The sequence below is a fragment of the Macaca fascicularis genome, chromosome 6 (assembly GCF_037993035.2).
Source record: "Macaca fascicularis isolate 582-1 chromosome 6, T2T-MFA8v1.1".
Lineage (NCBI taxonomy): Eukaryota > Metazoa > Chordata > Mammalia > Primates > Cercopithecidae > Macaca > Macaca fascicularis.
The window spans coordinates 156,871,578-156,995,081 of record NC_088380.1 but is presented as its reverse complement, the minus strand read 5'-3'; the positions used below and the strand labels follow the sequence as shown (position 1 = coordinate 156,995,081).

General features: G+C 45.7%; 4 protein-coding genes, 1 non-coding gene and 1 pseudogene across 21 annotated transcripts; 4 read left to right on the top strand and 2 right to left on the bottom strand.

The window, feature by feature from the left end:
* Window positions 1-16,428: 16,428 nt before the first annotated feature.
* On the bottom strand, window positions 16,429-16,924 carry LOC102124626 (cytochrome c oxidase subunit 5B, mitochondrial). Its single transcript, XM_045394393.2, has one exon. The coding sequence runs from the start codon at window positions 16,907-16,909 to the stop codon at window positions 16,499-16,501; it is 411 nt and encodes a 136-aa protein (XP_045250328.2). The 5' UTR covers window positions 16,910-16,924; the 3' UTR covers window positions 16,429-16,498.
* A 6,973-nt stretch (window positions 16,925-23,897) lies between these two features.
* On the top strand, window positions 23,898-58,383 carry CSF1R (colony stimulating factor 1 receptor). Its single transcript, XM_005558240.5, has 21 exons — window positions 23,898-24,141; window positions 29,336-29,593; window positions 30,024-30,308; window positions 32,114-32,250; window positions 32,921-33,080; window positions 37,160-37,352; window positions 40,107-40,222; window positions 40,380-40,500; window positions 40,619-40,809; window positions 42,403-42,518; window positions 48,829-48,955; window positions 49,083-49,187; window positions 49,702-49,812; window positions 50,799-50,961; window positions 53,625-53,713; window positions 53,830-53,927; window positions 55,198-55,320; window positions 55,402-55,513; window positions 56,188-56,287; window positions 57,225-57,333; window positions 57,431-58,383. Exons 1-21 carry the CDS (start codon window positions 24,093-24,095, stop codon window positions 57,596-57,598), a joined length of 2,931 nt encoding a protein of 976 aa, XP_005558297.3. The 5' UTR covers window positions 23,898-24,092; the 3' UTR covers window positions 57,599-58,383.
* Window positions 58,384-58,531: 148 nt separating this feature from the next.
* On the bottom strand, window positions 58,532-111,212 carry HMGXB3 (HMG-box containing 3). 14 transcript variants are annotated; one of them, XM_015452125.4, is made up of 20 exons: window positions 110,362-111,212; window positions 106,617-106,755; window positions 105,023-105,197; window positions 101,057-101,554; window positions 99,350-99,448; window positions 93,083-93,214; window positions 86,787-87,205; window positions 84,579-84,754; window positions 84,343-84,440; window positions 80,692-80,790; window positions 78,925-79,074; window positions 75,034-75,335; window positions 74,430-74,557; window positions 70,797-70,928; window positions 69,701-69,885; window positions 65,988-66,207; window positions 64,207-64,340; window positions 63,310-63,426; window positions 61,207-61,416; window positions 58,532-59,943 (listed from the first exon to the last, which is right to left on the bottom strand). In XM_015452125.4, exons 2-20 carry the CDS (start codon window positions 106,751-106,753, stop codon window positions 59,476-59,478), a joined length of 3,879 nt encoding a protein of 1,292 aa, XP_015307611.3. In that variant the 5' UTR covers window positions 106,754-106,755; window positions 110,362-111,212; the 3' UTR covers window positions 58,532-59,475. The 14 variants fall into 14 exon arrangements, with proteins under 14 accessions (XP_015307611.3, XP_073850679.1, XP_045250325.2 ...); XM_073994578.1 differs by having other exon boundaries at window positions 86,787-86,962; XM_045394390.3 differs by having other exon boundaries at window positions 58,532-59,959; window positions 110,741-111,212.
* On the top strand, window positions 82,065-82,168 carry LOC123574303 (small nucleolar RNA U13). The gene has a single exon (XR_006699185.2). It is a non-coding gene; the product is annotated as a small nucleolar RNA U13 (small nucleolar RNA).
* LOC135971203 (small ribosomal subunit protein uS10-like) lies at window positions 89,723-90,582 on the top strand (annotated as a pseudogene).
* Window positions 111,213-111,331: 119 nt separating the features above from the next.
* On the top strand, window positions 111,332-117,111 carry TIGD6 (tigger transposable element derived 6). Of its 4 annotated transcripts, XM_045394392.3 has the most exons (3): window positions 111,332-111,439; window positions 114,510-114,583; window positions 115,319-117,111. In XM_045394392.3, the coding sequence occupies exon 3, from the start codon at window positions 115,400-115,402 to the stop codon at window positions 116,963-116,965; it is 1,566 nt and encodes a 521-aa protein (XP_045250327.1). In that variant the 5' UTR covers window positions 111,332-111,439; window positions 114,510-114,583; window positions 115,319-115,399; the 3' UTR covers window positions 116,966-117,111. The 4 variants fall into 4 exon arrangements, with proteins under 4 accessions (XP_045250327.1, XP_005558296.1, XP_015307618.1 ...); XM_005558239.5 differs by lacking the exon at window positions 114,510-114,583; XM_015452132.4 differs by lacking the exon at window positions 114,510-114,583 and having other exon boundaries at window positions 115,297-117,111.
* The last annotated feature ends 6,393 nt before the right edge of the window (window positions 117,112-123,504 follow it).

The following is a 123,504-nucleotide window of genomic DNA, read 5'->3' as shown; positions in this document are numbered from 1 at the left end:
TTGTATCTGTACCTATCTACATAGAATATAACTATAATCTTCAACAAAACTCCCACTACCATTGTGCAACTTTTTGTTTTTCACTTAACAGTACATCATGGGCATACTCACAGGTCCATGGGAAATACAGATATTAATTCATTCATTTTGAGAGATGCACATAGTTTAAAAGCTAGCCTGTGCCAGACATTATTTAACTAATGTTAGAAATGCAAAATGCTTGTTCCCCAGTGCCACAAAGAAATAGCACTCGAACATAAATTTAATTTCCTCAGCAAGGCAATTTTTACTTTCTGCAGAAAGGGTGCTCCTGGCAGATGGAACAATGGTGAGAGCACACCTGGACAGGGGAAGGGAAGAGCTTCTTATTCCTGACACAGGTAGCCTCTACTGCTGCGTTGTTCCCCTATTGGCTAGGGTTGGACCACATAGTCTAAGCTAATTCTGATTGGCTATTTGAAAAAAGGAGCAGGAGTACAAGCTGGAGTGCCGGGGTGAGTAGTTTAGTGGGAAGGGTGGATACAGAACAGGTGGCTCAGGATGAGTCAGGACGGAGCAGGTGACTCAGGTCAAAGCAGGTGACCAGGGGAACAGATGTGAACTACTGATTAGGACAGTGGGGAAGTTGTTTACCGAAACTAGAAGCAAGGGGGCGACGAGATGCAGGCAGTTAAACTTTAAAATGGAGAATCAAAGAATAAGAGCTGAACATACTGACATACTGATTCTTTGAAGAGAAACTTGGGGTTCACTGTATTTTTAACACCAATCTCCTACTGAGGGGCATTTGGACTATTTCCCATTTTTTAGAGTTATAAGTTATGCTACAATGGCTATTATATATAAAATATGTTTGTTTTTGCATATTTAAGTATTTGTTTCCATAGCATAAATTCCTAGACACTGAGTTGTTGAGTAAAGAGAATAAACATTTAAAATGTTACTGAAGTCTAAAAATTCCCTTTAAAATACATGTCATAGTGCTCTGGGTGGCTAAGAAAATCAAACACAAACAACAGAAACAACGTTATTTAATTCTAGCTAAGTGCTCTGGACTGGTGGAGGAAATATGGAGCCTCTTTGGTTTATTGAGAAAAGTCATAAGTGGGTGACAGAAAAGAGTTGAAGACAGAAATGTGCCAAGTTGAAACATTCTCCTTGGCATAACCAGAAGCACCAAGAGGGCTTGGCAAGGCAGGAAGCTTCCCACAGTGCAATTCAGTGCTGCTGCAGCTCTACTAAGCCATCACCCCACGTCTAGACAGGGCATCCCACCCATCGGGAAACCCAGCCTTCCCTCGCCACCCTGCTCTGCCCCAGTCCCTCATGGTGAGTGGTGTGCTACTATCAGTGGTCCCATCTGATCCTCACAATTAGCCTGTGAGAGGAGCCTCCAGATGATGAAGTTGAGGCTCAGAGCCATCAAGTGACTTGGCTACAGTCACCACAGGGAGGCTCTTGCCTGCCAGCCTCCCTGCTCCTACCTTCCCCGGGGGTGTCTAGGTCCAGTTCCAGATCTCAGAGTGGCCAGCAGGCTGAGCCCTGGGGTCAGGGGCCAACTGCCTACACAGAATGTGGCTTCTGGGATTTCCTGGGGGGGCTCCTCCTTGGGATGGGGTTCTGGGGCCGCTCTGGGCCATGAGAGTTTCCCACAGCTCAGAAGAAAATCTGCCATGGCTGTGTAGGGGTCTGGCCTGGGGCAGGGAACTGGGGACATCACAGAAGCCAAACTGTCTCCCTGTACCACCCCCTCCCAGCTGGCTCTCCCCTCACCCACAGGTTCTTGGCATACAGGTCTGCCCTCTCCAGCAGCTCCCACCCCCTACCCGCTCAGGGCTCCTCTCCTTCTCCTGCTGGGCTTCACAGCCGGCTGCCCTTGCCCAACTCCCCTTTGCAGATCCACAGTCTCTGGTTTTAGATTTTGTGGGTCTTCACTGCAGGAACTAGAAAAGTCACAAACATGGGGAAGTAACACAGTTTCTGGAAAATCACAGAATTCTAAGTCCTTGTTTCCCCCTCTGAAGAGACAAGAGGGAAGCTGCCACATCCGAAAATTTTTCTTCTTCATTCTTGATCTTCCTGAAGCATAGTGATGGTCTTGGTGCTCCCTCGCTCAAACATCTTCAGTGGCTCCCCACGGCCCAACAAAGTCGAGACTCCTTCATGGAATCTTTAAGGCCCTCCCTGATCTAATTCCAACCTCTCCTACTGCCTCTCCCACATCTGCCCTCCAAGGCCCATCCACCCTGTGTGGGCCACTAGCTTCCTGACCTTTGCACCCTTTTTTGGTGCGGCCATCACCACCTAGAATGCCTAGTCTTTTACAGCTGAAGGTCAAAGTCTTGCTTAAGTTTCTAGCCTAGCAAAAGCTACTTTCTCCAAGAAGCTTTCTTGATTCCTGAGCTGAAAGTGGTTTCTCTTTGCATTCCTTCCTCTGTGCCTCTTACGGGCCCTCACATCTGTTCCGCATTCTTCGCCTCCCATACCCTTGCACTCTTATGCCTCCAGGCCTTTACTGTACTGTTTCTCCTTCTTGGAACATTCCTTCCTCCTCCCTCTATCTCTCCCCCAACTCCTCACCCTTCTCACTCCCTCTCAGCTCAGTTAGGGCCTTCCTCGACTCTTCTCTCCCGTGGTCCCAGGACATCTTGCAACTCCCCCTGTGGCCTGGTTCCTCTCCTGACTCTGACAATAGGCTGTGAGCTGCAGAGGGGAGGGACCACACCCAACCTGTTCACCACCATGTCCCCAGGGCCAGGGACAGTGATTGAGAAATATCTGTTGCATGCCCTTCACCTGCATTATTGTCTCACTGGATCTGAGTCAATAGCCCCTTCCCCACTTCACATATGAAGAAACAAGGCCTTGAGAGGCCAGGGACCTGGCTGTGGTTAGGAGTGGGGAATGAATTCCTGGTCTATCTGGCTCCAAAGCCTAGGCTGTTCCCCTTTACCCTCGATCTTCCTGAGAGCCCCCCGCTATTGATGAAGGTCGGCGGTTGAACATGTGGGCTCTGGCTCTGGGTTCCTGGGTTCAAAACCCAGCTCTGCCACTTAGTGTAACTCCGGGCAGGTCACTTACCATCTTTGAGCCTGTCTTTCTTCATCTGTAACATGGAGTAATTACAGCTTTCCCCTAAGGTGGCTGGAAGGATCAATGAGGTGATCTGTGCAAACAGCTCAGTCCACAGACTGGCATGAAGAGTGAGCTCAATGGACAGGATGACCCAGAACAGTCCTTCTTCATGCCCCTGTGTTAATGCAATTATTAATAGCACCCCTTCCAGTCTCAAAGCTTCCAAATTGGATGATAAATCATGTTAATGTCCATAGATGTCAGGTATTATCAGCTGCACTGTATAACACCACTTAGCTACTTGCCTTACCTCCCACCCAGGCGGTGAGGTCCCTGCATGCAGGAAAGTGCTCTGAGCCTTGGCCTTCCTGGGCCCAGAACAAGGCCTGACACATGAAGCATTTGCTGAATGAATTGCTTTTGGGGTTGGAGAGCTTCTGCTTGCTCTTCATTTATTCATTCATTCACTGGATTGTTTACACGTTTCTTCATGCATCTAGCATTGACTGAGCACTCATCTGCCAGTCAGGGCCAGGTGTGGAGGGCATAAAGAAGACCAGAAGGGCGACTGGCCCTACCAGGAAACTCCTGCTGCAGAACGAGGGGGTCAGAATGACATCACACCAATAACCACTCTCATAACTGTGCTTGTGTTGACAGTGAGAAGTACCAGGAAGCTCAGGGAGCCACAAGAGACGAAAAGACAGGCACTCAGTCCGGCAAAGGGAGGCGCCAGGTGGAAGCAGAAGTATGTGGAACAGGAAGAAAGAGTGTGGGGGTGTATGCAGGAGCTGCAAGTGTTCCGTACAGCAGGGAGGGTGGATGGAGAGAGAAGAGGCTGAGATCAGATGGCAAAGGCCCCTATAAGCCCTGCTAGAGGGGATGGCCTCGATCTGCTCTGTGGAGCTGGAATAGTAATGGGAGCAAATACCACATAGTACTCCAATTTAGACACTAGAGCTCAATGCTCAGGTCTAGAAATAGGTGTGGTCAAACCTTTTCGGTCTGGGATCAAAGAGGAACCAGTTGCCAAACTGCCATTATTCTGTCTGAGTCCCCGGCTCCTAGCCTGGGCCCACTCCACTCTCTGGTGGGGAACCTCCTAGGTACCAGGTCATGGGCTGCAGCTGGGGTTGACTAGGCAGGAGCGTAGGGGCTAAGCTGTCCTTGACCTGGGGTCTGGAGGTTCCAGGGTCCATGAGTCAGGCAGGGAGATGAAGACTAGGCCTTCAGTATGTGAAGGGTGACATGGCCCACACATTTACTTCAGAATTTCCTAATCCTTGGGCAGTCATGCAAACTCTTCTCAAGGTTCCTCTGCCACGGGAAGGGGTAATGTCAATTTGGGATTCTTGTTTGTCACCTTGCCAGCAGCATCACCAAGGCTTCCTCAGTCAGGGTTTACCCCCAGTGAGTCCCACGGCACTTCCCCACTCCATGCCCACTAGCGGTCAGCACACCCACTGCTGGGGGAGGTCAGGATTGCCCTGTGCAGTGTGCTGGTCATTAGCATAGGCTCTGCAGCCAGGCTGCCTGCTTCCAGTCTCAGATCTGTCATTCCCTGGCTCTGGGACCTTGGGCAAGGGAACTAACCTCTCTGAGCCTTGGTTTCCTCATCGGCAAAATGGCGATAATTAATAGAATCAACCTCTTGTGTTAAAAACATTAAATTAGATAAATATGGAAGGAGCCTGCTGTGGTGCCTGGCATATAAATAGCACTCAGAAAATATTAGGGAGTCCAGTGTGGTGGCTCACACATGTAATCCCAGCCCTTTGGGAAGCCAAGGCAGGAGGATCGATTGACGCCAGGAGGAGTTTGAGACCAGCTGGGGCAATACAGAGAGACCCTGTCTCAACAAAAAGAAATAGAAAATTAGCCAGGTGGGTGGTGTGTGCCTGTAGTCCTAACTACTCAGGAGGCTGAGGCAAGAGGATAGCTTGAGCCCAGGAGTTTGAGGCTTCAGTGAGCTATAATTCTGACACTGTACTCTAGCTTGGCAACAGAATGAGACTTGCCTATAAAAAAAGGGAAAAAGAAAAAAAAAAGAGGCCAGGTGTGGTGGCTCCCATCTGTAACCCCAGCACTTCGGGAGGCCAAAACAGGCAGATAACTTGAGGTCAGGAGTTTGAGACCAGCCTGGCCAACATGGTAACACTGTCTCTATTAAAAATATATATATATATATATTTTTAAGATGGAGTCTCGCTCTGTCACCCAGGCTGGAGTGCAGTGGCACGGTTGGCTCACTGCAACCTCTGCCTCCTGGGTTCAAGTGATTCTCCTGTCTCAGCCTCCTAAGCAGCTGAGATTACAGCTGCCTGCCACCATACCTGGCTAATGTTTTGTATTTTTAGGAGAGATGGGGCTTCACTGTGTTAGCCAGGCCGGTCTCCATCTCCTGACTTCCTGATCCAACCACCTCAGCCTCCCAAAGTGCTGGGATTATAGGTGTGAGCCACTTCACCCAGCCTCTGTTAAAAATATTAAAAAATTGCCAGGTGTGGTGGCTCACGCCTGTAATTCCAGCACTTTGGGAAGCCAAGGTGGGTAGATGACAAGGTCAGGAGATCGAGACCATCCTGGCTTACATGGTGAAACCCTGTCTCTACTAAAAATACAAAAAACTAGCCGGGCATGGTGGCGGGTGCCTGTAGTCCCAGCTACTCGGGAGGCTGAGGCAGGTGAATGGCGTGAACCCGGGAGGCGGAGCTTGCAGTGAGCCAAGATCACGCCACTGCACTCCAGTCTGGGAGACACAGCGAGACTCTGTCTCAAAAAAAAAAAAAAAAAGAAAGAAAAAAAATTTAAAAATTAGCTGGGCGTGGTGGTGGGTGCCTATAGTCCCAGCTACTCAGGAGGCTGAGGCAGGAGAATCATTTGAACCCAGGAGGTAGAGGTTGCAGTGAGCCGTGAGCCGAGATCACTCCACCACACTCCAGCCTGGGTGACAGAATGAAAGTCCTTAAAAAAAAAAAAAAAAAAAAAAGAATGAATGGAAAAAAGAGAAAGGATTAGGCCACTAGGTGCCATTTTTCCAGGAGGACAGAGTACCTTCCTGCTCACAGGACTTTGGGATAAAGCATTCATTCATTAACTCATTCACTCTTCATACATCTGAAATCAGTGGATCAGAATGGTCAGGTATACCTGTACCACAGGAGGCAGAAATGCCCTTACCAGCTGGTGATCTTGGGAAAGTGACTTAACTTCTCTGAGCCTTAGTTTGCTCTTCAGTAAAACAGGGATAATAACCACACCGACCTCTAGAGTTGAGGATTCAATGAGAAAATTCCAAAGAGCATTGGCCATGCTGCCTTCCACGTAGTGGGCACCTGATAAACCTTTGAAGCCTGCCATGCAAGGAAAATGCTGGGATGCGGCTAAACCCAAAAGGCCTGGGATGCATAATAAGGATACTTGCCCATCTGGCAGGAACAGGGAGGCTCCCAGGAGGCGGCGAGTCTGAAGGAGCTATAGGAGTTAGCTGGATGGATAGAAATGACACGACAAGCAGCATCCTTTGATCCTGGGGACAGAGACAGGTCCGGCCAAGGTGGCCTAGCCCATCCCTCAGGACCACTGTAGCCTCCACCTCTCTTGCTGGTTATACTCCTCCTCTACCTAAACATGTTCCACCAGAGAGGGGTCTCTGCCAGCCTGGGTCAGGGACTTGGTGAGAATTGCATGAAAGCTAGGCAAGATCACACACAAACTTTGCATCCACTAGTGAGCTTGTTACCTGTGCAGGTACCCGCCTCCTACCCCTAAGTCAGCAGGCCTGGGATGGTCCTGGAATCTTCATTTTAATAGTTACCCCTGTGATTCTGAGGCTGGGGTCCCTGAAGTGCACTTGGAGGTGCACCCCTCCAGAGGCCTCCAGGCCATTAAGGACCCGTGGTCTATAGGATCAAACCCGGGCACCCTGCCGGGTGGTCAGGGACTCTCAGCACTTGAACCTCACCCCCTTTCTACTCCCATTTCCACTCCATTCCTTCACACTCTGGTTGGCCCCGGAGAGTCCTGATTTTTCACCCTCTCTGCCCCTATGCTATTCCTTCTCCTGGGATCTCCTTTCTGCCTGAAGCGTTGCTGCTCCTCCTTCAAGGCCCAGCTCCAATGCCACTGATCTGGAAGACCTCACAGACTCTCCATCTTCTGTTCCCCAGCGCCATCTGATTGTGCTTACGTTACAACACTTAGGGGCTTGCCTCCGAATGTGTTGGACTTTAAGAAGTTAATGTCACATTGATGACCTTGCATGTTGTTGATCTGATGAGAGTGAGGGAGGCCAGATGTGCCTGGAGACCGTGTCCCAGGAAAGACTACTAAGAAACCAGAGTGCTCCACCTGGAGAACTAGCACCTTCGGGACCACGAGGGCTGTCTACATCACTGGAGGCCTGTCGAGGAACAGGGAACAGAGCTGCCTGAGGGTCCAGAGCGACAGGTAGCTGTCACAGGGAGGCAGATCTGGCCCAGATAGGGAAGCATGGGCTAACTGCTTCCCACAACAGGTGGATGCAGGTGACCTGTCAGAAATGCCCCAAGGGGCACAGGGAATGGTATTGGCCAGACAATCCAGGTAGTGGGGAGTGGCACCCAGCTACCTAGGCCTTCGACTCAGAAAATTCAGATTCTGGCTCTGAGCCTTCCCCAAAGTAGCTGTGTGAACTAAGTCACTAACCCTCCTTGACCTTCCTTTTTCTTATCTATACAACAGAGATATGCACTTCACTGATCGCCTGTGACCCAGGCCTGTATGAGAAAATGGAAATGAAAGTGGCTTGTAAATAGTAAATGCCTCAGCCTTCTGACATGAAACCCGGAAGTCAGAAATGAAAACACAACAGATTTGACTACACACAGCAAAAACTTCTGTGCGAATACAAAAAGCAAAAGAAAGTTAGAAGAGAAGTGGCAAACTGATGGAAAATATTTTCAGCATTTCTGATAACAGGGTTAGCAGACATAATACAGATAATAAATAGTTCAATAAACTGGATGTGGTGGCTCACGCCTATAATCCCAGCAGTTTGGGAGGCCGAGGCACGCAGATCACTTGAGGTCTGGAGTTCGAGACCAGCCTGGCCAACATGGTAAAACCCCACTTCTACTAAAAACACAAAAATTAATTGGCCGTGGTAGCGGGCGCCTATAATCCCAGCTCCATGGGAAGCTGAGGCAGGAGAATCGCTTGAACCTGGGAGGCACAGGTTGCAGTGAGCCAAGATTGTGCCACCGCACTCCAGCCTGGGTGATAGAGCGAGATTTGGTCTCAAAAATAAAAAATAAATAGTCCAATAAATCCATAAAGACAAAAAAAGGACAAAGGATATCTGTAGAAGAAATACCAATAGCCAATACACACATGGAAAAAAAGGTTTATTTCATCACTCATATAGAAAATGCACATGAAACCTCAATGAATTAACATTTTTTCCTATCAGACTGCGAACAATTTTAAAGATCAGTGATATTCCATGTCAGCAAGTTTACAGTGATGCTGCATTTCTCACACACTGTTGGTGAGAATGCACATCCACATGGCCTTCTTGGGGGAACAATTTAAGAATATCTCCATGTTTTAACGTACCTACCCTTTGACCTGACAATCCCACTTCTATGAATGGATCCTGCTCCAATGATAGCATATTTGCACAATGATTCATGTGCAAGGATGTCCACTGAGCATTGTTTGCAATGGAGAAAAATTAGAAGGAACTAGAGTGTCCACTTGTTAGGGGAATGGCGAGATAAATTATGGTACATCCTTACCACGGGATACAGTGAGGCAATTTTAAAAATATGGTAAATCTCTTATGAACTAATATGGAAAGATTTCTAAGATGTGTTGAATGGTTAAAAAAAACCCCAATGCAATAAATAGCATATGATACTATTTTTAAAACTATAAAGTAGGGATGGGATGGATGAGTGGACGAATGGATGAGCACATCTGAGTGCAGGCAAATGCCGGGAAGAGTATACACATACTCTTACAAGCAGTTGAGGCAGGGAGAGAGGCTGTGATTAGGAGAATAAGGGTTTGGGGGACCTTCCATTTAGGGGGACTGCATATCTCTTTATGGATGAATATCCTACAGTGATCACTAGCGTATGTGTGTGTATGTATATATACACACACACACATACATATATACGTGTGTGTATATATATATAAAGGCAAGGAAAGCAAGCAAGGAGTGGGAGGGGATTGCCAGCACCACCACTCTCTGCCTGGGTCCCATGACAGCTGGTGGCAGACTAGTAGACCTGCTGATTGCCTTTGCTGTTCATTTCTCTTCAGATGCCTTTCTTTCTCTTCACTGCCTCTGCCTGGCAAAATCCAACGCTCCCAGGCATCCCACCTCCCCTAGTTCACTCTATCAGTTAGCTGTTGTTGCATAGCAAACAACCCTACAAAGCTGCAGTGACATATACCAATAAACACATATTTCTCACTCATCTACAGTATTCAGCTGATCTGGCTGGATTGCTAGGGTTTTCTCATACATCTGGGGCAGCTGGGGACTCTGCTTTAATCTAGCTTTGGCTAGGGTACCTTAGCCATGCCAGCTCAGGCGTGTCTTTCTCATAGTGATGTTAGCAGCATCCGCAGGCAAGGAGAAGCATGCAATGCCTCTTGTGGCCTAGGCTTGAAACTGGAACACCCTCACTTCCATCTCATTCTGTCGGCCAAAGCAGCTCCCGCACGACCAAGCCCAGATTCAAGGGGTGGAGAAATAGGTATCACCTTTTTTTTTTTTTTTTTCTGAGAGCAACTGCCAAGTCACATGGCAAACAGATCGGGTACTGAAAGGAATGAAGAATTAGGACCATTCACGCAATCTCCTTTGGATACAAAGAGGGGAAAGACAAACCACAGAACGGGAGAAGGCATTTGCCACCATGTAACCAATCATGCATATAATTGTGTGTAGCTGTATTGTACTTGTTTATTTGGTTTATATTATACTATTATATATATACTACTTTTTACTAATCTATTCTATTATTGATGGTTATTTCTTTTTTTTTCTCCAGTTTGAGGCTATAATGACAAATGCTGCTATGTATCTTAATACACTTGTGTACACATTTCTATTGCACGTATGCCTGCTGGGGAGTAGAATTTGTTGGATCGTAAGATAATGCATTTTCGTCAACCTAAGTAAATAATGCTAAACTGTTTTCCCAAGTGGTTTTATCAATTTATACCCTTACCAGCAGTGTATGAGTTTTCCTGTTGCTCCACATCTTAGCCAACACTTGGTAAGGGATTTAATTTCTGTATATGTTGTATAGCTGGAAATGAACAGTACTTTAAAAAATATGGTTAGCCAGTGATCTTAGGTCCATTTAAAACTGTCTTTTCCTCCCCCATCCCCACCAGTTCTATTATCTGTCAAGTGTCCGTATGATCCATAGCTAGAAATTTTTTTTTTAAGAGATGGGCTCTCACTATGTTGTCCAGGCTGGACTCAAACTCCTGGGCTCAAGGGATCCTCCTGCCTCAGCCTCCTGGATAACTGGCATTGGTGCGTGCCACTGTGCCCAGATACTGGGATCTTTATTTTGTACCACCAGTCTATTTGTCTATCTGTGAGCCAACATCAAGCTGTCTTAACTATCTTTATAATATTTCTTGATATCTACTGAAGAAAGACTTCCCTTTTCTTTTCATTTTCTTCAAGACTGTCTTGGTTATTCTTGGCCCTTTACCTTTTTTTCCCATTTGTTTTATGAAAATTTAATTTACACACAATAAAATTCACCCTTTTTAGTCTACAATTCTGCTACTTATGACAAATGTATATAGTCGTGTTTATCATTGTCACAATGAAGCTTTATTTCCATCACCAAAAAAATTCCCCGCCCCTCCCCGGTCCTTTGAAGTCCTCCCTCCACCTCCAGCCCGGGTCAGCCAATGATCTATTTTCTGTCTGTTTGCAAGAGTGTCATGTGAGTAAGATCATAGAGTATGAAGTTTTGCATCTGGCTTCTTTCACTTAGCATAAAGAATTTGAGAATCATCCACATCGTCATGTACATCAGAAGTTTGTTCCATTTAATTGCTGACTAGCGTTCTATTGTATGGGTATACCATAGTTTATCCATGTAACAGCTAAGGGACATTTGAGTTGATTTCAGTTTGAGCTGATTACAAATAAATCCACTAGAAACATTTGCTTAGAGGGTTTTTTGGGAACATCAATTTCCATTTTACTGAATTATGGTAAGGATTTCCTTTTTAACTCTATAAGATACTGCCAGACTGATTTCCAAAGTGGCTGCTCTTTTGCATCCCAACTAGCAATATGTATATGAGAGTTCTATTAATAGTTGTTAGTGGCCAGGCACGGTGGCTCATGCCTGTAATCCTAGCACTTTGGGAGGCCGAGGCGGGTGGATCATCTGAGGTCAGGAGTTTGAGACCAGCTTGGCCAACATGGCAAAACCCCATCTCTCCTAAAATACAAACAAAATTTAGCAGGGTGTGGTGGCGGGCGCCTCAATCCCAGCTACTTGGGAGGCTGAGGCAGGAGAATTGCTTGAACCTGGCAGGTGGAGGTTGCAGTGAGCCGAGATCATCCCACTGCACTACAGCCTGGGCGACAAGAGAGAGACTGTCACACACACACAAAAAAAGTTGTTTGTATTCTCATCCTTACCAGGACTTGAAACTGTCAGGTTTTCTGATTTTTGGTTTTAGCCATTTAATTAAGTATGTAGTGGTATTTCATTGTGGTTTTTAGTTTGTATTTTCCTAACAAATATTGATGTTGAGCATCTCTTATATGGCAAATTATCTTATCACTTATATATATTATTGTTCAATGTTTTCCTCGTTTTTACTGAATCATTTATTTTCATGTTGAGTATTGAAAATTCTTTATGTACTCTTGATAAAAGTCCTTTATAAGATATGCGATATCAAATATTCTCTCTTGATCTGTAGTTTGTCTTTTAACTATCTCTTTAAAAGAGTAGAAGTTTTAAATGTTGATGAAGTCCAATTTATAGATTTACTTTTTAAGGTAAGCCAAGTGAAACAGTGGGTGTGGAGAAGGAACAAAGAAACCTGTAACTGGTTGTGATCAATTTGTTGTAAACACCCCTGCACTCAGACAGCCTAATTTTTTTTTTCTTTTATGGATTATATGGATCTTTTTAAGCGTTGTGTTTAAGAAATCTTTCCATAACCCTCAAGGTCATGAAGATTTTCTCTATTTCTTGTAATAATTGTATGGTTTTGCATTTAGGTCTTTGATCCATTTTGAGATAATTTTGTATAAGGCTTAAGTTATAGATCAAGGTTTTCTATGTTTGTTTGATTTTTTGTTTTTTTCTCGTTGCATGTGGATAGCCAGTTGTTCCAGTACCACATTTTGGAATGTCTATTCTTTATTCTTTTAATTACTTTTGCAAATTTGTCAAAAATCAATTGGCCACATATGTGCGGTTCTATTTCTAGACTCTATTCTGTTTCATTGATGTACATGTCTATCCTTTCACCAGTACTATATTATAGCTTTATAGTCTGTCAACTAGGTAGTACGAGGGCTTCAACTTTGTTTTTTTCCTAAACTATTTTGGCTAATCTAATTCCTTTATGCTTCCATATAAATCTTAGAATCAGCTTGTCAATTTATACAAAAATTCCTGCAGAGATTTTGATTGGCACTTTGTTGAATCTGTAGATTAACCTGGAGAAGAATCAGCATGCTTAAAAATATTGAATCTTCAAACCCATAAACATGGTATATCTCACCATTTATTTAGGTCTCATTCATTTTCTTTCCTCAGTGTTTTGTACACAGTATGCAGATCTTGCACGTATTTAGTAAGATTTATACCTAAGTATTTTGTGTTTTTTTCAGTGCTATTGTAAATAGTATTTGTAAAAACTAAATTTCACTTTTAATTTGATTTTTGATATTGACCTTGTATTCTGTGATCTTGCTAAGTTTACCTACAGTTCTAGTAACTTTTGTGCATTTTCTATGAAGACAATCATTTTATCTCCAAATAGAGACCATTATGTTGTTTCTTGTTTTGAACTCTTTCTTTTCTTTCTTTCTCTTTCTTTCTTTCTTTCTTTCTTTCTTTCTCTCTCCTTCCTTCCTTCCTTCCTTCCTTCCTTCCTTTCTTTCTTTCTTTCTTTCTTTCTTTCTTTCTTTCTTTCTTTCTTTCTTTCTTCCTTTCTTTCTTTCTCTTTTTTTCCTTCTTTCCTTCTCTTTTCCTTCCTTCCTTCCTTCTTTCCGTTCTTCCCTCCCTTTCTTTTTTTGAGACAGAGTGTCACTTTGTTGCCCAAGCTAGAGTGCAGTTGCACAGTCCCTGCTCACTGCAGGCTGGACCTCCTGAGCTCAAGTGATCAGCCTTCCAAGTAGCTAGGACTATAGGTGTGCACCACCACACTAGGTTATTTTAAGATTTTTTTGTAGAGACAGGGTCTGCCTATGTTGCCTAGGCTGGTCTCAAACTCCTGGGCTCAGGCGATCCTCCTACCTTGGCCTCCAAAAGTGCCGAGCTTACATTGTGAGTCACTACACCTGGTCTATTTCTTTTTCTTGCCTTACTACAGTGTCTAGGATATCCAGTACACTGTTGAATCGTTCAGTATAATGCTGAACAGACATCCTTGCCTTGTTTCTCATCTTAGAGGGAAAATATGCAATCTTTCACTGCTAAGTTTAATATTTGTGGTAGGGTTTTTACAGATGCCGTTTACCATGTTGAGGAAATTCCCTTTAGAAATGAACATTGAATTTTGTCAAAGCATTTTTCTGCAGCTATTAAGAAGCCTAGTGATTTTTAAAATCTTGATATGGTAAATTATATTGCTTGATTTTTGAATGTTGAACATTTCAACCTTTAATTCCTGTAATAAATACCACTTGGACCTGATGCATTATCCTTTTTATATATACTTGGATTTGATTTGCTAAGATTTTCTTCAAAATTTTTGCATCTATTTTCATAAGGGATATTGGTCTATAATTTTATTTTCTTGCAATATCTTTGTGTGGTCATGATGTTGGGATACTGCTGGTATCATACAAGGAATTAAAAAGTGATCTCTCCTATGCTATATTCTTAAAGCGTTTTTGTAGAATTGGCTTTCTTTCTCTCTCTCTCTCTCTTTCTTTTTTTTTTATGGAGTCTTGCTCTTGTTGCCCAGGCTGGAGTGCAATGGCACGATCTCAGCTCACTGCAACCTCTGCCTCCTGGGTTCAAGCAATTCTCCAATTTCAGCCTCCCAAAGTAGCTGGGATTACAGGCACCTGCCACCAGGCCTGGCTAATTTTTGTATTTTTAGTAGAGACAGGGTTTCACCATGTTGGCCAGGCTGGTCTCAAACTTCTGACCTCATGTGATCTGCCCGCCTCGGCCTCCCAGAGTGCTGGGATTACAGGCGTGAGCCACTGGGCCAGGTCAGTATTATTTATTTCTTAATTGTTTGGAAGAATTTGCCAGTAAAACCGCTTGAACCTGAAGAGTTTTTTTGTTTGTTTTTGGTTAGAAGGTTTTTAACTGCAAGTTTAGTTTTTAAAAATAGATACAGAACTGTTTATGTTATCTATTATTCTTAAGAGAGTTTTAGCAGTTTGTACGTTTAAAGAATTTGTCCATTTTATGCAACTTAGTGAATTTGTTGGCATAGAGTAGTTCATAGTATTCCCTTATTATTCTTTTAGTGTTGGTAGGGTTGCTATTGATGTCCACTTTCCATTCTTGATATTTGCAATTTGTGTTTTTCTTGCTTTTTTTTTTTCTCTTGGTAAATGTTGTTAATTTTTTTCCAGTGAAAAAGCTTTTGGTTTTGTTAATTTTCCCTAACTCTTTTGTTGTGGATTTTGATTTCTGCTCGTGTCTTTATTTCCTTCCTATGGTCAATTTGGATTTAATTTGTTCTTCTTTTTCTAGTTTCTTAAGGTGGCAGCTTTAGACCATTGTTTTCTTATTCAATTCAAAATATTTTCTAATTTCTCATATGATTTCTTCTTTGACTCATGGGTTGTTTATAAGTGTGTTGTTCAATTTCCAAATATTTTCAATTTCCTAGATACCTTTTTGTTAATAATTTCAAGTTTGATTCTGTTGTGATGCAAGAAATACTTTGCATAACTTAATTATTTAAACTTTTAAAGATGTGTTTTAAGTGACAGAATTGGTCTGTCTTGGTGAATGTTCTATATGCCCTTGAGATGAATGTGTATGATGCTGTTGTTAGGTGGATAAAAATCAATTAGGTCAATGGTTTATGATTTTATTCAGGTTTTCTATATCTTTACTGATTTTCTCCCTACTTGTACCACCTACAACTGGGAGAGGAGTGTTACAAGAGACTTTTATATCTGTCCTTTCAGGTCTATCAGTTTTGTTTCACGTAGTTTGAAGCTCTGTTCTAAGGTGTATATACACCCAGGATTGTTATGTCTTCTTGTAAAATTGATTCTGTCTTCACTATGTAATGTCCCTCATTATGTCCAGAAATATTTCTTGTTCTGAAGTCTATTTTGTCTGACATTAATACAGCTATACAGGTACTCCAGGTTTCTTCAAGTTTTATTTTTGATTGATACATAATAATTGTACTTTTTTTTTTTTTTTTTTTTTTTTTGAGACGGAGTTTCACTCTTGTTGCCCGGGCTGGAGTGCAATGGCTTGATCTTGGCTCACTGCAACCTCTGCCTCCCAGGTTTAAGCAATTCTCCTGCCTCAGCCTCCCAAATAGCTGGGATTACAGGCACCTGCCACCACACCCAGCTAATTTTGTATTTTTAGTGGAGACAGGGTTTTGCCATTTTGGTCAGACTAGTCTCGAACTCCTGACCTCAGGTGATCTGCCCACCTCGGCCTCCCAAAGTGCTGGGATTGCAGGCATGAGCCACTGCGCCCAGCCTCAATAATTGTACATGTTTATGGAGTACAGTATGATGTTTTCATACATATATATATTGTGTAATGATCACATCAGGGTAATTAGCATGTCTATTGCCTTAAACACTTATCATTTCTTTTTTTTTTTTTTTTTGAGACGGAGTCTCGCTCTGTCGCCGGGGCTGGAGCGCAGTGGCCGGATCTCAGCTCACTGCAAGCTCCGCCTCCCGGGTTTACGCCATTCTCCTGCCTCAGCCTCCTGAGTAGCTGGGACTACAGGCGCCCGCCACCTCGCCCGGCTAGTTTTTTGTATTTTTTTAGTAGAGACGGGGTTTCACCGTGTCAGCCAGGATGGTCTCGATCTCCTGACCTCGTGATCCGCCCGTCTCGGCCTCCCAAAGTGCTGGGATTACAGGCTTGAGCCACCGCGCCCGGCCTTTTTTTTTTTTTTTTTTTTTTTTTTGCCAATGCAACAGCTAGTCTTTACTGGAAAGAAGAAACTTTACAGCACATTTTGAGTAACTTAGTACAGGCGCTCAGTGTGCCAGCCGGTGGGGCACCAGCTTGTAATGGGCTCCACAGCGGGGGCATCGCTGGGCCTCGCCTTCATGCAGCCAAAACCAGACGACGCTGGTATTGTCCTCTTCACAGATGCAGCCCACTATTCTCTTGTTGGTGATGGAGGGAACTAAATTAGGGTCTTCCTTGGTGCCTGAAGCTCCCTTTGGGGGCAGTATATTGTATGGGTCCAGTCCCTTCCTTGCAGCCAGCATGACCTCCCTCTCCAACCCAGTCGCCTGCTCGTCATCGGTGGGAACACCACCTCCAGATGCCATGGAGCGCACCGCGGCCACGCCACTGGGGCCGTGAGCCCTCAGGGCCTGCGCGGCCAGCGCTCCAGCTCCGCGAAGTAACCTTGAAGCCCTCGCGTCTTCAACACTTATCATTTCTTATGGTGAGAACATTCAAAATCCTTCTACCATCTTGTTAGATGTTTTCTATTCATTCTTTCTGGTCTTCTTTCTTTCCATCTTTGTCTTCCTTTGGATTGAGTATGTATTATGTCTCCATTTCATTTCCACTATTGGCTTATAATTTATACCTCTTCAAAAATTTTTGAGTGATTAAAAAGAGAGAAAAATTTTTAGGGAGCGTCCTAGGTTTACAATTTGTATCTTAAATTAATCAAAGTCTACCTTTAAATGATAAAACGTTACTTTAAATACAGCATGAGGGCCGGTGCCGTGGCTCACATCTGTAATCCCAGCACTTCGGAAGGCCGAGGCAGGCAGATGACCTGAAGTTAGGGGTTCGAGACCAGCTTGGCCAACATGGTGAAACCCTGTCTCTACTAAAAACACAAAAATTAGCCAGACGCGGTGGCAGGTGCCTGTAATCCCAGCTACTCGGGAGGCTGATACGGGAGAATCACTTGAACCTGGAAGGTGGAGTTTGCAGTGAGCCGAGATCATGCCACTGTACTCCAGCCTGGGTGACAGAGTGAGACTCCATCCAAAAAACAAACAAGAAAAATAAGGAAAGCATGAGGACCTGACAAGAGCAGACTGCACACCCTTTCTTCCCGTTTTTCATAGTGCAGTAGTTCCCCCTTATTGGCAATTTCAGTTACTTGTGATCAATCCATGTCCAAAAATATGAAGGTACTTTGAGAGAGAGAGACTACATTCACGTGGCTTTTATGACAGTAAAGTGTTATAATTGTCTTATTGTATTATTAGTTATTATTGTTAATCTCTTACTTTGCCTAATTGATAAACTTTATCATAGGTATGTAGGTGATATGGTTTGGCTGTGTCCTCACCCAATTCTCACCTTAAATTGTAATAATCCCCACATGTCAAGGGTGGGGCCAGGTGGAGACAATTGAATCATGGGGGCAGTTTTCCCCATACTGTTCTCGTGGTAGTAATTAAGTCTCACGAGATCTGATGGTTTTATAAATGGGAGTTCCCTTGCCCATACTGTTTTGCCTGCCACCAAGTAAGATGCGACTCTGCTCCTCCTTTGCCTTCCGCTATGATTCTGAGGCCTCCTCAGCCATGCTGAACTGTGAGTCAATTAAACCTCCTTTCCTTTAGAAATTACCCAGTCTAGGGTATGTCCTTATTAGCAGTAAGAGAACCGTCTAATACAGTAGGTATAGGAAAAAACATAGCATATACAGGGTTTAGTACTATCTGCAGTTTCAGGCATACACCAAGGTTACTGGAATGTATCCCCTGTGGAGATTGCTATAAATGCATATGTAAAAGTGAAACGTATGACAACAATATATTTCACTTTTAATCTGCTATAAATATCCAATACATTGCTACTACTTTTGCTTTAAATCAGAGATTGGCAAACTATAGCCTGTGGACCAAATGTAGCCTGCCTCCTGTTTTTGTAAATATAGCACACTTAATAGTTTATGTATTGGCTATGGCTGTTTTTGCACTGCAATGGCAGAATTAAGCAGTTGCCCCAAAGACCGTATGGCCACAAAACCTAAAATATTTACTATTTGGTCCTTGACAGGAAAAAAATTTTCAATGCCTGTTTTAAATAGTTATCTTTTCAAGCATTTAAAAGGCAACCATATTTTTTATGCTTACTTTTATTCCATTTTCAGCACTTTTTATTTTTTAATGTATATCCAACTTGCTAGCTGGTATCATACTCCTTTACCTAAAGAACTTCCCTTAGGATTTTTTTTTTTTGTAGTGTTGGTCTGCTGGCAATGAATTCTCATAGTTTTTGTTGGTCTAAGACAATCTTTATCCCTTCTCTTTTTTTTGATATAAAATTCAAATAACAAAATTAAACATTAACCATTTTAAGGTGTACAATGGCATTTAGGACAAATACAATGCTGGGCAGCCATCACCTCTATCTTGTTCCAAGACATTTCATCACCCCAAAAGAAAACTTCCTTCTCATAAGCAGTCACTCCCCATTCTCCCTTCCTACATCCTCTGGTAACCACTCATCAATCATCTGCCTCTACGGGTTTACCTGTTCTGGATTTTTCAAATAGATGGAGTCGTATGACATTTTGTGACTGGCTTCATTGACTTAACACAGTGTTTTCAAGGTTCATCCACATCGTAGCAGGTATCAGTATTTCATTCCCTTTATAGCTGAATAATATTCAATTGTATGGACATACCACATTTTGTTTAGCTGTACACTGTTTCCACCTTTTGGCTACTGTAAATTATGCTGTGTTGAATATTTGTGTGCATTTGTTTGAGTCCCTATTTTCCATTCTTTTGGTTTTACCTAGAAGTGATATTTCTGGATTATATGACAATTATATGTTTAACTTTTTGAAGAATTGTCAAACTGATTACCATAGCAGCTGCACCAGTTTTCATTTTTACCAACACTATACAAAGGTTCCAATTTCTCCACATCCTCACCAATACTTGTTATCCGATTTTTTTTTATTACGAACCTAGTAGATATGAAGTGGTATCTCAAGGTGGTTCTGATTTGCACTTCCCTAATGACTAATGATATTGAATATTTTTTCATGTGCTCTGGAGAAATATCTATTCAATTTTTTGCCTGTTTTTCAAAAAAATTATTTTAGATTCGGGAGTATACGTGCATGTTTATTACATGGGTTCATTGCATAATGGTGGGGATTTGGCTTCCAGTGTACCTGATACCCAAATACTGAACATTATACCCAATAGGTAATTTTTCACTTCCTTTCTGTCCTCTCCCTTTTCCTTCTGTCCTTCCACCTTTGAAGTCTATTCTCTCCATCTTTATATCCATGAGGACCCTTTGTTTAGCTCCCACTTATAAGTGAGGACATGCAATATTTGAATTTACCTATTTTTAAATTTAATTGTTTATCTTTTTGTTGAGTTGTAGGAAACACTACAGCTTTCATTCTTTTTTAAAATTTATTTTCCCATAAATATTTATTGTGAGGGACAATAGAGTGGCTTTAGCTACATATTGCGCGATTCTACATACATTCTTTAGTTACACACTGTATGATTCCATTTAGAAAAATGGCATTATCCTCTAAAGCACAAAGACATTATGGAAAAGGCAAAACTGTAGGGATAGAGAACAGATCAGCAGTCATTTGGTGTAAGGGGTTGGGGAAGGGCTTTACTACAAAGCAACATGAGAAACATTTTCTAGTGATGGAGCTGTTCTGTATCTTGACTACAGTGGTGGTTACATCATTACATATATTTGTCAAAACTAATAGAACTATGCACCAAGAGTGATTTTTGCTGAGGAAACACTACAACTTTCATTCTATATATATTCTGGATATATTTATTTATTCTGGATATAAACATTCATTCTGTGTGTTATCTTTTTCTCTTGACAGTATCCTTTGATGCACAAAAATGTTTAATTTTGATTATGTCCAATTTATTTTTCTTTGGTCGCTTGTGTTTTTAGAAACATGTCTGAGAAATCATTTCCAATTCCAAGGTCATGAATATTATCTCTATGGTTTCTTTTATGGGTTTAATAATTTTAGCTTTTATATTTAGGTCTTTAATTCATTTTGAGTTAACTTTTATATGTGATGTAAAATAAGGATTCAACTTCATTCTTCTGCATGTGACTCTAGTTCTTTTAGCACCTATGTTGAAAAAACTGGTCATTCTCCATTGGATGGTCTTGTCACCCTTGTTGAATATCAGTTGTCCATGAATGTGAGAGTTTACTTCCTGAGTCTCAATTTTATTCTATTGATCCATATAGCTATTCTTATGCCGATACCACACTATTTTGATTTCTGTAGCTTTACAGTAAGCTTTGAAATTGAGAAGTGTGACTCCTCCATGTTCTCCTTTCTCAAGATTGTTTTGCATATTCAGTGTCCCTTGAAGTTCCATATGAATTTGAGAATCAGCTTTTCCATTTCTGCAGAAAAAGGCTGTTGGTATTTTGACAGGGAATATATTGAACCTATAAATCACTTTGAGAGTACCGCCATCTTATTAAATCCTCCAACTTAGGAAAACAAGGTGGTTTTTTCATTTATTAAGGTCTTCTAAATTTCTTTCAACAGTGTTTTCTAGTTTTCATTGTAAAAGTCATGCAACTCCTTAGTTAAGTTTATTCCAAAATATTTTATTATTTTAGATATTACTGTAAATTAAGTTGTTTTCTTAATTTCCTTATTGGAGTATTGCCAGTACCATAGAGCTATGTATGTTGATCTTGTATCCTGCAGCTTTGCTGAATTTGTATATTAGCTCTAATAGTTGTTTTTTTTGTAGATCTTTTAGGATTTCTCTATATATAGGATCATGTCATCTGTGAACAGAGAGAGTTTTACTTCTTCTTTTTTAATTTGGATGGCTTCTGTTTCTTTTCTTCCTGATTGCTCTGGCTAGGACTTCCAGTACTATGTTGAACAGAAGTGGTGAGAGCAGGCGTCTTTCTCTTGTCCCTGATCTAAAGGGACCAGCTCTCAATCTTTTACCATTGAGCTTGTTGTGCTTTTTCACATGTGCCCTTAATCATATTGAGGCTGTTCCCTTTTATTGCTAGTTTGTTGGGTGGGTTTTGTTTTGTTTTGTTTTTAATGAAAACATGTTGGGTTTTACAGTTACATCAAGTGACATGATCATAGGAGGATTTTTTCATTCTATTAATGTGATGTATTACACTGATTTTCATGTGTTAAACCACCATTGTATTTCTTGGACAAATCCCACTTCATCATGGTGTATAATCATTTTAATATGCTGTTAGATTTGGTTTGCTAGTGGCTGGGTGCAGTGGCTCATGCCTGTATTCCCAAAACTTTGGGAGACCAAGGTGGGCAGACTGCTTGAGGTCAGGAGTTGGAGACCAGCCTGGCCAGCATGGTGAAACCCCATCTCTACTAAAAATTCAAAAATTATCTGGGCATGGTGGTGGTGCATGCCTGTAATCCCAGCTACTCAGGAGGCTGAGACATGAGAATAACTTGAACGTGGGAGGCAGAGGTTGCAGTGAGCTGAGATTGCTCCACTGCACTCCAGCCTGGGCAACAGTCAGACCCTGTCTCAAAAAAGAAAAAAAATTTGATTTGCTAGTACTTTTTAAAAATTTTTTGCATCTGTATTCATGCATTTATATTGGTCTGTAGTTATCTTTTCTGGCAATGTTTTGGTCTAGCTTTGGTATCAGGAAAATGCTGGCTTCGTAGAATGAGTTGAAAAGGATTGGTATTAATTCTTCTTTAAATGTTTGGGAGAATTCACCAGTAAAGCCATCTGGTCCTGGGCTTTGCTTTGTTGGGAGGTTTTTGGTTACTGATTAAATCTCTTTTCTTGTTATAGGTTTATTTGGATTTTCATTTTCTTCTTGAGTCAGCTTTGATATTCATGATTGCTAAAAGTTCAAAACACTCTTCTGAAAAAGAAAGTGCATATATACACCATAAATATTCATACAAACACACGCATACACACCACACAAACACCCGAGTACGTGGGAATGATCATTTTCCTGGATCAATGTTATATCAAGATTTTTCAATTTCAAGAAGTAACTTTAGGCTGGGTACAGTGGTTCATGCCTATAATCTCAGTACTTTGGGAGGCCAAGGTATGTGAATCACTTGAGCTCAGGGGTTTGAGATCAGCCTGGACAACATGGTGAAACCCCATCTCTACCAAAAATATAGAAATTTGCCAGGCATGGTGGCACATGCCCCTGTAGTCCCAGCTACTCAGGAGGCTGAGGTAGGAGCATGGCTTGAGCCTGGGAGGTGGAGGTTGCAGTGAGCCGAGATCACACCACTACACTCCAGACTGGGTGACAGAACCAAACCCTGTCTCCAAAAAAAAAGAAAAAAAGAAGAAATGACCATGTTCTTTAGAGATAAGAAGTAAAATACTAAGCGAATCAACTAAAAGAGGTAAAAGCAATTGCCTCCGGGAAAAGGGGGAGGAAAGGAATGCTATATATTTTAAGAATTATGCAGAAACATTAGATTCTTTGTAAAATAAATAAATAAATAAATAAATAAACAATGTAAGTAAACCATGAAAGATAGTTTTATAAGCAGACTGCTGGGATCCAAATCCTGTCTCCACCATTTGGTAGCTGTTTGACCGTGGTCAAGCTTAAGGCGTTTGATCTCTCTGAGCTTTAGTTTTTCCATCTGTGAAATGAGAATGACAATAGTACTTACCTACATAAAGTTTTGCAGTACTAAAGGAGACAGTGAATGTAAAGGGATTGGCTAGTAAGTGTCCCGTAAAAGGAAGTTTATTGCCAGTATTATCAGGCTTTCCCAGACCAACCTGTATATAGGAGGAAAACAAACTCTATTTCTCCTATTGTCTCACAACACAAAATACTTCTGACACCAGATGTAGGGGATGGGCATGTTTCCCCATAGACCAAGCAATCAACCAATTGTTCAGATTCTGCAGCAGACACGAATCTAGTGCCCTCCAATTCAATTCAATCACTGTATTTACCTAGAGGTATCGTCAGATCTCACAGCTCGAAGGCTTGAGCCCAGGAGTTTGAGCCTGCAGTGAGCTATGATGGAGCCACAGAGCTCCAGCCTGGGCAACAGAGTGAAACTCCGTCTCTAAAATAATAAATTTTTCAAAGATATGTATTACTTTGGAGATTCCAAGGATTTTAGGAGTTGTAAGCCAGGAAATGGGGGTAAAGAAAAAATGTATATGTCAGAATATCACACAACCTGACTTCTCTTTGGGCTCTGCCAGAGCCGCCTGATCACTCTGAAGACCCTCATTTGTGGACTAACTGTCTGGCTGCTCTTGGATATGTCTCTTCTCCCAGGACCCCTTGCAGATGGCTTTAGAAGGGCCCCAACTTAGGTCCCCCTGGGCTCAGGCTGGCTCTGCCCTACTGCGACCCCTCCCTCTTGGGGTCAAGGCTTTGTTTTCTTCTTAAAGACCCAAGATTTCCAAACTCTGTGGTTGCCTTGCCCAGCTAAAAGGGGAAGAGGAGGATCAGCCCAAGGAGGAGGAAGAGGAAAACAAGACAAACAGCCAGTGCAGAGGAGAGGAACGTGTGTCCGGTGTCCCGATCCCTGCGGAGCTAGTACCTGGAAGCTCTGTGCCCTGGGCGCCTTACAGCCCTGCACCTGCCTGCCGCTTCCCCACTGAGGCCATGGGCCCGGGAGTTCTGCTGCTCCTGCTGGTGGTCACAGCTTGGCATGGTAAGAGCAGAATGGGGGGCGGGGGACTTTGATGGGGTGTGACAGAGAAGACCCCTGTGAAAGGATTTAGCCCTTGCCCCTCACTGGGTGTCCCCAGGCTGTGTTTTAGTCTCCCCATCACTGGACTGCAGGTTTGTGGGTATCTGCTTTGGAGAGGTAGTGGGGTGAAAAGAGGTGGGTGTGGTGGAGCTGGTCCACCTGGTGCTGTGGATACGTCCCAGCTCCGCCATCCACTCACTGTGTGTCCTGAACAAGCCTCTGATACTCTTGAGGCTTCAGTGTCCACTTCTATTCAATTGCAGGTGTTGGGGGGCAGGGGGACAGTGATAGACTAGACCAGAGCAGTGCTTTTCATACTTTCCTGTGCATACAAGTTACCTGAGGATCTTGTTACAATGCAGATTCAGACTCGGTCGGTCTCAGGTGCAACCTGAGATTCTGCATATCCAACACACTCCTGGGAGAGGTGAGATGCCGGCACTGCTGGTCCAGACCTACGCTGAGTTGGGAGGACCTGGAGAGCCCCTGATGGCTCTGGCAGCTCTGCCAGCCTGTGATTTGATGATTCTATGCAACACCTGGCCTGGAAGGGCCTGATAGGGGTGGTGGTTCTTCCTTGGGTGGCTTGTGTAAGGGGTCAGAGGGAGAGATGAGGCTGACCTCTCTGGCCCAGGGCTCAGGAGAGGGGAATTTGGGGTGAAAGGGGTATAGGGCTAGAGGAGGGATTGGGAAGAGGCCAGCGAGGGTCTCCTGGGCCAGAGCCCTCCCAGACACAGGCTGCCAAGTCTCAGGAGGTCCCCAGGCAGCAGCAGTTCTGCAGAATTTCCATCTGGGAGGGAACATGACAAGAGGTGAGGGGCTGCTGTGCTCGGCTTGTTGGCCCAACAAACACATTTCTATTCTATTGCCTGCTTATTCGAAGGGACCTTGGGGGAGGATGGGGATGGAAGGGGAGAAAAGACAGCCTCACCCTGGCCTCTTCAAAGGAGGACCCTGGGGCTGTGGCACTTCTGGTCCCCGGTGAGGAGATGGCCCACTGACCATCCTTTTCTGGCCCAGGCAATCCCACTGAGCTTGAGTGTCTGGCTTTGTTGTTTTTTTTTTTTTTTTATCCTGAGACAGAGTCTCTCTCTGTCACCAGGCTGGAGTACAGTGGCACAATCTCAGCTCACTGCAACCTCTACCTCCTGGGTTCAAGTGATTCTCCTGCCTCAGCCTCCTGAGCTGGGATTACAGGGGCACACCATCATGCCTGGCTAATTTTTGTATTTTTAGTAGAGATGGGGTTTCACCATGTTGGCCAAGCTGGTCTCAAACCCCTAACCTCAGGTGATCCACCTGCCTTGGCCTCCCAAAGTGTTGGGATTACTGGCATGAGCCACAGCGCCTGGCCTGGACTTATTTTGCAGTGTAACTTACATGCAGTAGAAAGCACAGGCTCTTAAGTTCAATGAGGTCTGACAAATGCATACACAGTGTATCCACCACCCCCATTGTCTCAGAGAGTCCCACAGGTTTGATTTCACTGCCTTGTCCTATCCTTACACCCAGAACCTACCTGTGGGGCAAAAACTAAAAAGTATCTGAGCCAGGTCTCAATTTGTTTTTTATTATTATTTTTTTAATTGAGATGGAGTCTTGCCACCAGGCATGGTGGCTCACACCTGTAATCTCAGCACTCTGGGAGGCCGAGTTGGGCAAATCACCAGGTCAGGAGTTTGAGACCAGCCTCACCAATATGGTGAAACCCCTTCTCTACTAAAAAATGCAAAACTTAGCTGAGCGTGGTGGCAGGCGCCTGTAGTTCCAGCTACTCAGGAGGCTGAGGCAGGAGAATCACTTGAACCCGGGAGGCAGAGGTTGCAGTGAGCCAAGATCATGCCACTGCACTCCAGGCTGGGCAATAGAGCAAGACTCCATCTCCTTTTTTTTTTTTTTTTTGTTTGAGACGGAGTCTTGCTCTGTCGCCCAGGCTGGAGTGCAGTGGCATAGTCTTGGCTCACTGCAACCTCTGCCTCCCAGGTTCAAGCGATTCTGCCATTCCCAAGTAGCTGTGATTACTGGTGCCTGCCACCATGCCTGGCTAATTTTTTTATTTTTGGTAGAGACAGGGTTTTACTATGTTGGCCATGCTGGTCTCTAACTCCTGAACTCAAGCGATTCCCCTGCCTTGGCCTCCCAAAGTGCTGGGATTACAGGTATGAGCCACCGTGCCTGGCCTCAATCAATGTAGAAGTTTATTTTGCCAAGGTTAAGGACATGCTGGCAAGAAAAACAAAACATGGAGTCACAAAAATATTATGTGGTCTGTGCCATTCTGGATGAATTCGAAGGCTTTAACATTTAAAGGGGAAAGTGGGCTGGAGGGAAAAAGGGGACATTGTGGTAATCCACATGTTGCAAAAGAAAAGTAGCAGGTAGGGGAACAGTCAATTACCTCGGTTCAGTAAATTGGCTCTTTACATAGGGAAAGTGAGCATAGAGGAGCTGCCTGTGGGATATTTTACCTTTCATCTGTCGCTATCAGTTTAGGAATAAAAGGCAAGGCAGCTTCTTGCATGACTCAGTTTTCAGCTTGAGTTTTTCCTTTTGGCAGAGTGAATTAGGGTCCGGAGTTTTTATTTTCCCTTCCCAGGGGCATGGTGTGTGGGAAGGGGGCCAGATGGTTGTCCAGGGTCCAGTCCCAAGAGAAAGAAGAGATGGGGAGGCTGGAAACCTAAGTTTTCAGCCCAGTAGACCAATGGTGAGTAGATTAGAAGCCACTGGGAGGAGACTGGGGATGGTACTGGAGGACTCTAGAGAGAGAGGGGGGCTCGCTCTTCATCACTGCGATGAGATCCTGGGCTGAGAAGGGGCTGTAGCCAGCCTTGGTGTGCAGTGTGTGTGTGTGTGTTGGGAGAGAAGAGTAGAGATTGGCGCACATTCTGGAAGTGACGATGGAGGGGCTTCCAGGCAAGTGGGAGCTAGTGGAGAGGTGTAGGGCATGGGGAGAATTGGGGAGTGGAGATGAGGAGGGGAAGAATGGACAGGCACAGAAAGGGACCTCAGTTAATGTTCATAGCCCATGCCCCCACCCCGAGGAGGATGGGGACCAAGCTGGCTTCCTTCCCTGCTAGCCAAGCCAGCAGGGGAAGTTGGCTGTGGAAATTGCGGGTATCAGCCTTATCCTGCGTGAATATCTGGGACAATAGGATAGGACAAAATAGGACAGACATCGTTCCCTGGCCACATTTCCTGGAGGCCGAGGCAGGGTCTAGAGAGACAGGCTGGGGGAAGGGATGGGAAAAGCCCCCTGTGAGGCGTGAGGCAGGTGTAAAAAAGGAACAAATGGAATCACAGAATCCAAGGTTAAAATCTTGAGTAATCAGAGTTGGCCCAGAAGGGACATTAGAAATGTAGCAATTAAAGCAGGTACCCAGGCAGGAGCAGTTCTATATATCATCTCACTCAACCCCCCTGAAGTTTTTGGGGTGGGAGCTGGGATTATTCCCATCAGACAGAAGAATAGCCTGAGGCTCAAAGAGGTTAAGCAACTAACCCAGCTGGTAAGGGAAGAACCAAGTTCCAAACCCAAGTTGGTGTGAGCCCACACTCCAAGCTGTTTCCTGCTATAAAACCCCCGCCTGGGGGCCCGAGACTGCCGCCGCAGTGATAGGGTAGCCCCAGCTCTGTTGAGATTTGTTAAAAGGCTGCTAGAAATGACATTTGTCCCTCTTCCTGGTGGTTGCGCTGCATAGGAGACTACAACCCCAGGTGGCAGCCTTGGCTGTGTTCACAATTCACTCAGTCCCTTGTGCAGATAGAGTCTTGGGAAGAGGGGATGTACATTCTGATGAATACAAAATCAAAACATGAATTAAGCCATCCCAAAAGGACTTGAGAGAGAAAACCTTTCCAATTCTGGGCTCTATGGTGGGGCAGGGGGAATTCCCATTTCAAGGGGGTTTGCAGAGAACGACCGAGAAACCGTGAATTCACCCAAAGCCCTTGGGGCTGGCCTGTCGTTGTGCCCCCATCACTGGGAATAGGAAGGGCCAGAGCTGAGGAGTTGGATGGCCAGGGTCAGTCAGTGGATCAGCATCAGAGCCCGGCCTCACAGCTGCCCCGCAAGTGGCACTCCCTCTCCCTGCCTGGAGAGAGGGCAGTGGCTAGGAGGCTGGGGAAGCAGAAGTGAGAACATCCCTGTAGAAGGGCCACAGGCTGAGCGGAAACCGGGGGCTGAGCCTGACGCCAACAATGTGTTTCCGCCCATACAGGCTGGGGGGCGCCTGGCAGCCCCTTGGAGGCTTGAATCAGCTCTCACTTCCCTCCTTTGCCCCTATTTTAGGCCCTGGAAAAATGCTGACGCTGCAGAGGCAACGGGCCTTCTTCCCAGACAGCCTGATAGGGGTTTCAAGTTCTCTTTTCTCCTTCAAGAAAATTTTCCTTAAAAGAGATTGGCTTCCCGGTAAACACAGATGTGTGGGGGTGCAGGGGTGCGCTGCTGGGTGTAGACTAGGAATAAACAACATAGTGACTAACTCTTACTGAACCATTTATTTGGTGACAGGTGATGTTCTAAAGGCTTCCCATGCATTTAAAATGCCTAACATAGCGATGAGTGGGTATGATGATTATCCCTGTTTTATAGGTGGGGAAACTGAGGCACGGAAACTGCCATCCCAATGTGCTGCAGACCAGATGTCCATCAGTGGGAGTGGGCACACCAGGAGATTCCTGGGACCTCTCTAACTCTGCTGGGCTAAGATCCTACGTCTCTTTTTTTTCTTTCCTATGTGAATTAAGTCAGAGGACTTGGCTGTGAACATTCCATTCATTTCTTTCTTCATTCGGTGGTGGAAATACATCCACTTTGTACACAGGGTTAAAAGAGTTCATTCCTGGGGAGAAGAAAGATGTCATCACAGCAGGGTAGACTGAGGCAGGAGGCTGAGGACCCCAGGGAGACAGAGGCCTGAATGAGAGGCTGAGCAAGCTGCAAGCCCCCTTTCTCAGAGAAGGGACCTCCTGGACATCAGAGGCATCAGTCTAACCCTGAGTAGGTTGAGGGTTATGACCAGGGGGCAGGGGCTAATTCAAGGTGGTTCCTTGATGGCACAGCACCATCCCTGCCAGGCTACCACCCATCTCAGAGTCAGGTCGGCCCAAGGGGTGCATCTTAGACCTCACTTCTGTCTGCTGTCCCTCCCACCAGGTCAGGGAATCCCAGTGATAGAGCCCAGTGGCCCTGAGTTGGTCGTGAAGCCGGGAGAAACAGTGACCCTGCGATGTGTGGGCAATGGCAGTGTGGAATGGGATGGCCCCATATCACCTCACTGGACCCTGTACTCTGATGGCCCCAGCAGCGTCCTCACCACCACCAACGCTACCTTCCAAAACACAAGGACCTATCGCTGCACTGAGCCTGGAGACCCCCTGGGAGGCAGCGCCGCCATCCACCTCTACGTCAAAGGTGAGGAGTCTGAGCCTCCTCCCAAAAGGCCTGGCCCAGCAGGTCCCACTACAGTGGGCCCTAAAATTAACAATCGTAACAATTCAGCTCTGAATTTACTGAGTGCTGGCTATGAGCAAAGACCTGGAAGAGCTTCTAATGTGATGCAGTCCTCCCAATGACCCTGCAAGGCGGGTCTACGATGATGCATTTTCTAGAAGTGCAGGGAGATTGTCCAAGGTCACGCAGCCTCACATAGTGGGACTAGAGTGGAGCCCAGGTGCGTCCGACTCTAGAGCCCCTATGCTGAAGTGTCCACTGAATTATCCTGGCATGGTGTGAGCTCAGATGAATGACCAGCCTCTCTGAACTTCCCTGTCACCTATGTCCAAGTACTCCTTGGCCCAGTGGAGGAAGGGCAGTTATAACCCTGTGCCCTTCTCTACCCTAGATCCTGCCCGGCCCTGGAACGTGCTAGCAAAGGAGGTGGTGGTGTTTGAGGACCAGGATGCACTGCTGCCCTGCCTGCTCACAGACCCGGTGCTGGAGGCAGGCGTCTCGCTGGTGCGTCTGCGTGGTCGGCCCCTCCTGCGCCACACCAACTACTCCTTCTCGCCCTGGCACGGCTTCACCATCCACAGGGCCAAATTCATTCAGGGCCAGGACTATCAATGCAGTGCCCTGATGGGTGGCAGGAAGGTGATGTCCATCAGCATCCGGCTGAAAGTGCAGAAAGGTGTGTGGGGCACAAGGGGACCAGCAACCAGGCCTGGAGAGCGGGGACAGAGAGCCGGCAGCCACACGGGTGGTGGCTGGGGACTGGGCGTGATGGGGGGTAGCAGGATGTCCTCCTCCTTTCACTTCTTCCCCTCAGTGGTTCCACGATCATCCATGGGGCAGGACTGACAAGGTGTTGGGGCAGGGAGACAAACCACATGTGAGCAAATAACTCAGTGGGCAAGGTCATCTCAGGTCATTACACATGCCACACAAAAAAACATTCAACAGGGTAGCTGAATAAGAGTGTGTCGGGTGGGGAAGCCTCACTGAGAAGAAAACACTATTAGAGCTGGAATCTGAATGACATGAAGGAGGTGGCTGTGCAGAGATCTGCTTCAGCAGGGGGACAGTGAGTACCAAGTGGTGAGGTGGGAACAGGCTCTGAATGTTCTAGGTATGGAAAGAGGACTGAAGCTCAGCCTCAGACATGGATTTCCCACTCGGGGCCTGCCTAAGGCCAGGTGCTGGGCACGTGAAGGGGAGGGATGCTGAGCCAAGAGGCAGGGAGGAGATGGTGGGCACGTGTGACGGCTCTTGCAGTGGCCAGGTAACAGTGGAGGTGGAGTCTCACCCTGCTGGGATGGCAGGCGGGATTCTGGTTTCTGGGAGGACTGGTGAGAGCAAGCAGGGCCCCAGGCTGAGGACCTGGGCTTGAGACAGCAATCAGTCCCTGTAACGAGGGCCAGGGTCAGAGTGAACTAGCTAGCCCAATGCCCCTGGGACCTGAGGCCATTAAACTTGCCCAGGAGGTCAAAGGACCCCAGCCATGTGGGCAGAGGAGGCCGTTAGGGCTCTTTCCTGGCACTTCATCCCGCAGAGCCCTGGGTTGGCCAAGAGCCAAGGGTCCTGGGCCCTAGCTCTGCCTTGATCCCCCTCAGGGACCTTGGAGTCCTTTCATGTCCCTGGGCCTTAGGAATCTGGATTAGATTATCTTTCAACAGCAGCAATGGGCATAAATATGAATTTAAGGCCTACTGTGCATCAGGCATCTTGCCGGCTGCTGGAATATTCCTGTCATGGATTTGACATTCGACTACAGTGTAACTATTTAATAGAAAGTAAATACAAACGTGATGAGCAAGAAACCAAGCTGGGGAGTGGAGGGCGTGGAGGTGCCAGGGAGGCTAATTCATATCAGCTGGTCACAGAGGCCTCGCTGAGGAATTTTTGAGCTAAAGATCTAAAGGATGAGAACAGCCTCCCATTTTGAAGAGTGGGAGGAAAGGCATTCTAGGAGGGAAAGGTGAGTGCAAAGGCCCTGTGGTAGGAAAGAGGGGCAGGGGGCTGCAGTGCAGTGAACAAGGGGTGGGGTTGTCAGGGCGATCAGAAACAGGTTGGGGTATGGAAAGGACTTTGACTTCTTTTCTGAGAGTAACGGGAAGCCCCTAATGTTTACAGAGGAGAGAGGCATGGTCCCATTTATATTTGTAAGAGGTCACTTTGGTGAAGAGTCCAGGTGCAGGGGGCTCGGAGGGAGGCAGGGAGGCCTCTGAGGAGACTGGTGCAGAAGTCCAGAGTGGAGAATGGTGACGGGACTGGGAAGGGGTAGAGGTGATGGAGAAAGTAGACTTTCCAAGGCCTCTATAAGACAGGACTTGCAGTCGGGGGAGTAGAAGCAGCAAGGCTGCCTCCCAGGATTTGGGATGGGGCAGTGGCGGGGGAAGCCTGGCCAGTGTGGCCTGGCCCATGGCAGGGAGGAGAGCAACAGCTATATCACATTCAGGGAACCTGGGTGTTCAGGGATCTCTCCCCCGGTCTCAGTCATCCCAGGGCCCCCAGCCTTGACACTGGTGCCTGAAGAGCTGGTGCGGATTCGAGGGGAGGCTGCCCAGATCGTGTGCTCAGCCAGCAACATTGACGTTGACTTTGATGTCTTCCTCCAACACAACACCACCAAGGTCAGTCCCTGCGGATCACAAGGTGAAGTCACAAGGAAGGCCACCCTCCCAGCACACCAGGTTTTACACGCTGGAGTCATGGGCCCCCCACTCCAAACCGGCTGTCTCAGCTGAAGGCACAGTTCAGACTCCAGGAGGGGCACAGACTTGCCCAAGATCTCACTCCCAGTCAGTAGCTGACGTAGAACCAGGAATCATGCTTATGCTGCTGAACTTTGTGGGGGTGGGCGGGGGAGGTAGTTCTCTGTCCCCTTGACACATGGCCTTTGCCCCAGCCTTTAGACAAAACCCAGAGGTGAGCTCACTTCTATTTAGCAAGGGTTTCCTAGGCCACCTTTGAGGCCCAGGAATATAACAGCTATTTCAGAAAGACTTTGGGAGACAGGGAGCGGGGGAGGGAGGATTCCAGGAGGGAATCACGCTGGGCTGCCCCTAAGAGCCCCCTCCCTTCCCACTGTGCCTGCCGTGTTCCAGGCACAGCCCTAAGCCACTTGCATGCATATCTCATTTACTCTTCACTACAGTCTTGGGGGCAGGGAGCCCCATCTTACAAGTGAAGAAACAGGCTCAGAGGACAGGCAGATAGTAATTAAAGGCTGAGGATTGGAACCCAGATCTCTCTAATCCCTAAACTACCTTGGTATAACATCTCCATTCCTTCTGGCTGCAGCTCGCAATCCCTCAGCGATCTGACTTTCACGATAACCGTTACCAAAAAGTCCTGACCCTCAGCCTCGGTCAAGTCGACTTCCAACATGCCGGCAACTACTCCTGCGTGGCCAGCAACGTGCAGGGCAAGCACTCCACCTCCATGTTCTTCCGGGTCGTAGGTAAGCATCAGGGTGGTGGTGGACGGTCAGTAGGGATCCTGCAGGAGTGGGAGCAGAAGGGTTTTGAGGAGGAAGCTGATGTCAGGGAAGGAGACCTGCTGAGGATATCTCTGCCAGAGTTCGTTTATCCAAGGCCTGGCTAAGGAGCCACTCTCCAGGAGCTCTCCCTTACCCTGTCCTGGGACCTCTCTCCCACCTTGGAGCTCTTACATTGTATGGCTGCACTGGGTACACCTTAGCGCCATTTTTTGTTTTGTTTGGGGATTGGGGTCCAGTAGCTCCCTACTGGACTGCAGTTGTTCATTTTTTCACTCATTCCTTTATGGACACATGAAAAGACAATGATCACCCAGTGATTATGGGGGAAGCACAGGGTGTCCTGGGAACACTGAGGAGTCCTCCAACCCAGGCTTGGAGAAGGTGGCCTCTAAACTGGGAAGAATGAAAGGTGGGTTAGCTGGGCAGAAGGGTGGGAAAGGAAGGGGAACAGCGCTTCTGGCAGAGGGAGGAACATATGCAAGACTCAAAGGCAAAGAGAGCATAGATCATTTGGAACACTGAAAGAACTTGACAACAGGTCGGATGTAGAGTGGTGTGAGGAGTGGCCACAGGGGAGCAGAGGAGGCAGCAGAAGCCAGAGGTAAAGGTGTCTTAAAGTGAGAGAGTAACTGCATCTTAACCTGTTGGGTGCTCATTGTAAAGAGGAGAGTGATGGGGTCAGATTGCACAGAGGAGGCACTGTGTGGTGGTCAGGAGTACACACTCCAGGGCAGTGTTCCAACCTGAGTCTGCCAACGACTAGCAGGTTGCTAACCCCACTGTGTCCCAGTTTTCCTACCTGTAAAATGAAGATATTAACAGTAACTGCCTTCATAGATAGAAGATAGATTAGATTAGATTAGATTAGATTAGGATGGATGGATGGATGGATGGATGGATGGATGGATGGATGGATGGGTGGGTGGGTGGGTGGGTGGGTGGATGGTACTTAGAACAGGGTCTGACACAGGAAATGCTGTCCAAGTATGCACTAGAAGATAGTATCTGAGAAGGCTCAGTCTGGTACCATGTGGGTTGGGTGGGAGCCTGGAGGCTGGAGGATAGGCTGAAGATGGCCAGTGGTGTGTGGAAGAGTCTAAGATGTAGGGATGAGGAAGAGAAAGGAGCTAAGGATGACCTCCAGGTCTCTGGCTATGGTGATTGGGTGCAGGCAGTGGCAGTCACTGGACTCGGACCCTGAAGCAAGGCAGGAGCTCATCAGAGTGGGAGCAGGCTCTGAGGCCTTTAGGTCTGGCTGTGCCTCATGTGTTGAATGTTATGGGAGACAGAGATGGCGAGGAGCATGAGAATCATGAGCATTGCTACCCTAGAATACATGCATGACTTGCAGTAGATTGTGAGCTCTGTTGTGGACCCCATTATGCACTGGGGGCTTTTGCAGGGTAAAGGGGAAGAAGAGCAAAAGCACAAGAATTGTCCTTCAGTTATGGCTTCTAATCCTGTCTTTCTAGTACAGGCATACAGTCGTCACTCAATAAGTGTTTATGTTCATTCACACTTTGGGCCAAACACTGTTCTAGACATTGAGGATACAGCTGCAAAAAAAAAAAAAAAAATGAAACAGATACAACAACCCCTGACCTCATGAAGTGGGTGCTCTAGCTGGGAATGGGTAGGCAATGAGCCAAGTAAATTATTAAAAAACAAATGATATAGCATTTGCAGCTTCAGATTGGGTGGTCACCAAGGAAGATCTCACTGGAAAGCTGATATTTGAGCAAAGACTTAACTTGGTGAAGGAGCAAGCCATGTGGCCATTTTGGAGAAGGGAGTTCCATCCTGTGGCAGGATTGTGCTTGCCGTGTTCAGGGGACAAGTGGGCCAGTGTGGCTGTGGGCAGAGAGCGAGAAAAAACGTGGTCTCAGATGAGGTCAGAGAGTTAAAGTGGGGAGGTGGCAGATCCCACAGGGCCTTGGAGGCCACTGTAAAATCTTGGGCTTTTTCTCCTGAGAGAGATGGGGAGCTGTGGGAGGGTTTGAGCAGATGAGTAACATGGTGGGGTTGGATGTAACAAGAATTAACAGAGCTTTCTTGGGCGTTGAGTACTGTCTGTAGGGAGACAAGGATGGAAGCAGGGAGATGAAGGAGGCGGCTACCGCAGTGGTCCAGGCTGGAGCTGATGGTGGGTGGACTAGAGTGGCAATGGTGAAGGTAGCAGGAAGTGTTGGTGTTTGGATGGATGAATGGACGAATGGATGGATGAATAATAGATGGATTGCTGAGAGAGACAGAGAAGAGAAAAGCCTTGCCCCCAAAAGCTCACAGACTAGTTGGAGAGAGAAGAAAGCTACCTGGAGGGAGAACCAGACTCATGAAACAGTGCAGATGTGGTGCCTAATGAGTGTGTAGTCTGGAAGGGCAGCAAAAGGCCAGTGGCGTGAGAGGTTCCTGCGTCCTGGAGCACTGAGTAGAGACTCCCTCATGGGGGTGAGTCTTAAAGGATAAAGGGGCCTCTGTAATGAAAAGGAGGAGGATGGAATTCCTGGTGGAGGAAATGGCTTGAGCAAAACCTCCAAGGTTGGAATGACTGTGGTGTGTTCAGGGATGTTAGGAGACCCAGATGGGTGGAGCGTTGAGTGTGTGTTTGTGTGTGTGTGTGTGTGTGTGTGTGTGTGTGTGTGTGTGTAGGAAGGAAGAGGGAAAGGGGCTGGATGAGCACAGTGAGACCTGATTTGATTGAGGAGAGCTTTGAATGCCAAGCTGAATAATGGAGGCAACGGGACGCCATAGGGGGCTTTTGAGTAGACATATGTCAGTGTAGAAGGGTGAATTTCAGATTTTTAGACAGAATAGAGTAAGGAGAGGAGCTCTTAGAAATCATCTAGTCTAGGGCTTGTGGCAGAGCCCTGAGGTTTTAAGAAGGCATGTCAGGGGCTACCATGACAGGCACAGAGAGGCTGAGTGAATTGGGGTTCTTGCCACAATTCCTTTGCCTGAGATTCAACAAGAGCAACTGGATTACAAGCTGTGCAAAATTTCATTAGGAGAAACTAGTTAGTAGCTGGGCATGGTGGCAGGAACCTGTAGTCCCAGCTACTCAGGAGGCTGAGGCAGGAGAATCGCTTTAACCTGGGAGGCAGAGGTTGCAGTAAGCTGAGACTGTGCCACTGCACTCCAGCCTGGACAACAGAGTGAGACTCTGTCTCAAAAAAAAAAAAAAAAAAAAAGAGAAACTAGTCAGGACTCTTTCAGATACAAGTAACAGAAATCAACTCAAACTGGCCTAATTAAAAGGATTTTTTTTCCCTTATAGCTAAAAAGCTCATGGATATCAGCTTCAGGAACACTTAGATCCAGGTGTTCAGCTGATGCTGGAAAGAATCTATGGCTCCCCAACTCTCAGCTCTGCTTTTTCCTTTTGGGCCTAGCCCCCAGAAGGCTTTCCCCTTGTAGGACTCTGACTGTCTGCCTTGTAGTATCTGACCTAGCAATACCAGTAAAATAAGGGCTTCTCTTTTCCCAGAGTCTTAACAAAAATCATGGAATTGAGTGTTATGGACTCATGGTAACCCAAACCAATCACTGGGCCAGAGGGGACAGAGTACCCTCACTGGCTGGCCTGGGTTACACACCTACTCCAGAGCTATATTTGGAAGCTGCATTGACTGACTTATGACCAGAAGAAAGGGAAATAGATGAGGACATGTGAAATTGTGTGTGTGTGTGTGTGCATGCACACATGTGTATTTTTTCTTGCTGCCAAAAATGTTTCAAAAACTTGGAAAATCACAGATTATATTCAATCTCTTCATTACACAAATAAGGAGATGGAGGCACAAATGGGGATAGGAATTTGCCCAGGTTCTCCTAGGGCCTCAGTGAGAAAAGTTTTGATCCAGCGATTCTGAAGGGAGTGGTGAGAAGAGGGGTGTCAGAGGACCTGTCTTGGGTGGTGGTGAGGACTGTATACCTGTGACATAGCTGCTCAGGGACTGGATCAATGGGTGGATGACAAAATGGACAAATAAACCAGGACATCTTCCCACTAATGCCAGATGCTTGTGTGTTCTGCTTTCCAGAGAGTGCCTACTTGGACTTGAGCTCTGAGCAGAACCTCATCCAGGAGGTGACCGTGGGGGAGGGGCTCAACCTCAAAGTCATGGTGGAGGCCTACCCAGGCCTGCAAGGTTTTAACTGGACCTACCTGGGACCCTTTTCTGACCACCAGCCTGAGCCTAAGCTTGCTAATGCTACCACCAAGGACACATACAGGTACCACTTATCAGTTCCCATCTACACAGCCCTATAGCCAGATGGGGGATGCTTCAGCAAGAATCAGGACACTTGGCTCATGTCCCAACCTTGCTGTATGACCTTGAGCAAGTCCCTGTCCCTTTCTGGGCTTCACTTTCCCTGATTTCATGGAATCCCAATATTGGTTATCTGTGTTTGAGATCCGGATGAAATTGACTTACCTCTCCATCCCACATCCTTGGGATAGTCAACGCCCCACCCAAGGGTTCTACCATTTCTTGGGAGTGTGCATTCTCATGGCCCCTCAAGAACCCTCAGTCTCATTCATTTTCCTCTCTTGGGGCCAATCTAAATGCAGAAAACAGCCCCACTCACAGACACCCTCTTGATAATGACTGCCCAAGTTATCTGCCACATACACAGGCTTGGAGGGAGGGGAAGAGGGAATTAACATCACATAATCACAGATACATGAGATGTTCTTTAAAGGAGTGTATTAACCTAGCCCCGAGAATTTCTCATTGGCTGCTCTTCTCCGTAAGCTCAAAACTCTTCCCATGAAGTGCAATCTATAATAACTCGACACCCCCTCTTCTTGCATCTCTCCACTCCCACAATCCTGTGTATTTCACACACACATTTTAGAAATCTTTTTCCTGTCTGCTTATGAACTGTGGTCTTGGGGTCTTACTTTCTCATCCAAAGTGGCTTAAGCAGGTAGGTTCTAAATAAGAAAGCTTTGTCCCTAAGAGGAACATTCATATCAGGTATACCAGGTATTAACTCAGGTATTAAAATAGTTCTTTCTTTTCCTTTCTTTCCTTTCTTTCTTTCTTTTTTTTTTTTAGACGGAGTTTCGCTCTTGTTGCCCAGGCTGGAGTGCAATGACATGATCTCGGCTCACTGCAACCTCAGCCTCCTGGGTTCAAGTGATTCTCCTGCCTCAGCCTCCCAAGTAGCTGGGATTACAGATGCCCACCACCACACCCGGCTAATTTTTGTATTTTTAGTAGAGACAGGGTTTCACCATGTTGGCCAGGCTGGTCTCCAACTCCTGACCTCAGGTGATCAGCCCGCCTCGGCCTCCCAAGGTGCTGGGATTACAGGTGTGAGCCATCGTGCCTGGCCTAAAATAATCATTCATACCCTGCCCTTTCAGAATGAGACAGTACAGCCTGATTAAGGGTAGTGAATGTGTGGTGTGCATGCCACACGCATTCTCATTCATTTTTCTGCAACTCTCTTCTGCAGAGTGTAGATGTGGCCTCAGAGTCCTCCTCAACACAGGCCCCAGGCAGTATTTCCAGCATAGTTGGCTCTTGAGAGATCTGTTTGCCATCCCTGCGTGGATCCCTTAGACTAACTCCACAACTCTTTGGGATTCTGGTTCCAGCTCCGGAAGCACAAACCTCACTGATTCCCAGAATCTTGCTTGCCAATTGTCAGAAGCAACAAGGATGTTTTCTTGTCCTCACCTTCCTCCTCTCAGTTCCCTTCTGGTCCTTTCTGGCCAGGTCTCTGTCTTTTTCTCATTTAAAGCAGAAGTTCTGAATTTGGAATCTGTACGCCCTTTGGAGGGGGCTGGTCCATGGATGGGTTTAATGGGTCCATAAGCCACAGAGGCATTGAGGAAAGGAACACGAGATCCCCTAAAACACAGTAGTCTGGGCCCTTTCAGCATAAGGGCAGACAAGCCCGGACTCCAAACAGCCACAGAATTTTAGTTCATGTGGTGGGTGTGTTCATAATGGTGACTTTCAATCATCCAAAAAAGTCCAATTCTTTTTAGTTAAAGGGGTGGAGGTATCTCAAGAACTGACCTGGACAGAGGGCTTCTATATGCCCAGGGTCTGGCTGGATGAGACTGCTCTCTGAATACCATGGATTTTAGTCCAGTAGTAGCTGCAGACATTTCCCAAGCAAGAACTGGCCATTTGCTATAATTTTTAAAATTTTATTTATTTTGACAGTGAACTGGGGGACTTTTTAAAAAACGTATTTATTACCTAAACAACACATGTTCATTGTGGACAAATTGTAAAATAGAGATAAAGAATAAAACAAAAAATTTCCCAGAATCAGCCAAGGATGATTTTTGTTGTCAGTTTTCGCTCCCGAGCCTTTTCTGTAATAAAGGGTACCATTAAATTGAATGCCCACAAAGAGTCAAATTCTGTGTCAAGCACCCTAAATACATATCCCTTTAATCCTCAGGCCAAGCCTGTTAATTAATTACCATCGATATCACTCACAACAAAGGAAATGAGGGATCAGAGAGATTAAGTACTTGTCTAAGGTCACACAGCCAAGAAACGGCAGCACCAGGACTTGAAGCCCAGTCTCTGCAGCAACATGGCTTAGAACCCAGGGCCCTACATCCTGCCTCTTTTTCTTTTTCTCAGTCTCTCTTGGCAAGGTTGGCACTTCAGGGATTTTTAGCAGGGATTGCAGCTTTCATGAAAGCTTAGTTCAGTGACAGTGGTCAACGTAGGGGACCTGTGACATGCCTCCCAGCGTCATGAAGACATCACCGCTATTAAACCTCAGGAAAAAACCACTTTCAGATAAGAAAACCAACTGAGGAAACAGGATTGATGGTTTTTGCATGTCTCAATGGCACCCTGCCTGAGTACCTCGCTTACCCAAGGCCATTGGACCCTGGATATTTTACCAAAACTAAAATAAACCCCTTTAAGGCTGTTATCTGACTGCAATCCTGTAGGGGCCATACTAGGCTGGGGCTCACCAGGACCACCTGATTCTCTCCCGCAGGCACACCTTCACCCTCTCTCTGCCCCGCCTGAAGCCCTCTGAGGCTGGCCGCTACTCCTTCCTGGCCAGAAACCCAGGAGGCTGGAGGGCTCTGACGTTTGAGCTCACCCTTCGATGTGAGTGCTGGGGCGGAGCGCCGCCTGGGGTGGAGTCCCTGGGACTGCCTGGAGGGATGGGGTTGATGGGGGCAGGGCACAGGGAAGGAGGTACTGACTGGGAGGCTGGGATGTGGCGGGGAGAATGTGACTTGGGGCCTCCTCGTCTCTTCCTCAGACCCCCCAGAGGTAAGTGTCATATGGACCTCCATCAATGGCTCCGGCACCCTTTTGTGTGCTGCCTCTGGGTACCCCCAGCCCAACGTGACATGGCTGCAGTGCGCTGGCCACACTGATAGGTAAGTGGGCTCCACTTACCTCCCTCACCTGGGCTCAGGGGCTGGGCACCCTGTGAGTGGGAGGGACATGCTGGCACTGGGAACCCTGAAGCTCTGAGCCACAATCTGCTTTTCCCAGGTGCGATGAGGCCCAAGTGCTGCAGGTCTGGGTCGACCCACACCCTGAGGTCCTGAGCCAGGAGCCCTTCCAGAAGGTGACCGTGCAGAGCCTGCTGACCGCTGAGACCTTAGAGCACAACCAAACCTATGAGTGCAGGGCCCACAACAGCGTGGGGAGTGGCTCCTGGGCCTTCATACCCATCTCTGCAGGTGAGCGGGAGCCTTTGCACCCCCTACCCCACCCCGGCTCCTTTAGGTGAAGACGGGAGTCGGTCCTGGAAACTGCCCACCCCACCCCCAACCCACCCTGCCGAGGGAGCTGGGGTCAGATCCACCTTTGGAGCAGATCCTAGCAATACCAAGATCTACCTCTCTGGGCCAATCCAAGCCCCTCCTGCCCGGCAGGTCTCCTGAAGCAGTAGGATGGAGCAGTCTCTGCGAAAGCGGAGAGAAAGCAGCCTGAAGAAACTGGCCCCCACTCTTATCCCTGCACTCTAACTCATGCATTAATTCACAAGGATGTGCAGGCATTATGCGCCATGTGCCAGGGACGTGCCCTATGCAAGGAAGCAGTGCCTCCCCAGAGCTTAGAGTCTGATGAGGGAGGCAGGCAATGAGCAAGGAAACAGTTCATCTCCAGCTCAGGGCCAGCTCACGACGGACTTCTCCAACTCTCCCCTCTTGCTCCAGACACAGTCTATCCATTTGAGGTTGCTGTGCAAGAGGCTGCTCCGGGGAATGATGCCCGGCCCTGTGCACAACACAGGCTGCCCCTCTCTGCTTTACACAAAGGCTCCTCACCAGCTAGTTCTGTGATTCTCAGAGGCTCACAGCATCCTCAGGCTTTTGACAGCCAGGCTCTGGTACCCACTGTGTGCCAGACTCTGGCCTCTGCCTGGCTCAGAGGTGGTCACTCGTGTCCCCAGCTGCTGACCTTGGACAACTGCTACCGGGGTCCAACTGCATGCAGGTGCCTGTGGCCACTCTGGGTCTCACTGCTGGAGGTTGTATATTATAATAAAGCCAACATTTTGTTGAAGGCTTCTGCTGCGCCAGGCACTGTGTTAAGCTCTTTACAGGGATTATCTCGATTAACTCCTACAAACCTAGGAAATAAATACAATTTTCCCTAGGCTCAATGTCACACACCTCCTAAGTGGCACAGTTGAATTTTGACTGCAGACCTAAGTTATTGATCTGAGTAAGGAAGTGGAAATTATGTCCTCCAAAACATCACAAGAACTAGGATTATAGATCCAGGGAAGAGGAGAGCCTGGGACCACAAGCCTGGCTTGCTAGACCCTCAGAAGGGCTGTGTGATTCCAAAGGGCGTGCGGGGAAGCTGCAGGGGAAATGCAGGAGAGGAAGGTTGCAGTGTGACCTCCAGAAGGCCTTTCTGACCAAGCTTCCTGGAGGTGTAGCGCGCTCATCGTCTCCCATCACTGAGGGTGTGCACGCAAGCCATGGCTGGGCACCAGGCCAGGCTCCTGCGGAGAGGTTTCTTACACTGGCAGAGGGTGAGACTGCATGACCCCAGAGCCTCCCTACTCCCAGCAACAGGAGGCTGTGACTCCGGACAGGGTTTGGGGTGGACGTGAGCAGAGCTGGAGAGGCCGTCCTCTTCCTCTCTTGGGGAGGGTCTGCAGGAGAGGCCCCAGAGGCTTCCAGTGGGGGATGCTTCATTCAGTCAACAAGTATTTATTGAGCACCCACTGTGTGACAAGCAGTGTGCAGGCCTGACCTCATCAGGGAGGGGGCTCGGAGGCGCCCTGCCTGCTCACTGCTTTGCTTCATGCCTTCCAGGAGCCCGCACGCATCCCCCGGATGAGTTCCTCTTCACACCGGTGGTGGTCGCCTGCATGTCCGTCATGGCCTTGCTGCTGCTGCTGCTCCTGCTGCTATTGTACAAGTATAAGCAGGTGAGCCGGAGCGGAGTGGGGCTGCCAGGTGTCTGAGTGAGCCAGATTTGGACAGTACCCCCAGGCTGCATGGATTCACCCTTCCTCCTCCTGTCAGTCAGTCAGCTAACAGCTCTTTAGTGGGTGCCTACTGTATGCCAACATGAGCCAGTTGCTGGGTGGCCTCTGAAGCTCTGCCTTCATAGTGTTTACCGTCTAGTGCGAGAGACAGGTGCTAATCAAATAGCCATGAAAGCAAGGGCACACCTGTAATCCCAGCTACTTGGGAGGTTGAGGCAGGGGGATCACTTGAGGCCAGGAGTTAGGGACCAGCCTGGGTGATACAGCCAGATCTCAGCTCAAAAAACAAAACAAAAAGGCATGAAAGCAAGGGCATGGATTATAGAGTGAGGAGAGGCTATGAGGAGAGGAACGGCATTCCTGGGCAGCCTAGACCTGGGATTCTCTCAGCCCGGGGGTGTCCTGGCACCCAGCACGGGACAGAGGAAATGGACATACAAGGGTGGTGTCCCCTGGGCCAGGTCTGAGCCCTGCCCTAAGTAGCACATGGTCTAGTGAAGGCAAGAGCCTGTGGCCATCCTCTTCATTATTTCATGTTACTGTCCTATTAGTCGAAGCTGCCATTTAGTGCATGTTGCACAGGTAGTATGCTCCCTGTCACTGCCTGCTCAGTATATGATAAGTGATTTGAGGGGTATTTTTCTGTAGCATGTTACCTGCGTCATCTCATTTAATGCCCTCAGCAACCATTGTATGCAGCTAGCATTAGCCCATTTTACAGAATTGTAAACTGAGGTTCTGAGAGGTTGGGACAGTTGCCCTTGTCTACAGCTGGTCAAAGACAGAGTCTGGTTTTTAACCCTGAGTGGGGGACTCACTCCAAAGCATGTCCCAATCATTACATGAAACATTGACTCATCTTATTTTACCCTCACAAGAAGCTGGAGGCAGGAAGTATACTAGTCAGTATCTTACCCATCAGGAAGCTGAGGCTCAGCAAGGTTAAGAAACCCCCCAAGGGGCTGGGGGATATGATTGGCACTAGGCCCCAGGGGCTTCTGTCCCTAGAGCCCATGGCCTCCACCACCTGCCCGACCACACAAAGACCATGTGCAATGTGATCAGAAGCTGAGAGGACCAGGCCAGAGGGCTGTGGGAGGTCAGAAGTGGAGGCACTTTTCAGGCTGGTGGGTAAGGGAGACTGCCTGGAGGAGGTGGCTTGGCATTAGTGGGATGGGCTTTGGAGGATGAGGGATGCAGCAGGGGAGATGAGACTCAGGGAAAGGGTATCTCTGGGGGAGAAGGCAGAGTGTGCAGAGGGGCAGGCAAGGGGAAGACCAGGGTGGGGTTGGGGGTCTGAAGGGTTGGACCCCACCCTGTCAGTCCAAGGCCGTCAGTGGGTTTGAACAAGGGAGTGCTGTGATCAGGGGCTGAATGACCCACCTTGTGTCCCCTTGGCTACCTTTTCTTCCCCACACCTCCCTGGGGCTTTTGTGAGAAGAAGGCTTGAAGTGGGCAGGGTGGGAGGGATGTTGGGGGAGCCCTAGCGGCACATGGCTCTCTACTCCTGCCAGCACCCAGCATGAGAAGGCTGCTCTGAGGGCATCCCCGGTCAAGACCTCGGGATCTAGGTCCAGCTCTGACACTGTTTTGCCATGTAACCTCGGTTGACTCGCTATCCTCTCTGGGCCTTAGTTTCCCCTCTTGTACCATGGGTCTGGGTGCTCTTTAACAACCCCTCCTCCTCTGACAAGCCGAGAGCCCACTGGTGGTCTACTTTAAGAACCGGAAACTTGACTTCAGTGAATCTGGGTCTAAATACTGCCTCTGCCAAGTTCTGGCTATGGGATGATGGGAAAGTTGGTGTGTCTAAGTTTCTTCTCCATTTGTAAAATGGGATCATTAACAGCCTGTTGTGAGGGATCCCGTACCACAACGCACATAGAGGACTGAGTGGGGTGCTGGACCAGACAGTCTCCGTGATAGGAGCTGCACACTCTTGTCCCAGGAGGAAGTTCGTTGGGGAACCAGAGTTAGCTCATGCATCTTGGGATGGTGGAAGGGAGGGGGAGGTCTGAGGTTGGGCATCATCTCCTTGACTACATACCCAAAGCAGTTGTTTGGCCCAACCCACCCACCTCCAGGGACAGGACCTTACTCACCCTTGGGGCCACCCGTTCCTTCTCTGAGCAGCTCCAATTTTTGCAAAGTTCTTCCTTACATGGAACTGAAAACTGCCTCAGTGTCCACAGAGCTGCCAGGACAGTCATGCAGAGATTCCAGAGAAGGGCCTAGGGCCCCCTGCAGCCCTTTCTGCCTTGGGCTGGCCAGCCCCCTTGGCTGTGGTTTAGGAACTCTGTATCTTCTCTCTGCGGGACCATTTTTGGAACATGTCACCTCCACACTTCCTGTCCAGGAAATTCAGCTGCCCCTGGAGCCCATGCAAGGCCTCGAGAACACTTGCAGCTACCCTCCTCCCCTATACCCATTCACAGGCCCTTTAGCTCCAGGCTGAGGTGTCCACCCGTGGGACCAGACTTTGAGGGGTCAGGATGGTCATGCCCCTGCCTCAGTGCCTGCCCTCCCATCCTCCTCTGCCTTGCTCCATGAGGTTTGGAGCCTTGTTCCTTCACTGGGGACTCAGCCCAGCCTCTCCTCATTGCCCAGGCCTGGGGAAAGAAGTGGCCTGTGGGGAGGGTTTGTTCTGCCTCAGGGCTGAGTCATCACCTTTCTGTCCCCGGAGTGACCACAAGGGGGGCTGTGGGGGAAGAGAAAAGGGCAGGAGTCAGCAGGCTCCCCTGGAGGAGGAGGCACACAGGGAAATGGCTGAGGCAGCAGAGAAGCGAGGGTCCGGGGAGGCCGCTGGAGGGACCACGATCCTGGGAGCTGGAACTGAGCTCTGAGGAGGGACAGGAGGGTCCCCAAAGATTCCACTGGGAATTGTTCAGATCGTCACCTTCTTGGGATGGAGAATATCCACCCACCCAGAACCAGCAGGCCTAGATGGGGAGGGGACTGGGACTTGGTCTCCATGCCCCCTTTGGTGGGGAGGAAGGGAGGAAGTCGGGGTGGACCTGGAGCTTAGGCCCATTGCAAGGGATCAATGGGGTGGTGTGCTTCAAGTATCTAGCCCAGCGCCCCACTCCCAGGCAGAGCTCAGGAAGAACTCACTGCCATCATGACAATCACGTCCACCCTTCTCAGGAAGCCTGGCCCATCCCCACCTCTTGATCTCACTCATAGTTCTTTGGAAGAGAGGCTGCCTCTGGGTAGATGCCCATGAGCCCTTTCCAGGGATGGCACAGGTGCCCTGGGAGGTTTACAGGCCCAGCAGGGGCAGAGGAGGGTTCTGGAGGCAGGCGGAAGGCAGCTTGGTCTGCTTCCAGGAATATGAGCCTAGGATTCAGAGATCTGAGAATCCAGCCAAACCTCTTCCTCCTTGATCCCCTCCCTTTCAACAGTGCCCCCTGCCCAGCTGGGGGCAGGGAGGGGCTGACTCAGCCCAGCTGCAGAGGGACAGAGGAACAAGAAGTGGTGAGGAGAAAAAACAGTCTTGGCCACAGAGGCTCCTAGAGATGGAAGTGGCCGGGAGAGGCTGAAGAATCCCCTCCTCGCCCTGTGGCTGTCTTTTGGGCTGGGAAGGTGCCCACGGGCAGGATTTGGATCCTCGGAGGCTTGGGAAGTTCTTCACCCTGTGTCCCATTTCAGCCTCTCTCCCAAGCTACACCACAGAGGCTCTGAAGTTCATCTGTAGTCCACCCTCCCAAATCAGAGCCCGGAAGTTAGTTCCTCATTTCTAATTGCAGTCTTTTCTCTCTAACTACCAGCTAGAAGTTCTTCCTGACGGTTAGCTGGAATCTTTCTCCGTCTCTCTCTCTTTAAAAATGTCAACATTTTATTTTTGATTCGGGGGTAGATGTGCAGGTTTGCTGCATGGGTATGTTTCGTGATGCTGAGTTTTGGGATATGGATGCCATCACCTGGTACTGAGCATAGTACCCATAGTTTTCCAACCCTCACCTACTCCCACCCTCCCTGCTTTAGTGGTCCCCAGTGTCTGTTGGTGCCATCTTTATGCCCATGCGTACTCAATATTTAGCCCCCACTTAGAAGTGAGAACATGTGCTATGTAGGTTTTCTGTTCCTGTGTTAGTTTGCTTAGGATAATGGCCTTCAGCTGCACCATGTTGCTGCAAAGGACATGACTGGAATCTTTTCTCTCAACCACGACTCGCAGCTAAAGGCCAGCCTCCTCCCCAGCACCGGCCCACACTTCCTTTAAGCTTCTAACTCGGGTGCCCAGGGAAGGAGCCCAGCTGCAGGCACAGCCAAGCTGGTCCCATCCCCAAGGCCTGGCTGGAAAGAGTTGCTCTGCTGACCCAAGGCCTCAGTGTCCTCCACCGCCCCAGCCCAGCTTCCACTTTCTCCCTCAACTTGGTCTTCCATCAGCACTTCTCATGGGCAACCCTTAGCATGGTGCTCCCCCTCAGTAGCTGCCCTCTAGGCAAGAAACAGGGGCAGCCATTCCTCCTCCCCACATCCTAGGGCTGTGCCTCCCCTGGCTGGGTGGTAACAGCATGGAGAGCCTAAGGAAGGAAATCGGGTCTTTCCAAAGGTCCTGGTCCTCCCGAATCTATCTAGTGGGCAGGGTCTGTCTCTCTCTCTCTCAACAAGATAAAGACAAGGCTGGGTGCGATGGCTCACACCTATAATCCCAGCCCTTTGAGAGGCCTAGGCAGAAGGATTGCTTGAGTCCAGGAGTTTGAGCTTAGTGGGCTATGATCGTGCCACTGCACTCTGGCATGGGTGAAGGAGCAAGATCCTGTCTCAAAAAAGTCAGATGGTGACTCACCTGTGTCAAACTCTCAGGGTCTCTCGCTGCTTGGCCAGGTGTAGTAGCTCACGCCTGTAATCCTAGCACTTTGAGAGGCCGAGGCAGGCAAACTGCTTGAGCTCAGGAGTTCAAGACCAGCCTAGGCTGCGACAAGGCCCCGTCTCTACACAAATTAGCCAGGTGTGGCGCCACACGCTTGTAGTCCCGGCTGCTTGGGAGACTGAGGTGGGAGGATTGCTTGAACCTCGGGGGTCGAGGCTGTAGTGAGCCAAGACTGCCCCACTGCATGCCAGCCTGGGTGACAGAGATCCTGTCTTGGAAAAAAAAATCCCAGAAGGGAACCCACTTACCTTATCATAGCCCTCAAGACCTTCCTGCTTCTGGAACCTTCCCCCCTACTTCCCTCAAGTCATGATGGTTGCCTTCCTGTAGCTCAAACTTGGCAGGATCGTTCCCATGTCAAGTATACAGTATTTCCATGCACAGTTCCTGGAAAATTCTTCCTCTGATGGTCACATGGCGGGCTCTTTAGGGGCCCTTCCCTGACTTTATTTTCTTCGTAGCACCACTTGAGAATTTCCTACATATGTATTTATTTGCGTTTAATGCCTCTCTCAGCCACTAGAATGCAAACTCCATGGAGGGGCAGGGACTTTGCCCTGTTCAACTTTGAATCAGCAGTGCCTGACACAAATAGACACTCAAGAAAGTATGTGGATGGGCTACTATTATTCAGCCTTAAAAAGGAAGGGAATTCTGATCTATGCTGCAACATGGATGAACCCTGAAGCCATTACGCTGGGTGAAATAAGACAATCCCAACAGACACATGCTGTGTGAGTCCACTGAGAGGCAGTGCCTAGAGCAGTACAATTCACAGAGACAGAAAGCAGAATCATGGTTGCCAGGGGCTGGAGGAGGCAAAGGGGAGTTGCTCTTTAATGGGAACAGAGTTTCAGTTTTGCAAGATGAAAAGAGCTCTGGAAATTGGTTGTACAACAATGTAAAATGTAATTGACTTGATACTACTGAACCATACACTTAAAAATGGTTGATATGATAAATTTTATGTATGTTTTACCACAATTAAAAATATATATATATTTGGACGGGAGGGTGGGTGGGTAGATGGATGGACAGATGAATGGATGGATAAGATCTCAAGTCCCACCCTCCCTCCTGGCTCAGGAATTATCAGATTATCAGCGATATCAAGGCCCTCAGAGGTTGTCCTGTCCAAGGTCTTCAATACACAAATAGGGAAACTGAGGCTTGGAGAAAGGAAGGTCACACAAGAAGGCAGAGTCAAGAAGGAACATGCTCTCATGTCTTCTCTCAGCCCAGAGCAGGCCTCGCCCTGCCTTCTCCCACTGGGTGCCTCGGGACTGCCCACACCCCTGCTCTTAGGGGTCGGAGATGAGGTCCACAAACTGCCTGCCAGCCCCGACTGCCATGTGTTCCCTTCCTCTTCTGCAGAAGCCCAAGTACCAGGTCCGCTGGAAGATCATCGAGAGCTATGAGGGCAACAGTTATACTTTCATTGACCCCACGCAGCTGCCTTACAATGAGAAGTGGGAGTTCCCCCGGAACAACCTGCAGTTTGGTGAGACGGCAGCTCAGCACCCCACACCTTCCTATCACAGGGCCTGTGGGAGTTGCAGGGGGCCTGTGGGCCTTTGGACAGAGGCCCTTTGGTGCCCTGGGACCTAAGGGACCTGTGTGCGTGGCAGGTAAGACCCTCGGAGCTGGCGCCTTTGGGAAGGTGGTGGAGGCCACAGCCTTTGGTCTGGGCAAGGAGGATGCTGTCCTGAAGGTGGCTGTGAAGATGCTGAAGTGTGAGTGATGGGAGGGGATGAGGGAAGGGATGGGGGGTGGTAGATGCTGGGGGTGGACTGGCCCTGGTGTCACAAGAGGCATTGCCCACGTTTCAACCTGTTGAAGCCTGGGGGACAGAGCTCAGGGGTGAGGACTTGAGTTTTCTTGTGAGCTCCAGGCGCCCTCTGACTCCTGGCTCCAAGAAGGTCTGGGTCACCCTTTAGTTGTGAAGGGGCTTCTGACTGAGTTCCAAAAAGGCTGTGGGTGCAGAGAGGTCACCTAGGACCGTGGCTTGGCCACAGTTTGGCTTCCTGTCACCTGAAGACCAACTCAGTGACAGGCCCATCCCTCTTCTCTCTCTCTGCCATCTGTGTGTCTGCATTTTTCCTTCTTCTTTTCGCTTCTGGCCACTCTGGGTCTCGGGGTATGCCCTGCTTGCTCCCCTGGGTCTTTGCATTTGGTCCCCATGTATCTGTGTGGTGCTCTGTGTCCTGCCCTCTCCCCGTCTGTGGGACCTGTGGTTCCTTCTCCCAGCCACGGCCCATGCTGATGAGAAAGAGGCCCTCATGTCTGAGCTGAAGATCATGAGCCACCTGGGCCAGCATGAGAACATTGTCAACCTTTTGGGAGCCTGTACTCATGGAGGTAAGGGCCTTGGGGCTCATGGGGCCAAGGTCTTGGGGCCTCTGGGGGATCTGAGGGCCCCAGGGCTACCTTGTTCCATCTTCCCCTTCTCAGGATCCTACTGATCCAAGTGCCAGTGGGATCCTGGTCACAGCATCCCTTAAACTCCTGGGCCCATCTCCTGGACTAGTCAGGAGCTGCACGGGCAGCTCAAGGCATAAAGAGAGACTGATAGGGAACATCAGAGCCCCTGGAGAAGGAGATGAACATGTAAGCTCCTAGGCCCTGCTTCCAGGGAGCTGGATCCTGTGGGTCTGCAGTGAAGCCCCCTGTCTACCTCTTATGAAGCCTCCATTCAAGGATGCTTGGACACTCTCCCCAGGGCCCACAAAGGTGCCCCAGGCTTTGTTGGAACTCCAAGTGCCCCACATCCTCTTCACCGATAGCAGCTCTGACCTACACTGAGCCGCCACAGCTTTCCTTTGAAGAAATAATTCTTGGGCTACATTTTTTTTAAGGCCTTTTTTTTTTGTTGTTTTGTTTTTTCTTGAGACGAAGCCTTACTCTTACCCAGGCTGGAGTGCAGTGGCGTGATCTTGGCTCACTGCAACCTCTGTCTCCCGGGTTCAAGCGATTCTCCTGCCTCAGCCTCCTGAGTAGTTGGAACTACAGACGCCCGCCACCACGCCTGGCTAATTTTTGTATTTTTGTAGAGATGGGGTTTCACCATGTTAGCCAGGATGGTCTTGATCTCCTGACCTTGTGATCTGCCCACCTTGGCCTCCCAAAGTGCTGGGATTACAGGCACGAGCCACCACACCCCACCAAAGCCATCTGTTTTAAACAGATGGAACTACTGAGGCACAGGGAAACTTGCTCAGAGCCAGGGATAGAAGTCAGCTGTGCTGAGTCCCGGTCCAGTGGCCTCACTGCCCCCAGTCCCATGCTCCTGTTCACACAGGGGAGCAGTCAGCACCTCCCTCACCCCATACCCTTGGCTGCTTTAGGCCCTGTACTGGTCATCACGGAGTACTGTTGCTATGGCGACCTGCTCAACTTTCTGCGAAGGAAGGCTGAGGCCATGCTGGGACCCAGCCTGAGCCCTGGCCAGGACCCTGAGGGAGGCGCTGACTATAAGAACATCCACCTGGAGAAGAAATATGTCCGCAGGTAGCCCCTGGCAAAGGATAAGAAAAAGGCCAGGTCTGGGAGGCGGGCGGGACCCGAGTCTGTCTTCAAAGCCAGCTCAGGGGTTGGATGGCTAATGATTGGGTGGCTATGCGGCCCTCACCTGCCACCTGTGTCATGGGAAGTAGCCACCCACAGGTTTTATGGGCACCTCTGTTTCTCTACTCCTTTTCCCCTTCATTCAACAAATATTTGAACATCTACCATGTTCTGGGAGTGTGGAAGGCAAAGATGGGCAGCTCATAGTCTGGTGGAGACATGCATTAATGAAATTACCACCCAGTGTGTGTAAAAGATCAACCGAGATCTGTGCCTGGAGCCCTAGTAAGAGATGGGCAGATGTGGCTGGGTGTGGTGGCTCACACCTGTAATCCCAGCACTTTGGGAGGCCAAGGTGGGTGGATCACCTGAGGTCAGGAGTTTGAGACCAGCCTGACCAACATGGTGAAACCCTGTCTCTACTAAAAATACAAAATTAGCCGGGCGTGGTGGCGCATGCCTGTAATCCCAGCTACTCAGGAGGCTGAGGCAGGAGAATCGCTTGAACCCTGGGAGGCAGAGGTTGCTGTGAGCCAAGATCACACCATTGCACTCCAGCCCGGGCAACAAGAATGAAACTCCGTCTCAAAAAAAAAAAAGAGAGATGGACAGATGTGGGGAGAAGTCTCCTCTTTCGCCCATAGCCCGTGCTGGCGATGCAGAGCACCTGTTCCAACTAGAAGCAGCCAATATCAGTGTCCCACATTCCCATGGGGGAGTGGAGACAGGGTGTGTTAACTGTTGGATGACAGGAGACAAAACAGCATGATTGTGGCCAGGTCCCCGGCCCACTTGGACCTGTTTCCCCAGCCAAGCTGTCAGTGTTGAACCTCTCAGGGTCTTTCCGGCTCTGTTGTTCTGTGGTGCTGTGATTCCTGGAAGCCATCCGGAACAGAGCCATCCGACAGACAGAGTCACATGGGGAACCAAAGAGAGGAAGTGGGGAGATTCATGTCACACATGAGTCAGGGGCAGAGGCGGAGCCTGGACTAAAATCCTGCTCTCTTGACTTCCAGTCCAGGAGTCACCCAAGCCACACTGCTGTCCTGGAGGCCTCTGTCTCAGGGGCTTGTGGGGCCAGGACAGGATCAGAACAAGAAGGGTGTACACTGTGCCCTCATCCTAGATACTGTCAGCTGCCATGCCCCAGGAGGCAAAAGAGAAGGAGGCCCTGTCTTCACCCAGGGTCCTAAAAATGGGGGCCTGGCAGCATCACTTCCTCTTCTGATTCTCTGACACTTCTATGAGGGTGGCACACACTAGGCCTCTGAAGATCAGATCAAAATGAGCACCAAAGGAAAGTATTAGCTTCCGTCTTCAAATACGCAGATGGGGAAAGTATTCCCAGAGTGGGTAATTTCAAAGGCAAATGGCCTGTAAAAGGATCCCAGGCTGTTAACAGAAGTATAGTTTCTACAACAAGGGAGTGGAAGATTTTGCCACGGTCAGATTATAAATAAAACATTGGTTTCTCCTTCTGGGAACACTAGAATATGGACATTGTCAAGGTACACATCCCTAGTGCAGAGGGGACAGGAGGGAGAGAGAAATCCTATCTGGTTGGAACGTTAGGAACAGTAGTGCTTCAATCTACAGTAGTGCTTCTCAAATTCTCTACCCCGTGTGCTCTCATAGGCATCTCTTTTTTTTTTTTTTTTTTTTTTTTTTTTTTGAGACAGAGTCTTGCTCTGTCGCCCAGGCTGGAGCGCAGTGGCCGGATCTCGGCTCACTGCAAGCTCCGCCTCCCGGGTTTACGCCATTCTCCTGCCTCAGCCTCCCGAGTAGCTGGGACTACAGGCGCCCGCCACCTCGCCCGGCTAGTTTTTTGTATTTTTTAGTAGAGACGGGGTTTCACTGTGTTAGCCAGGATGGTCTCCATCTCCTGACCTCGTGATCCGCCCGTCTCGGCCTCCCAAAGTGCTGGGATTACAGGCTTGAGCCACCGCGCCCGGCCAGCATCTCTTGAGGACTGCTGGAAGTGCACCACCTCAGGCCCACCCACCCAGGCCTGCTGATTCAAAATCTGCATTGCAGATTCCCGGGGTGATTTACCTGCACATGAACTGGTGTTTAAGCAGCACTGCTCTAGACCTAGACCAGTGGGCCTCAGCTTAGACTGTACTTTTGTGATCCCCTGGGGAGATTTAAATCTGTGAATGACTGTTTTGCCCCTAGAGTTTCTGAAGTATTAGTAATTAGCCTGGTCCTAAAAGCTCCCGAAGTGATTTTAATGTGAAGCCAGGGGTGAGAGGCACTGTCTAGAGAGGACTCAAGGGGCCCTAGGATATGCCCCGATTCTAGTAGGGCTATTATGGGGAAGAGGACTCTAACTTCTCTGTGGCCCTTGAGGGTAGAGCAAGGGCTAGGAGGAAAATCTCAGGGGCAGATTGGCATTAGGAACAGTGAAGAACTTTCTCGCAGGCAGAGCTGCCCCAAACCAGAATGGGTTGTAAGCTCCCTCACCCGGGCCAGCCAAGCAGAGACCAGATGGAGTGTACACAAAGGGAGGTTCCAGTTGACCATGGGGTGGCAGGTGGTCAAGGCCTGAGCTGAGCAGTGCAGTGATGGGGACTGACCCCTGCCCTCCAACCCTCTCTCCTACGTAGGGACAGTGGCTTCTCCAGCCAGGGTGTGGACACCTATGTGGAGATGAGACCTGTCTCTACTTCTTCAAATGACTCCTTCTCTGAGCAAGGTGAGGAGGCCTCAGGGCCAGGCCCCATTTGCTTGATAAGGGAAAAGGAGAAGGGGCTGCTGGGGTGAGGGGTGGGGAGTGTGGCAGGGCTGCCCTGATGCCTCTTCCCACCCTAGACCTGGACAAGGAGGATGGACGGCCCCTGGAGCTCTGGGACCTGCTTCACTTCTCCAGCCAAGTAGCCCAGGGCATGGCCTTCCTCGCTTCCAAGAATGTGAGTAGGAACCTGGCCCTGGCTCGTAGCCACCCAGGTCTGTGTTCTGGGGAGGCTGAATGAGTGACGACGGGGAGGAGGAAAGGGGAAAGGGGAACTTGGGGGCATGGGGTAGGGGAGGAGACAGAGTGCGAGAGTCATTTGGGCAGCAGCTGCAAGGGTGAGTGGGAGAAAGCTGTGTCCAGGGCTGGAGCTCTGGGGCTGGGCACCTGTGTCCCCAGTGTGAAGATGAAAAAGGGTACCAGGCTTTTTTTTTTTTTTTTTTTTTTTTTGAGACTGAGTCTCGCTCTGTTGCCCAGGCTGGAGTGCAGTGGCACAATCTCGGCTCACTGCAACTTCCACCTCCCAGGTTCACGCCATTCTCCTGCCTCAGCCTCCCGAGTAGCCGGGACTACAGGCGTCCGCTACCACGCCCGGCTACTTTTTTGTATTTTTAGTACAGATGGGGTTTCACCGTGTTAGCCAGGATGGCCTTGATCTCCTGACCTCATGATCCGCCCGCCTTGTCCTCCCAAAGTGCTGGGATTACAGGCATGAGGCACCGCGCCTGGCCCGGTACCAGGCTTTTTTCATTTGTTTTTGCTAAATAGTGTATAAAAGACAACAGTTGTCCCTGCCCATGAAGCACATGGTCTGGTGGGGATAATGGAAGCTTCCTCATAGAATTTTGAGGATATTAGATAATGTATAAAGTGCACTCAGCCTAGGAAGAAGTGCCAGGGAATGGGAGTTCTTGCCATCTTCCTTAGAACAGATTTGGGAGTCAGTAGTTTGATTGCTGGCTCTGCCACCTGCTCTGTGACTTTAAGCAACTTTTTAAATTCTGTGCCTGTTTCTACACCTATAAAAATGGGTGTAACAATGTTTGAAAAAAAAAAAAGGGTTCAGTGTGTGCAGAGTTTAGGGAAGGACCTGGCAGACAGCAGCTGCTATGATCAGAAATAATGGTAGGGTTTGGAGACTACTGCTCTGCACAGAAGCCCTCTGCTTCTGGGGCCTGAGCGGACCACTCAGAGGACAAAGCGCGAGAAGGGCCATGGCTGCTCAGGGTAATGGCGGTTTCTAAGCATTAAATGATCAGACCATGCTACACGTTCTTAGATCCTGGGCCCTGGTAGAAGGTATAGACAAGGGTTTATGGTAAAGGACCAAAACTGATGTCTATTCCAACAGGGACCCCAAAGCCATCTGGGGCCCTCCCTGCCATCCTCCTCACCTCAGGTTAAGGTAGGAGACGGCCCAAGACTAACCCTGCAGTGCTTTCCCTCAGTGCATCCACCGGGATGTGGCAGCGCGAAATGTGCTGTTGACCAATGGGCATGTGGCCAAGATTGGGGACTTCGGGCTGGCTAGGGACATCATGAATGACTCCAACTACATCGTCAAGGGCAATGTAAGTGCTGGGAGGGCTTGGGCCAGGCTGAGGAGGGGGTGAAGAGTCAGGGCCCAAAATAACTGGGGACTGTTATCCCAGGCCCGCCTGCCTGTGAAGTGGATGGCCCCAGAGAGCATCTTTGACTGTGTCTACACGGTTCAGAGCGACGTCTGGTCCTATGGCATCCTCCTCTGGGAGATCTTCTCACTTGGTGAGCCACTGGGCCCACTCCAGGCAGAGCCTAGGGCTGGCTCCTCTGGTTGCCCCACTGGTGGACAAAGATGTTTGGTGCCCAGGACACAACAAGGATTGTGAGAGTGCAGGAATGGGCAAGGGTCTCCAAACCCAGCATTGCGGTTTCTGCAGGGCGGGGCAGACCCCCTGCCCCTGACAGGCGCTCCTTTCTGGCTCTTCCCTCATTTGTCTCTGCTCAGTTGCTGCTACCTGTTACCCTCCTTTGTCACTGTTTCCCTCCTTTGCCTGAAATCTACAGACCCTTGAAGATGCAGCTCTCTACTACTAGGCTCTAGTAGAAAGAACTCCCATTTCCTGAGGACTAGGCACAAGGACTTGTCCCCAGTTCTTAAATACCCTGCTCCAGCACCCTCATAACCACCCGACTGTCCCCACTTTAACGATACACAACTGAAGCTTTGGTTTTACTGATCCCAAAGCCTGTGCAAGAATTCTTGTTTGGCGTGATAAGGCCTGGCTGGAGGCTCACATGTTCCTAAAGCCTAAGCCTGCCACACAGTGGATAAGAGCAGCTGCTGTTGCAGTGTTGTCAAGTAGGACCCCTCAAACCCAGTCTAAGCTGTGTGTGGGTGTGCAGGAATGGGGAGAGGACAACAGGCATGGCCTCTTACCTGATCTCGGCCTTTGCAGGGCTGAATCCCTACCCTGGCATCCTGGTGAACAGCAAGTTCTATAAACTGGTGAAGGATGGATACCAAATGGCCCAGCCTGCATTTGCCCCAAAGAATATGTAAGCGAAGGGATCCCAGGGAGGGAAAAGGACACCCCAGGCTTTCACTGGAACGGGATGGAAGGCCGTGTGGCCCTGATCTTTCCCTGTCCAAAATGTTCCAGGGTCAGGCTTTCTCTCTCCCACAGTGGGCACAAGCCCCTTCTGAGTTCAAGGTATGAGCGATGTTCTCAGAGAAGCAGCTGTCTGTTAGGGCTGGTCCGAAATGACCACTTTTCTTTTTCTTTTTCTTTTTTTTTTTTTTTTGAGACATCTTGCTCGTAGCCTAGGCTGGAGTGCAGTGGTGTGTACGATCATAGCTCACTGCAGCCTCAATCTTCAGGGCTCAAGCAATCCTTTGGCCTCAGCCTCCCAAGCAGCTGGGACTACAGGTGTGCACCACTAAGCCCAGCTATTTAAAAAAAATTTTTAGTAGAGATGGGATCTCATTATGTTGTCCAGGCTGGTCTTGAACTCCTAGCCTCATGTAATCCTCCTGCATCAACCTCCCAAAGTGTTGGGATTATAGGCATGAGCCACTGTACCTGTCCCTAAACTCGGACTTTTAAGAGACTGTTTTTTTTTTTTTTTGAGACGGAGTCTCGCTCTGTCTCCCAGGCTGGAGTGCAGTGGCCGGATCTCAGCTCACTGCAAGCTTCGCCTCCCGGGTTCCCGCCATTCTCCTGCCTCAGCCTCCCTAAGAGACTGTTATTACAGTAACCCTGAGGATACCAAAAGGGCCTCATCTGTCAAAATGAGGGTGATGAGAGTACCCTTCTGCAAGGGTTACTGTGAGGATTAAATGGTAAAGCATGCCAAGGACCTGGCACAGGTTTTATACTAAAATTACTTTTGACTGGGTTCGGGGACCTCTGCTGGGTAGGTCTCCCTAGGGGTGTGTGTTAATGACCCCGGACCCTAGAGAGCTGCACATGGGCATCCTCTGTCCTATCTCCAGATACAGCATCATGCAGGCCTGCTGGGCCTTGGAGCCCACCCACAGACCCACTTTCCAGCAGATCTGCTCCCTCCTTCAGGAGCAAGCCCAAGAGGACAGGAGAGAGCGGGTGAGTGGGGTGAGGCTTGGGGTGGGTGGCCGGTAAAGCAGGTTGGGCTGGGCCTGATGGATCTGGACTGACAGTCTCTGGTCTCTCCCACCCTCAGGACTATACCAATCTGCCAAGCAGCAGCAGAAGCGGTGGTAGCGGTAGCGGCAGCAGCAGCAGCAGCAGTGAGCCGGAGGAGGAGAGCTCTAGTGAGCACCTGGCCTGCTGCGAGCAAGGGGATATCGCCCAGCCCTTGCTGCAGCCCAACAACTATCAGTTCTGCTGAGGAGCCGACGACAGGGAGCACCACTCTCCCCTCCTGCAAGCTTCAACTTCTCCACGGACGGGGTGACGTGGGGAGAACACACAAACTCTGCCTTCGGTCATTTCACTCAACAGCTTGGCCCAGCGCTGAAACTTGGGAAGGTGAGGGATCCAGGGGAGGTCTGAGGATCCCACTCCCTGAGCGTGGGCCATCACTGCCAGTCAGGGGCTGGGGGCTGAGCCCTCACCCCCTCTCCCCTACCGTTCTCATGGTGTTGGCCTCGTGTTTGCTATGCCAACTGGTAGAACCTCCTTTCCTAATATTCTTCTCTTAATGGAAGTGGACTGACTTTATGCCTGTGAAGTCCCCAGGAGCTACACTGCTACTGAGAAAACCAGGCTCCTTGGGGCTAGACAGACTGGCAAAGAGTTGAGCTCTTCCTCTCCGAGAGGCGCAGCAAGAGCAGCAGATGCTCACAGACTACACTCAGCTCAGGCCCCTTGGAGCAGGATGGCTCCTCTAAGAATCTCACAGGACCTCTTAGTCTCTGCCCTACAAGCCTTCTTCACTCCACAGCCCTACCCCTCCTACCCCAGCACTGGTACTGCTGTGATGAGCCAAGTGGCAGCTAAAAGTTGGGGGTGTTCTGCCCAGTCCCCTGTCATTCTGGGCTAGAAGGCAGGGGACCTTGGCATGTGGCTGGCCACACCAAGCAGGAAGCACAAACTCCCCCAAGCTGACTCATCCTAACTAACAGTCACGCCGCGGGATGTCTCTGCCCACATTAAACTAACAGCATTAATGCAGTCAGCCTCTGGTTCTTTGTGCCATATGAGCGCCTGCAAATTCCCTGGAACTTCTTTCCCTCCCGCCTTCACATGCAGTGACGAGCTCATGTCTGTGGCGCTTGACCACAACGTGCACGGAATTGACTCCTGCTTCACCAAAACCAGATAATTTAATAAACTTTATTCTTGTTGGGGGAAGAGAGAAGGAGGGGGAAAAAAAGCCACCTACTCCACTCCTCTCAATAAATTAACACATGGCCAATTCCCAGGCCCTAAACAAACCCTGGGCACTTGAGCCAGTCCTGCTGTTTCCTTATGGCCCAGTCTGCTTCCCCTTCACAGAAGGGAGTTTTTCCTACTGCTGCCAGGTTATGTCATGGCCAGGGACCACATCCTGTCTGTGGAGAGGGTCCCAGGCCCAGAGAGGATGTTGGCTGCAGCAGCAGTGGCCAGGGAAAGGAGGAAGGGGATGCTCTTCCTCAAAGCTTGGGGGCGGAGAGGACAGTCCTGGAAGAGAGCTGTGGCTGACTGTTCCTCAGCTTCCCCCAAATGTGGGTACAGGAAGAGCAAGAGAGAAATGTATCCCTCCTTCAGGGAGAATCAAGAGCCCAAAGGGACCCCTAGTCAAAGGCAGGCCACCCCAGGCCCCTAGTCAAAGGCAACAGGCTAAGCAATTCATGAGACTGGGGGCGCTGAAACCAGGGCTCCTCAGGAGTGGGAGAGACCTGAGCAGCCTTCCCACCTAGTGCTGGGACTCATGCCTTAGCCCACCCAGGATCTCTACCCTGACCCACAGCAGGCCCCACGGAAGCCACCAGCTACCAGCCTTTCCCTCAGCCTCCCCTCCCTCCATTAAACATACCATGTCCCCCAAGTGTTCTCTCGGGGCCAGAAGAGATTTCCTGGCACCACTCCTGACCTGTGGAGGGTTGAGAACCGAGGACCCTGGGTGCCACCATGCTCAGGGAATGGAAGCTCTTTGGTCAGTCCCAGCAGTCAGAGGCCCTCCCCACAGGAGACCACTTCTGCAGGTCCCCTGGATACCTCTGCCTCAGGCAAGGGCCTTACTATGGCTTGAGAGATGGTCTAGTCCCTGTACAACAGCCTGGCTTATTCTGCCACTGTGGCCACCTCCTCTTCCTCACCCTCCTCCTCTGTCTCTGTCTTGATCTGAGCAACCCCAAGGCGGTAGAGGGTGTCACGAATGACCACCTCACCAGGCTGGCAGCTCTGTACAATGTCATGGATCTGACGATTGACAATCTCGCGGCTGGTGAGGAAGTCCATGAGGCGGTTGTAGAGGTAATAGTGAGTGGCATTGTCGAAGGCAATGGGCCGCTGGCGGACACTGTTTGGTTTGCTGTCCACGATGGAGGCCAGGATGGTTGCGTAGGGTGCCAATTCAGGGCACAGCGCCAAGGAGTGGTGCCCAGTACTGGGGTCGCCAGGATTGGGCTGTGTGCCTGCATGGACGATGCGCCGTGTGGCAGTCTTGGTGACTGGGTGCTGGATAGAGTGCTCAGTTTCTGTCATGTCCACAGTATAATGCTGGTCCAAGAGCTCTGGGCAGGACACACTCTAGAAATGAGAATGCCTTTTGACAAGAAGGAATGACTAAGGGGGAACCCATCTGGTGAGAACAAGCACTGTAGGCTCAGCCAGCCCTGTCTGAATCCTAACATCACCATGTACTGTGCCTCCTAGGCCAACCCCCGCCCCCCAGTGCCTCCATTTCCTCACGTGAGAACAGGGACAGTAACAGTGGCCACCTTCCAGAGCAGATGTTGGATTACTTGGGCTGTTATTGCCCCCGGTCCATTCAGGCCAGGGGCTGCAGGGGAGCAGAAAGATAAGGCTCTGACTAAGGTTAAGACACTTTGCTGGGGTCCCTGGCATGCTCATGGAGCCAGTGAGCCCCAGGGAGTAATGACAACAATGACTCCTCCAAGGCAAAGCCAGAGGCCTTCACTTCCCATAATGCATCCTGGCTGGGGCACTCAACCCTTGTTATTCTTCCGGAACTTCTTCCTAATTATCAGTTCTGACATCTATTTCAGCAAAGGACAAAGGTTGGCTTTGGAGGGTACATGACTGGTGAAAAATACTGTCTGGTACAATATACCAAGACACAGAAACAAGAGCTCTGCCACTAATCTGCTGTGTGAGCTGGAAAAGTCCATTTCCCCCTCTGGGCCTTAGTTTCCCCTTTTAATGAAAGGGTTGGTAAAATGAGTGTTTTCTAACCAGAGTATCTTCAGATCACAACAGATATACTGCATGCCATGCAGTATATCCATGGTCAACTAAATGTAGACATGGTGAATTAACCGTAATCCAGGGCTGGCTGGGGCCTTTAATATGTCAGTGTGCACAATGACTGTCAAAGGTGGCAACTTCCTAGGCTTCTCTGGAAGGCAACCTCTTTTAACACAAGGTACCTATGTTTGGGATACCCTGGGCACACCTAAGTGACATACTGTGGCCTCAAACAGAGGGCTTGGTCAGTAAAAACTTATGGAGTAGGCTGGGCGTGGTGGCTCATGCCTGTAATCCCAGCACTTTGGGAGCCTGAGGCAGGTGGACTGCTTGAGCCTAGGAGTTTGAGAACAACCTGGGCAAAATGGCAAAACCCCGTCTCTACCAAAACACAAAAATTAGCCGGGTGTGGTAGCGCATGCCTGTAATCCCAGTTACTCGGGAGGCTGAGGCAGGAGAACTGCTTGAACCTGGGAGGCAGAGGTTGCACTGAGCCAAGATCATGCCACTGCACTCCAGCCTGCGTGACAGAGCAAGACATGGTAGGCCTGAGGAGACATGGCAGTTCCTCAGGAGGTGACTCACCACAGGTGGCTCCGTGGGACTAGAGAAACAGCCCTGGTTCCTCCCCCACATCTGGTTGGTCAGCTCTGGGTAGCAGAGGTCAGCACACAGGGCCACTGACGTGGCCATATCTACCACATAGACAGGCGGCCAGTGGCGGGAAGAGGCAAGCAGGTCCACATGGTCACGGGCACTCTCACCCCGCACAAGATACTTGGAGCCGCAGACCACCTGAGAGACGAAGGGCAAGGGCGCAGGGTTAATTAGGAAGCCAGACTGCAGACAGTGTACAGTTCTCACTCACTCCCCAGGAAGATGAGCAATCAGCTTCATGGCTGAAGCCATGGCCATCCTGCCAGAGCCCATGGCATTCTGCTCCCTTCCTACTTCTGTCCTTAAATGAAGGCACCAGCTCATCTTTGCCCTTCAGAGAGACAGCTGGGAGCATCCTGTCCTCAACTTAGGCTGAAAGGCACCTCAGAACATCTTTCAAAACCCCACTCTCTACACACCATCTACCAGTTCACCATGCTAGCTACACAGCAACAGCAGCAGCAGCAGCAGCAGCAGCTAGGAGCTGGTTAAGAATGGAGATGCCTGGGCCCCAGGTCAAGCCTAAGAAACTAAGGTCTCTGGAGTAGGGTCTAAGCATCTGTACTTTGAGCAAGCTCCCCACCAGACCCCAGTGGGCTTGTTGCCCAGATGGGAACTCACAATGTAGTCTAGTAAACACCTCCACTGACAGGGCTCCCCAAGCACCATTCCACAGCTCTGGGAAAACCCACTTGGCTGTCACCTTCAGGTGATGCCACTCCCATCACAGTCCCCAAGATCTACAGCTCTCCCTGTGCTGTCAGCTGCTTCTCACAAGATGAACCCCCGTCGCATGAACACAATCCCCTGAGCAGGCTCTGATCTGCCCAGGGTAGAAGCATTAAGCTTCTCCTTCAGACACAGCTTCTGTTAAAGTAGTTGGGAACTGGATTCTCTTTTTATAGCTAGGTACCCCTGTTGACTCACGTGCTTCAGTGAACTGAAGGCTCTGCTAAGCCACCTCTCTCCCGTTTAGTACCTGTTAAGTGGGGTTTCCATCCCAGTATCTACCTGGGCCCACTCTGTCATCTAGTATATAACCTGTCCTGGAGCTAATTAACCCAGTGACCTTCTCCACACCCTTCCACAGGTTTCCCATTCAAAACCGTCCAAAAGGTCCCTCATCACTCAGAATAAAATACCCACTGTTACTCTGGCCTAGAGAGCTCTATGTGATCTGGCCCCTGGGGAGCCCTCCAACATCCCCTCCTCTCAGCTCACTCTGTCTCCCTACTCACGGCTTTGGTGGTCCCTTGGCTGCAACACTCCTTCCCTGGCTTGTCACTGGGCTCCTCCCTATCCTGCAGGTCTCGGTCTTCTCTGCCACCTCAGACAGCAGGTTCCTCCCTATTACTTTTTTTTTTTTTTTTTTTTTTTTGAGACGGAGTCTCGCTCTGTTGCCCAGGCTGGAGTGCAGTGGCCGGATCTCAGCTCACTGCAAGCTCCGCTTCCCGGGTTTATGCCATTCTCCTGCCTCAGCCTCCCGAGTAGCTGGGACTACAGGCGCCCGCCACCTCGCCCGGCTAGTTTTTTGTATTTTTTAGTAGAGACGGGGTTTCACCGTGTTAGCCAGGATGGTCTCGATCTCCTGACCTCATGATCCACCCGTCTCGGCCTCCCAAAGTGCTGGGATTACAGGCTTGAGCCACCGCGCCCAGCCTCCTCCGTTACTTTCTATCTTAGGCCCTTATCTAATTTCTTCAGAGCCAGTGCCACAAGCTGTGGTGACTGTATTTCCCCACTAAAATATATGGTCAGCTAGGGAGGAATGACATCTTTGTCATTCTTTATACAAGTTCGACTTATACCCTCAACAGCTGATGCCCAGGATGTGGTAAAGTGCTTAAAAAATACTGACAAAAGACCCAGCCTCCCTTCCTAGCCCACGGGGTAGTACCTGACCCATGGGCAGCTATGCCAGAGGTTGCCCAGTGACTTAAGTCTTGCCCCACAAAACTGAGCTGGATCAGTCTCTGTGGGAAGTTCAACATTAGCAAATTCACTCCAAGCTCCCTCTAGTTATTTTCTTACCTGATGGGGGCACACCTTGTAGATTTTACCACCTGTGAAGTGAGGTGGGGGCTGCATAGCTCTAGCTCCATTCTGTACAGATTCATAGAGGGCCAACAAGGAGAAGCAGAGCTGGTCCTGGAGTAGAAGGACACGATTAAAAACATAAGAGTGAATGCTAAGGGACCACGCCTGGTGCTCAGCATCACATACTCACCCAACACCCAAAGCAAAAGAATAGAGTGGGCCTTGGAGCCTCATCAGCCCAACCTCCTCTAGGTACAGGTAAGCAATCTGAGGCCCTGAAAGGATTAGGTCACAGACAAAGCCAGTCGGATTCTGAGGCCTGAGTCCTTTCACTTTTTACAGGGCAAAGAAACCATCAAAGGGGAGCTAACATTTGAATCTGATCTTGAAGGAAGCAGAACATTTTCAACAGCGCAGAAATATGAAAGGGAAAGTAAGTAACGTATGAATCAAACACATAGACACACACACACTCTTTGTAATAATAGGCATTTTCTAAGAGCTTGTATAGGTAATAACCAGACACTGTAAAGTGCATTCCTTACAACAGTCTCACGAGGTTAGTATTTTGGTTATTTCCATTTTACAAACAAGGAAAATGAAGCTCAAAATATAAAGCAGCTTATCCAAGATCACACGCAGTAAGGAGGAGAGCCAGGATTCCTGACCCCAGAACCTAGGCTCACAACCTTCAACAGGAGGAACTGCTAGAGGCCAGGCCCCACATACATGTCACCATCTAGCTGCTGACCACCTCCTAGGCATCCCTGACTGCCAGCAGCTTGGGTCCAAGGCGGATGCCGTCACAGGTATTCATATCCCTGCCCTGAAAAGTGGACCAATCAGCCTATCCTAGAAGCCCCGATAGCCACCACTGCCCTTGACACTCACCTTGGAGTCTTCTGCTCCAAAGGGGATTCCACACTGCCTTAGCAGATGTTGCAGCTTCTCTTCACTGTAGGAGCCAATCTCATCAAGCTTGCAGGTGCCCTCCTGGAGCAGCCTCACCAAGGCACTGCCGCTACCTGCAAGACACAACAGTGCTGGTGGGAGGGTGCTGCTGCCAGCCACCAGAGGCCATGGCTAGGCCCACAAAACAGCAAACAGTGGAAGCCAGCTCTGCACCAAGCTCTCCCCTGGTGCTGGCAGAGGTGGGACTCAAGTCAGGTCCATGCTTTCTGCAGATACCTGAAATCTCTCAGAACTGGCTTTCTGCCCTGGAACATCTGAGTGAGATACCCTGCAGACAGCTACTGAAAAAAACCCTAAAATAAGTCAGCTTTTAATCCAGTCTTCTAAGGTTTTTCAGAACCAAGACCTCAGATGCTTACCATGACTGCAGCAATAAGAGAGCAGTAGCTCTCGTTTTAAAAGTGTTCTCTACACAACGTTCCTGAACCTGGCTAGCGCAAGAGAACTACGTGGGGGCCTTAAAAAAATAATCCCTGGGGGCTGGGTGCAGTGGCTCTCACCTGTAATCCTAGCACTTTGGGAGGCCAAGGCAGGTGGATTACCTGAGGTCAGGAGTTCGAAACCAGACTGACCAATATGGTGAAACCTCGTCTCTTCTAAAAATACAAAAAATTAGCCAGGTGTGGTGGCGTGCGCCTATAGTCTCAGGAACTTGGGAGGCTGAGACAGGAGAAATGCTTGAACCCAGAAGGCGGAGTTGCAGTGAGCCCAGATCGCACCACTGCACTCCAGCCTGGGTGACAAAGCGGGACTCTGTCTCAAAAAAAACAAAAAAACAAAACAAAAAAAAAGATGCCTGGGCCCTTAAAGTATTAATAGGAATATGAGGTTGGACCTCAGTATCTAATATTAGGAGGCACTGTTTGAGAACCTGCACATCACAATATATTAAGTACTTATGGTATCAATTCAGTGGGTCATTTCCAAAAATTCAAAAATGAAATAAGACAGAAAATAAAGCGTATCGCACTTGGTAAGGAAAAATACTGTTTTGGGAATGTTGTTTCAATTATACACATGTGCATATGTACGAATATCATTCTGCGTCATGATACAAAATGTATTTCTTACTATGAGTTACAGTTAAAGAAGAAGGCTATTGCTCTAACTGTATTAGCTCACTTTATCTTCAGTGATCTAGGAAGTGGATAGCTATTATCACACCCTCTTTGTAAATGAACCAACAGTGGCTTAGGGCAATGATGGGACCTGACAGAGGGTCGCACAGCTACTAAGTGGCATAGCTGGGAATCCAACTCAAGCTCTTAGAAACTTATCCTCTTATCCGCTAGTCCAGGGTTTCTCAATGTATAATCCACAAAACTAGCTGCAAAACCATCTGGGAGGCCTATTTTGAAGGCAGATTCCTTGGCCTGCCCCTACACTTTCTCAATGAAAATTTTTGGGGATGGAGCCTTATCAGCATTTTTTACAGGAGTTCCCCTACTCAGTGTGTGTATCCCAGAAGAATGACAATGAGCCGTGCTCCCCTGCTATTTAATATGGTGGACCGCTCTTCGACTCTGCACCAGAACTTAAACTCTAGGGGATTTTGACACGGGCTGTTATTATCTTTCTGAAAGGAGTCCTCCAGTGGGGCCTGGCCCTCTCGCTACCACTGTGCTATCTTGCCAAGGACAACGTCCCAGACTCTTGATTGAGCCCTTTTTTGACCCCAGTCAGCCACCAGGTGGCCTTACCAGGTACTGGCTGCACATCCAGGTTTTTGTCTTTCTCAGTGTTGACGACCACAGCTCCTCTCATGAGTGGTGGGAAGAAGGGGGCAATAACGGAGGCATCAAATTTGGTGATAGGGATGCTGGCAGGAAATGCCACCTGCTCAATCACCTCTGTCTCCATCGTGGCCCAAAAGTCCTCCACATTTACCTCATTAGAGCCCAGGAATTCAGGCCAGGTGAACTAGAAGGTCAGGATAAAGAAGGTCAAACTGTGGGAGTCACAGAACATCAACAACACAACAGTCTACCCTGTCATTATAAACACGGGGAAACTAAGGCTTGGTGAAGAAGTCAGACAGCCAGGCCCTGCCAGGGAGCCTTGAATTTCAAGCTCTGTACCCACTTTTGGTCACATTTCTTTCTCCTACACCACAGTACTCTCCCAGGCATGAATAGTCCCTAAGTCTCTTCTGTTTCTATAGCTTTGTTCATGTCATTTCCCCCGTCTTACAAACAAAGGGGAGCTACCATTTGAGTACCTGTTATGTGTCAGACACTTTGTAATGAACTACTAAAAAACAAGTCTGGGGATGGCTGAGGTGAGTATTTGAGCACTTGAAGCGACAGAACAATCATGTCAACACAGGTCTAGTTCCAAAGCCCAAACCCTTACTCCCGATACCAGGCTGGCAAGAACGAGCAGAATCCTATTGAGTAAAATTCCAGCCATTTTCCAAGGCCCTGTGGATCGCCGACCTCCTCCCACACATTGTCGGCACACAGCTATCTCTTCCACCCAATGCAGCATTTACTTATCTCTTATAGACATCTATTAATAGTGCTTGTGCTACTCAATTTCTCTTCTTGCAATGCCCTCTTATATGGTTCTCAAAACGTGACCCAGATCCTAATACCTCAATCAGAGTTGTATAGGTTACTTATTAGAAATGTAAAAACCTTGGCCACATCTTGAGCTGTATGAACTAAACTCCTAATTTTGCATTTAAAAAAGTTTCCTTGGAGGAATGGTTCTCAAAGGGTGGTCCCTGGACAAGCAGCAAGAATATCACCTGAAAACTTGCTAGAAATGCAAATTCTTGGCCCCACTCCAGATCTCCTGAGTCAGAAATCCTGTGGGTGGCACCCAGCAAGCCCTCCACTTTAAAAGGTTGTGAGAACCACTGCCCTGTGTAGTTCTTATACCCACTGAAGTCCAAGAACCACTGCTCCCCATAAAGGCTCCTCTCCTCACCTTATTCCTTTGTTCGCCACCTCACAGGGTGCTTAGTGTATGCTCTGCGTAAACGGCACACCTGGGGGAATGAGGCCAGCTGAGTCTATCCTCTCCACAAGGAGCAAGGGAACAGGAAATGCCAACCCAGTACACCAACTAATCACAGGATCCTCCTTTATATAACCCCAAGAGAGGGGCTGACAAGTCTCTTCATGGATAACAGCATATTTAAGTTTTGTTCCGTAACTTCCTGTTTTAGTTCATAGACTTCAGGATACCCTCTTCCCACATACACCACACTCCTCTCCAGAACAAAGAAGTACCTCTATGAAAGAAGAACCTGGTACCATTGAAGGGAAGAGACAAGCAAACTGAGAGTGAAGGGAATGCTACTCCATTCTGGGACAGAGGAGCCTTGATATGGACAGGACAGGTGCCAGGCAGGACTAGCAGATGGCACCTTTGCAGGGAGGTGGGCCTCTGTCTATTCTTGGAAACCGTAAACTTGCTGTGGCCAGATATGATCAGAAAAACTAGAACTCGGAGTCCTAGGAGGTACTGGTGAGAATGGCAGTGCTTAAGGGTGCAGACTCCACAGCCAGTGGCTGAGAAAGAAGAAGGTCAATCTCAGCCCCACTCCTCTCTGCTTGGTGAGCTTGGGCAAGGCCCCTGGGCTTCAGTGCCTATGTCTCTGAAAACCTCATGGGGTTGTAGGGAAAATGAAGTCATATAGTAAAGCACTTAGCATAGATTAAGAACTTGGCATAGTAATAAAATGCTCAATAAATCTTAGCTACATTATTATTATTACTACTAGGCAAGCACATTTGAGTCAATCTGGAAACAGCCTCTAGATGAGACAACACACACAAAACGGTTTAGCTGCCTGGTTTTTTCACTGGGAAGAAAAAGACAGGACTATGCATTCAACCCTTAATATGTCTAGTGGTCCAGTCAAAGTACACCAAAGCTGTTCTCTACAGGTTCTGCAACTGCCTGATCAGTGAACACATGAGATGCAAGTCCAGTAAGCACCTGAAGGTCAGCTCATGTCCCAGGCTCTTGTTTACTATGGTAGAGTTCCGAGATGGAAACCTTACACTCCAATGCAACTACTGGCATACCCAAGGGGCAGTCCCTGCCTGTGAGTGTAGACCAGACCTCATGGCATGATCACAGGGAAAAGTAATCTAAGGGATTTTTTTTAAACCCTAAAGAAGGTTAAGGAAGATGTCCTACTATTCTGTTTGCTACGAGTTTTATCATAAATACGGGTGTAGAATCACACTAGAAAACCTTTTTTTCCCCCCATACATTTAATGAAATTATCATATAGGGTTTCTCCTTTAATCAGTTAAGTAGTGAATTACATTAACATATTTTCTACTGTTGAAACAACCTTGCTTTCCTGTGATAAACTTTGTCTTGATGCATTATTTTATTCATTAGATCTGATTTGCTATTATTTTATTCAGACTTTCATTTATATTCATGAGTACACTCAGCCCCAGTTTCTTCTCTTACATCAAATGTCTGATTTTGTTTCCAAAGTTATACAACCTTATATGAGTTGGGGAAATATATCCACTTTTGTTATTTGCCTATGTTTGGAATAACATTTCTTGGATATTTGTTATAATTAATCTATGAAGCCATCTGAATTTGGTGTTATTATTGTGTGAAAATTTTTCAGTTCAGAACCTAAGTCGGCTCAGGTCACTCTTTTCCTCCAACCCCTTCAGTGGCTCTCCCATTTCACTCTGTGTAAGTCCTTAAAACAGCCCACGTTACCCTACATAGCGTCGGCCTCTTGCACCGTCTGGACCTCATATACCCCACCACTCCCTCCCTCCCTCCCACACTCTGAGCTACACCACCGGTCTCCTTGCTGGTCTTCAATCATGCCCAGCGAGCCCACCTCAGACCCTGTTCTTTCTGTTCCCTCTGCCTGGAATATTCCTCCACAAAGCCACATGGGTTTCAGATCTCTACTCAAATGCTACTGTATCAGACAGGCCTTCCCCAATGACTGCCCTCTATAAAATACAAATGCCCTTTCCCATGACACTGCTCTCTCTTCCTTACCCAGCTTTACTGTGCTTCATAGCACTCACTACTCCTGGACAGATATTTGTTTCCTGTGTCCCCCAAACCAGAAAGTGAGCTCCATGAGGACAGAAACTTTGTTTTGTGTTTTTTTTTTTTAACTACTATCTCTCAGGTGTCTAAAACATGCATTTATATGTTTAATATATTTATTATATATATTTTTTGCTACTTACTCACTGGATACACTTTTCAAGTGAGTAACTGAATAAATAAATGCCTCTATTTCCATCTGGTATTCCCTAAATGAAATCTTGGGCTGTGGGAGGAGAAAGTCACTTGCCTCACCTAGACAGGACTGGCGCTGTCCACCTGCTGAGGACATCATGTAGGAAGGGAGCTGCCAAAATGAGAGAATTCCGCAGGTCCCTCATGGTGGCTAAGAGGCACTTACCTCCACGCTCTTCAATGCCAGCACATTCTCTTCACTCCTCTGGGCCAGTTCCACTTTGGGGGCCACACCACAGATGCCACAGATCATGTCATTGTAGTCTCGGACAGTGAGGCACTCAAAGGCCCAATAGCCATTGCACAGCAGCTCCTGCAGCTGGCTCAGCTCCTCCGAGGTCAGAGTCTTCTCTGGAAGAAGAGCAAGCACACTGAGAAGGGCACAGAAAAAAGACACTGAAGCCACTAGGGATGAGCCAGTGGGTAGCAAGTAGAGCAATTCTGCCAGACTGATTCACCTCAAAGAACACTCCAGTGTACTAACTACCCTGAGGGTCAGGGATCTGGCCTGCAAGTGCTCAGGTGGCAACCCAAAGGGCAATTCCCACTGGAATGATAGCTGCCTTGTACTAAGTACTAGATGCTGTGCTGAAAGATTTGAATATGTTATCTCATCCAATCTCACACGAATTTAATTATTTATGAACCAGGAGCTACTATCCTCATTTTATAGCTGGAGAAACAGAGGCACAAGAATAACTTGCTCAAAATCAAACTGCAACTAAGCGGCAGAGCCAAGACTGAAACACAGGCCCATGTAACTCCAGCACCTTTGCTCTACTCCATCTGTTCTCACAGCAGGTAAGGTAGAGGGGTACTGGAGCCTATAGGAGAGGGACGGGAAAAGCACAAATAGGAGTAAAGAGGGCATGGAGGAAAAAAATTCTAGACAGAAAGGACGGTTCTCACTCTCAGGTCTTGGCATGAGCCTTGAGACTGGAAGCAGACATCCAGGAGCTGTGGTCAGAATGAGTCTAACATGCAATGGGGCCAAGTCGCCCTATGACCAAAGGAGGTACTTATGGAAGTCACTGGTAAACTCTTGCTAAGGGTCCCTGGATGCACAGAAAGACTCATGCTTTCCAAAATTAGTTTGGCATTTGTAAAATTCAAAAGGAAGAGTGTATTCAGAAGTTAAGAATGTCTCCTTTTCAAAATAATCAGACTCTTCTTCAAAACAAGTCTTTTAACCAAAGACGATCACTGAAAATTCCCAGGGAGCTTAGGATTAACCTTGAGAAAGGGAAGAAAACAACTTTTACCTGTCTGCTCCTGCACTGACTTCAGAACAACACTGACAGACACTCTGGGGTCCTCTCCGAGCTTGATCTGGTTTCTGATTGCAAAAAGCAAGTCCAGGCTTACCAGCAGCTTGTTCCCCACATTAAAGAGACCTGCAGGTTAAGAAGAGGCAACAAGGAAATTAACGTATCATACACAATGGCAAAAAATAGAATACACACCAGCAGGATGTGGTGGCGCGCGCCTGTAGTTGCAGGCACTTGGGAGGATGAGGCGGGAGGATTGCTTGAGCCCAGGAGTTGTAGACCAGCTTGGGTAACACAGTGAGAGACTCCATCTCAAAAAAACAAAACAGGCCAGGTATGGCCTGTAATCTCATGCCTGTAGTATCAGCACTTTGGGAGGCCAAGGTGGGAGGACTGCTTGAGCCCAGGAGTTCATGACCAGCCTGGGCAACATAGAAAAGCCCCATCTCTATTTTATTCAAGTTATATATTTTAAAAGGGGAAAACAAAAACCTCACAACTAAATGCCCATCAATAGAGAAAGGTTAATTAAATTGTGATGCATTCATAAAATTGAAAGCATTAAAAAGAATAAAGTATTCCAACATGGAATCCATTTTTTTAAAAAGAAATGGATCTACCTGTTCTGACACAAAGCTGCCTACAATACATCATTCAACAACAACAACAGAATGAAATAGTACATATAGTAGATCCTTTTTCCCCCCAGTAAAAAAAAAGAAACACTTTCCTCCCACCCAGCTCAGTCCTTAGGACCAAAGGTCCTTTACCCCTCACACAACCGCACCTGCGGAAAGGCCAGGAGCATCCTTTAGATCATTAATGTGTAAGGGGTGTAACAAAGGCTATGAAATCACTCCAACACCAAATCCTGAAATGAATGAATCTGAGGAATTTAAGTGCAGTCAATTTAAGACAAATGAAAGTGGGTGATTTTGTATGTGCACAAAATATAATGCACTAATTTGCACAAAAGCAAATTTTGGAATACGTGTTCCCAGTGAAGAAGGGTATGGAGAAGTACAAAGGCTGAAATCATAAGAGAGAGCAAAGCTCTGGTCCCATAAATTTTTTTTTAAAAAAGCAAAAGAGGCCGGGCGCGGTGGCTCAAGCCTGTAATCCCAGCACTTTGGGAGGCCGAGACGGGTGGATCACGAGGTCAGGAGATCGAGACCATCCTGGCTAACACGGTGAAACCCCGTCTCTACTAAAAAAAATACAAAAAACTAGCCGGGCGAGGTGGCGGGCGCCTGTAGTCCCAGCTACTTGGGAGGCTGAGGCAGGAGAATGGCGTAAACCTGGGAGGCGGAGCTTGCAGTGAGCTGAGATCCGGCCACTGCACTCCAGCCTGGGCGACAGAGCGAGACTCCGTCTCAAAAAAAAAAAAAAAAAAAACAAAATAAAAAAGCAAAAGAGTCATGATGCCCCTAGAAATCACCAAGTACAAATGTAAAGGACAACTGATACCACATTCTGACAGGCTAGAGGTAAAACTGAATAAACAGAGTGATAAACTCAGAGAAAACTGTCAAGAAAAGCCCAAAAGAAGAATGAAAACACTCACAAAAGAAATTTACTATAGAAAAAAACTCATAAAGGATCATAAAAAGGACATATAGTCTACCTAGCACAAAGAAATACAACAAATTAACAAGTTATATACAAATTTTTACCTATAAAATTGATAAACTTAAAAAAATTATAATACTCATCTACAAAAACAAAGTCAACAGACAAACTTAATTGTATTTCTATACTAGCAATGAATAGCTGGAAACTGAACCATGTCATTTAGGACTGAAAAAAAAAAGTAAAATACTTACATGTAAGTCTAACAAAATATGTGCAGGACCTATATGCTGAAACTAGAAAAACTGATAACCTATTAAAATGGAGAGAAAGACTATGGACTGGAAGATTCAACATTTTTAGGCATGTCAAAATTTCCCAAATTGATATGTACAGATTGAACACAATCTAATAAAAATTCAAGCAGGACTTTGCAGATACTGACAAGCTGACTCTACAATTTATATGGAGACATACGTATTAGAATGGCTGAAAAACAAAAACAGATAATGCTGAGTGTCGGCATGCAGAGCAAACTGTAACTTTTACCTACTGTGGGAAGGAATGCAAAATGGTACAGCCACTTTGGTAATGCTGTTTTCTTATAAAATTAAACACACACTTACCATATGACCCAGCAATCTGATTCTTAGGTATTTACCCAAGAGAAATGAAGACTTAGGTTTCATTTCATATTGGTACACAAATATTTACAGCAGCTCTATTCGTAACTGCCAAACACTGGTAGCAAACCAAATATCCTCCCACGGGGAACAGATAAACAACCTGCTGTACATCGACACAACAGAAAACTACTCCACAATAAAAAGGAACAAACCACTGATAAAGACAACATGGATGACTCTCAAAGGATTAGCTTACTGAAAGAAGCCAGACTTAAAAGGCTACGTGCTATAATTGCTTTTACATGACATTCTGGGAAAGAGAATACTATATGGATAAAGATGAGATCAAACAGTTACCAGAGGTTGGGGGAGGGGGTGGGTTTAAATACAAAGGAACAGTAGAAGAGAATGTTTTGGGTGATAGACCTGTTCTATATATTGATTGTGAAGGCAGTTACACCACTTAGTATATCTGTCAGAAATGACGGAACTGGGAGCAACACACTTAACTACATGTAAATTTTAAAATACATGTTGATTAAACAAATATATAATCCTGAGTACTGGCCTAGATACACTACAGGGTAATAGGCACTCTTGTTAACTGTTGGCAAGAGCATAAAATAGTACAAATTCAATCTAATAATATAAGACATTAAAAACACGAATTCAAAATAAAGCACCATTAAGTTCTAAGACAAAGAGAATACATCACAAATATGCTTTCATCTTTAGCACTCAATTCTACAAACAAAATTTAGGATTCAACCAAAAATGGTGAGTGTTCCATAAATGCCTGATGTTGATGAATAATAGGGTAGGAAAGGGTAAATGTGGGGCAATTCTACTTCTGAGTATTTGTCCAAAAGACAAATTAGGGCTGTACACAAAGATGAATCACAAAAGTGTAAAATGGAGCACCATACATCCCTTTAAAAATGGTCATGTCCTTCTCTACTTGCTGGCACAGGAAGATGCCCATGAGGTACCCCTAAATTTAAAAAGCACATTCCAAAACAACACCTAGCACAACCGCACTTTTGTTCAAAGAAAGACTATAAACCTATAAATCCTATAATTTCTTATATTCTGCACAGATGAATAAACATTTCTGGAAGATTGAGAACATTGTTAAGTGTTTATCTCATGGCAGTAGGAATGCTCTTGATTTTTTGTTTCCTCTTTTTGTCTGTCTGCATTTTCCAGCCCGTCCACAATGAAGATGTTATTTTAAAGATCCCAGTTAAGAGCTTCAACACTTGAGAGGTAAAAGTCATCTTCTGGGACTAAGACATTTAGGAAGAAGATTCCCCCTTCCTCAGAAACCCTATCTGAGAAGGTCCGGTCCTCAAAGAGCCCAAGGTCTCATCCAAAAAGGCAGTTCCCAAGCCTGATTTTGGATTCTCTGAGGGAAGAGAAGGTTGGCACCCACCTGTGTAGATGTCTATGAAGCTGTGCAGGGCCAGACAATGGGGGTTCAGACACATCTTCACCTGGGCAGTCACTGTCTGCAGACGGCTGGCTGTCAGCAGCCAGCACTCCTGGGGCCCAGCCAGGGAGCTAGTACCAGAAACATCACCAACAAAAAAAAAAGAAGGGAAAGAGACTTCCTTATGTTGTTGCAAGGCTCAGTGATCAATGGCAAATTCTCATTTGCTGGAGCTTAGGATTTTCTAGGTTTTCTGGTAGGTATTTCCACTTTGTTGGAATCTGTGGAATCGTCCCCTACAATTAATGTAACTCTGAATTTATTACACAATTTAACCAATCCCAATGAACTCCCAAACCTAAACACTGTGTGGGGCAGTCCAGATGTAAACTAAATCCTAAGCTGGTGATAAATTTCAGGCATTTCAACAGAAATGAGAATTACCAATTATCACTTTACTTTTAGCAATCAGAAAGGTAAAGGAAGCCTAGAAACGGCAGAGAATAACATCTTCACAGTTACAGCTTTAATATAAGCTTTCTGAAGAAAGGAGCAATATGAACCAACTGGGATGGGGCAGCTAGGGGCAGAGTTAAGGGGTGCTTACTTTTGTCCCCCTTTGAATAATGGGCTGCTACAGAGAAGGCACTGCGTGGACGGAGACTCATAATAATTCGACCAAGAGGTTTGCTCGATGGTGACTGTCTCCTCACTCACGTTGGACAAGATAAGTCGAGAGCTGTTGAGTTCATGAATCAAGGCGAAGACCTCAGCCAGCTCTGACTCATTCTCAGGAATCTGCAGGACTTTGCGCAGCAGCTGCAGTGTGGACTGGCGCTGGATCTCCCTCTGGGCTGTGCTCAGGGGCTCTGTGGCATTCAGTACATCTGGGAGTGGTGAGCTCACCTCCTGAGAAGAGAGTGGATTGATCACCAAGCACTCAGAGCAGAAAGAGCCAGCTTCAGGCTAAAATAATAAAAGACTGGGAGCAGCAGACAGATAGGGCCCATGACTGACAGGTGGGAAACCTAGGTTCCTAACCAGCTCAGCTAATAACTCACTGTGTGACTAAAGGCTGGTTATTTTTCTCTGTGGGGCTCAGTTTCTCTATAGGTTGAGCACCCAAATCCAAAATGCTCTGAAATCTGAAACTTTTTGATCACTGAGACAACATTCAAGGGATATGCTCATTAGACATCTCAGATTTCGAATTACTGGATTAGGGATGTTCAAGCAGTATGTATTCTGCAAATATTGCAAATAATGAAATAATTCAAAAACACTTCTGGTATTAAGGACTTCAGATAAGGGATATTCAACCTGCATCAGTAAACGAAAGGATTATATACAACTCTTGGTAATGGATTCAACACTTAGCTCTCATTCATCAGGTATGGGGTTTAGAGGATAACAGACCCAGGTTTCAGTTCTGGATATGCCACTTAACAGCTGTATGTGTGGGACCCAAGGCAATTTACTTAATCTTTCTGGGTCTCAATTTCCTCATCTGTGAAATGACACATGAAAATAGTAATCTAGAGCTATTACACAGTTTAAATAAGACATTATAAGTAAAGCACTTAGCACACAATGCCTATGGTGCAATGAAGGCTCTATGAATGATAGTTTTGATATATAAACAAGTATCTGCACTGCTTAAAGTTATCCGTCTTTAATTCTCAGTGGCTTCTGGGTACAAGGTAATTTTATATACCAGTCAGAGGCTTCCAGGAACAATGTTCTGAAATACTCATTAAAAATAGGTCTTTCTCAAGCAGGTCTCTCTTCAATGGAGCTCCTCCCTGATCCTTTTTGCCAAGGCAGCATAAATCACTCCCCTCTTTGTGTTCTCTGAGTGCACCCCTTGACTGCAGAATACATCATTTGATAGCTGCTAAACCACTGCCCTCCCCGCTTCAGTAAGGGTGGAATTCTGCTTATTTACTGATTCCCAACCACCATGATGCCTGAGACACACACAAGATACTGATTCATATCTGATGGACACATTATACATGGTTCTGTAGAAGTTAAATGCTTAATGCTATAGTCTGGATGTTTACCCTCTCCAAATCTCACGCTGAAACGTGAACCCAACATTGGAGGCAGGTCCTAAAGGGAGATATTTGGGTCAGGGGGACAGATCCCTCATGAGTAGATTAACGTGGGGCAGGGGCAAGGGAGGTGGTGAATGAGTTTTGCCTCCTCTTTCTGTATGTGATCTCTGTGCATGCCGGCTCCCCTTGCCTTCCTCCACGAGTGGAAGCAGTCTGAGGCCCTCATCAGAAAAAGATGTTGGTGCTATGCTTCTTGTATAGACTGCCATATTATGAGCCACATAAACTTCTTTTCTTTATAAATTGCCTAGCCTCAGGTATTCTTTTACAGCAACACAAAACAGACTAGGACACTTAATAACAAGGAGCTTTTTATTAACTCTGCATACCTATGACAATTTTCGTTTGTAATAGTTTGGTTATCTTTCTCTCCCACTAGACTGTAAGCTTCTCAAGGAAAAGGGCCACGTCCTATTCATCTCTGAAAGCCTGGCCCATAGCAGGCATTCAATATATGCTGGCTGAGAGAATTAATTAATTAATGGCTACAGAAGAGCTGACTAACAGTAGAATGAGCTGCCCCGAGAGGCTGTGTGTTCTCAGTCATGACTATGAAACCATAGCTGGAGACCACTTGGCAGGAATACTGTCCTGTGACTCTAGCCAGAGATGAAGAACAGAAAGGACTGAAGACCATTCCAGCTCAGAGATGTGAAAACATTTGGCCACCAGGGGACTCCAAATGACAACACACAAGAAGGTACCTGTGGTTCTCACCAGTGCTTTATTTTGTGGAAAGCAATAATTACATTGTATTTCTCCAAACTTTAGGAGATTGGAAAGTGATGGAGGGTCTGCAGAGGTGAGTCCTGGGGGTGGGCAGCTCTCAGTTAACCAAATACAGAGGGATATAAGTTTTAAGAGTGGGATCTGAAATTGGCAAGAGGTCCCTAGATAATTTCCTATGTCACTTGAAAAGTTAAGTCACTTCATCATCCTAGATCTAGAGAGTAACATCCACTTCCACTGCAAACCGCACAAATAGCTAAAATGAACTGGAAGAAGAAAGGAATGCTCAGAGCTTCTACCTACACAGAACTCAATTCTATCTCCTAATTACAGATAGACACACTTTGTATATATAAGCTCCAGGGTTAGAAGGTGCAGGAAAAATAGACATACCTGGCCTAGGAGAGATTGTGGTCTCATAGGGAGTTAAGAAAAGCAGTCAATATGGGGTGTGATCAGTGCTATGGCAAGAGGAGCACATTAAAACTCATTGAAAATCTGGGAAGAAAGCTTACTTCCAGCAGTAGGCATCCAGTGGAGCAAGAGAATCTGATGAAAGCTACGGACCCATTTTGCATGAAATTTCAGGGATTTATAAACTCCTTGAAGCTCAATTCTCAGTCTTCTCTAAGGCTCCTGGCTCTGACAGTAAAATGCCCAGATCTAATCTACCTTGCCCACCTTATTTTACCAATGGAGAAACAAAGGTCCGGAGAGGGAAGCTTCCAACTCAGGGTCACTCCCAGCCCCAGTGTTTTTCCCACCAAGTCATTAGTGCCCACATACTTTGGTTCCACTTTCCTTTCTCACATTTTCACTCACACTTATCCGTAAGTATGGCATGCCTTCCCCTTCCATCTAAAACCTGCCTGTCTTTCAAGGTCCAGACTTGATCTGGAGTGACCAGGCTCCATCTCAGGTCCTGACCTGTTTGTTCTATGTGCAATCCCTTCTTTCCCCAAGGCAGATCAGTGACATTTCTCTTCTTACCCTTATTTTAGTCATTCCATTTGCTGCCTCAAGTGCAATTGTTTTCTGTTCACTTTAAAAAACTCATACGGAAATTCTGAGGACCTCTGAAAATGCCCGTTTTTCCTGGTAATAGTAATAATAGCAGCCCTAAGGAGCCAAGTGGAATGTATTTTACTATCCAAGTAGTTTGGCCCAACTTGAGAGAGGAGGTTTGCCTAGACTGCTAGAAATAAAGCTTTGATTAGCTAAAAGCTTTCCAAGGAACCTGAGAAAGCAGTGGTGCCCTAATCTACAAAGTTTTAGCTTTGGCATTCTCTATTTACCAAAACAGTAAATCAACTTACAGGTCTAGTATCAGGCCTCAGAGGTAAGAGGATGCAACCCTTTCATCCCTCTCCTTTGACTCCTACTTAAGGCCTGTGCTATATCATTCTCTTCAGTGAATGAACTCTTGGTTCTCAGAGATCAAGGTACCTAATCAACCCCTTCACCCTGGCAATGGGGACAAGGAGGCTCAGAGAAAAGGCGGCACTTGCTCAGGTTCAGAACCCACAATCTGGTTCCAGTTTGGATGCTCTAACTACCACCATGTACTTTAAAAATCCTCTTATTTCTACTAAGACAGGTTCACTAACAGAGCCCAGAACAGGCCAGGGGATGTGTTTGGGGAAAGAACTCACGATAGCCTTGGTGTTTTTCTCAGTCCGGTCTTTGGCAAGGTTAAAACCACAGCTGGGACAAATCCGAGGTTTGTGCCTGTTGGTGTAGACATAGCTACAAGAGGGATTCTTGCACTTTCCCCGGCCTCTTGATGTAGCCAGGCCCAAATCCTAAAAAGTAAGACCAATGTTCAATTCTACAAAAATTAAGTTAAACCTGGGCAGAGCCTAGAACCAGAATGAGCAGCTGCCAGTAAATCAGAGAAGAGAGTGGCAACTGCAAACCAGATTCAGCCTAACTTCAAGAGCCTTAACCTTTTTTCTGCAGTTAACCCTTTTACTTTTAATATAGGCTGTAAATTTTTGGCAAATCCAGTCCAGTCCTTCCCTATCTGTGAAACAAGAGAGTAGACTCTCAATGGTAAGAAACTCAAATGCCTTCAGGGTCCAGGCAGTTGGTGGAGTGAAGCAGGTCTGTTTAAACAAAGAGGGCTAGAGACTGGTGAACTAAAGAGATTCAAGTCCTGCCTGAAGACAAACTGTGACTTATGGACTATTAAAGCTTAAAGCTCTAGCATCTAAGCTCCTATGACAAGTTACTAACTAATCAGCAGAAGGGAGGGTCTACTTAGGGGTAGTTCCCCCTAAATGGTAAATCTAGTTGCCTCTGTAGCCAAACGGAATGGAGAGTAAAGGCATGGAGAAGGGAGTGATTATGTTCAGGTCACGGGAAAAAGAAATCTGAGCACATTTCCAGGATAAGAGACACATTCTCCTTAGGGATCCGGTCAGACCAGACATTAACCCATCATACCGTGCTGTCTTGTTTGCTACTGAATCCCCAGCACAGAGCTTGGCACGGAATATGTGCTCAATAAATATTTTTTGAACAAATGAATGACCCTTTCTGAACCTGTTTGCCATTATGAGGCCAGAATTTTTAAAAATCTAGCGGTTCTCTCAAAATCTGTTCATCTTAATCAAATCAGCTCGAGAAACTGCCAAAAGACATCTGGCTGGTTGATACTTTAAGCATCAACAGAATTAGAGAATATTGAGAGTGATAGATGCCCCAAAGATGTCCAAACCAATGCAGCATTTTACAGACAGTGAAACTGAGGACCACAGAAGGAAAGAATCTTGCCCAGGGGCATGCGGCATGCTAGCAGCAGAGCCAGAACTCCTTTTGGACCAGGTCTCTCAGCTGTCTAGCATTTATTTCCCTGCTCTATGCTGCCTGCCCTACAAAAGGGTGATCCCAATGTCACACATTTGTCCATTAGGATGTTAATATGTGTTATGTTAAAAAATAAAGAGAAAACCCCTGTGGGAAACACTAGGCTAAACAAAATAAGTTGCTTTACTAAAGTACTTCTCTATTTTACTTTAAGATAGCAGTGTTGAACTGGACTCTGTTTTAGGGAGAAAAAGGCAATGTCGCCTACACGTAACTGTGGAACACCCTTTCTAAGCTAAAAGGTTCCAAGACTGCTAAATGTTAAATCTGGACGGGATTCTCATCTCTGGCAGCTCTCAATAAAAACACACTAATCTCAGCTGTCCTACACTTTATAAATCTCACCTGGAAAGAGACCAAAACAACCCAGCAGATTTATCCAGTAGCTATCATTTGCATCACGGACGGGATCTTCAGCATTAACAATCTATACCTGACGCTGTTCTCCCTCCCAGCTACAACCACCCTCTCCCCGAGCCTCCTACTGACCTTCAACCACAAAATCAAAACAACCTCCATGTCAACCCACCACCACCTAGCTGCATACTTACCAATGTCACAGTGCAGCTGTACTTATATGGAGGAAACATATCGGGCTTGACCTCCACAACTTTCACCTGAGAAGTCCTGTTGGATGGGCCACTTGGTAGCTGTGGATCAGAACAAATTGTTTAGTGCTTTTGAACCTTAGCCAAACTCCTGAGGTCCCATGTCCTGAAACAACTTGAGGGAATGCTTTCCCAGGGAATTTGTAGAGCTATTCTCCAAATGAGCCCTCTGGACTGCCAGCTGGCAGTCACCAGTCCACCAAAGGCTGAGTGTCATGTTCAAGTCCAGGGCTTGCCACAGGCTTCTGTGCAGTTTCTAATACCAGGTTTTAGAAACACCATGAATCAGATTTGCAACTACTACTGAGTTATAAAAGCACATAATAGCTTTTATACATACAAATACACGGTTGAACAACTTTGCATAGAAAGATGTCTGAAAGATTATTCACTAAAATGTCACAGGGTAAGAGGACAATCATGGTTGTTTCTCCCTCTTTACCACTATCTACAAAATTTTCTTTTTTTTTTTTGTAGCAATGTGGGTCTCACTATGTTGCCCAGGCTGGCCTTGAACTGCTGGACTAAAGCAATCCTCCCACTTCAGCCTCCCAAAGTGCTGGGATTAGAGGCATGAGCCTCAAATGTTTTATAAGGAATGTATATTTTACTTATATAGCTAAAAAGAGAAAAGATAAAGCAAACAAAATTAAAATTATTCTATAATAATGAATTTAAGTTGATTTTCAGAGTATTTCATGTACCTGTTTACTGGTTTCAGACTAGTAAAAGAGTTTGTGGCTTTTAACAAATACCCAATGTCACCAATCAAAAGGAAACTATTTACAGAGAAGACAGGGGTTGACCCAAGTAACAGAGTGTACATGAAGGAATCTAGGGGCTGGAAATCTACAAAACTACCGACACTAACCAGATACCTTCCTTCTACACCGCAAGATCACACATACACCCAGAGCTGCCATATCTGTGTGGAAAATAAAATAATTCTCAAAGTAAAAGTAAAAGTAAAAGCCAGTTGATATTCCTGTCAGGGCAAATGTAAAACTGTTAAAGAAAGGAAGTTAACTGACAAAGAACACATGACAAGGAAGACAGCAGACCCGTTTTCCTATTCCAACCTGGTCCATGACACAGTTTGCAAACTACAGGCCACAATCCAATGAGGAGTCATAACATTAATTTAATGGGTTGAAACCAGCATTTTGCAAATACGAATGAGAAAAAAAGTGACTGCATATAGTAAGGGCATTAAACCTTTAGTATATATGTTTACTAGGCAGTAATATAAAAATATGCCTGTTACTGAGAGTCATGATCAAAAGCTTGAAAAATGCTAGCTAAGGACATTTTGATAGATCCTTTTATAGCTCACAAGTATGACGATCTGGTATTCACGCACATGGGTGAGATGTGCCTCCCTCAAACCTCATTATAATGTCAGCACATTACCCATTTGACATGGAAAAAAAAACCTTGATAATTATTCTAGCTACATACAGCTAAAAACAAACAAACAAACAAACCCCACTAATCCATGGAATCTGGACACCCAGAAAATTTTTAATATCTGTATCACTAAATGAAGCGAAAATATAAGCCACAAACTAGTATGTGGAGTAAGAGCCAAGTTTCTGATTTTTAAAAAATTGTAAAAAATAAATTTAAAAAATTTATTTAAAAAATTGTAAAAAAAAATTGTAAAAAAATAAAATTGTAAAAAAAAAATTGTAAAAAACAAATTCAGGAAAAGACCTGAAAGCATATCAGACGGTCATTCTGGGTGGCAGGATCTTAAGGGACTTTTCTTTCTCCTTTACCTGAATTTTCTTTATTTTCTACAATCATGCATTCATTTTTAAAAGGAAGCTAAAGAGACATGACAACTAAATGTTAATATCTGATCCTAGACTGGATCTTAGACTGGAGAAAAAGATGCCATGTAAAGGAACTGTCCTAGAATGGGAGAGGCTTTAAAAATATACAATAAAATAAAAAAGACACTGGGTGAGGTGGCTAATGCCTGTAATCCCAGTACTTCGGGAGGCCAAGAAGGGAGAATCGTTTAAGGCCAGGAGTTTTGAGATCAGCCTGGGCAATACAGCAAGAGACCCCATCTCTACAAAAAAAAACATTTAAAAATTAGCTTGGTATGATGGTGCCTGCCTGTGCACCCAGCTACTCAGGAGGCTGAGTCGGGAGGATTCCTTGAGCCTAGCAGTTCGAGGCAGAAGTGAGCTATGATTGCACTACTGCACTCCGGCCTGGGCAACACAGCAAGACCTTGTTTCTGGGGGGGGGGGGGATATATATATATATATATAAATAAAAAATTGGGTCTGTGAAAAGAAAATAAATCGTGGGGCCCCCACATCACTAAGCTAAAGGGAAAAGTCAAGCTGGGAACTGCTTAGGGTCAACCTGCCTCCCATTCTATTCAAAGTCACCCTCTGCTCACTGAGATAAATGCATATCTGACTGCCTCCTTTGGAGAGGCTAATCAGAAATTCAGAAGGATGTGACCACTTGTCTTTTATCTACCTACGACCTAGAAGCCCCCTCCCTGCTTTGAGTCTTCCTGCCTTTGCTTCGAGTTGTCCTGCCTTTCCAGACTGAATCAATGTTCATCTTGTGTATGTTGATTGATGTCTCCCTAGAATGTATAAAACCAAACTGCTATGACTACCTTGGGCAGATGTCATCAGGACCTCCCGAGGGTGTGTCCCAGGTGCATGTCCTCAATTTTAGCAAAATAAGCTTTCTAAATGAACTGAGACCTGTCTCAGATTTTCAGGGCTCACAGGTCAAACTGACGCAATTTGGAATATGAATGGGAAAGTAAAGGTATGCATCAATGTTTCAGTAAAAGAATATCCCTATTCTAGGCTGGACATGGTGGCTCACGCCTGTAATCCCAGCACTTTAGGAGGCTGAGGTGCGTGGATCACTTGAGGTCAGGAGTCCAGGGCCAGCCCGGCCAACATGGTGAAACCCCATCTCTACCAACAATACAAAAGTTAGCTGGGCATGGTGGTGTGCTCCTGAAATCCCAGCTACTCAGGAGAGGCTGAGGCAGCAAAATCACTTGAACCCAGGAGGTGGAGGCTGCAGTGAGCTAAGATTGTGCCACTGCACTCCAGCCTAGGTGACAGAGCAAGACCCCGCCACCACAAAAAAAAAAAAAAAAAAAAAAAAAAAAAAAATCCCTATTCTTATGAAATACACAAACAAGCATAAAGGCATAACTTACCCTATAATGTGTATTTTACACACATGCACGTGTACACACCCACACATGGCGGGGGGAACACACATGAACAAAAAAGATAAAGCAAAATGGGCTAACACATTAACAATAGGTCACTCTAGGTAAAGAGTATATGGGTGTTCTCTGTACTATTTTTATTTTTGCGACTTTTTTCTGTTATAAATTATTTCTAAGTAAAAGGTTTAAAAACATGTATTCACTTTATAAAAAGAAATTACTTAAAAAATAGATAAATCATTCATGTTAACCTCCTCCCAGAGGTCTGCCAACGTGTAAGAATTGGGATCTGCTTTTACCTATAGTTTTGATACATTAAATGGCAGCAGCCAGACCCTCAAACAGCTCCCACTCCGGAAAATGGGTCTTACCTTCACCTCACCAGGGCCAGATGGCTGTTGAATGGGCTGGCCCAGCTGCTTCAGTGTGCTTGGCTTCAGACCACAAGTCCTCACAGAAGGAGTCTTATCTGAGAGAAACACGAGCCAAACTGGTGACTTCAGTGCATTCAGAGTCTCCCCAAGTCTCTATGTCCATTCTCAACCCCCTACTCCTGTCCCTTTCCCATCAGACAGCCCCTCCATCCCAGGTATGCCCCAGCCCTTACCACTCAGGGAAAAGGCCTGCCTGGCCCTGGGCAGTCCCATGCTGCTGCCTCGCCCCACATTAACTGGGGCTGGCAAAATCGCTCTCATGGGTCTTGCTGCAGCCAGTAATGAGGGCTTGCCCCGTGCTCTGCCTTTAAGCTCTGGAGCTCTGGACCCAGGGGTAAGCAGGTCAACTCTGAAATGAATAAGAAGAGAAATCTGGAAATTCGGGAACAAAGGGAAGAAAACCAAAGTGCAATCTCTATATAGTGCTTTATTAGAGGATAGTATTGGGGTTCAGCTATCAAGCTTTAGACAGATTGAATTCAAATTCAACCACTAAATAGCTGTGCGGCCCGGGGCAAGTAATTTCATTCTTCTGTTAACTTCCAGTTTCTAACATGTAAAATGGAACGGTAATTACCTATACGTTATGGAGTCACTGCGAAGACAAAGAAGTGTAAAACAATGTCTATAGCAAGTAATGCCAATCGCTATTATAGCTATAACATTTAATCTACCTCTAGTTAGAGCACATACTTATGACAGCAGCTTAGAGACCCTAGAGAACAGAGTCCATGTTTGCTTCATCTTTGCAGCACCAATGTTGAGCACAGGGCCTGCACTGCAGAAGGCCTCAATAAACACTTGCTAAAGTGATTTACATGTCTTAAACAAAAGTTCTAAAGTGCATAGGTTCACCCTTTAAATATACAAAACCATCGCCAAAGTATATTGCCACATTATTTTTTAAAAAAAAAAGCAAGATGGGGCCAGGCGCAGTAGCTCACGCCTGTAATCCCAGCACTTTGGGAGGCCGAGGTGGGCAGATCACAAGGTCAGGAGATCAAGACCATCCTGGCTAACAAGGTGAAACCCTGTCTCTACTAAAAATACAAAAAATTAGCCGGGCGTGGTGGCAGGCGCCTGTAGTCCCAGCTACTCAGAAGGCTGAGGCAGGAGAATGGTGTGAACCCAGGAGGCAGAGCTTGCAGTGAAATGAGATGGCACCACTGCACTCCAGCCTGGGCGACAGAGCGAGATTCCATTCCAAAAAAAAAGCAAGATGTATTTGGGAGGCCAAGGCAGGTGGATCACCTGAGCCCAGGAGTTCGAGACCAGTCTGCGCAACATGGCAAAACCCCATCTCTACAAAAAAAATACAAAAATTAGCCAGGTGTGGTAGTGCGTGCCTGTAGTCCCAGCTACTCGAGAGGCTGAGATGGGAAGATCGACTGAGCCCGGGAGGGTGAGGCTTCAGGGAGCTGTGTTCGCGCCACTGCACTCCAGCCTCAATGATGAAGTGAGACCCTGTCTCAAACAATAAAAATAAACATAAAAATAAAAAATAAGATGTAGAAGTATGTTGTGCTATGATTTGTGTTTAAAAAAAAAAAGTAGGAAAAATATATATACATGCACACATACATATTTGTATACAAGGCATACAAGGCATTCTTATTTTTCCAGGAAAAGCCAGCCAAAGTTAAAAGTGGAATTGGCTTCTGGTGTCCACTGTGGGCACAACTGTTACCAGTTGAGAACCACTGATACAAATAAGGGTCTTCAGTTACAAGAACACAACTTCCTCAGGGAAGGGATATACGCAGAATCAATTAAGGAGGAAAAGGGGAGAAAAAGATAGTGACTTCCTCCAACTTACAAGGTACTCGGTTGCATGTTTTATACACAATCTTCAGTTTGTACAGTCAGCCTGTGAGGAAGAGATTTTCTAATACCCAACTCAAGATTTTTCAGAGGAGAGAACTGAGGTCAACAGACATGAAGTGACAACGCCCAAGGTCAAACAGAAGCCAGAAACAGTTGGAACCAGTACTGAGTTCTCTGACCATCAGGCCAGAACTCTTTCTACAGGATGCTTTAATAAAGCTTCTCTTTCCAAATCCAGTATCCAGGACTGGTAACTCACAGTTTTAATACTGCCCAGAGCCTGTGCCAGCAAGACTCTAAACTGCTTTAGGGAGACTGATAAGAAGAGATGTGTAAGTAATCTGACAGCAGTACATGGATAGCAGAGTCCAAGGGGAAGGGACAATCTTTATATATCTCTAGGCCTTGGTTTCTGTATCTCTAAAACAGGAACCACTGCCTGGGCTCTGCTGCCTCTCTAAGGCATGCTGTAAGGACATGGGATAAAACAAACATGGGGCATTTCCAAAGCTGTTATTTTAAATACAACTCTATATTATACAAACACACTGACTTACCCTGTAGGTTTTTTAGGAGCAGGGAGTAGACTGGAGGTGCTTGTCCCCTCAGATGGTGTTGGTATGTCTGCTCCAGGACTGTCATTGTCAGCTGTCCCCAGAGTGACCTCAGGCTGCACACCACTTCTGACGACTGGTGTCTTAGTGACTGCTGTACCACGGTTCCCAGGAGCTTCCTTAACCAAAACATGGGCATCGGAGATGATCACTTCCTCCCACTCACTCTCCTCACCTACTTCTCTGGGAGGAGCTACATTCAGGAGCTGGCTTACAGCTTCCGAATTCTCCAGAGTCAGTTTGGAGGCATTTTCCTTAGAGGAATTTTGCTCAGTGGTGACAGGTTGCTGATTTCTTTTCACCACAGAGCCTTTGGAAGAGACACCAGAAGCCAATTCCACTTTTACTTTGGCTGGCTTTTCCTAGAAAAATAAGAATACCTTGTATACATAAGGCATTTTACAGTTGATGACATTCACAAACATTCTCTCATTTGATCATTTTTTTTTTTTTTTGAGACTGAGTCTCGCTCTGTCACCCGAGCTGGAGTGCAGTGGCCGGATCTCAGCTCACTGCAAGCTCCGCCTCCCGGGTTTACGCCATTCTCCTGCCTCAGCTTCCCGAGTAGCTGGGACTACAGGCGCCCGCCACCTCGCCCGGCTAGTTTTTTGTATTTTTTAGTAGAGACGGGGTTTCACCGTGTTAGCCAGGATGGTCTCGATCTCCTGACCTCGTGATCCGCCCGTCTCGGCCTCCCAAAGTGCTGGGATTACAGGCTTGAGCCACCGCGCCCAGCCCATTTGATCATTTTAATAACATATGGGCGACAAATAAGGAAACTAAGGTCCATGAAACGAAGAAGTTAACTTAAGGTCTCAAGTGTAAAACTAGCCTGAATCTAAGTCTTCTGGCTACAGGCTCCTTTCACTATAGTATTAAACGCCTTCATCTGAATAAAGCTATTCATCTTCTAATGAATTCTTATTGAAAAGCCTCTCCAGGTTTCATCAACCAAATGTCGGCATTTTTTAGTTTTACATTTAGTTTGACATTATTCAAAGCCTACTTCTCTGTGTCTAGAAAGAGGGTGACATACTGCCATACAGGAACTAAAAGTCCTAAGTTGTTCACCTTGGTGGTCCTTTTATGAGATTCAGTTAATCCCAGTGTGGCCACAACCTCATGTGGACAGATTCAAATTTTCTCACCTCCTTTGGGAAAAATTCTATTTTTTGTTCCAGATTCTTTAAGGTGAGTCTTAAGAATGACTTACACATATGTCACATACTTTGCACTGGATCAAATTAACTCATGCATTATTATCTGCTATAAATACTCAAACTCACTAAAAATGGCAGCCGCTATTTTAGCTAGACCTGGTTTTAAAAAGCCCTTGGTGTCTCAGCTTGTATCCAATTAGCACTGCAGTGGAAATAACAGTATTACATACACACCCGCACACTTTAAAAAAATGTTTTTAAATAGTGGTTGTCTCTGGAATAGGTTTCAGAAAGGTTTTCTACCCACCATGCACATCGTGAAGGGCACTGTAAACTAGGAAACATAAAGGCTAGGTTCTATCAAGCTTAGCTCCACTCCTAATTAGTTATGTGGTGTAAGGCAAGCTTCAATTGAATCCTCATTCCCCCTTATGAAATAGCAAAGGGTTGGGCTCTCAGTGTTTGTCAACAGGAGCCAGACAGCATTTTGGGTGACCTAATTATTCAGCGTGGAGGACCTCCCTGCACATTACAGAAGTTTAGTGTCTGTGCCAATGTCATTAAATTTCAATATGATTTATCTCCCAGTAGCTTACTACCCCCAAACCCCTCAACATTTCTAAAGCCATCTGCACACTGCACTTCTAGTTCAGAACCAGTAACAGCCAGGCGCCATGGCTTATGCCTGTGATCCTAAGTCTTTGGGAAACTGAGGCAAGAGGATCGCCTGAGCCCAGGAGTTCAAGACCAGTTTGGGAAACATGGCAAGACCACATCTCTACAAAAAAAAAAAAAAAAATTAGCCAGGCATGGTGGTATGCAGCCTGTGTTCCTGTTTTCCCAGCTACTAGAGAGGCTGAGGTGGCAGGATCACTTGACCCCAGGAGGCTGAGGCTGCAGTGAGCTGTATTCATGCCTGGATGACAGAGCAAGACCCTGTCCCTGTCTGGGAAAAAAAAAAAAAGAAGAGCCAGTAACAGGTGACCTCTTAAGAGCTCTTTGGTAAAGCATTCTCAGATTCTAAAAGAGTGAGTTAACATGACGAGAAATTCCAAGTCAAGTGCACAGAGTTTATTTACTGCAGGAGAGAGAAAATTTAGCAGAAAAACAGGAGACTAAACTCATTTCTTGAGATAAGATCTTTGAGCAAACACTGCCTACTAAGTAGGCTATTTTAGACAAAAATCACTGCAGAAAGATTGGGTAATTTAAGCAACCTGAGCAAAACAACTCTACCTGGTGATCTCACATTTCATTAACTCAGCCTACTCATATTAGATGTTACTTTCAAAATTTAAGGTAAATAAAACAGGCTGCAGGCTCAGAGAGACCTCAGTTGCTGCCATTGGAAAGCCTTAAGAATGAAGCCTTGAGCTAAACAGCCTTATATACTATCTTTTGTTTTATTCAATTCATTGAGAACTATGCCACATATTTCTTGGGCTAACTTTAGCCAGTATGATCTCTAGAACAATACAACAAAAGGCGAGTCATTTCCTGCCTGGCACAAACACACTTGGAGCTTTTAGAGACAAATTATACTTGCTGCTTCAAAAATCAGAATTCAAGAAATTTTATTAATAGATCAAGGGTGTCCAATTTTGGCTTCCCTGGGCCACACTGGAAGAATTGTCTTGAGTCACACATAAAATACACTAACAATAGCTGATGAGTTTAAAAAAATAAAAATAAAATAATCACACACACAAAAATATCGTAATGTTTTGCTCTTTGAGGAAGACACAGTCGTAGGTGGTGCAGAGCTGCGGTCCGCCCGCTCCTGCCCGCTCCTGCTCCTGACTCACCGCTGTTCTCTCTCGCCAAGGAACAAGTCGGTCAGGAAGCCCGCTGCAGCCAAGGCTTTTAAAGATACCGGAAAAACACTCATGGAGCTGGAGGTGGCAATTCACCGAATTCAAATCATTCTAACGAGCTGCAACAAAAAATCCCTGGAGAAGATGTGTGCTGACTTGATCAGAGGAGCAAAGGAAAATAATCTCAGTGAAAGGATCAGTTCGAATGCCTACCAAGACTTTGAGAATCACTACAAGAAAAATTTGTGGTCAAGGTTCTAAGACACAGGAATGTTTCCATAGGAGAATCCACAAACAACTAATTGACTTGCACAGTCCTTCTGAAATTAAGCAGATTACTTCCATCAGTACTGAGCCAGGAGTTGAGATGGAAGTCACCACTACAGATGCTTAAGTCAACTATTTTAATACATTGATTACCAGTTGTTAAAAAACAAAAAATCTCAATGTTTTAAGATAGTTTATGCATTTGTGTTGGGCTTCATTCAAAGCCATCCTGGGCCATGGATTGGACAAGCTTGTCTTACATTCTGCAGCTAAACAGCATAGCAATGCCTGAGAAGTGTGGTTTAGTGGAAAAGGCAATGGGATAATTAGCTGCGTGAATTTAGTAAGTCGCTTTTCTAAAATCTATTTTTCCTCAGCTGGAAACTCAAAAGAGTTGAAGTAGTTGATAAAGTCAATTTTATTTCTAAAATTCTAAGTGCATTGATGGTAAAATGTTACCTATCTTCTCTCACTTATTCTGTTTCTATAAGCTTTAGAGATCACAGTATCTACTCTTTACATGTTAATTCTTGCAAAATACATTGGCAAATTCTGACTTAGCAAGTCAAGATGGGGGGAAGGTAGCTAAGAAAAAAATTGTTTTCATGCCATCAGCTTGATCTTAGTAAGAGAACCACGGCTCTAAAGTTTTTTGGGCTGGGCACCGTGGCTCACACATGTAATCCCAACACTTTGTGAGGCCAAGGCAGGTGGATCACTTGAGGCCAGGAGTTCGACACCAGCCTGGCCAACATGGTGAAACCCCATTTTTACTAAAAATACAAAAAAACCTAGCTGGCTGTGGTGGCACATGCTTGTAATCCCAGCTACTCGGGAGGCTGAGGCATAAGGATCACTTGAACCTGGGAGGTGGAAGCTTCAGTGAGCTGAGATCGTGCCATCCAGCCTGGGCAATACAGCAAGACTCTATCTTCAAAAAAAACCAGAAACAAAAACAGTTATTTCAGTTAAAGCCAGGTATGATGGTATGATGTCATATGCGTACAGTACCAGCTACTCAGGAAGCTGAGGCAGGAGGATCACTTGAGACCAGGAATTCGAAATGGGCCTAGGCAACATAGCAAGAGACTCTGTCTCAAAAAAAACAAGAGTTATTTCAATCAAAGTGTAAAGAAACCATACATACAAGAGATGAAAAAGCCAAAGTAAAAATAGCCTGCAGGAGGGACAAGCCCATAACGATCACTGACAGTCTTTCATGCACACGTGCAGGAAATATGGTCATTTAAGAGACCTGCTTTGCATTGGTCAAGAAAGGCCAAGGAAAATTCTGACTACTATCCAGTTCAATCTCCCTACTACAGCTAGAGAACTGCCTTTTTGGGGAATACAGTGGGAATACACTGATGGCTTCACAGAAGCACATCAGAGAAGATGGCACAAGAGCTTTACAAAACCTCCTGTGAGATATTAGCACTAGGTCCTTCCTGACCCTAGAAGTGATAACATGAAGAGCAATAGTAGGGCTAATAATTACATTGATGTCTATCATGATGATAGCAGGGCATTCACTGAAGATCTAATATATACCAGAAACTGTGCCATTTAGTCTATATGGATAATCTTATGTGACCCTGCTAACATCCCTAATGAAGTAGGTACTAACTTCTATTTACAGATGAGACAAAACTTAAATCCAGAACAGATATAGAATGTCTTGACCAAGATTACATAGTTAAAAACCATGGGAAGTAGGGGTCTGAACTGAGGTAGCTAACTCCAGAATTGTGTTCTCAATTATCCTGTTCTGTCTCCTGGAATTGGTGCTACCCTGAACTTAGCCAGAAGCGAAAACACTCATCCAGAGGGCAAAAGTCACCATCCCAGTATTTCTCAAAGAGATGTGAAAATTGCCCTGGAGAAATTTAAGGTATGCTGCTATAAGGTTTTTCTACACATATATAAGTTTGGACCATGCTGAGTTAAACATGTGATAATCACAATCCCAACCTAAGCAATTTTCACTAAAATAATGTCCTCTCTTTCCTTTTCTACCCACCCAAATTCTGTTGATTCTTCAAGACTCTCTCTCTTCTATAAAACCTTCCCTGTCTGTCCCAGGCCTTATAAATGTCTCTCCTCTCTGAACTAGGTGAGAATTTACTGCCTATTCCATCCATTTTAGCCCTTAAAATGTATAGTTTCATATAAAAAATGTAGCAAGTATGTATGTTTTATCTGGTGCGCACCAAGCATACACAGGTGACAGCATGTTAAACACAACTTCAAAAGGGCACAGCTGTGATGCTCATTTATTTCTTGAGTGTCTTCTATGGGCAAAGACTGTGGGGGATACCAAGGTCATTAAGGAACTCACAATATGACATAAACAGAAACACTGTTAACTGGCGACGAGTGTTAAATAAAAATGTTAAAGACACAGATATAGACATTTATATATATAGATAAGGGGATGACAGAAATAAGTAAATAAACATGGTGTAGTAGTTCATGGAAATTATGAAACAGGCAATATTTCTGAAGAATATTTAAAGGCATGATATGTTAAATTTAAAAAAGTAAAATATTATAGTATTGGAGATATCCACGAAAAAATAGAAAGAAAAAAAGGGAAAACAGTGGCTCACAGTGCTGTAATCCCAGCACTTTCGGAGGCCAAGACAGGAGACAGTTTCAGGCCAGAGCAACAGAGCAAGATCCCATCTCTATTGGAAAAAGAAAAAAAGAAAGGAAAGAAGAAGAAAAAAACAGATTCAGAACTTATTCACAGAAAAAAAGACTGGAACGAAGTACACCAAAATGTTAATAATGGCTTTTCTTTGGATGGTATATGAGTTTGGATAACAATTTATTTTTCTTGTGTTTTTTAAACAAACTAAATATAATGGAAATGATTTACTTGTATAGTCAGACAGTAAAAACAAATGTTAACTTTTTAAAAATCACCTGTTCCTAATGGCAAACAGAAAGCCTACTCTGTGAGGCTTCCAAAGCAGCAACAGCCAATGTACCTTACCTTTGGAATCCACTTCCCTCCTAGGAAGTTACCACAGGTAGGGCACTTAGGTGGCTTGTGCCTGGTGACATATGTAAAGGAGCACCCTGGGCTGGTGCATGTCCCATGGCCCCGGCGGGTATATGTAGTGGTCTGTAAATAAAGAGTACATCAGAATCAACAGAACAATCCAACCTCTCTCGGACTCAGATGACCACTATAACCACAGCCAACACCAGGAGGTCACGAGCTTATGGAAGGATAACCAATTCATAATCCTACCATAAAAGGTCAGTGTTGGAAAGGTACTACAACACAACAAATTCACTTTTTAGAAATGGAGAAACTAAGTTCAAATGGGGAAAGACAATTGCCCAACGTTACAATTAGGTACCAGAAGAATGAAGAAAGTGATAGTTGCTATGCATTGAGCTAGGCACCACACAGTGCTAAACACTTTATCAATATGTCATTTAATACTCTCAGCAATCGTATTAAGTATGTATTATTACTACTGAGGTTTAAATGCTTTGCTTCATATCATCAATCAAGGGCAGAGCTAGACCTAGAATCCAGATTTCTCTATTCTTGGTCCAACATTCCTTCTATGCATCCAGCTGCACCCTCTGGCTCTAAATACTTCAAAGAATTTGCTTCATCTTCATTCTTCAGACAACCAAGGACCTGGGATTCAGAATAAAAGTAGATCCATGGTCACTGAAAAAATAAGGGCAATTCAGGGTATAAGCCAGGCCCTATCCTTTGATACTCAACAGAATGTAGTTATTTGCATATTAATATATATAGCCACTGGCTCTTATCATCTCCACCGATCTCCCTTTGAGCAAAATGTATTACAATGGGTTATTATATTTCAGCTACAAATAGAAATGACTTATTCATTAGTCATGCTTCACTTCTAGATTAAGGCTGGAAAAAAAAACCCATTTCTGTCAGATTTGTTCTGTCACATATGAATGTTTACTCAGCTATTAATCCCAGCTTACCTAGCCCAGTCGAAAAGCAAAAAACTCCCTTGGGGAACACTAAACTACCATTAGCTACCTCTGCAAGGAAGCCTAAGGAAAAAGCAATTATGACAGTGGTATTAAGTCAAGGATGAGTGTGAAGTCGTATGGCACCAAAAGAGAGAAAGACCAGGATTTGGGTTCCAATTTTGCCACTAATACACTGAATGACCTGGTGGTAAGGGACCTTAACTCTTGGGCCCTGAGTTTCTTCCTCTGTAAAATCACCTGTTTTTCCTATTTCATAGGCGTGTCTTGCTGAGAAAGTGACATAAGGAATGAGAAAACATTCATTTAGATTCTACATGCTTGTGAGAGACTATTAATACTAGAATATAAAACATCTCTGATCCTTTCTCAGGTTGTGGCCAATGTATAATTCTCATTCTGAACACCTCAAGAAAGCAGAGTAAAAATTTAAGATAAGTCAGTTTTATAAGAAAATTACCATGAACTTGGAAATATTCCTTAACGGTAGGCTAGAGAAATGACTTTAGGAAAAAAACTGCTAAATGTTCAAGGATGATGTTTCAGTCCTAAGTATTAATTATAAAACACTTTTCTAGAAGTGCTTGGCTGACATTTATTAGAGCATGAAAGAACAGTAATTTCCAGGAGAATAAAGACTCAGGAGAAACAAGTAGTTTCTCCATGAGTCAAAGCTACAGGCTGTTCCTATTTTAAAATATTGCAGCTTTCTTATCTGCAACATATTGTTTATCTGCAGCAGACATTTTTGAAGATAAAATAAACTGGTAAGTTAAAAATATGTACTTGAGCCCTAAAGAAACTACTAAAATAACCAAAACAAAGTCAATAGCTAATAAGCCAATAAAAGAAAGAAAACAGATCCATAAAAAATAATCACATCAGAAGAAGGCAGAACAAAATAGATGAGACAAATAGTAAGATAACAGATCTAAATGTAACCATATCAATAATCATATTAAATATTAATGGCATAAACAACCTCTTTTAAAGACAGAGACCATCAGAGGGTCTTGCTTTTATACTCAAACTATATGCTATCTATACAAAGCAGAACAAAACAAAAACACTTTATGAAGATATAAATTAGTTAAAAGGATGGAAAAATAAATTTATTGATATAACAATAATTTTTAAAAGCTAGCCATTAGACAAAGTAGATTTCAGAACAAAGATTACTAGAGATAAAGGTCATTTCATAACAACAAAGGGGTCAATTTATCAAGAGGGCACAACAATCCTAGATGCTTGTATACTTCACAATAGAGTCAAAATTAATGACATAAAAATTAAGAGAACTGTAAGAAATAGACAAATCTACAAGGATAGTTAGATGTCACCTCCTTTTTTTTTTTTGGAGAATCTCAGTCTGTTGCTTAGGCTACAGTGCAGTGGTACGATCACAGCTGGAGTATCCTCCAACTCCTGGGCCCAAGCAATCCTCCCACCTCAGCCCCAAGTAGCTGGGACTATAGGTGTGTACCACCATACCCAACTAATTTTTTGCTTTTTGTAGAGATGGGGTCTCCCTGCCTTGTCCAAGCTGGTCTTGAACTCCTGGGCTCAAGCAATCCTTCCGCTTCAGTCTCTCAAAGTGTTAGGATTACAGGCACACATCACCGTGCCTGGCCAGATGCTTTCTCTTATAACTGATAGAACAAGTAGACAAAATCAGTAAGGATATAAAAGGGCTGAACACTATCAATCAATTTGACCTAATTAGATATGTATAGAACATTCCACCCAATAGCAGACTATGCATTCTCTTCAAGTGTACATAACATTTATCAAGACAGACCACATTCTGGGCTGTAAGACAAACCTCAATAAATTTAAAGGGATTCAGTTTATATAAATCAAAAAGGTCAGGCCACAGTGGTATTAAACTATAAATCAATAACAGAAAGATATCTGGAAAATCCCCAAATATTTGGAGAGTAAATAATAGCTTCTAAATATCTCATCGGTCAAAGAGTAAATTAGAAAGTATTTGAATTGAATGAAAATGAAAACACACCATATCAGAATTTGTGGAATGCCACTAAAGCAGTACTTAGAGGGAAATTCATAGCAGCAAGCACCTACATTAGAAAAGAAAGAAAGAGCTGGGCACGGTGGCTCACGCCTGTAATTCCAACACTTTTGGAGGCTAAGGCAGGAGGACTGCCTGAGCCCAGAAGTTCTAAGACCAGCCTGGGCAACACAGAGAGACCCCCGTCTCTGCAAATAATTTAAAACAATTAGCTGGGTATATTGGTGTACACCTGTGGTCCCAGCTACTTGAGAGGCTGGGGCAGGCAGGTCAATCCCGGGAAGTCAAGGATTCAGTGAGCCATGATTGTGCCACTGCACTCTAGTGTGGGCAACAGAGTGAAACCTTATCTACCAAAAAAAAAAAAAGAGAAAAGAAAAGAAAGGTTTTGAATCAATGACATCAGCTTCTACCTTAAAAAACTAGAAAAAGAACAAATGAGAACTACTGGAGCAGTGAAGAATACACGTGACCATGGACATCAGCTGGATAACGACTGCCGTCGTGCCCTGCTCACCTTTGAGGTCCTGCTGGTTCACAGATTAGATGGCCGCAATACATTCTCCTGTATCTCCATATTTGTGCCCCTTTGGCTTTTGTTACTAACTTTAATGGTCACAACATTTAGGCGAAAAGGGGGCAATCATTAGTGGTTTGGTATTCACAGAGACTTCTGTCAATTTCTGCTTGAAATTTTCCCACTTTTAAGAGAATATGGAAACATTTCATACAATCTCCATCAGGAAGATAGTGAAGGTGCTGAAGAAACATCGGTTTCAGAAGCTCCAAAAATTGCTCCAGTGTTTGGGAGAAAGATTAGGTAGTTTTAATCCAGAGCCCCAGGAAATACGTTCCCCCACCTCCCAAGTTAAATATTGATATGCCAGATTAAACTCCTAGAGAGGGCCCATACACAGGCTCCATCTTGCCTTTGCCTTTTGTTCATTCATACCAAACCTGGAAATGGAAACAGGCTCCAAACACCGTCATCTCATGCCCTGTTTGAGACTGATACCTCATCAGCATGCATCATAGATGGAGATTGTTTCAGTACGTGGGTGTGTGTGGTGTGTACCTGGGTAAGAGAACTTGCTTTCCACGTTCGTGCTTTAGATGTAGCTGGGGACAGTAAGTTGAATTGTTTTAGTAGGTCCTCAAAAGGAATAACTACACAGTGGTTTTCTTTAAAGTGCTACTGTACCTATCAAAAGTATTGTTTTAAAAGTATTTTTATACACTGCTAGTACAAAATTGTATTTCAGATTGTGCCTGTTAAGACATAATAGCAAATGTAAAGAGTTCTCTCTGTTTATAAACCTCATAGTTTATAAACAAACTGCATATTGTCTATTGCAGATGTCTTTAAAGATTGCATAAAACAGTATGTGCCTAGTGTGGAGCTTACCAAAGTACTAGGCATGAACATAGGGACTGCAAATCCCATGGGTGTTAATATTTAGGTGTTAGTAATCGAGGTCTGCGCTGTGTGAAGGTCTCTGGTAGTATCCATTAGTAGAGGGAGGAGCTACAGCCCTTGCAAACTTGTGACATGCTCCAGTGTAGTACCAGGCCATAAAGTGACACTGTTGTTTAGTACCCTGAATTTTTCCACACAGGTAGTAACCGTCCAGAAACAACCAAAATAAGCAACCAGTGGTTTGTCCACTTCTAAGAATCTTAGAATATTAGTTGGCTGTAATGTAAAGCATTACTCGTCATTGGAAAGCTGTAGAGAGTGGCCTTAACCAGAAGCGGCCAACAGAATCAGGTATTATTTTAAGGTCTAAACTTTTTCATCTGTCAGCAATAGGGAAACAACAGTCCAAATTATCTTTGTAGATAAGTACAGTGTTTATTACAGGGTAATAAGGGAATGTTACGAACAACTTGATATATTTTTAAAATTGGGCTTGCAGTTAAAAACCTTCTCACAAAGAAAATTCCAGGCCCAGATGACTTCCCTGGTAATACTACCATTTAAGGAAAAGAACTGAGGTGGAGAAAATACTTCCCAAGTCATTTTAAGAGGCAAGCATTACCCTGATACAAAAAGCGGACAGACTGTACAAGGAAATTCTGAGCCAAATTCTGAGCAAAATTTTTAGCAAATCAAATCCAACAATCTATGAGAGGGATAATACATCACTGTCAAATGGGGTTTGTCCCAGGAATACAAGGGTGGTTTAAAATTTGAATAATAGTGAAGTTCACCACCTTAACCAACTTCTGGAAAATTCTTATAATACTCTCAAAAGACAGAGAAAAAGCATTTGACAAAATCCAACATCCATTCCTGATAAAAACTCTCAGAAAATTAGGAATAGAGGGAACTCCTAAACATGATAAAGGGCAGGTAGGAAAAACCTATAGTTAATATACTTAATGAGGAAGGACTGAATCCTTTCCTCCTTACATGAGGACAAGACAAAGATGTCTGCTCTTACCACTTCTATTTAGCATTGTACCAGAAGTCCTAGACAGTATTATAAGGCAAGAAAAAGAAAGAAGGAATTCAAATCAGAAAGGAGATATAAAACTGTCATTACATGTAGACAGCAAGATTAACTATGTAGAAAATCCAACAGCACCTACAAAAGTTACCAGAACTAATAAGTGAGTTAAGCAAAGTTGCAGAATACAAGCCCAATATACAAAGCAATCAATTGTATTACAACGTATTAGCTGTAGGCAATCAGATATTGAAAATTTTCTTAAAATGCCATTTATAATAGTGTCAGAAAAAGAGAAAGAGTTAGGGATAAATCTCAGCCCCGATGCTGAAAAAAATATCGACTGTGAATTAAGAAACTAGAATCCAGTCTGACTTGTGTTGTAACCTTGAACAAGTCCCTTCTCTCCTCTGGGCCCTTTTCCTAATCTGTACGATCACAGTATTGAATTAGATCAGCGGCTGCTCATTTTCCTAAATCATGTACACTTATGAAAATTTTATAAAAGTCATGGAATCTATTCCAGGAAAAAGGTTTGTATAAAAATTGAGGTGAGTTCATGGATCCCATGGAGATCTATCTACAACCCCTCACCCCCATTAAGAGCATATGGACCACATAATCTCTTCGAAACCTTTGCCAGTTCTCACATCCTGAGGTTCTAATACTTTTAGAAATCTACTTGGTCCTACAACTGGTAGCTCAGAAAGAAAAAAAAAAAACAAATCTATGTAGAAAAAAATGCTTATGACACCCTAATTGCCATCAATCCCCCACATACAGTACTGACCAGTTTGATGGAGGTGGGGTTCTCCACAACTGAGTAGGCAGGCAGAGGCAACATGATGAACTGTGTGGCTGGTGCAGAGGAGCTACTCTCACTGGAATCCTATGGGCAACGAAGAGGACAGTTTCACTGAAACAGAGTAAACACCCAGGCCACTCGACACTGGAAGACTGGATTAAGTTTAATAACAGACAGTGTACTCATCCCAGTGTGCTTATCAAAAGGAATGAATTTGTGATGATCTCAAAAAGTTTAATTAAGAACAAAGAGAAAACTATTACCACAGGAAATGTGCTATCTTTGTTTTACAGACGAGAAAACTGAGATTCTAAGAGATTTAGGACTTCAAAGATCACATAAGCAGTTAGTGAGAGAATCCAATTCTAACCCTTTCAAGTGTTCTTAGCACCCTATTTACCTGCTTTAAACAGGCTAGTGGTGGCCAGGTGCAGTGGCTCACACCTGTAATCCCAGCATTTTGGGAGGCTGAGGCGGGTGGATCACCTGAGGTCAGGAGTTCAAGACCAGCCTGGCCAACGTGGTGAAGCCCCGTCTCTACCAAAAAAAAAAAATACAAAAATTAGCCGGGCGTGGTGGTACATGCTTGTAATCTCAGCTACTTGGAGGCCAAGGCAGGAGAATCGCTTGAACCCAGGAGGCGGAGGTTGCAGTGAGCTAAGATCTCACCACTGTATTCCAGCCTGGGCAACAAGAGCAAAACTCCATCTCAAAAAACAACAACAAAAACAGGTTAGTTGCACGCTTCATTATCATAAACAGCACTGAGGAAACAAATAAGGATTTAGACTTGGGACAGATTGCAGGGGTACTTGTTCTCTCTGCCCAGGCCACAAGGGCTACAGCAAGCTGGTCCTCTCAGCCTGAACAGAAAGATTCCCATTGCTGAGAATGCTATCCTCTCCAAGGTTATAGAGGGCAGGTTATATATTATACTACGGCAGGGTAGCAGTTTCTCTCCACTTCCACTTTTAGGAGATAAGGTTGTTGGGATCGCTAAAAGTGCTGCTTTCCCTTCAGCTGAGAATGACACTTAGGCCACTGTGGAAACTTGCTTCTTTCTCAGATATGAGTCCCATCAACCTGGCCTTGAAGATAACCTTTGTCTTCCTACCCCATCTGAACCCAGGAAGACTTTGGTACAGGTCTTGTGTGAAAATTCTTGTACACTGTTCAAGGTGCCATTGTTTGCTGAAATAGTCTTCAGGGAGCCAGTGTGGTGCCACAAGCCTATAATCCTGGCTACTTGGGAAGCTGAGGCAGAAGGACTGCTTAAGCCCAGGAATGCAAGACCAGCTTGGGCAACAGAGTGACATCCCATTTCAAGAAAAGGAAGCAGTCTTCAGAAAACAAAATCCTGATTGATACTAAATTGCCTAACAGATCCTAGCTTTGACTCATGGATAACTCAAATACAATTTGCAGCTTTCTTGCTAATGTAGTTTATGAACTATCTCACGTAAAGAAAATTCTGGCTAAGCTGGGCAAAGAGTTGGTAAGAGTGCCTGAGAAATTCCAAAGAACTCTGGAGTGAGCGCAGGGGCAAGAAACATTCAAGAGAACTGCAGTATCAGTAGAAGCGCCACATCAGCACTCTTGATTGCCACTGCTCTGGAATCACACTGCATGGTGCTAGCTGCCCTTTAAGTAACTCTAGACAAAGCCAAAGACACCAGTACCAAAGCCACTTACCCTCATGACTGTTACCACTGATACACTCTCTCCAACCTGGGGGTGGGGCACAGCCAGGCTTCCAGTGGGGAGGTCTGCTGAGCCATTCACCAAGGTCTCTTCAATTACCAGGCTTGTCTGGTAAGGTTGGTGGCTCTCTCCTACTTCCAGGGAAGCATCCTCTAGGAGCACATCCTGGTTGAGGATCTCTGAGGTGGCAATCTCCTGTACAGCACCTGACTGGGTAAGGGCTCCCACCTCCTCAGCCAGGGCCTCCACAGCCAGGCACTGCTCTGCCATGCCTGCATGGCTGGGCACTGTCTCCGGGGCAGTGTTGGACACAAGAGGAGGTCCTTTCGGGGACATCTGGTTCTGAGCCACACATAGCTCTAGGTGAGGGCAGCTCCGGTCCTCCTGCAGGCTGCTCTTGGGGATGATGATATAATCTGAGCGTGGGAGGATCTTGCGGAAACCTGGGATGTCCGGAACCACAGCAGTCAGTGCAGAGAGCTTAGAGTTCTGAGGATGAGGAAGCCAGGAAGGGGGAGACAAGCAAAGATAAATGGACTAAGACCATGTGGAGATATATACATACATACATATATATATGTATGTAAGGTCTTTTTTTTCCCCCCCTGCAAAAGGGACTGGAAAAACTCTACTCTCTTGACCTAATTCAGATAAGGTCAGCCCCTGTCAACAGCAGTGTCATCTTCATTTGAATCACACTTTAGCCAATGTAGCTTATTCACTCAATCACATGGGAAACAGCATGAACTGAACTCTGGAAATGGCACTGGTCTTGCCATATGAAACTGTGAGCTGGAACCTGAGGTCTGGCATAGCCTTGAGCAAATCCTTTCCCCTCCTGAGGCCTCAGCTGCCCCATCTGTAAAACAAGGGAGCTGAATCTGGCAATTTATGAGTTCCTTTTGAGCTCTGACACTTTAGGATTCCAAAGTAGCATAAGATTCAAACCTTAGAATGTATAACGCTCAATAAAAACCCAAAGAGCATAAAATACAAGTTAACAGGCTAAGATGAAACTCAAGGCAGCAAGTAAGCATTCTGACCTCACTGGTTTTCCCCAGACTTACAAAGAAGATGAACAGATCACAAAGCTAAGGGGCTTCATGAGAAGCCTTCATGAGAGAAAGTATATATAGAAGGGGTTATGTGATAAGGTCCTGAATACACTAAGGAAAAAAATGTGAATACTAACAATGACCCAATACCTTCAGGTTTAGAAAATGTTTTCAAACACATTATCTGATGTTATCTTAAAAACAACACTATTATGTTAGATAAGATTATTATTCCCATTTAACAAATGAGAAAATTTAGGATAAAACTCAGGGAGGTAAACTTTCCCTAAACACAAAATTAGTAAGCAGTAGAGCTGGGACTCCAGGCCAGGTCTTCTAAGTATCAAGGCCAGGTACTGAAAAGCACAGCCCTGAATGGCTAATTGGCACCAAGAAAAAGTAATTTATGTTTTATTTTTTCAATTTAAAGGCACCCAATAAGGAAAACAGAAAAGTTCAAAGTGAACAGATAAGTGAGACCTGAAATTAAACAGAACAAAAAAATAATTTCAGAAGTATCTTTTAAAAGGAACACTAAAGTCAACTACAAAAGGATTCTTCAATAAATCAAAAGCAAGAAGTCGATGAGACTACTTAAGGCATAAAGGAAGCACTCAGAAATGAAAAGTTAAAAGCAGCACTCAGACGAAACATAAAAGCAGATGGACTGAATCTTTTATGGAGCCTTTATTGGAGAGGTAATGGGGAAATGGCATTCTCAAGCCAACCTTTGAAGCAGCCATGTTAGGAGAACAAGACTAAATGGTGGCAAATACACATAGGATGGTCTGGACTTAACAAATCCAAGCACAAAGAAACCTGGAAGGCCTGAATGATATTCATTTTATAGACTAGAAGGCATAAAACTGGAACCTGCACTTGGCAAGAGACCTGAAGGGCGGCTGAGGAGGACAGCCTGCCACAGGGCTCTGACAGGCTCCTAAGGTATGAAGACACTGAGCGTCTTCCCATCACACCAGGCAGTCTGGGAGACGTCAAACACAGCACATAAAGCTTCACTCAGTCTTGGTACATTTCAGGTACTCAATAAATGCCACTTTTCCTTATTATATGGTTACTGAATGTTTAATCTACTAAAGGGTAATATTTATTATGTCAGTATTATCAAGAATTCAGCTAGGTGATTTACATTACCTATTTTAAACATTACAAGAGACTATTGCCATTTTACAGATGAGGAGACCAAGACTCAAAAGTTACAATGGTCACTCAGCTATTATCAGAACTAACCTATTCATGTTCTTGGTGGCAGCAGTAGAGATAGTGGTAGATATAAATAAGCATGTAAATAAGGAAGAATCATTGCAGATGATTTAAATTTTTTTAAAGTCTTGATAATGATCTACATTAGTGTATAGTTTTAAAAACCAAATCACTCCAGGATTACACAGGATTTTCTTTATCATGCACAGAAAGATTGTGCATGATAAAGAAAGATTGTGTTGATTTTGCATGTGTGTGTATGAAACAGAGTCTCACTCTGTTGCCCAGGCTAGAGTGCAATGGCACAATCACCGCTCACTGCAACCTCGACTTCCTGGGCTCAAGTGATCCTCCCACATCAGCTTCTTGAGTGGCTGGGACTACAGGTGCGTGCCACCATGCCTGGCTAATCTTTCCCCGCCCCCCCTCCTTTTTTTCGTAGAGGTAGAGTTTCGCCATCTTGCCCAGGCTAGTCTTAAACTTCTGGGCTCAAGTGATCCTCCCACCTCAGCCTATTAAAGTGCTGGGTTTACAGGTATGAGCTACCACACCCAGCCTAGATTGCTGATTTTATTATAGTAAGGAAATCGAAGGGAGTAGATAAACTTTTCTTAGACTTCATCATCCACTACAGGGATTATTTCCCAGATTCACTGTTAATAAACAAATCACCTAGAGGAGGGAGCATAGAGTAGCATCTCCAAGCCTATAGGTAAGACAAAGCTCTCCCAGAAAGAAGAATGCCAGGCCAATAAGCACAAAATAATTTAAACGGCAGTAGCAGATGGGCTCTAACAAGGGAAAATAAAACCTGTTCTGCTATAACATAGTTGTTGCTGTTGCTCTACACCACCAAAACAGAAGTTACAGACAATTGCTTCTATTGAAATAAGGAGTTAAGGTTAAAAGGTTCCAGTCTTCAACAGCAAGGTTATTCTTCCTGCAGGAATTTCAGTTTAAAAAAACAGCAGTGTATGCCATGACAGGGATACTCTCAAAAAACAAAAACCCAGCAGTTTAAATAGCTGTCAGTGTGTTTTGTTATTGTGAACTAGAAATAAGAAAATGCTGACAGACATAAATCTAAATGCTTCCTTGTTAGTCCTTTAACCCAAGCACCCAAGGCCTCGGTCTTCTCCACCATCTTTGGCTTTACTGGCATTTTTGCTTTTAGCATAATTTCCAACCACCAGTGCTAACAAAATAATATGGTACTGTATTACACAAGCAGCTCTATCTACCTCTAAACATGCAAGCCTTATTCCTGATTATAACTGATAGCAATTAGTACAACACACTACATTCAATCTGTAATATGAAAACTCAAGGCGTAGGAAAAAAGCCCTATATAAACTACTATATTAAGGTTACTACATTAAAGCTATTATATTATAGTAACTACAAAGGGCTCCAAGTTACACTACAATTTAGAAAAGGAACCTAAGGCTCACTGTAGAAAACACAAAAAATGTCAGCTCCACGTATTGCTGCAACCGAAGAGGACAAGAGAGTGCAGGGCATCATCAAAATGGAAACAAGCAAGCTCAGAGTCAAGAAGGACAAAATGATGAAAGTTTCCCCAAAAAAAGAAAAGGAAACAGAACAAGGGGCTTCGTTTCCCTAAGGCCTTCATCACTGAACCAGTGGAAAAAATAGCTGAAAAAAAAAAATTACTTACAGGATCCAAACCTTCCTTCTCTAGTTTGGCTTTCTCCAAGTAGTAACTCCTCTCGGCCACGCTGAGAAGCCTCCAACTCTCACTAATCTTCTTATTGATCTCAGACTGGGGGAGGTGGGGGAGCTCCTGCTGCACTTTCAGGTAGATGTCGTAATAGTACAGGAGGTAAGCAGACCTGAGGAAGCAATGATTTCTTCAGGCTTTCCATCATTCAACCAGTAAGTACTACTATGCTAAGGTATGGGCAGTCAAGAGGTTGATAAAACCCAGCTTCTCATTTCTAAGCATTTATCTAAATAGGGACTGAAAGTGAAGCAAAGCAACATTTAAATAACATCCTCAGATGGTGTTATAATAAGTTATAATCTTATTCCTGATTATAACTGATAGCTGTCAGTACAACACAAATTATATTACATTCAGTTTGTAATACAAAAACTCATGGTATAGGAGAAATGCCTATATAAGCTACCATATTAAAGTTACTACATTAGAGCCAGTATATTACAGTAAGGAGTAACTATCCAGGAAGATAAGGGGCTCCAAGGAAGTAGGGGAAAATGAATGGTAAAGATAGCAAGTGGCTGTTTTCTCTTCAGAAACCTGGAGGCAAAGGCTCATTTGACTGGCTTTCCTAAAGATTATCTTTTGTGCAGGAATGATTTTAAACCCAACAGAAGCAAAGAAAGATACAGGTGTCCTGTCCTGTCATTCTACTCTCAGGGAAAGCTTCCTCAAGGGGCTGGTTATCACTCACACTCTGTACTCCTCTACGCAGCCTTTGGTCACCATCCTGGTCAATAGCACCTCCCCATGGATGAGAGAGGGAAGCAAGCAGAGCAATCAAAATGACCAATGCTGGTAGTTTCAGCAAGTTTGAGGTATTCACAGTCAACAGTGAAATTAGAGCTACAATTTGGATATTCTGTACAGATGTAATTGGTATTATTTCTTTTTGTGTGGTTTTTTTCTTTTTTCTTTTTTGAGATGGAATTTTGTTCTTGTTGCCCAGGCTGTAGTGCAATGGCACAATCTTGGCTCACCGCAACCTCTGCCTCCCAGGTTCAACTGATTCTCCTGCCTCAGCCTCCCAAGTAGCTGGGATTACAGGCGTGCACCACTATGCCTGGCTAATTTTATATTTTTAGTAGAGACGGGGTTTCTCCATGTTGGTCAGGCTGGTCTTGAACTCCTGACCTCAGGTGATCCACCCATCTTGGCCTCCCAAAATGCTGGGATTACAGGCATGATCCGTCACACCCAGCCTTATTTCTAATTTTGTAATTTTATTAATGCATTGTTTTAAATGTTTAAGTAACAACAACGGCATAATAATAAATAATGTAGCTCTTTTGTACCTAGCTTCTACCATCAGTATGGTACAATTTCTTGTGACAACTTGAAAACAAAAGCAAAGTTTAGTCAGTAATAGCAATGCTGGCAGAAATCCCTTCACTTCCCACTCCCCATTCCTCGACCTGGGACTTCAATAATAACATTCTTTTTCAAAGAGTCTTAAAAGTTTTCCTCAATGCAGCTCTCTAAGCAATTTCTGTTTATAAATGCTAGCAGCAACCAAATTGTGTTGGCTAACCTGGGTTTCTTGGCCTTCTCTCCATGTATTTTATACTTTTTCTTCTTCTTGGGTGGCCCAGGAGAGGTGTAACAATAGGCTTCCTCAATTTCCTCCATCACGACAGTTACCTCAGTACCATCATATGATGCGTCCATGGCTAAAGGAAAGGAAAGTCAAAATAAAGTATCCAGAATTTACCCTAAGAGGGGCAGCAGTTTCCTGATCAAATAACCCCTTACCTCTGCCAGTGCCTTAAGGCTTAGACATTTCCCAAACCCAATATATCCTAAGAGGCACCTGGGTTGGTTGGTTAACATACAGATTCCAGAGCTCCACTTCAGCCCTTCTGAATCAGAATCTCCCGAGGGTATGGAAATCCACATGCTTAACAAATGCCTCAGGTAATTCCTTAGACCGGGCAAATTTGTGACCACTGACTTAGAAAGACTTTACTTATATTCACGGGATACAGTACCCACCCACCCCTTTTACGCAAAGATTTATTAGCCCCAAATTATGACAATTCTATATGGAAATAGATGAAAAGAATGCTTGACCAGAAATCAGAAGTTCTGGCCCATTCCTCCTATGTTTCATCAACTTAAGCAAACGCCTTCATTGATTCACTCAAACATGTAGTAAGGGTCTGTATATAAGAGATTTCTTTACACTCTGCCAGCTTGTGCAATTTTGGGCAGGTCTTTTAGCTGCTTTTTGTTCAGCTTTCTCCCTCTCATGTATAAAAAAAGAGATGTCTCACCTACCTTCTCACAGATTTATAGTGATAGGACTCAAAGGATACAACAGACACAACTCTATTTAAAAATAATTGGCTGGGTGCAGTGGCTCACGTCTATAATCCCAGTACTTTGGGAGACTGAGCTGGGAGGATTGCTTGAGGTCAGGAGTTTTGAGGCCAGCCTGGTCAATATAGTGAGACCCCATCTCTATTTAAAAAATAAAAATCTTTTTTAATTTAAAAAAAAAAGAAAATAGTCAAGTGCTATACAAATGAAAAGGGTTTTGTTTTTTTGGTTTTTTTTTTTGGAGACAGGATCTCACTCTGTCGCTGGAGTACAGTGGCACACTCTGGGCTCACTACAGCCTCAACCTCCTGGGCTCAAGCAATCCTTCTACCTCAGCCTCCTGAGTAGCTGGGACTATAGGTGATGTCACCATGCCCGGCTAATTTTTTGTATTTTTTGGAGAGATGGGGTTTTGCCATATTGGCCAGGCTGGTCTCAAAATCCTGGACTCAGGCGATCTGCCCACTTGGCCTCTCAAACTGTTGGTATTCCAGGCATGAGTGGGATTACACTGCGCCCAGCTGGGTTCATTCCTAAAGTCAGGTAATTGGCAGGAAAAAAAAAAATGAAAGAGTTCATTAAGTTTTTTTTTTTAATTTTATATAATTTAAAAAATAATAATAGAGATGAGCTCTCACTATGTTGTCCAGGCTGGTCTTGAACTCCTGGGCTCAAGCGATCCTCTTACCTCAGCCTCCCAAAATGCTGTAATTACAAGCGTAAGCCACCATATCTGGCCTCTGTTAAAGACTATTATTTGTGTCTGAGATGCTTAACAACCTTCCCAAGGCCACCAAGCCCAAACAGGGACTTGAGAGATAGATTTTTCAATTAAAAAATCCAACTCCCTGGCCCTTCTTTCGTTATGCTACACTGCTACCCATCTCTACTGGCAACTCTCCAAACCAGCACTGTTCAATAAACTCTGATGATGGAAATGTTCTACATCTGTGCTGTCAAACATAGTAGCCACCAGCCACATATGGCTATTGAGCACTTGAAATATGGCCAGTGCGGGCTGGGCGCGGTGGCTCACGCCTGTAATTCCAGCACTTTGGGAGGCTGAGGCAAGCGATCACGAGGTCAGGAGATCGAGACCATCCTGGCTAACACGGTGAAACCCCATCTCTACTAAAAATGCAAAAAAATTAGCCGGGCGTGCTGGCGAGTGCCTGTCGTCCCAGCTACTCTGAAGGCTGAGGCAGGAGAATGGTGTGAATTGGAAGGCAGAGCTTGCAGTGAGCCGAGATTGTGCCACTGGACTCCAGCCTGGGCGACAGAGCAAGACTCCGTCTCAAAAGAAAAAAAAAAAAGAAACATGGCTAGTGTGACTGAAGAACTGATTTAGTTTTAATTTTAAATGTATTTATTTTTAAGACAGGGTCTCACTCTGTCCCCTGGGCTGGAGTGCAACGATGCGATCTTGTCTCACTGCAGCCTCCACCTCCCAGGCTCAAGAGATCTTCCCACCTTGGCCTCCCAAGTAGCTGGGACTACACATGTGCACCACCACGTCTGGCAAATTTTCAAATGTTTGTAGAGATGAGATCTCACTATATTATCCAAGCTGCTCTCAAACTCCTAGGCTCAAGCAATCCTCCTGCCTTGGCCTCCCAAAGTGCTGGGATTACAGGCATGAGACACCATCACACCTGGCCAATTGTAATTAATTTAAATAGCAACATAGGCTAGGAGCTAGAGACAGCACAGATCTAAACAGTCATCTCACCAACCAATATCAGCTCTCTGGTGCTGGGCTAACAAACAGAGAATCTACTAACAGCTTTTATGTCTAGGAAAAGAGGCATAAAAAAACTTAATAACTACTTCAAGAAGAGTTAGCTTTTTTTGTAGCCAAGTTCTAAATTGGAGTTTTACCACAAGTCTCAATCCTTGGAGTGAGAAAGGCTCACAGAAATCACTTGAATTTTGCAAGAGGGAAATAACATAGTTGCCCCTGAAAATCTGTCAGGAGGAAATTTAGAATTATGTGAAGAGGCAGCTGTGGTGGTAAATATGGGACTGATAGGCGCAGTACAAAGCCCACTCACCTCTCAATTAGACCTCAGTCCACAAATAAGGCATAATGAGCACTGCATGTGGAGTCAAGAGACCTAAACTCTAACCTTATGATCCCAGAGAAGTCTATTCCACAACCTAAATTTCAACTGTTTCTACTGTGAGAAGAGGATGAACCTAGTGGCTCCTAATCTTTTGGAGGCAAGAATTCTTTTCACAATGTTGCAAAAGCAAAACAAACAAACAAACAAACAAACAAACAAAAACTATCCTAGAAAATGCAGACACACTGTATTTCACCTATAGTTTTAAGGATATACCCCAGGTTAAGCACACATTTTTCTTAAGGTTCTTCCTAGTTCTCTGTCATCTCTAAACGATTCCTCTTCCCATTAAAAACAAAAACTAAACTAACAAAGAAAAACAAAAAAAAAAACCCCTAATTCTAACTGCTATAGTGCAACCCAGGAAGAGAACACAGTCTACAACTTGGCTGGGTAAACAATAGGCCAGTAAATGATAAGGGAAGCAGGAGTTCAAATCAAGGCTACGTGGGGACTGCTCTTTTTTGCCCTTAACTGACTTCTGGGCGGTTGAAACCCTTGTGGAGCAGGGCAGTAACTGCAGGAGAGCATCTGTAATGAACGGCATATAGGGTACTAAGCACTCTGAGCAAAACAGGTTAGGAAACAGTCATTACAACCACCTTGGGCTGAGGGCAGGAAGAGAACATCCTAGGGTTTTGTTTTATTACCCTCTTCTAAGCCTGGGTCCAAGTTTGTTATCAGACTGGAGGCCGCAGTATAGCAATGCAAAAAAAGGCAGGACAATACAAAGGTTAAAAACGAAAGGCTCTGGAGGACAGAAAATCCGGGTTCTAGTGCAGGCTACACAGTCGCACCAGCACGCGGCCCTATGACCTTAAGCAGTCTACTTACCCTAAGTCTCCGTTATTTCATCTGTAAAATACAGTTCAGGTCAATACTTGAAATATGCGAGACACTTTCTCTGTCCCATCACATCCTCCTTGGAATCTCACGAGACGGCCTTTGAGGGCTCAGCCATGGCCACAGTTTGACTCTGGGCTAGCTTCTTTCCCTCATTCTGGGTCATGAATGAAGCAAGAGCCAAACGAGACAAAGTATTGGTCAAGCTAAGACGTCTGGGACATCCGAATGTCCCATACGGATTGCGGAAGGAGGACACTAAGGCTCAGTGGCCCTACTTTGTGGAAGAGTCAGTCGAGGCTCAGAGAGCCGCAGCAGCCAACTCGAGGTCGCCCAGCGGCTCGGCGCGACCCTCGAAGGCGCGACTTACCCGGAGGAGCGTGCAAGCCGCGCCGCTCACATTCCCGGAGGCGCTCGGCCCGGGGGCTCGACGAGGGGGATGGCTGGCGCACTCGCGCTCCCCGCTGTCGGCGAGAGGCGGCTCCAGTCGTGACAGCAGCAACAAGGAAGTGGAGGCGAGGGCTCGCGCGCGCATCCCGGGGGCTGGAGGAGCCCCGGCCCCGCGGCCCCGCCCGGCGACACACGGCGCGGAGTCGCGACAGCCCCCCTCGCTTCCCCTCCTCGGAGTCGCGATATGGAGTCGTGAAGGGCAAGTGTAGGAGCACAGGTTCGCTCCGCAGGCTCCTCACTGATGCCTGCCGAGGGCCCCGGGGATCAAGCCCCGGGGAGCTCGAGGAAGACAGCAGGTACACAGTCGTCACCGAGGCACCGGTTTGGCCGCTGAGCAGCAGCACACCGCGGATCGCCAGGGAGACCCGTCCCGGCTGCCCTCGCGACGCACCGGAAGCGGTCGGCGGCGCGTGACTGCGTGCGACCCGTCGCGCAAGCGCAACAGCCCAGCCGTAGCTTGGGGGCGGACCCATACGAAATACTCAAAGGCTTGGAGGGGGTCTATTAAGGTGAAAGGACTGCTTCCGGCCAGAGGTCCCGGGCAGAGGAGGAAGCTGTGGTTGCCGGCGGTGGGGCACCCCTGCCGCTCAGCCCCTGGGCACTGCTGTGGGGCGTTCAGGTAACAGGGGCGGGGCTGTGCTGAGCGTGAGGGATCTAGACCCCGCCTCACCTCTCAGAGCCACGTCGGGCGCTGGGAAGCCTACAATACCACCCTCTCCTCCGCACGACGTTCAAGGCCTGACTTCTGCCTGCCCCGTCTTTCCCTCTCATTCAACATCGGGTTCATACGTAGTGCCGCATCAAGTAGCGCCTTCATCACTCCAGTGATCTGCCCTCAATCCGTCTCTCCCACTGGCCCACGAATAGTGGTGGTAGTGAGTTCCTGGAGTGACTTATGCTGAGCTCAATGACCGTGTGGAGAGCCTTCGTAAGTCAAATAGGGATTGGATTGGATTGACAATCCAATCTTTTCTCTCCAGTGTCACAGGTTATCCACATTTGTACGAGTGCCCGCACAACTCTCACTGTATTGCAAACTTGTTTCCAATCTGTCTACTTCTGTCCATCTACCGCCGTCACCAACCTTCTAGCCACCATCATCTCCTGCCTGGACTGATGTAGTTCTCCCCACATCCCCTCTACAGTCTGTTCTCCACGAAGCAGTCAGATTGATCATTTTGCCCTGTCTGATCAAGTCACTCCCTGCTTAAAACCCTCCAGTGTCTCATTCACTTAAAATAAAATTCAGACGACTTAGCTTGACCAAGACTTTGATTTGGCTCTCACTTTATTCTCTTTCTATGTCTCCCCTCAATATTAGTAGTTCCCAGAACCAGCTATATAGCACTCTGTAGTGTTTGGAGTGCTAGCTTTGTTGTGAGCCTCCCTGGGTTTGAATCCCAGCCCTGCCACAGGTAAGCAATATTAACCATGTAAAGTGCTTAACAAATTACGTTTACGCAGTAGATCCTCCCACCTCAGTAAATGGCACCATCATCCGCTGGATTGCTCAGTGCTCAAACCAGAAACCTGGGCGTTATCCTTGATTCCTCCTTCACCTCACATCCGGTCCATGACAGGGCTTGCAAAAACATAGCCCCAAACTGACTACTACTCACCATCTCGCTATTACTACTCTTATCCAAGCCACCATTATCTAGTGTGGACTCCTGCTTTTTTCTCTGATACCCTTCTATTCTTTACATGGCAGCTATCTCTCCTCTCTTAAAATCCTTCAGTAGCTTCCTATTGCATTCAAATTAACATCCAAACTATATATGGCCTACCGGGCTAGCCTGCTTTTATATTCAGATTTAGGGCCATCTCTTAGGAAAATCAACTTTACCCATTAGGTTCCCTACCCTGCAACCAAAAGACTGAATTGTAAATCTGATCATGTCATTCCAAAAAACAAAACCAAAAAAAAACGTCAAAAGTCTCTTATGCCCCAAATGCAAGCTAGAATCCTAACTAGGACTTCCTGTGATTTGGTCCTTGCTTTCTTCTCCAAGGACTTCTTTGTTCCTGACAAGGACATTCTATTTCTATAGCATTTCATCGCCTTTCATATTAAATATTTCCTTTCATCTCATGAGTTCCTATTTGTTTATTCTTTAAGGCCCACCGTATTGTTCCCTCTTTGAAGTGCACTGCCATCCATGCCCCACTCCAGTTGATTATCTGCACTTTTATGTTCCAGTAGTACTCTGTAACCTCTGCTATAGTTTTCACATGCTCTAGTGTTTGTCTTCCCTGGTAGGCTCCTCAAAAGTGGGCACTATGCTCCATTCATCTCTGTATGGCTGGCATCAAGCATACTGCTTAATACATAGTACATGTCACGAATGGATGGATAATGTATGGAGGTGATAGTAAAAATCTACCCTTGAGAAGGGACAATCATAGCGTAAAGTCACAGCAGTTTCTCTTGTCCTTTGAGGATTCTCATGATAAAATGCCTACGAAGGCAATTACCCAAAATTGCTACTGCTGGATCATGTTTTGTTGGACCAGCCTGGGGCAGGGGGACTGTTAGTTTTAAATTCTGAATACTTCTAGACAGGATACACCACAACATTCTCCAAATACTTCAATCCCTGTTTCACTCACTTACACCACCATCCTGGCCCCTAAAGGCATTTGAGTTTGGAGTACCTATCTAGGGTCCAAGACTTACATCTGGAAGGACCTTAGGCATCATCTGGTCTTGTGGTTTGCAACCATGGGACTTTTCAAAAATATATTTAAAAAAGGAAAAAAAGAAAACAGGCCCAGAGAAGTACTATAACCTGCCCATCACTTCTGTCATAATCTGTCACTTAATTGGTCTCTTTGCCTCTTTGATCCATTTTCCACAAAACAGCCAAAGTGATCCTTTTAAAATGCCTGAAAACGTCAGCAGATCTCTGTTGCACTCAAAATACCAACTCTTTACCATGACATCTTTTTTTGTTTGTCTGAAACGGAGGCTCCCTCTTGCCAGGCTGGAGTGCAGCGGTGCGATCTTGGCCCACTGCAACCTCCGCCTCCTGGGTTCAAGCAATTCTCGTGCCTCTAACTCCCGAGTAGCTGGAATTACAGGCACGCACCACCACACCCAGCTAATTTTTGTAGTTTTAGTAGAGACAGGGTTTCATCATGTTGGCTAGGATGGTTTCGATCTCCTGACCTCATGATCTACCCACCTCAGCCTCCCAAAGTGCTGGGGTTACAGGTGTGAGCTACCGCACCCAGCCTACCATGGCATCTTTGAATGGTCTGGCCACCCACCTTTGTCATATACTTGGATTCATGCAAATATTTCAGTTCCCTGAATACCTCAAGCTATTTTTGGTTTTTTTTTTTTTTTTTTTTTTTTGAAACGGAGTCTTGCTCTTGTTGCCCAGGCTAGAGTGCAATGGCACGATCTCAGCTCACTGCAATCTCCGCCTCCTGGGTTCAAGTGATTCTCCTGCCTCAGCCTCCCTAGTAGCTGGGATTACAGGCACCCACCACCACGCCAGGCTAATTTTTGTATTTTTAGTAGAGTTGGGGTTTTGCCATGTTGGCCAGGCTGGTCTCAAACTCCTGACCTCAAGTGATCCGCCCACCTCGGCCTCCCAAAGTGCTGGGATTACAGTCATGAGCCACCGCGCCCGGCCTATTTTTGCTTTTGAGGTTTTGCTGATGTTATGTCTTTTGCTGGACAGCCGTTTCCCCATATTCTTGAAGATCTCAGCTTCAGTGCCATCTTAATGAGGACACCCTGAGCACCCTTTGTATAGTAAGTAGATCGTCCTCTTTTATTCCTTGTCATAGTCTTTACTTCCTTTATAGCACATATCACCCTCTGTAATTATCTTGTTTACTTATTTATCTTTCCCACCACATTTTATATTTCATAAGAACAGAGACCTTGACTCTTTTGTTCATTACTGTACCCTTAAAGCTTGGCACCTATGAATATAAAATGAATGTATGGCTACCAGAAACATCTTCCCACAGTAAAAATCTTTCCAGGCAAGATGGTGGTAGAGCTTTGAAGATCTTGTTTTGGTGGAATTTCAAGCAGGACCATGGCCTGGCAGAAATAGTAATCTGAGTTAAGAAATCTAAGCTGCATGAACCTGGGTAGGCCCCTTCCCAGGGCCCCAGTTTCTGTGTCCATCAAAGAAACTGGATAATAACTCGGAATGTATACAGCACAGTGCTATATGCAAAGTTCTTTCCCTGCCTATATCAATCTGTTCTCATGGTAGGCAGAGCAAACATTGTTATTCCCATTTTTATGGGCTTCAGAAAGTTTAAGTAAACTATATAATAAGATCCCTTCTGTTTCAAACATTCTGTGAGTCTTTGTAAGTAGCCTCTACAAAAAGTCAGTAGCGTGAATCCTATCTTCTCTTTACTTTGACCATAAATTGTCGTTTCCTAATACGATTTGTGAAAACCTGAACCATCTTTTAGGGGAAATCCATTATCTTTGTTTCCTGATAGGTACTCCATTTTGTCTTCTCAGTTTGCCACACTTGTGGCAAAGCAAGCTGCGAGGAGGAACCATACAGCCCTGTTAGTCGTGGCCAGCCCTCACTCCCTGGAAATGGCAAACAAGGGGAACAAGAAGCGTCGGCAGTTCTCTCTGGAAGAGAAAATGAAAGTTGTGGAAGCTGTAGACTCGGGCAAGAGGAAAGGTGACGTGGCAAAAGAATTTGGTATCACTCCCTCTACTTTATCTACATTCTTAAAGGATCGCACCAAATTTGAAAAAAAGGTACGGGAGGCATCCGTGGGACCCCAGCGGAAAAGGATGAGGAGCGCTCTTTATGATGACATTGATAAGGCTGTTTTTGCTTGGTTTCAAGAAATCCATGCCAAAAACATTCTTGTGACTGGTTCTGTCATTCGGAAAAAAGCACTAAACTTGGCCAACATGCTTGGCTATGACAATTTTCAAGCAAGTGTGGGCTGGCTGAACAGATTTAGAGATCGCCACGGAATTGCTTTGAAAGCAGTCTGTAGAGAAGATACTGACAGATTAATGAATGGTCTAGGAATAGATAAGGTTAACGAGTGGCATGCAGGGGAAATTATAAAACTGATTGCTGACTACAGCCCAGATGATATCTTTAATGCTGATGAGACAGGAGTGTTTTTCCAGTTGCTTCCCCAGCATACACTTGCTGCTAAAGGAGACCATTGTAGAGGGGGCAAGAAAGCAAAGCAGCGGTTGACAGCACTCTTTTGTTGCAATGCCTCAGGGACTGAAAAAATGAGACCATTGATCGTTGGTAGGTCAGCCAGCCCACGCTGCCTCAAGAACATCCATTCCCTCCCTTGTGATTACCGAGCCAACCAGTGGGCTTGGATGACAAGGGATCTGTTTAATGAGTGGCTGATGCAAGTGGATGCCAGGATGAAGAGGGCGGAACGCCGGATCCTCTTGCTGATCGACAACTGCTCTGCTCATAACATGCTTCCACGCTTGGAAAGGATTCAGGTTGGGTATCTGCCCTCCAACTGTACTGCTGTCCTGCAGCCACTGAATCTTGGCATAATTCACACCATGAAAGTACTATACCGGAGTCACCTTCTCAAACAGATCCTCCTCAAGCTCAGCAGCAGGGAGGATCAAGAAAAGGTGGACATCAAGCAGGCCATCGACATGATTGCTGCAGCATGGTGGTCAGTCAAGCCATCCACAGTGGTCAAATGTTGGCAGAAGGCAGGCATCATCCCTATGGAATTTGCAGAATGTGACATAGAATCAGCAGCCAGTGAACCAGACACTGCCATTGAAAAGTTGTGGCACACAGTGGCTATTGCCACCTGTGTCCCAAATGAAGTAAATTTCCAGGACTTTGTTACTGCAGATGATGATCTCATTATCTCTCAGGACACAGACATCATCCAGGGCATGGTGGCTGGCGAAAATACCAGTGAAGCAGGAAGTGAAGATGAAGGGGAGGTATCTTTACCACAGCAACCAAAAGTCACCATCACAGAAGCCATATCAAGTGTACAGAAACTTAGACAGTTCCTTTCCACTTGTGTAGACGTTCCTGATGCCATTTTTGGACAATTAAATGGCATAGATGAATATTTAATGAAAAGAGTGACACAAACCCTTGTTGATTCCAAAATTACAGATTTCCTCCAAACAAAGTAATGCAGGAATTTATTTCAGAAAATGTAGTTTACAAGAATAAAGATTTCTTCAGATAGGCTGTTGAGCCAGTTTAAGTAAAGCAATATTATTATGACAACATTCCAGTACTCTGAAATAGCCAGGAAACTTCCTTGAATGGAATTTAACTAATAACGTGTGTTGTCTTGTCTTGTCTTTTCTTTTTGGCTATCTCTGGTCCTTGATTCAAGATGTATTTTGATTTATCCAAGGGTTTCCAAACTTGTCTGCACATTAGGATCACTTGAGAATCCTTTAAAAATTCCAAAGCTCAGGCCATATCCCAGGCCTATTCAATCACAATCTTTGGTGATGGGTCACAGGCATTGGAAGTTTTGAAGCTCTCCAGGTGATTCCAATGTGCAGACAAGTTTGGAAACTGAACCAACCACAGGAACATCAAGTACACTATGGGCCTGGGTCCAGCTTCTTTCCAGGAAGTCTATCTCAGGGACTTCCAAATCTAGCTCACATCAGAATCACTTGGAAGGCTTGTTAAAACCCAAGGCTGCTAGGCCCACCCCCAGAGTTTGATACAGTAGACCTCAGGTGGGACCCAGAAATGTGCATTTCTAACATATTCTCAGCTGATGCAGTCCAGGCTCCATGCTTTGAAAACCACTAGTCTAGCTTTAGATAGGATATTGAGCCAATTTAAATAAAGCAATATACTGGTCTAGCTGAGTTCTAGAACTTGTCTCTTTAGCTGGCCATCTCAATACTCCCCCGTCACTAATTGTTAAAAAAAAAAAAAAACAACTGTTCTTACTCTAGAGCTCTTTCTCCTTTCCGTTGATTTGCCGGAAGCACTATAAGACTTTGTTTTTAAAGATGGGGTCTTGTTATATTGCATCCCAGGCAGGAATGCCGTGGCTATTCACAGGCATGATTATAACACATGTCTCTAACTCCTGGCCTCAAGCCATCCTCCCAAATAGATGGGACTACTGATGCATACTGCCACGCTGGCCTTAGAAAATGTTTTAATAGGCATTTCACTAATAGGGAGCTGGAGTACAAGGAAATACAGTGCATTTAAGACATAGGCTTGGCATGGTGGCTCATGCCTGTAATCCCAGCACTTTGGGAGGATCACTTGAGGCAAGGAGTTTGAGACCAGTTTGGCCAACACAGCGAGACCTCATCTCTAAAAAAAAAAATTTAATGAGACATGGAGACAACCAGGGAGGGAGGTTATAATAATAGAGCATCCCGTTAATCAGAATCATGGGGGAGAACGTACAGCCCAGCATGACTCTCACTTTCCAGAAAGGGTGAGAGGAAGGTTCATTAGAGAGTTCATTAGACAGTATATTTATTCCTAATAAGATAAATGTCAGTTTCGTTTTCAGAAGTTTCACACAATACCTGCTAATGGTGTGGTGTCATTTCTCCCCCCTGCTTCAGGTTAATTTTTCTGGATATTTCAGAAACCCATAGCAATTCAGTGATTTTTCTTTCTGTAATAGCTTAGTCAAAACAGATACAGCAGATAAATCATAGAAAATATTGCTTCCACATTAACAAAACAATCACTGAAAAACGGCAGATGTTTAAATAGATTCTTTTACCGCTTATTTTGGATATTTTTCTTTTAACAGACTAATACGATCATTTGAATTAAAAGTACTGTACATATTTTAAATTCTTAACATGTGAGAGAGGAAAACTCTCCTGGCTAAGCTCTGTGGTTATATTTCTTTGTCAGCTCCTTAATTGCTGTCATCATCCTCTGGTGTCAGGATTACTGCCATGGTATCTAATTCCTTCCCTCACCGTTCTCCCGCAGTGCATTCTGCACATATTGTTTGATCTATTGACACCACACCATTTCCCCTGCCCAAGTGTCTGTAGTGGCTTTCAAATGCCTACAAAAAAACTATTTAGCTGAGTTTTAGTATCCTCTATAGTTGACTACAACCTGCATTTCCAACTTGTTAGCTCGATACAATTCCATGTACATTAATGCTCCCTGAAGAGGTCGCTGTTTCCTCTCACCGTGTACTGGCTTCTGCCTGTGTGCCTTGCCCAAATGACTCGCCCTGTTCTCTACTAAGCTAGGCCTTACACATTCAAGAACTAACTGGAATCCTCTTTCTTCCAGGCTTTCTTGGAGACTCCAGCAACTACTCCACCTGTTTTCCCCTCATCTCTGAACTTCTTGTCTCTACCACTCAAACACTTAGATGTTTTCTAGATGTTCTCTGGCTCTTTAGACTGTAAGGTCCATGAGAGCAGGGGTCAGTCAACCTTTATAATCTTAATGGTGCCTAGGACTGTGCTGGACACATCATAGGCACTTCAATAAACATTTGTGTATAAATTGATAGACACATATAATGTGTTGAAGCTATCTTATTTTTAAAGCTGTATTAAGCGTTGATTCTACTAGAAATGGCTTGGAGATAAGGTAGGGTTTTACTCCATTTAAAAGGGCTTGCAAAATTTTTCCATGGAAATAGTTGCCTCAAATATAATTCCAATCCAGGTTATAATCTGTTCTTTGATAATGAATTATATAGAATATAATTTGATAAGTATACAGAATATATACCATTTATAGTTGAACCCATGTCCCTCCACCAGAAAGTCATTCCAGGGTTTCTTTTGGCTTCCATTTATACACACAGGACTTTAGTATGAAAGGGCTTGTCTAAGTCCTTTGCATACAGTAGATGTTCAGTAAATATGTGCTTAAACTTGCTTTTTTTAAAAAACAAATTTAACATCCCTGGTCGGGCGTGGTGGCTCACACATCCCAGCACTTTGGGAAGTCGAGGGGGGCGAATCACCTGAGGTCAGGAGTTTGAGACTAGCCTGGCCAACATGGTGAAACCTTGTCTCTTCTAAAAATACAAAAATTAGCTGGGCGTGGTGGTGGGTGCCTGTAATACCAGCTACTTGGTAGAGTGAGGCAGGAGAATCACTTGAATCCAAGAGGCAGAGGTTGCCACTGCACTCCAGCCTGGGTGACAGAGTGAAACTCCATCTAAAATACTACTACTAATAATAAAAACAAATTTAACGTTCTTGATTTACTTAATATGTCATGATTTAGATCCTGGAAGATGGAAATCATCCAAAAAAGAAAATTTTTGCAGTCCAGTTTACAATGGCTAAAACCCTATTGGACATCAGGGTTTTTTGGTATTTTATTAAGCTAAAAGAGGTTGGTATTACCCCTCATCAGGCTTTCTATGGCTTCTCTGTACCTCTTTGGTCACTCCAACGTCACTTGAGTGGCAACCCCACTTCTGCTCCAGTTGACTAATCCTCTCTGCAGGCCAGCATACTAGGCCTAGGCACCTACCTCAATTGTGTTGCATGAGGATAAAAAGGTGTACCTGCTACAGACTAAGTATTCTATAAATGCACTCTATTGTCATTCTATCCCTATTTGGAACGAAATGAGTACTATCTAGAATCCGGGACCTGCTTTATCAGCCCTTTCTTCCACTAACAGGTCTTGGGGTTCAGTGTTTGAGAACCACCAGCCTAATCAATAGATGATAATTCAAAGAGTTTTCTGTGCCATTACTCATAAGGGCCTGATTCAAAAGCAAGTAAGCTAAGATTTATTGTCTATTATATTTCAAGCACTATTTACTTATTATTTAATATTTTTAGTAAATCATAATACAAAACCACAATAGACTCAGATAATTTAATTCCAAGGTTGTAGACCTATTAAACTGCTGCTCATGCTACCTGAAGCCAGACTTCTTTAAAGTGGAATGTGGTAGCATATTGTGGCCACCAGAGGGCACAGGTGGACTACACAGGGAGACAGTGTCAACTGAAGAAACCTTTGGAGCTGCCACTTGTAATTTCTCTGATGTGGTACAGATTGAGAGGGAAGGCAACAAAGAAAGAAGGAAGACACATAGGATGTTGGACTTGTTCAAACAATTTACCTAGAAGTAACTGCCTGGGACCACCTAATCCCCTCCATTACATACTATCTCTTCTCTAGAGACTTTTTCCAACCTATTAATAACCATAGGCCAGGCTGAGCATGGTGGCTCATGTCCGTAATCCCAGCACTTTGGGTGGCTGAGGCAGGAGGATTGCTTGAGCCCAGGAGTTTGACAGCAGCCTGGGCAACATAGCAAGAGCCTGTTTCTACAAAAATGAAATTAGTCAGATGTGGTGGCTCATGCCTGTAATCCCAGCTACTCGGGAGACTGAGGCGGGAGAATTACTTGAGCCTAGGAGTTTGAGGCTGCAGTGAGCCATGATCGCGCCACTGCACTCCAGCCTGGGTGAAAGAGCAAGACCCTGTCTCAAAAAATGGCAAAAACCCCAAAAAAACCCCAAAATGAAAAACCATAGGCTATGTACCTGATCGTGGATAGACACTCAAGCTCTGGAAATGAGCCAGTATTAGGGAAATAATTACCCAACAAATATATCCATGTTTGCAGTAATAACTTATTTAACCTTATAAACCCACTGCAGGTCATAGGAGCTCTAAGGATGAAGTACATGGCCCTACTCTCAAGAAGCTTAGTAGAGGAGATAGATGGGGCGTGGGGGAATGAGTGGTAAATGTCATTTTAGAGAATATGCAAATAATATAGTTTACGCTTTATGAGTGGTAAATGTCATTTTAGAGGATATGCAAAGATATACAGGAATATAGAGGCGGACCCTAAAGAAGCCCCTGAATAAGAGAAGACGAATTCAGTAGGAAATGTTGCCAAGGAAAAGGGACATTTGATAAGTATCTGGAAGGAAAAGTAGGGAGTTAGGGAGATGGGGCTGGGAGGCAACTCCTGGCAGAACAGCATATACAAAGGCCTGGGGTATTTTTTTTTTTTTTAATGGCCCATTTGGGAGCACCTAAGGTTGGTGGGTGGTATGCCAAGCAAAAGATGTGTGGTAGAACGAAAGGCTGGAGATGTAAGGGCAGAGTTTTTTAAGTCTTGTGGGTTAGACCATTTATTTTGAACTTATCCTAAAGACACTGGAGACCCCTTCTACTTGCCCTGACAAGTAGCAATGGTCAGGGCTGAAATAATTTTTATTTTTTACTGAAATAATTGATAACTAGTATGGAGGCTGGATTGTAGAAAAGCAGATAAACTAGTTAGGCTGTAGATAGTACTGAAGAGAAATAATTTACACTGAGGGGTAGGAAAAACATGTTGGATCTGAGAGGCATTTACGAGGTAAGATGGATTTACTGTGGGAGTTGTAAAGGAAGATTTCATGAAATTTCAGGTTTCTGCTTAAGTGGCTGGGTCGCACCATGATCAAGGTACGTTACTGGGGAAAGGAAGACGAGTTCGAGGGTCATGTTACACGTGAGATGTCTCCGGGCATCCAGGCAGTTGTCTGGTAACAACCAGCCCTGGAGATTTCTATATAGACAGATAGACTGTTTGGCGTTCTAGAATGGTTAGGCTAGAACTATTTTTTGGCTGCCACAGATAGCAAGGTGATTGAAGCCATATATCTGGATGCAGTTATATAGAGTGGGCTTATAATGCAAGGTGTTCAACATATGAGAGCCCATGAGCCAACCTTTTTAGAACTGTATGTGTATACCTGCACATGTGGCTATTTCCCTGAGTCATACTTTCATCAGCCTCAACTGGATCTGAAAACAAAAAACTTAAGCAGTGAGTGAAGAGAGAAGAGGCCAAGGACACAAGCCCTGAAAGGACAGATGGGGAAGCAAGGCCCTCCAAGATGGCTGACAGAGATGCTTGAGAATGACTAAGTATACCTCACAGGGCTCTGGATCCCAGGTGCTGCTCACAGGCATCAGTGCACACTATGGTAAGACTGGAAGGACCCTTAGACTATTCAACTCCTTCACTCTGTGAGGTGGGTATGAGGTTGGGAGAATGCTCAGAGTTATTGCAAAAGGAGGACTAAAAACTGTTCTTAACCCTGTACCCTCATGAACTGAGAGAGGCATAAAGAGGAGGACATTCTGGGAGAGGCTTCATGGCATGTATAGGGTGAGGGTAGTGTTCTATTCCTTACAAAGTGGTGTGCTCCAGTCAAGAATCTACTCCTAGTTCTCTCACTTAGTCTTCAGAAGGTGTTGGCCTGTATTTACTGATGGAAAAAAATGTGGCTCAAAGGTCACTTGTCCAAACTCAAGAGTTAAGATAGTAGTAAAACATGATCCAAAATTGGGCTTTCTGATCCCAGCACTGTATGGAATAGGAGTCATGCATGCCTATAATCCCAGCATTTCGGAAGGCCAAGGCGGGAGGAACGCTTGAGCCCAGAAGTTCAAGATCAGCCTGGGTAACATGGTAAAACCCCATCTCTACAAAAAATAGAAAAGATTAGCCGGAGTGTGGTGGCATACACCTATAGTCCCAGCTACTCAGGAGGCTGAAGCAGGAGGATTGCTTAAGCCCAGGTCGAGACTGCAGTGAGCCATGATTGCGCCACTGCACTTCTAGCCTGAGCGACAGGGCAAGACCCTGTCTCAAAACAAACAAACAAACAAAAAACAAAAAGGGTCCTCAAGTAATCTAGTCTTCCTCCCCTCTTCACCA

Excerpts from the sequence above, each read along its gene's own strand:
- LOC102124626 (XM_045394393.2), bottom strand. The coding sequence starts at position 16,909 with ATGATAAGTGTTGAAGACGCGAGGGCTTCAAGGTTACTTCGCGGAGCT.
- TIGD6 (XM_005558239.5), top strand. The coding sequence starts at position 115,400 with ATGGCAAACAAGGGGAACAAGAAGCGTCGGCAGTTCTCTCTGGAAGAG.
- HMGXB3 (XM_015452125.4), bottom strand. The coding sequence starts at position 106,753 with ATGGACGCATCATATGATGGTACTGAGGTAACTGTCGTGATGGAGGAA. Across the intron at positions 84,441-84,578 it reads GCAGGCCTTTTCCCTGAGTG|ATAAGACTCCTTCTGTGAGG; the intron begins GTAAGGGCTGGG and ends TGTTTCTCTCAG. Across the intron at positions 66,208-69,700 it reads TGGCATTGAAGAGCGTGGAG|TTCACCTGGCCTGAATTCCT; the intron begins GTAAGTGCCTCT and ends CTGACCTTCTAG.
- CSF1R (XM_005558240.5), top strand. The coding sequence starts at position 24,093 with ATGGGCCCGGGAGTTCTGCTGCTCCTGCTGGTGGTCACAGCTTGGCAT. Across the intron at positions 40,501-40,618 it reads TGCGCTGGCCACACTGATAG|GTGCGATGAGGCCCAAGTGC; the intron begins GTAAGTGGGCTC and ends TGCTTTTCCCAG. Across the intron at positions 40,810-42,402 it reads CTTCATACCCATCTCTGCAG|GAGCCCGCACGCATCCCCCG; the intron begins GTGAGCGGGAGC and ends CATGCCTTCCAG.